At 46.7% G+C, this 142,756-nt stretch overlaps 3 protein-coding genes and 1 long non-coding RNA gene across 10 annotated transcripts in view; 1 reads left to right on the forward strand and 3 right to left on the reverse strand.

The window, feature by feature from the left end:
• Positions 1 to 11,714, reverse strand: part of KCNIP1 (potassium voltage-gated channel interacting protein 1) — a 391,780-nt gene extending 380,066 nt beyond the window's left edge. The window contains exons 1-3 of the mRNA XM_034656744.1: positions 11,601 to 11,714; positions 11,190 to 11,338; positions 5,813 to 10,081 (exon numbers count right to left, since the gene is read on the reverse strand). The gene's annotated coding sequence lies outside the window, so the exon portion shown is untranslated. The remainder of the gene's footprint in view (positions 1 to 5,812; positions 10,082 to 11,189; positions 11,339 to 11,600) is intronic.
• Positions 11,715 to 16,580: 4,866 nt separating this feature from the next.
• LOC105239163 lies at positions 16,581 to 34,521 on the reverse strand. 4 transcript variants are annotated; one of them, XR_004624213.1, is made up of 6 exons: positions 34,194 to 34,521; positions 31,808 to 31,895; positions 24,526 to 24,624; positions 19,458 to 19,694; positions 18,210 to 18,967; positions 16,581 to 16,732 (listed from the first exon to the last, which is right to left on the reverse strand). It is a non-coding gene; the product is annotated as an uncharacterized LOC105239163 (long non-coding RNA). The 4 variants fall into 4 exon arrangements; XR_002143433.2 differs by having other exon boundaries at positions 16,581 to 18,967; XR_004624211.1 differs by having other exon boundaries at positions 16,581 to 18,967; positions 24,526 to 24,666.
• A 2,621-nt stretch (positions 34,522 to 37,142) lies between these two features.
• Positions 37,143 to 81,556, forward strand: LCP2 (lymphocyte cytosolic protein 2). The gene is made up of 21 exons (XM_002922880.4): positions 37,143 to 37,426; positions 41,796 to 41,858; positions 47,727 to 47,773; positions 55,572 to 55,637; positions 56,387 to 56,418; positions 57,025 to 57,062; positions 59,682 to 59,880; positions 61,912 to 62,009; positions 63,546 to 63,612; positions 63,717 to 63,800; positions 66,887 to 66,912; positions 67,029 to 67,048; positions 67,139 to 67,246; positions 68,623 to 68,653; positions 70,852 to 70,864; positions 71,523 to 71,652; positions 73,051 to 73,100; positions 76,396 to 76,490; positions 77,093 to 77,170; positions 78,884 to 79,039; positions 80,813 to 81,556. The coding sequence occupies exons 1-21, from the start codon at positions 37,349 to 37,351 to the stop codon at positions 80,933 to 80,935; spliced, it is 1,602 nt and encodes a 533-aa protein (XP_002922926.1). The 5' UTR covers positions 37,143 to 37,348; the 3' UTR covers positions 80,936 to 81,556.
• Positions 81,557 to 83,107: 1,551 nt separating this feature from the next.
• Positions 83,108 to 92,029, reverse strand: C3H5orf58 (chromosome 3 C5orf58 homolog). Of its 4 annotated transcripts, XM_019803401.2 has the most exons (3): positions 91,326 to 92,029; positions 89,334 to 89,427; positions 83,108 to 83,259 (listed from the first exon to the last, which is right to left on the reverse strand). In XM_019803401.2, the coding sequence occupies exons 1-3, from the start codon at positions 91,557 to 91,559 to the stop codon at positions 83,108 to 83,110; spliced, it is 480 nt and encodes a 159-aa protein (XP_019658960.2). In that variant the 5' UTR covers positions 91,560 to 92,029. The 4 variants fall into 4 exon arrangements, 1 of the variants encoding a protein (XP_019658960.2); XR_004624214.1 differs by lacking the exon at positions 83,108 to 83,259 and having other exon boundaries at positions 88,677 to 89,427; positions 90,207 to 92,029; XR_004624216.1 differs by lacking the exons at positions 83,108 to 83,259; positions 89,334 to 89,427 and adding an exon at positions 89,545 to 90,279.
• Between the last annotated feature and the right edge of the window lie 50,727 nt (positions 92,030 to 142,756).

The following is a 142,756-nucleotide window of genomic DNA, read 5'->3' on the forward strand; positions in this document are numbered from 1 at the left end:
CTCCCTGTCCCCCTACTGGCAGAGGCGATCTTGGGGCTGCTGGCAAAGCAGAAATGTGGCTTATAGAGTCCCAGCCCAGCAGCACTGAGCAGGACAGAGAGGGGAGCCCTTGAAGCTGGGGTTGGTCATTTAATAACCAGCCAAGCCAGGTGCCTTCCCTTCCAGCTTGTGCCAGGTATTGAGGCTACACCAGTAAATAAGACAGCCTCCCTTCCCTTGAGGGAATTGCATTTTAGAGGTGGTGTGGGGTAGGTATGCTCAGACCATAAACAAGCAGACAAATGCACAAGGTAAAGAATTTCAGAGCATGCAAATACTTGAAGCAAATAGCGACCAGTCGGTGTTTTCTAATCAGCAGAGCTCACTGAACAGTTCATGATAGAATAACCATGAAGATGAAGAGGGCAGATTCTATGGGGGTCAAGGTCATCATAAAAATAATCATCATAATTTGTAGGTCTGTTACCAGACGCTGTGCTGGGTGTTGTGTTTATTGTCTGGGTCTCATAACAAGCACCTTAAGTCTGTATTATTTATTATACCCATTTTACAGATGAGGAAGTGGGGGCTCAGTCAGATTTGGTGATTTGCCCCAAGGGAGAGGGTTGAGTCAGTGGGACTGGTGACTGACTGCAGGAAGTCTGGGGAACAGGAGGGGGTCAAAAGCCACCAGCAGTTCTGGAAACAAAACCAGGAAAGGTATAAAGAGGATCTGGTCTGGGGAGGGAGATGGTTACAGATTTCATGTGCCTTGCGGAGAGCCGCATCCAGCTGGTAGGTGCAAATGAAGATGAGGAACTCAGGAGAGAGGGTGGGGAGGCCAGTATTCTCATAAATAAATGATTTTTTTGTTGTTGCTCTGGAAAAAAATATTAAATGTGGCCTCCCAACAGGCCAAACATATTAGCATTTAAATACAGGCTTACACAGGTGGGTAGAAAGGCAATTTCCTAAGAATTAAATCAGATTTTATTTTTCCTCTAAGTCTCAGAAAAAATCCCCTTCTGTGGAAATGGGTCCTCAGAGAGGGATTTGCCTTGTTCTCAGGGCACGGCAGCTCCATGCCTTCAGTGGGTCCCGGTGTCTTCTCCCTGCTGTAACTATGGAAAAATGAGGCCTAAGAGCTGATGGAAATTCATCATCAGCACTGTTGGCTAGAGGTCCTCGGGCTCCTTTGTGTGGAGGGCAGGGCAGCTGGTGTTGGGGTCCAATACCCACTGCGCTGAACTGTGTCAGCGGGTCTGAAGGGCCCAGCTGTGGGCTGGAGGAACCACAGTTGGCCGCAGAACTGGCAGGAAGGGGGAGTGAGCGGCTGCAGCTGCTTCCAGGCAAAAGATGGGAAGAGACCAAGTTGGTCCTTGAAGCCGCCCCTTCTCCCTCTGTGTCCCCAGCTGCTACCCCATTGTTGCCTGCTGACACATCCTGCCCATTGCTGTCTTCTCCTGCCCCCACAGCACGCTACGCTCACAACTGGACTTGGTCCTTGGCCACCACAGGGACCCCTTTATTTTGTGATCATGGAAAGAGCAGAACCTGTTGAAGCTGGACACCAAAGGCCACAGGTGTGGGCTCTGGTGGCTCCCGGCTGACCACTGAGAGGCTTCTAAGACAAGCCAACTAATGTGTCAGGGCTGCTTCCTTGTCTGCCTCCCAGGGTCCCTGAAAGCAGGATACAGTCCCCCAAAGTGCAGAGATTAGGGCTGGGGCCCCAATTCCTAGATACAATGGATTCTGGATGCCTCTGTTCTCCTGCTTTCTCATCACCGTACACCTGTCCAATGTCCCTGGGCCCTGCTCTTTGCAAGCAGCCCAGATGGCTTCTCTGACATTCCGTAGCTCAACAAACCACATCGTCAGCCTCTAGAACCCCTGGGCCGTAATACTGGGAGTCATTCTTGACTCTCCTCCATCCTCTTCTGCTTGGCATCAGTCTCCTGTGGCAGCTGTAACAAATCGCCATGTACTGAGGGGCTTAAGACAGCCAGGATCTCAGCTCTCACCGTTCTGGAGGCCAGGAGTCTGAGACCAAGGGTCGGTAGGGTTGGCTCTGGGGAGAAACTACCCATCTGTGGCAATGAGTGGGGGGCTTGACAATAGTAACGGGGTAATCCGTCATGGGTGCCCAGTTCCTTTTCCTGTGATTATTCCTCCCTTCCCCCACAAACCAGGGTCCTGTCTGGCCAGGCAGAATAGGGGAGCTGACCTTAATGTTCACAGCTAGGCCAGAATGACTGGTCCCCTCTACCTTTAAGTCCCCATGACAAGAAAGAGGGCAGAATGGTCACATGACCATTCATAAGGCCAAACCACAGGCCACTTTGGTTCTAAGTCAGAACAGTCATTCTAGAATCCAATCAGAGACAGTGATGGAGGGAATTTGGAGAGGAAGCATTAACCGGTTAAATAAGAGTCCCTTTAAATATTCATCTTCTTATTGGTAATTACATCAGTGCCCAGAGGGGCTGGCAGGATCCTGGGTGGCTAATGGGTGGGCAGGAGACAGTGGGGCGTTTGCATAGGGCGCACAGTGGGGTGCTGAGTATTTCCTATACTCTGGTGTGATGCTCACTGCGGAGCTGAGATAACTTGTCACCGTGCCCAGTGCCTCAGAGGGCAAAACCAACTCAACTCTTAGAGGAATCAAGCCAGCGCCAAGCTGGTGTGTTCCGGGAAGGGCAAGAGGCAATCGGCATGCCAGAGGTGACTCTCAGCCTTTTGAGGCGGTTTGTGTCATTTTTCTCCATCTAGCGTGTAAGCTTGCTCGTAGCAGGAAAGGTGTCTGTCACTCCTTTTAGAGGCACCCCCCGCCCCCCCGTCCTCAGTGATCTCTCTGCTGCAAGGTCAGTACCCCTTTCTTCTGCATCACCCTCCCGTTCCTACGAGCAACGGGAAGGCGGACAGACCCCTGTATCTGTGCAAGCCTCCGTTTCTTGTCTGTGTGCTACAGTTGACAGACAGCTTCCAGGTTCGGTGTTTCTTGATGAGGAGAAATGAAATAATACGTGAGAATTTTGTTTCTAAATTGCAAATTGTACACAAGCATTAAATGGCGTACCACTTCAGAGGCAGCGCCCCGTGGTGGTTCAAAGCCCGGCTCCCACACCTCCTACCTGTGTGACTTTAGACAAAGGAAGCCGTTGAAGCCTCCGCTTCCCCATCTGTAAAATGAGGGTAATCACGGTACTCACGCCATGTGATGAGCGTATCCAGTGAAAAGTGTGGGTGGGATTGGCACATAATACGTGCTCAAATAATGGCAGCCATTATCATTTGCAGTCGGTGCTGCTGCTGTTGTTATAATAACCCCAGAACCTGAGACCTGTAACTGGCCCCTCCAGGGTGTTCTGACCCACATGGGATTATCCGGAATCTGGAATTACTGCCAGTCTTGCCTTCTTACCACTCATAACTCTTGTCTCTGTCTCCAGCCAGGAGTCTGAGAGCAAGGTATCCTTGGGCTTCAGAGGTTCCAGAGCAGGAGAACAGAGGACTGGACATAATGTGAGTTTCCTGGGTCCCCTTCTTTGTGTGGGCTCAGCCTACATTGGAAAGGGTATGGGTCCTGCATCCCCCAAAGTGTCAGTGGGCTTTGCCCTCACAAGACACACATTTACCACGACCCTGCCATGCAGATGGAAAAATGCCTGAGTCTGATTCCCTGACTTCCCGCTGGGGAGCTAAGACCCCTCAAAAATAACCGTGCAGCAGAACAAGGAGAGGCCTTGGAGCCTGGGGCCACCACATCTCCCACCCTGCGCCAGCATCCCTTCTCAGCCCTCCTTCTCTCTAGCCCCTGGCTCACATGGATGGGGAGCCCGGAGAGAAGTAAAAATGCAGTGGACAGAAAGAAGTTATCCCATCAGCTGGTACCTAGATTCCTGTTAGGGAAGGAATTGTCTTTCCTGGGATGTGGGTCCCGAATGTTGCCTCGATAAACGATGGTTGACAGGAGACACAGAAAGAAATATTTAAAGTTCTCTGTTGTAGGAACCGGCAGGAGTAGCCAGAGGACATTTAGGAAGATGCATGTCCGACATTCAACTTTCAGTTGTCTGTGTGGCTACGAGGTAAACTCCCTCTATCTCCTTTGAAGTTGGCTACCCACAAGGGTCTTGTCATATTTTTCTAAAATGAAAATTAGGAGAAGGGTTGCATTACAAATTCAGCTAGATTTGATGTATAATAGGACCAGGGCGCATAGGAAACCAAGCAGATCCCTGAAGTGGCCTAATTCAGTGGAAGCAGGTGCTCAGAGGTCCAGGTGGCCAGGAAAACCCCCCCCCATCTACATAATAGAGCCCTTTGTGCCCAGGATGCGTAATAGGAAGGGGTCCACTACTTGGTGGGGGATGTCAGGCATCTCAGAAGACTTCTGTTTCAAACATAACAGAAATACTAATAACAGCCTGTGCATTCTACCTCCTAGAGTGCTTTCCCATATTTTGTCCCTTTTAACCTCAGTAGTTTGTTTCCATTTTCAGACAAGGAGACTGCAGCCCTGAGAGGTCACGTGACTCCTTCCAAGTCACACTGGCCAGGGTCTGCTCCTCACTGCTGACTCAGTAGAGCCCAGGCGTCTGGTTGCAATAGTTTGCTAATCATTAGGATGCTAAGTGGCTCCAAAAATACTGTGGGGTGGCTTCCAGGAGGCAAGGCAAAGCTGAGCCTGGAAATGGGACTCAGGACCAATCTCTGTCATGACCCACACCCCCTACCCCTAGCCCGGTGGGGTGGTGGTGATCAGCAGGCTGGGGTCAGGGGCAAGCCCAACCCAACAGGCCCAGCAGAAGAAGCAGCGTGCACTCAGTGTGGCAAAGGGGATGGAGAGGAGGCCACCTCCAGTGGGACTCCTGAGGCGGGGCGACCGGGGGCTAGACCCAGGGATCTGCAGGTACACAACTGGGGGAAGGTCAGGTTCAGAGGCAAGTACCTCAAAAGAGTGAGCATTCCAGACAGCTCTGCTGGGGAGTTGTTGCTGTCCTTGATAGCCACAGGAGGTGCCATTTTTGACCAGGACTCACTCAACCCGTCATCTTCTTGATGGGGAGGAAGTCCTGCAGAGGTGGTTTAGTGCCCAGGATGCGAGTGTTTCTTGCACTACCTCACTGGGTCACTAGAGGGAGCCCAAGTTCCCACTCCCCACCTGCAGCCCACCTGGCCAGGTGTGGCCGCCCTTCTACCCCAGGGAGGGTGTGGGTCTGGGGGCCCTGGGAGAGACAGCCCTCCCTCCTAGTACTGGGGAGGTCTCAACAGACTTTGGAAAATGTTTTAAGGAATCACAGGCAGCAAAGGCTAGATTTGACTACAAAATGAGTGCTGTTTCTTCTCACAGTTTGCGAGATCTTACGACTGCCACCCTGAACCTGGTGGTCTGTTTCCACCCTCCACCTGTTCCCCCATTCCCGGATCATGGCTCTTCTGAGCAAGTGCCACCAAGTAGAGTGTCCTGGGAGCCCAGACACAGGATGGGGGATGGGAGAGGCTCGGCTGTGTGCTTGACCATGACAGTAAGACCCATCACTTATCAAGGAGACAGTTCGGTGGTCAGACCTGTGGGCTCTGGAGTCAGACAATCTTGTTTCCAAATTTTCCCCACCTAGATGTGATTGCTGAGAGACCAGGAGTATTGTCTGTCTCGTGGACCATAATATCCCCGATGCCTGGAATAGAGTCTGGCACATGGAGAGCTGTCAATATTTTATGAATAAACCAGTGGCTCCGACCTTACTGCTGCTTTAACCTTGCACCAGTTACCTCCTGTCTTTGAGCCTCAGTTTCCCCTTCTGTAAAACAGGACAAAAATGTCACTTACCAGAGAGGTGGTAATGAGGATTGAATGAGTATGTGTCCGGTTGGTAGTAAGCCTCCAGCAATAAACAGCAGCTCCTAGCAGTTCCTATGTGCCGGGCACCCTGCGAGGTACTGGGGATGCATTTGTGTGCGTTCGTGTGCAGACATGGGCTTGTGTGAGCACACAATGTCATGCTATCCTCCAGGAGGACGGGTATGTTATTATCTTACTTTTACTGTCACGGAGACTGGGGCCCGGAGAGGTGCTCCATGTGGCCAAAGCTGTTCTGTTGGGAGGTGGCGGTGGAAGCAGGTTTTTAAGCCCCATGAATCCGACTCCACAGCTTTGCTCTTATGCTTACAAATAGCTTGCTTAGAGTCCTGGATCTGCTATTCTGCAAATGACAATGTACTGTTTGGGGTCGTTTTGTGCGGAGGACACAGCAAGTCTCCTGCCATCCTTTTCTGCATCTGACACTTGTAAAGCCTACGACCTTAGAAACCCGAGAGCTGATGACTTGAGTTGCCCAAGAATTCGAGGATCAGTTACGGCGTGCGGGTCAAGCGTAGAAGCCAGTGCCCACCCCCGGCCGGCAGAGGCTGATCGTTGTAGACTCTGGGGTCTGATTTTTCGACAAGCTCCTTGGGTATTTCTGAGCAAGTGTTCTTTCTACTTTTGGAAATTCAAAAAGAAAAAAAAGATCTATGAAATGAGTATGTACTCAGGAGGGAAGGGATGAGCCGGCCTGCTTTGACTTTTCAAGAAAGAGAGGAATGCCAAAGAGATATAAGTCTATGGGTAATTCCCCCCGCCACCCCCCAAGCACCATTCCCATGGCCTACCCTCCAAGGGAAGTGCTGAGTCGCCTCCAATGGGCAGAGCACATTAAGCCCAGATAAAGGGACAGGGTAGGGATTCTGAGCTCCGCCCTTCATCGTGCTCTTCCACCTCCCTTTGCTTCCATTGGACGAAAGAAAATTGCCAAGTAATTTCTCCTCGACAACCCCCGCTGGTCCGCGGTCTTCTTTCTTGCTGAGATTATAATTAGGGAATCAGGAAATTTAAATAGAAAATCCACGAGCAGCACAGAGCCTTCATTTTTCAGACGCCGTTTCGTGCACCTTGTAAGCAGCCCTTGCACTTGGTTGTGGGCAGCGGTGGCAGGGCGAGGCCCCATGTCAGGTGGGGGCAGGAAGCCAGGGCGCACAGCCCCCCTGGGCTCTCTGCAGATGCACAGGAGCAGTAGCGGCGGTGCGGGGGAGCATTTGCTGTGTGCCGGAGGCTGGGCCGGGTGGTCCCAAGCCTTTTTATAGCCACCCTTGGAGGTACCACTGGTTTATTCCCATGTTACAGACGAGGAATCTAAGGCTCAGAGGGGTGATGACTTGCCCAAGGTCACATAGCTACTGAGGGTCAGAACAGAGACTTGAAGCCCCGTGCATCTGACCCTTAGCCTGTTCATCTGTCCTGAAATTTCACTGCTTTTCCAACAGATTGGGGCTCTAAACCCCAGATTTGAGTATATTCCAGGTGTGCGGTCCCTCTTCTTCCCCCGCCAAAGTTTGGGTGCCGCCGGAGCCAGGCCTGGGCTGGACTTCTCCCTTGGGCCCCTAGGGTCCAGGGGTCAAAGCCAGGCTCCTGGATGGGCTGAGACAGAGGAAGGGGAATGTGCCTGTCTGGTGAGCTGTGGTTTCTTGCTGGACCACCTCCCTACCCTGGGTCCTTTAAACCCATCCCATCGCCTCCATCTCCATTTTAGAGATGAGGACTCCGAGGCTGCAGAGAGATGAAATGGCTTTGCTCAAGGTGACTTAGCCAGCTTCCGGCCACTAGACTCAGACCTGGGGCCTCCCCACCCCCTCCAGGGCCGAGCTGCTTCTCCGGGGCCCTGAAGCTGTGCAGGGCTGGGCTCTGGTTGCAGGCAATGGGCCTGTCCAAAGAGAAAACCAGAAAGGTGACAGGCAGGGCGAGGAGAGGAAGCTCACATTTCTTGGTCACTGATGACGTGTTGGCTGCTAACGGGGAGGGGTTTTGGAGGCACCCTGTCCACAGGGGCTTTTGGCTTTGCCTTTCTGCATGTCATGTAACGAGTGAGGGTGTTTTGTAATCCTCACCTGGTGGATGATGTGCAGACCGACTGGGATCATGAATGTAAAGCCCGGACTCAGCGCAGTGCTGAGTGCACAGTGGTCGCCGACGGAAACCAAGACCTGTTTCCTTGCTAATAGTACATTAATGCTGTTAACAATTCTGATAACAACTTTGTGAGATATTCACATCCCCATTTTCCAGATGGGAAAACCAAGTCTCTGAGAGATTAGGTGATTTGGTTCAGACACACAGTTCATAAGCTGCTGACCCAGGGTTCCAACTGGGGGCTGTTTGATCCTGACCCAACTGCCCCTGCACCATGACCTCATCTCCAGCTTGGGGACAACAGTAGGACAGGGATATGCGGGGGACAAGGGGACATGAAGCACCTCAGACAGGTCAATTCATGACCTGCGATGCTAGGACAAGCTTCTGTGTCTGGTATACTGTGCTTCTCAGCCACCCTGCACCCTAGAAAATGCCTTATACCTATAAGTTGTCCTGTAGGACAGGAACAAAGGCCCTGGGGATCTGGGTCTTATGGAAACTTCCTGGATTGCCTGTTAACCGCAATGGGTTTTTTTTATTTAGTAGTAAATAAGGACAAATCCCTCTTAAACCCTTTCTGCTCTCTTCAAATCTTACTGGTTGTTAAAAATATTTAAGAACCATCTCACTTTTTCCTTTCCTTCACCCTTTGGATTTTTGGTCTGTCTGTCTCTGTGTCTCACTCTGCCTCTCTTTCCCTCTTTGCTTCTCTCCCTGTTTCTTGGCTTGCGAACATCGAGGGAGTTAGTCCCTGAAGTCAGAAGGAGTGTCGGACCTCCTCCTTTCTGACACTGCCCTCCTCAAGCCCCGCAGCCTCCTGAGCCCAGTGCCAGCTCAGCACCTTGGTGAGGGCAAACCCTTTTATATATCGCTGTAATTTTCCCTGGCCCCAGAAACTCACAGCTAAGCCTCTTTCCTCATGTTCCTAAGTGTAAATAAACATCATCCCAGCTGGGAAGGGCAGGCTCATAAACAGGCTCTGCTTCTGCAAAGTAGGACTTTTTAACCAGAAAAAGGCAGATTCTGGTCTTCCTGCCTGGAGGGGGCAGAGAGGAGAGAGGCCAGAGGACCCAGAGGCTGGGAGGAAAAGAGAAAGAACAAGCAAAGGCAGGGGAGAAAGAGAGAGGGCAATGGAGGGGGGAAGGAGGGTTGCAGGAAGGCCCACGAGAGTCACCCCTATCTCTCTCACACCGTAGGTAAAGAGTTTAAAATTAGGTTTTCCATTTCACTGACTTGTAAACTGAGGCCACAGGAACCTTGATGCAATAGGAGGAGGAGGCTGAGTTTTTTCCACGACTGACGGTGGCGCAGCAAGGACAGGGAGGAAGGGAGTTTCGGAGCTCCTGAAGCCCCAGGAACTGAAAAACCGCATTGTGCATCCTCTTTCTTCCAGAGAACGGAACTGGCTGCTCTGCTCATTTAGCTTTGCATGCCAAGTGCATCTGGGGCTTCTGTCGTCTTCCAGAGAAACAGCATATTTCCTTGGCGCCAAGCACTGCCACTGGATTCCTGTTCTTTTCAGTTTTGGGGTCCGCCTAATGAACAACACCGGAACACCACTTTGCTGAAAGAGGAAAGCTTGTACAAGGGTGTGGTCACCTTTGCAGGAGGCGGTGGCCAGGCAGGATCTTCACGGGGGCGAGGATGTTGATGGGGGGTTCGAGAGAGGTTTCCCACCCTCCTCTCAGCCTCCCCATATAAGGGATGGAGGGAAAGCCCAGGTGAGAGGCTTCAGTCCCCCGTATATTCCCAGGCTTCTCTTGGCACAATCCACAGCACCGATGCTCAAAGCAGCAGCATCGGGATCTTCCCGACACCTAGACCAGCTGAGGACTCAGGAGCTAATCTGGCTTGCAGCTTGCCACCTCCGGAGAAAGGCCACAATTTGGCTAAAGAGCATTTCCTGTAGCTTGAACTGCACGGGGAGGGGGGCAGAGAGGTGGGAGAAGGGAGCCAGGATGCTCTGCTCTCTGCCAGGGTGAGCACAATCAAATCTCAATTAAGCCAAGGCCCAGGGAGCAGGCTCTCACATTTCTTGGGTTTCAAGTTATCTAAGTGGAAGCCCTGTGAGCTCTGAGCCTTGGCGCGGAGGAAACTTTGCGACAGTGCTGGGCTGGTAGAGCAGGGCCATCACGCAGTCTTGGCACTGGGCTGCGAAAAGACGGTGACCAGAACTTAAACTCAGAATGGCCCCGACAAGTCCCCACCCCAGGTCATGTGCTTTTCTGCTAAACCCTCACTGACAGTATTTGTTTGTCACGTTCCCTTTTTTCCTAAAAGGCAGGTGTAGGCGTCTACCCATCTCTGGGTTCTGTGAAGTGTCTTCTGTTTCCTGAATGACTGTCTGGATTTCCTTCTTCCTGTGGTTTGGCTGGCTAGTGCCATTTGGCACTGACCTCTTGACCGGGAGGAATGGCGGGCACCCACCCACCCTGAGCCTCTGTGCCTGGGTTTTGGTCACCAGAACAGTGCTGTGGCAGCCTTCGAGTGGCCCCTGACGGAAGGGCTGCAGACAGAGCTGGTCCGCAGGGCAGCGCTCGCCATCAGAACTATGGATGCTTTTGGAGAGTGTTGGCCTTGCTTGGTTTGTCTCTCCTCTCTATCTCTGCCCAGGAGGACAGATAGCCCGCAGGTGGTCCCAAGAGCCGGGAAGCTTCTTTTCACCAGAGCAAGGACAACAGCAGGAAATGCCTGACCCAAGCCTTCCTGAAGGCTCATCTTCCCCATCCTCAAGGAGCTGTGGAAACACCCCTCCTGGATTCCAGGGGTCCCTCCGCACTGGCCCCTTCCCCTCCCATCGCCATGATGCTCTCTGGACAGAGGGCCCCTGCCCCACTTCTTTGCTTAGTCTGAACTGAGTTGAGGGGAGAGAACACTGTGGAAGCAACAAACCTCACCACATTCCCTCATGGACTGAGGGTGGGGGAGAGGACCAGGTAAAGGGGGGTGGTAGGCGGGGGGGGGCATGCCATGGAATTCTCATTCATTGTCTCCCCAGAGGCAGCGGGTCCTGAAGGAAAGTTTGAAAGCACCAGTAACTAGCTGTGGTGCCAGATATGAACGGCCTCAGTTTCCCTTCCCATGCCTTCCCTTTGCACATGAACGTGAGCACACACACCCACATACTCGCCTCACCACCCACAGCAGAGCCCGCTCAGTTTATAGTGGCCCCTTTCCCACACTCCGCCCACCGTCCACACACCACGCCAGCGCCACCAACCCCAGACCCGAGCCTTGTCCCCGGAGCGTGTGCCTTTACCAGCAAGGGCATCCTTGCCCCTTGAGAGAGATGAGCAAAGGGACCGAGATCTTTCCAAGCCACTGTACAGATGTGGGAATTTCCCTCCAGGTCAGAACCATCTCTCCTTCTCAGCACCTCCTTTGACCCTGTGAGAGAGAGAGGGCGATCTGATGCCCCCAAACAAAATGGAATTGCCTGTGACTCATACCCGGCCTTGCTGGTTGAGAAACCTACTTCCTGGGGGTGGGGGGTGGGGGAGCAGTGAAGATCTGGGACCAGGGTGTGTGCGTGTGTGCAGACGTGTATGTTCACAGTTGGCCTCCTCGGAAAAGGTCCGGTGCGCCCTAAAGTCTGTTCGGACATTTTCGCGAGAAGAATAAAAGAACTAAATGAGAGCAAAAGTACTTCAGCCGCGTGAAACCAAATTACCTGCTCCCACTCGGGTTGGGAAGGGAAGCACTTTATAAGGCCGGTTCAGGGGGCCCTGGGAGGTGCCGTCCAATACCCTTGCTGGAGTTCCCAGCTCTTGCCTCCTCCTGGGTTACTAAAGCCTTGGAGAGGCCACACTGCCTCCCTTCCTCCGCCACTTGTGTTGACATGCAGTTCTGCTTGGGGGGCAATGGGATTGTCATGCTGGATCTCGAGGGAACGGGAAGTGAAGCTGTTTCGGTTTTTGTTTGCACTTCTTTTGTTACTCTCACAAGCGGGAAATATCAGCTTGGATATAAACCAAATGGGGAACTGAGACACAGCATAGGATTTTGCCATTTTCTCACTTGGGTAGAACAGGGGTGAAGCACGAAAGTGCTTTCTAATGGTACAATTTAACTTTTAGGCAACAAGGCCATGGTTTGTTCAAAGTGAGAAAAGGAGAGCAAATCATGTTTGTTGAAACCTGTTGTTTTACCAAAATGTCTTATTTAATCTCTTCCCCAGACCCAGGGACATAGGTACTTATGTCCCCATGTTGTGGTGGGGACACTGAGGCCGAGAGGTGAAGTGGCTTGTCCAAGATCATACAGGTATGCCATGGAAAGGAGTCTGGATATCATTCTGAGTTAGAGGCAGAAGTAATGTTTCAGTGAATGAAGGAGTGAGTGAATGTATAAACGTGACACATGTACATGGCTTTGAATTTAGTCTGTTGGTGGCTCAGCTCTGAATTGAGCCCTCACACCACCTTCACCCAGTCCTCTCCTCTGACCACTGGGTATCAGGTGAGATGACTTTTGTCCTGATCTCTAGGCAGGTGGCTGTTATTGGACAGACTTTTGGCCCCATCTCAGAACTAGGGCAAAGGGACAGATAGCAGTCTTGCCTGGAAACAGTCCAAGTCTGGCCCTTACCTCCTGTTTTTTGTGCCGTTCCTCAGGATCCTGGGAGAAGGGCAATCATAGTCACGGGGATGAGGGGGGGAGAACTGGGGGATGTTGTGAGAATTCGGTAAACTTAGAAGTTGAGCAACAGTTGGGCCGGATTTTGAATCCTTTCTCTGGCATTCATCTCTATGTGTATGACCTTGGGCAAGCCACTTCACCTCTCGGCCTCAGTGTCCCCACCACGGCATGGGGACATACGTGCCTATGTCCCTGGGTCTGGGGGAGAGATTAAATAAGACATTTTGGTGAAATAATATGTACTAGAGTGACTATGTGCTGGTCACTGAAATACACAATGTGTTGTGTGTGTGTGTATGTGGGGGGGTCATTAAGAAACTAATGAAAGCTATGTGTCAGCATCCCTCACTTTCATGGGCAACTTTCAAGACCCAGTACCTGATTTCATATTCACTGTTTTATTTTTCTCAAAGAGCCTTTCTCTGTTAATTTTTGGAAGCCACGGGCCTCACCAAGCCTGGATCCTCTTCTGGAAATGTAATGGAAATAATTTTGGGGAAAAGATTGTAAGTTCCATTTGGGCCATGTTGAGTTTGAGATGGATGAAAAATCTCAGGTGGAGATGTTCTTCAAGGAGCATAGTGTGTTGATTAGAGCATAGGTCAGAGTTTGGATCCTGGCTTCCAGCTGTGTTGGGGAATCTGTCTGTGCTTAGTAAAATGGAACGATGATGTTCGTGGCAACTTCCTGGAGTTGTTGTAAAGATCAGATGAGACAATGTAGGTAAAATGCTTAAACAGCGCCAAGGGCGTAGTTAGTCCTCACAACAAGCTACATGTCGGCTCTTGGTATTACGTGGGAAAGTGCAGATTTGGGGGGTCATCAGAGCGATGGAGGCCTTGGAAGGATCATGCAGGAAGAGTGTGTTAGGGCATGATAAGACAGCCAAAGACAGAGCTCTGATGTTTATCAGGGTGACCAGAGGAAGAGGAACCAGCAAGAGAGGCTGACAAGGATCAGCCAAATGGGTGAGGGCAGGAGAGTGGGTCCTGGAAGCCAGAGGAGGAGAGACTGTCCGGCAGGCACTTGGTCACGAGTGTCGCCTGCTGCTGAGAGTCAAGGCTCTGGTGTGGGCTTTGGAGGAAGTCATTGGTGAGCTTGTCAAGGGCTTCAGAGTGGAGTTGGACACTGAGAAATGAACACACGTGCAGATGGCAAGTGTAGACCGTCCTCCGAAGGAGCCTGGCCACGGGCAAAAGAGAACAGGAGCAGAGAGAGACAGAGAGAGAGAGCAAGAACTTTCGGGTGCTTGCTTTGTTTTGCTTTTGGAAGACATGAGGTGTTTAGAGATGAAGCTCACAGGCTTCGGAGGCTGTGAAGATGAGTTGGGGGAGAAGATTTCAAATTTGGGAAAACAAGGAAATCATTGGTGGGAAATGGGGATGTCCTGGAAGGATTAGGAAGGGGAGGATCAAAGACAAGGTGAGGGGTCAACCCTGAATGGTTCTCTGAGTCTGGAAGGAAGGGGGCAAGTGGGGAGGTTATAAATAAGTGTGTATGTAGGAGGACAGGAAATGGGGGGTGATGCTTGTTGCCCTCAATTTTATTCTGTGAAGTGGGATGGTGGGTTGTCTGCGGAAATAGGCAAATATATAGAATTTCTCCAACTGTGGGGCATTTAGGAGAAATTGTGATTAAGAAACTTAAAATCTCAAAGAGGAAACCAGGGCTGCAGGAACCAAAGTTGATGATGAAGCTATTAATATCCTTATGATTTATTTTATATCAAATAATACAAAGCAGTGAACACAGCATACCGAGAGGACAACCTCAGAGGCAATCTGCCCATCTTTATTAGTACTACGCAGCTCACTTCGCAATCCTTTGCTTGCTTGCTAGCTGCTGGCTGCTTTTCAGGCCCTTCCTACCCTGCAGTTTAAACAAAATGCTTATGAATTGATTTATTTAAATTATGAATCACTTGAAACATACAACAAAGTTGAAAGAATTTTATAGTGCATACCAATGATTCTACCATTAACACTTTACTAAGCTTGTTTGTTTATTTATTTTAAAGGTTTATTTATTTGAGAGAGAGAGAGAGTGTACAAGTGGGAGAGGCAGGGAGAGGGAGAGAGAGAATCTCAAGCAGACTCGCACTAAGCATGTGGAGCCTGACTCGGGGCTCAATCTCAGGACCCTGAGATCATGTCCTGAGCTTAAACCAAGAGTCGGATGCTTAACCAACTGCACCACTCAGGCACCCCTAAGCTTGTTTATTTAAATAAACTTTTAATTATAGAGCAATTTTCGATTTTCAGAAAAATTTTAATATCGTGAAGAGTTCCCATGTCCCATGTGCCACTTTCCTCTATCATTAACACTATACAATAATATAGTGCATTTATCACAATTAATAAACTAATATCAATGTATTATCATTATTTTTAAAAGAATGAAAGAGTAGGTATTTGGGGGGGGGGAGGGAGAGAGAGAATCTTAAGCAGGCTCCATGCCTAGCTCGGAGCCCGACTACGGGCTCCATCTCAAAACCCTGAGATTGTGACCTGAGCTGAAATCAAGAGTCGCATGCTTAACTGACTGAGCCACCCAGGGGCCCCTATTGAGGTATTATTATTATTATTATTAGTGAAATGAAAATAGGTTTTTTAGATTTCCTTAGTTTTTCAGACTTCTTTAGTTTTTGCCTTATGTCCTTTTTCTGTTCCAGGATCCCGTCCAGGATTCCACATTACATTCTGTTGTCCTGTTTCCTTAGGCTTCTTCCGGCTGTGACATTTCTTAGGCTTTCCTTATTGTTGATGACCTTGACCGTGTGAGAAATAATGGTCAGGTATTTTGTAGAATGTCCCTCAATTGGGATTTGCCTGATGAATGTCCTTGCTTTTTAAAATTAATTGATATTTTTTTCCAGCTTTGCTGAGATATAATTGACGTAAAGCATCGCGTGAGGTGAAGGTGTGCAGTGTGTCGAGTTGACACGCTTACACACTATGAGATGCTCACCACAGCAACTCCGCTAACACCTCCACCACCTCACATATTTAGCATCTTTTCTGGTTAGAACACTCAAGATCTACTTCCTTAGCAACTTTCAAGTATATAATACAGTGCTGTGAACTATTACCACCAAGCTGTGACCAACATCTCCCTGAATTTCCCCATCCCCCAGCTTCTGGCAACCACCATTCTCTGTTTCTCTGAATTCAGTTTTTATTTTTATTTTATTTATTTATTTACTTATTTACTTATTTAATTTTTTAATTTTTTAAAGATTTTATTTATTTATTCGACAGAGATAGAGACAGCCAGCGAGAGAGGGAACACAAGCAGGGGGAGTGGGAGAGGAAGAAGCAGGCTCATAGTGGAGGAGCCTGATGTGGGGCTTGATCCCATAACGCCAGGATCACGCCCTGAGCCGAAGGCAGACGCTTAACCACTGTGCCACCCAGGCGCCCCATCTGAATTCAGTTTTTAGATTCCACGTTTAAGTGAGATCATACTTTTATGTGGTTTTCTCTGCCTGCCTTATCTCACTCAGCATGATGCCCTGCATGTTGTCAGGAATGGCAGGAATTCCTTCTTTCTCATGGCTGCATAATTTTTCATTGTGTGTGTGTGTGTGAACACCCAATTTTCTTTATTCATGTGTCTACCTATGGACACTTCAGCTTGGTTTCGTACCTTGCCTGATATGATGATTTTCTCATGATTACATTGGGATTATGAGTTTGGGGAAGAAAGACCACAGAAGTAAAATGCCATTCACATCACATCATATCAAGGGTACTCACTGTTGACATGATGTGTCACTGTGGATGCTGTGGATGCTGGTTTTGATCACCTGGCTGAGTTACTGTGTGCCCGATTTCTCTACTGTAAGCTTACCCTGTTTCCTCTCTTTTCATGTCCCTATTGGAAGGAAGTCACTGTGTGCAGCCCACAGGTGAAGAGCTGGGAGTTGGTTCCACCTCACGGAGGGCTTACATTTCTTTTTCTTACCCACCAGTTAGCCATTCCTCCATCCGTCAATCCATATTCTTTTTTAAAATGTATCTCAAAATAAATTTGCAAATTTATTTTATTTTGTTGCAGGGGACGCACATGTGAAGGGGTATTATTTCTGTGCCTTGTCTGATACTCATCCCAAATTTCGGTGGTATGTATCTTCTGGATTCTGCCTTCTGGCTCCCACTGGGATCCCTAAATCACAAAATATTGTCAATCACGAAAAGGAAATAAGCATGGTTTGTGTAATCCATTTGTTTGCATGCCAAGTAGACATTTCTCAAGGCAGCTGCCAGTCTGTGCGATTACTGGTCTTGGCTCTGCCATGACAACATCTTACGCAGCGTGCATGGGCAGTACCCCACACCCTGGCTGTCTCTGGCCCGTTCTTTCATCGCTTCTAGAGCGTCAGTGCAATCAATAAAGAGAAATAAATAAAAAGAATAAATAAACCTCTGCTGACCTCTGGTTCCATTCGCATGTCCTAGTTCCCTCTTTTGCTAATTATCCCCATCGAGAAGGACACTAGATTCATACACTGAAACCGGAATTCTCCCATTCCTAGTACAGATGCATACATTAGATTTGCATTTCACATAAAGTGAACTTGGAGTTGAAGACAGATATTTGTGTTTTATAAAGGATCTGCAACACAACACAACTATTGCACATTTTGCAAATACGCCAAATTAGGTATTTTCTGCCAATGTGCAAATAGCCGTGTGGGTATAGCCTAATGGGAAGAGTGATTGAAAGCTGTTGGATTTGATATGAATTTGGCAAATTCTTGCTTAAGTGGAAACTACTTCAGAAACTTTTCTTTCAGCCACCAACCTACTTCTTTGTTGATACTCATCACACTTTGTGATGTTTTCTGTATCTTCCATCGAGGTTGTATATCCCATGAGCCCTGGATGTGTGCAGGTGAGAACAACCAGAATGGTTCCATACGATGGAATATTACCAAGGCTTTTCCCTTTTAATATGTTACCTAATTTAATCTGTCTGTGTGTTATCATTCCCATTTTACAGATGAGGAAACAAAGACCCAGTTAAATTAAATGATTTGTCTGAAAATAAATAGTAATTAGGGGAGACTTGTTAGACACGGCCTCTCTCACCCCTCTCCTTCACCTCCACACTCACACCCCCCACAACACAGAGAAAGGGCAGCACTCCCCTACTCCTCTGGCCCTGTGCTAGCCAGGGTCATTGTGCTGGCACCAGAGAGCCGTAGGGACGGACTACGGGTCTGTCTTGCTCAGGAGGAATCGGGACTGGGTGCTAGTTTACCGTGGAGAGCCAGCACACAGCGCCGTGTCTGGCATCTGATAAGTGGGTAGTAAGTTTTCAGTGAATGTTGGAAGAAAACAACTAGGCGGAAGGTGGCTCAGATCTGAGCTTCCCCAGCACCAGGAGGACAAGCCTCATCCACGCCCTTGGCTTAACACCGGCCAGAACTCTTCATTTTCTAGTTTGTGGGCTTCCCAGATCTTCCCTTTATATAGTCGGTAAAACTGCAACTTGCCTCTATCATTTGCTCATTACAACCGGACAGAAAAGCCTATCTGCCAGGCTCAGGCTCAGTTTTGGTGGTACTTCCAGATAAGGACAGAGGGCCAAGAGCCCAGAGAAGCTTAAAGATCACCCATCACAAGGGAAGAGGTGGTACCTGGATTCACATCCAGGACCAGAATCTGGCCTGAGACGCTCCCCAGAGGTTCGTCCCATGCTCCTGGAGTCTCGAATTCCAGACCTTCCATCTCACTTGTCACGGTTTTTGTTCCTCGGTGAGGAAGTCGAACCAGAGAGTCACACTCTCTTTGGGTCCGGTGGCTCCCCACCCAGCCTAGGAGCCCGGCCTGCACTACGTATTTCCTGAGACACAAGCTGTCCAGGAGCTCCATTTCCTTTTCTGTAACCCGGGGTCAAAAAACCCAGACTCTCAAAAACAGAGGACGAGTCGGTGGTTGCCAGAGGGGAAGTAGGTGGGGTGTTGGGGCAGCTGAAGGGGATGGGGAGCACATTTACGGGGTGAGCACTGAGTAACGTACAGAACTGTTGAATCACTGCATTGCCCGCCCGAAACACATACAACACCGTACTTGACTTATACCTCAATAAAAAAATGAAAAATGAAAAAATTATATTAAAAAAAAAGAGGAGAAAGGATCACGGGAGATCCGATTAAGGTGTTCGTTGTAAGCAGCAGAAACAGACTCTGCCTGGAACAACAAATGACGTGCGTCGAAGAACCGAGGGGGCTGGAGGCTCGGAGAACTGAAGGGGATGCAAAGGGGCCGGTAAGTGGACAGCAGCCAGGGGGTGCCAGGGGGCCTCCCACCTCGGGAGTCAGGTGACGCTCCAGACGGGCCAGCTGAACTTATGTCGCTCTTCGCACCCCCAGCTCAGAGCTCAGAGCTCAAAACCCTGGAATAGAGTGTATGATGGGCCATGTCAGCAGGGGAAAAGGACAGGGAAAACTGGCCAATAATACACACCCCTCCCACCGTGAGCCCCCTGATGGGAGCGTTCCCCGAGGGATGTGTAAGGCATGCGTTGGAAGCAGGGTGGTGACACTAGACAGCCAAAAGTGGCAACTAGCCATCGCTGACCAACTCGAATGGCTTTGAGAATTTGAAATAATTTGTATAAGGTGGCTGACAGAGTGCCTAGTACCTAAACAATTAATTCCATGTCCTGGGCAGATATATGGAAACCTGTAAGGAGAAGCAAAGATAGGAATGATAACAAAACGAAATGAAATGAAACGAAATATAACATAACAACATAACATAACATAACATAACATAACATAACATATCATAACAACAACATAAAAATAAAAAAAAAAATAAAACAGCAGTTCTCTTCCTGGGAGGACTTGAAAAGCCAGTGTAGAATTACACTTAAATTATACCTCTTTTCCAGACTAAGCCAGGGCTTAGTTACGAACACAGGGGTTTCTAACACAAGGCTTCGGTAGACAGGGCCAGTTGGAGGCAGCACGTCCATTGCCAAAGGACATTTCAATGTTAAACAGCACACCCTCCAGAATGACTGTGTCCTCAGGGCTGGACGTGGAGGCCTGGGTTATGCTGCTCGGCCAGCGCTCTGAACCAGAAGGCACACTTCACAGGCCTTCTGAGAGATGGGACTAGGATGGAAAGAAAAAGGTTTAAAACTAAGGGCTGACCTTTGTTCAAAGACCCAAGACCATGTTCCCTTCTGGATATAGTCGAAAAGACACTTTGGTGAGTGTTTTTACCAGAATGAAATAAAAACGGCATCCTTTTTTTCTGCAAGTCTCCAAATACCCAGTTTATGGTTACCTTCTAGCATTTCCAATGCCAGTTTACAGGCCGGGGCCCAGCTAGCTCTAGGAATTACCTGGGAGTTTGCTCGTGAAACAGACCCGGAGGCCTGAGTTGGGGCACTCCCTGAGAGCCCAGGATCTGCATTTCGCCAAGGGTGCCAGCCAAGGAGTCTTTGACCCGGTGTCTAAGTCCCAGTTAGCTTTTCTTTTGCAGTGGAGTAGGCTTGCTAGGACAAGCTTTATGAAATTAAGCCAAATAAAATTTCACAGGGAATGTTGAAAAACACTGAATTACAAAACAGAATATACTAAATATTTACAGAAATTAACTCATTATGGGCATCTCTTCCCATGAGAATAGTTGCCACATTAGCTAGAAATCATTCTTAACAGTTTAACAGGTCCCTTAAGGGCCTCAAATGAACAATTTATTATATTGGCTCAAATTATTGGGCCTATTTAATAGGAGTTCCAACTACTATGTGCTGAAGCTCACTTGGTGCTCCGTGCTGTGGGTTTTAAACACCTGAGTACGTTTCTCTCCCAACTAAACACATCAGGGTGTGCTATTATGATTCTATTTCATTTCTTAAGAGGTTTTATTTATTTATTTTGTCAAGAGACAGATAAAGAGGGGGAGAGAGATAGAGAGAGGTGCCCTATGATTCCATTTCACAGCTAAGAAAACTAAGGCTCAGTACTGTCTTGCCCAAGTCAAAGTCAGGATTCAAACCCAAGGGCACCTGGGTGGCTCAGTCGGTTAAGCATCTGCCTTCGGCTCAGGTTGTGATTTCAGGTTCCTGGGATCGAGCCTGGGGTTGGGCTTTCTGCTCAGCAGGGAGTCTGCTTCTCCCTCTGCCCCTCACCCCACTCATGTTCTCTCTCACTCAAATAAGTAAAATCTTAAAAAAAAAAGATTCAAATCTAAGTCTGTGTGACCTCAGATTCTATTAACCTTTGTGTTGTGTTTGATAGGACCATCATGGCATTTTTAAAGACAGTTATCTATCTATTATCTATCTATCTATCTATTATCTATCTATCTATCTATCTATCTATCTATCTATCTATCATCTATCTATCTATCATCTATCTATCTATCTATCTATCTAAGAGAAAGAGAGAGGGGGAGAGAGAGAAACTTGAGCAGCTCCATGCCCAGTGCCCAGCCCCCCATCATGGCATTTTTAAAATCATTGTTTCAGGGCACCTGGGTGGCACAGTTGGTTAAACGTCTGACTCTTGGTTTTGGCTCAGGTCGTGATATCCGGGTTGTGAGATCAGGCTTCAAGTTCAGCATGGAGCCTACTTGAGGTTCTCTCTCCCTCTCCCCCTGCCCTTCCTCCTCATGTGCTCTCTCTCTCTCTCTCAAAAACAAAACAAAACAACAACAACAAAATATAAAATCATTGTTTCAAGTGTGATGCTGATATTCTCACCAGCCATCCTTGGCATAAGCTAGATTATTGATGTTTCTCTGGGGCTTTTCCCAGGTGGGTACTGGGGTCAACTGCATGGCCTGCCATCTACCATCCCAGTGAAAACAGATTGAACGCCAAGGGCAGCCCTGGCAGGAGGAAATGGCACAAAACAACAGTACATACCCTTTGCCCTGCTGTCAGAAGCCAGATTTCAGCTTTCTCAGTGAAGAGCAGTGGGTGAGGTGTAACAAAATTATAGAAGTTTGTATGTTCCCCCTAAGCAAGTCTACATCTAGCAATTTATCCTAAAGAAATAATTGTGGCCGTGTGCAGCAGTTTAGTGGAAAGAATGTTCATTTCTGGGTTGGTCATAATAGTGAAATTTGGAACCAACCTAAGTAACCAACCATGGGAAATTATTGAAATAAATTCTAGCACCTGAATATCGCAGGACACGCTGCAGCCATTTCAAAAGCTGCTTTGGGATGATATTCAACCATATGGAAAGTTGCTCACAATATGTTGCATATATTTAAAAAACCAAAGAGGTTATAAAGAATTGTATGAAGAGCGTGACCCCTTTTTCACAGTATGATTTTTTTTAAAAGTAAAAAATAAAATTTTAAGTGTTTAATGTTTATTATTCATGTTTCTTATATTTTCTTGTTTCCATAATGACTGTGTTTTACCTTTGTAGATAGAAAAAAATAATAACTTTGTTCAAACTAAATAAAATATGAAGGTAACAGACAACTTGAAGGGATTTAGGTGGTCCATGTGTCTAAAGCCACTGTTCCCCTATTGGCCCCTCTGCCTATCTCCCAGACCTCTGCCTTCTGACCGGCTCAGAACCCTGGACAGTGCCAAGGATCAAGCCATCCTACAGCAGTGTCTTGGACACTCTCTGCAGATGCAAAAATCCCCATAGGCCATTTGGTTATGTCAGTTATGTCGCAGGAGGTCTAGTTTCCCTGCTTGCCATCACAGGGGATTCTTGACCCATGGGCTTCTGACTCTCCAACCCTGGCTGAGCCCACAGATCCCTCTGGTTTTTTCACTTTTTAGGAGAAACCAGAGAAGAAGCTGAAGAGTCACCCAATCTGGAGGGATTTTCACACGTCAGAAATGGAAATGAACGCCCATTGTGGTTTGCTGTGGTCCTGACGGCAGGCCTGCAGCAGCCTCATATGTGGGCCAGCTGGACCTCATAAGGTGCATTCAGTCATGTGTGCTGGGCACCCTTGTCACTCCTAGAGACGCCATGCTGACCTGCTTTCTCAGAGCCCCCCTTCTAGTGGCAGACATGAGTAGTCAAATGACCACTCTTGGTTCATGCTGCAGGAGGGGTCAGTGCAGCACCCTCTGGAAGCACTTAGGAGGGACCCCTAACCCATCCTTGGAGGTTCAGGGAAGTTTTCCAAAGGTGGTGATGTTCAGCATTGATAGGGAAAAGAATTAAGAAGGGGTCCCTTTACACATTCTCACAGAAGGGACGGGATGATGCTCTTAATTTGCGTTGAGTCATCTGAAGTGATTCTGCAGGCACTTTTTTTTAAAATTAAGATTATTTGAGAGACAGAGCGTGAGCGAGAGCGACAGCACAGCTGGAGGAGAGGCAGAGGGAGAGGGAGAAGCAGGATTCCTGCTGAGCAGGGAGCCCAATGCGGGGCTCGCTTGCAGGACCCTGGGATCGTGACCTGAGCTGAAGGCAGACGCTTAACCGACTGAGCCACCCGGGCAACCCATCTGCAGTAACTTTCCACCCAAGTGGGTTCTGAGGGCTCTGAGTCTGGTCATGGGGCCCTAGATCCCTGGCCAGGGCACCAGACAAGAGATGAGAATAACCAGGAGGGGTCCATAAGCCCAGTGAGCGGGGGTAGGGCAACCAAACTCAAAGCTAGACATCGGGTTCCACCAAGCTTCCATCTGAAGAGGGCTGCGCAGGTGGCAGGACAGAGCAGGATGGGGGCAGCAGAGGCTGAGAGGTGTGTAGCTTGGAGAAAGGCCCCCAGGGGGAGCTCAAGGGAGCCGTTGTTCTCAGCTTTCTCCGCTGCAACTGTTGCTTTAAGCTTCCTCAGCCTCTGATGCCAGGAGGAGAAAAACTTGTTAGGGAACCCAACGAGAGAAAAGAGGGACAAGGCTGGAAGAAGAGCTGTTTGGCATTAAACCTAACAGGGGTGGTAGAATATACTACTTAACAAAGAAGGGCTGGTGATGAGAGGCACATGCGCCCCTACGTAGTTAGCCGTGAAGGAGACTCGCACCACTCTGTGGTTTCCCCAAGGCCAGCCATACATCTCCCCACCCTCCCGATGGCCTGCCCCAACCCATGGCCCCTTCTCAACCTGGCCCCCACTTCCCAGTGGCTCCCCCCTGCTGTGTCTGTCATCCACCAGCATGAGGTAACCTTCCCCAAGCATCCAATCGAGAACACCCCTGCCTTGTGTTCTCTCACATGCTGGCTTGTTTCCACGTGTCCACAGAGACCATCCCTCCTGAAAATGGGCTTCTTGCTGCATTCATTGTTCTCTCTCCCATTGTGCTCTGAGAGCAGGACCCTGTCTGGTGCATCACTTTAATCTAGACCTTAGAACAGTGCCTGGTACATCATATGGCTTGATATAAAACTGCTGAATGAATGAATGAATGAATGATAAATGAATGAATGAATGGTGATTGTGTCTGAGGGGAAAGAAAACAAGCTCCAGAATCAGACATGGATGCGCCCAGGATTGAACCCAAGTCCACCACTTACACATGGAGAAATTTCTGAGCCCAGAGTTCCAATTTGTAAAATGGGCTATGCAAGGATCGTGGATTTGCACAGGGCCTAATATAGAGTAAGTGTTCTAAAAGGTAGCTATTTAATTTTATTACCATGATAAAGAATAAGGAAGGAGACTTTTGCTGTTATACCAGAGATGGGATGGGTAAGAGTCCAGAATGGCCAGCAGGCAAGCTGCATGGGTCAGGAAGGGGAGGCAGGAAGGGGAAGATGGAATGACGGGCTCTAAGGCCCTCTAGGCCATCACACAGTGGGGAGGAAAGGCCGAGCTGACAGGTCTCTCAGCTCTCAAGAGCAGGCTGAGCGTGGTTTCTCCGGGCAATCCCTGGGCAGAAACCAGAGCAAACTCAGGGCCCACTATCATTGCTCAGAAGCATGAATGTTTCTGGGAAGGAAGCTCAGCCACCTTTGCTGCCCCGGCCATGCTCTCCCATGATGCCCCAGCCACGGGGCTCTGTTTGTGTACCTGTGTAGACTGCCCTCGTAGAGAAACCGGGTTGGACAACTTGGAGTCCTGTTGTCACGTGATGTAGGTGACTACCCAGATATTGCTGTTGGGCCGGGCCTGCAGAAAAAGGGAAAGTTCAGCCAAATCCAAGAACACCGTCTAGAAAAAACGAGGTAGTGAAGAAAGACACAGTTGGGTCATTGCCATGTGGGTTTGGGCCAATGGCTTCCCCTCTCTGGGCTTCAGTTTTCTCAGTTACCACATGTTTTTGTTCCTTCCCTATATCATTCACTCATTGATTCATTGATTCAAAAATATTTCTCAAGCACCTAGTTTGTACCAGGAACTGCTGTAAGCACTGGGGGTTCAGTAATGAGCAAAGCTGACAAAAATCCCCAGCCTCACGTTTACTGCCCATCGTAAACAAAACCAGGAAAATTGCTGTATCTTAGTTCAGGATAAGTGCTAAGGAGAAAGAACAGTAGAGAAGGGTGACAGGGAGCCTTTTCAAAAGGGTGACTTCAATCAAGGGTGAGTAAAGACCTAAAGAAGTAAGGGAGTGAGCCAGGATGTCATCTGGGCAAAGGGGGTTCCAGGCAGAGGGGAAAGCCAGTGGGCAGAGCTGCCTTGAATATGAAGCTTTCTCATCTCCACTCCTTTCACTGCTCCCAGCTAGCTTGCTGGCTGCAGCTTCCTAAGGGCCTCCCTGCCCTTACTCTTGCCTCTTTCCCCCCAATTAGATGTAGTGGATAATAATCTAAATATATAATACCAGTTCCCCACTTCCTATACCTGTAATGGCTTCAGGCAGCTTCGTACCCATGACCGATGGTGACCTTTCTACCCATGTACCCATAAGCTTTCCTCTCTCTACCCATGACCCAGGCGACCTTTTAAAAAGTAATTCAGTCCCCATCATTTCTCTGCTCAAAACTGGCCAGGTGTCCCTACCACACTCAGAACAAATGGTGGTCTTTCTCTATGGGCTGAGCCCGGCTCTCTCCTCTCTCCTGGTTCACTCCTTCCCTGCCACTCGGGCCAGGCTACTGTTTCTGCAGCCTTCGGGGCTTTACCCATGTCCTCCGCCTTTATATCCTTCCCTGGCTACCCAAGCCTGGTTTCCCGACCTCATGCACATGCCGCCTCCTTCAGAGAGAGCCACCTTCACCAGCCTGTCCACACAAGCAGCCATCACCCTCTGTCCCCTTGCTGTACTTTATCTGTTGTCATAGCATTCATCACTCCCCTCATTTTATATATTCACGGTAGTAGCTGTAATTGATCGGGTGGTTACCACATGCTGGACCCTGTTCTAAACATCCAAGAATTAACTTACCTCCGCTCCGTCTCTGGGAAGATGGTATTATTATTAACTATATGCTCTAGACCAATAACTTGAAATACAGAGAGGTTAAGGAATGTGCTCAAAGCTCCCAGCTGGAAAGTGTCAGAGAAGATTCAAATCCTGGAGCTTCCATTATTAACCACAACGCTCTAGACCAGCACTACGCAAACCACTCTGTGATGACAGAAGCGTTCTGTGTCCATAATGGTAGCCGCTGGCCACAAGTGCCTGTTGAGTGCTTGAAATGTGTGTGACCAAGGAATGGAAACTTTAATTTTATTTCATTTTAATTATTTTTAATTTCAATAGCCACATATGGCTAATGGCTACTGTATTGGACAGTGGAACCCTATGGCCTCTTATTCGTTCCTTTTTAATGTCATCTCTCATAGGAGGAGGGAACTTCTCTGTGCCTCAGTTTTCTTATTTTTATAGTGATGTAAATACTTTATAGGACTGTTGTGAGCATGAGTATATATATTTTATATTATATAATTTTATTACATTATATATCTATTGCTATCTATACCTATATATGGTGCATAAAGGGCTGAGGACATAGCCTGGCACAAAGTATCTACTCAATGCTCATTATTTATCATAATCATCACCATCATTGTCATTCCTATTATCATTATAAGGCTCCATAAGTCCAAGGACTTTGTTCACTGATGGATCCCATTACCTGGAAGATTCTTAGCACATAGTAGGTGCTCAATAAATATTTTTTAATGAATAAGTGAACTGAATTGACTGTGGGACTTGCACAAAAATCAACTGCACAAACACAAACTCTTTGAGGGCCTTGGAAGGGCATGTAAATGAGTGAAGGGGAACAGACTAAGATAGTGGGGGAGGATTGGGGACTGTGGCGAACTGAAAAGAAGGCCAAGGTCAAGGCTTTCAAGATCATTTTCTGGGGGTGGGAGCAGCAGGGAGCACTGTGGTCCCAGGAGAACACCCACAGCTAAAAGGCATCCATGAGCTGCCACTTTGGGGGATTTTGCTATTCCATGATTACAACTGTCTGATTCTCTTTCCCAAAAGTTCAACTCTAGACATTCCATAGTCTTGATAGGCGTTGTTTGCATGTAAAGCAATCCCAGACCTAGCGCTCAGAAAACTAATGCTGTAGATGGTGCCGAATGAAGACATATTTGTTCAGAAGTTCCATGTGAAGAAAGAAAGAAAGAAAGAAAGAAAGAAAAAAAGAAAGAAAGAAAGAAAAAGAAAGAGGAAGGAAGAAAGGAAAGAAGGAAGGGAGGAAATGTGAATGGCTTGCAAACAGGAACATCAGTCTGGGACATGGCAGCCAAGTTGACAACAGTGACAAGGAAAGGATCCAGCACAATGCCTTGTCTAGAAAGAAATCTTTTTTGGACAAGATTTGAGTTCTGGAAACTGTGCTTGTCGTTGACCTGGAGCTCACTGGGGCATTTATTTTTTGTTGTTGACTACAACAGTCGGCAAAATGGCCTCCACCATTTGACTTGCTAGTTCTTTCTCTCTCCCAGCCACGTACAGTTATGTTGATGTAAGGCATAAGTACATATGACACACTTGAATGCTGTTCTAAGAATTGCATCCCTCGTGTGAGTCACTACTGTGTGATCTTGGGCACCTCTCAGACATGGATTAGGTCATCAGGCACTTCCAACATGAAAAGTGATACATCCTTCAGTGATTCTTTTTTTTTTTTTTTAAAGATTTTATTTATTTATTTGACAGAGAGAGAGACAGATGCGAGAGAGGGAACAAGCAGGGGGAGTGGGAGAGGAAGAAGCAGGCTCACAGTGGAGGAGCCCGATGTGGGGCTCGATCCCAGAACGCCGGGATCACGCCCTGAGCCGAAGGCAGACGCTTAACCGCTGCGCCACCCAGGCGCCCCCATCCTTCAGTGATTCTAAATCAGAAGTGGCTCATAGATAATCTACAGCCAACACCTGTGGTTTGTTTGGCCCACATTATTTTTTTTAAGATTTTATTAATTCATTTGACACAGAGAGAGAGGGAGGAAGAGAGCACAAGCAAGGGGAGCGGCAGGCAGAGGGAGAGGGAGAAGCCGACTGCCAGCGGAGCAGGAAGCCTGATACATTGGGGCTTGATCCCAGAACCCTGGGAGCCGAAGGTAGACCGAGATACCCAGGTGCCCCGCTCACATGGTTTTTAAAAGTTAGTCGATATATTAGTTTTCTACTGCTTCTGTGACAAATTATCACAAATTTAGTGACTCAAAACAATACAAACTCATTCTTACACTTCTGGAAGTAAAAACTCTGACACAGGTCTCACTAGGCTAAAAACAGGGCTGCGTTCCTTCCTGAAGGGTCTAGCAGACAAGCTCTTTTCCTGCCTTTCCCAGCTACCACTCATGTTCCCTAGCTGTGGTCTCTTTCTTCCATTTTCAAAACCAGGTCACATCTCTGTGCCTTTCTTCCATAGTCACATCTCCAGGGACTCTCCTCTTCTGCCTCCCTCTGTCACTTTCAAGGACCCTTGTGATTACATTGGGCCCACTCAGATATTCTGGGATTCTGAGATTTAAAGGTCGGCTGATTACCAACCTGAATTTCTCTTTGCCACATAACTGAATGTACTCAAAGTTTCCAGAATTAGGACATTGATCACATTTCCTTTTTTTAACCTAAAATCTAGTTTTCTAGTTTCCCTTAAATGAATACCTGCTGACTGGTGACCCTGGGCCCCCATCTTGCACGAGCAGGCCCTCATTAACAACATGGCAACAATTAGCTTGACCCGAGCTGTTCCGTTTGCCCCAGACGTCACCCCTCCTTATCATCTTCCTGACTAATGCTCAGAGTAAGCTGCCATTTGTTATTTCCCTGGGCTACTGTTTTTCCTACCAAGCTTTCTTCACTCACTTGCATGTTCCCCCTGGCCTCATCAGCCAGTGAACCTGCAGCACAGGTCCTAACGCTTAAATATTCGGAAAGTTCAGCTGTGTCGCTTCTGCTATCTGTCTCCATCAGAAATATTACAGAGTAATGTATGCAGTGCATCCCCGCCCACATGTGATAAGGGAGCCTGGTGTTACAGGCAACCTAGGGAACTCACAGCAATGGAAGGGACCGGGGAGGGACGAGTGAGGCTGAGGAGTTCCCAACGGTGCACAATGCCAGCAAGGATCACCATGTATATGACGGTGTGCCAGGGACCACACGTGGGGCTTGTGATTTTCTTTTGCTGAGTTCTCCCAACTGCTCACTGAGGTGGACGTTATTATTTAGCTTTCCCCATCCCCTTGTGAAAACTGTGGCACAGAGAAGTTAAGTAAGTCGCGCAACGTCACACAGCTGCAGAGGATGAGTTAGGATTCAGACATGTTATTCTCATGCAGAATCTGAATCTTAACCCCTCTAGCTTCTGTCCTCAGAGACAGAGTTGTATGCGGCTTCAAGCTTTTGAGGGGCTGGACTTAGGAGGATAACCTGGACCCCAGGGGATCATTCTAGCAGGTCTCCAAAATGGACTTGAGTCCCTCTGAGTCCCTAAGTTGACACAGGAAACCCTGAAACAGGAACAAAAGCCCTCTGCCAGAGGAGGCTTCAGCTCGGGGGAATTTTGGCCTTGAAGTTGCCTGGGCGAGACTTCCTAAATCATAACCCTTGCAGTCTGGGAGTATGAGATGTTTGTGAGAGGGCATGAACTCTGTAAGAGATTAACAGGGAACACTGGTAGGGTGGGGGAGGGAAGAGGGAAGCCTGTGAAAATCTAGCACTTCTGCTCACTTTTCGCGCATTAAATTTAGCTGTGAACTTGGTGGTTTCCTGGATTTAAGGAGAGCGGCCGGCCCCTCCAGGTCTAGTAAGGGCCCATTAAAGCAGTGCTCCGAGAAGGCCCATTCCACAGCTGGGCAGTGCGGGCTGGGTTCATGGCCATATGCTTGAACATGCACCACCCAAATTATATTCTGCCTGTGGCAAATGAGATTCTGATTTCTTGCTAGACGCAAACAGTCACCGTTTGCCAGGACGAGGAAGGCAGAGGGAATTCTGTTTGACAAGGGCAGATGAGACTCACAGAAGACTGGCCAAAACTGGCCAAGCCACCGGGACAGCGGTGTGATGACTGTGAGCAGGGAGCCCATTTGCAGGGATGACCCCAAACTATGCTTCCTGTCCTGGAAGAGATTTGATAGCGTCCCTTCCACTTCCCCAAAGTCCAGTTTAGCTGCTAATAGAGACGATCATCTTCTGAAGACCCCTGGGATTGCTTTCCAAAATAAACGCCCTGTATCAGGTTGTTGGTATCTTTTTTGTTTCTGTCTCCAAAGAGAAATGGACAGAAAATCAACCAGCTATTGAGAAGTACCATAGAAAGTGAGAGCTGCAAAGAAGCTCTAGAAATTGTCTGGGGAAAGGAAACAAATGTGTGGCATCTCTCTTCCAGGCCAGACACAGTTCAGGCACGTAACATGAACAACTTCATTGCTCACAAAAGTGCCGAGAGGAATGTTAAGTATTATTAGCCTTTTTTTAAAGATGAGGAACCTGTAAAAAGGACTCAAGGACAGACACCCGGGTGAGGGCATTACTGTGATTAGGATTCAAGCCTGGGACCTCCCCACCTCCCAGTCCATGGCTCTCATCCTCACCCCAGGCTGCCTCTTTTTTTTCCCCATGACAATTTTTTGGCCAAATTAAAGAGGAATGGTCCATGTATCCTGGGGGAGTTATGGATTTTGTATTGTGCTATGGCCTAAATACTTGTGTCAAATTCATATGTTGAAATCCTAACGCCCAAAGGGATGGTATTAGAAGGCAGGGCCTTTGGGAGTTCCTTAGGTGGTGAGGGTGGACCCCTCCTGAATGGGATCAAGGTCCTGGTAGAAGAGATTCCACAGAGCTCTCTAACCTGTCCTGCCACATGGGGACACAGTGAGAAGGTGCCGGCTACGACCCAGGAAGAGGTCTTCCACCTGAACACGACCACGCTGGCACCTTGACCTTGGACTTCCAACCTCCAGAACTGTGGGAAATACATTTATGCTGTTTATAAGCTACCCGGTCTGAGATATTTTGTTATAGCAGTCAGAACTGGACTAGCCACAGAGCCCACCCGACTCCGTGCAACAAGGTAACTTATTAGAAGGGTATGGGGTATTCCCATATTTATGAGGATGACTTTAAGAACTGGCTTGCACATGAAGAAGCCAGACAACTCTTGGGGGTCTCCCCAGCAGGGCTATGTGGGCTTCCTCAGGGTCCCAGCTGGAATGAATGTGGGCAGTCACTCAACTCCCTTACTTCACTCTCCTCCTCCAGCCCCTCACCTCCCATCCCGCACTCGGCCTGACCCAGCTGAGCTGTGGCCCCACGTGCACATCTCCCTACTTGAAGGGTACATTTGAGGGACTCCATGAGCCTGTGCCACTCACCCAGCATTAGAATTGCCAAGCTTGTATCTTTTTTTTTGTTAGAGAAAAATATCTGCAAACCAAGATCGATTATTTGAGGAGCACTCAAAGACAGAATAACCTTTCTTTCATAGCCTAATAAATATGGTTGGCATGACCTATTCTGAGTAAACACTAATTATTCATCTAGTAAAACTTTCATCCTTGGAAACTGCATCTTTCAGTGGGAAGAGTCTTAACGTCAGACCGGTCTAGTTTCAAATCGCAGATTCCATGTCTGATTATCTGTGAGACCAGGGACAGGCGTCTGTTCTCTGCAAGCCTTTCTCTGCAATCTGTAAAATGGGTATGTACCCTCTACCTCCCTTTCCCAAAGAGCACTCACAAGGATCACATGCTATAACACACATAAGATTCTAGCATTCCTTTCCCCTAAACCCTTGCAGCCTCATGGAAGGGCTGGATAGACATAGCATGTGTTTTCTAGATCCTCTTCTCCCCAAACCCCTAACCCCCTCCTTCTAAGGGACCCACTGTCTGTTCCAGGAACATGCTCACAGGAAGGCTCTGACACTCACATGCAGTAAGGTGGGAGGACTGATGAGGCCTCCCAAGGTGACTCTTCTAGGACAGTGTATTGGAAGATGAGCTGTCTGGGTCAAAAACCTGGAAGGTCAAATAGAAACTGGTGGTCAGGGCACTGATATTTTCAAGACAGGTAATGCAGCCGACATCAGGAGCTCCAGCAATAGTGAGAGGGCCACAAGCACCAAGGCCACAAGTGAGGCAGGAAAGTCCAGACTGAAAGTCAACAGCTAAGTGACTTACTGAGACCCAACGGACAAGCTGTACAAGTAGGACAATGGATGGAAATCCACCCAGGCCTGGGCTGGCTTTCCTGCTCTGCATTTACTAGCATGGGAATGTAGGCAAGAGAATTTTGGTCTCTCCGCATCTGTAAAATGGGAGCATTGCCATCAAGCCAGAGGGCTTTCGTGCAGATCAGAGCGGCAAAAGAGCTCTAAGGAATTTGATCCACGCAGGGCTGCTGAGCTTGCTTGTTGCAAATCTTTGCTTCCGTCTAGGGGACGTATGTGTTTCCCGGGCCACTGCTGTTACTTGGGAAGAAACAACTGGAAGAGGCCACATCTACCTTTTCTGGGCTGTGGGTTAGACTGCTTTTGCTTTCCTTGTACTCATCCCACCTCTTCCCCCAACTCTGCCTCTCCACAGCGTGTCCGAGAAGGGGGGCAGTGCCTTTTCTCTTTTATCGAGATGAGAAGCCTGCCTTCCCCTCTCCTGCCCCTGCCCACATCCCACCCACCCTTGCGGCCACTTGGGGAGTTTCCCTTAGTGGCAGAGCTATCTGGGGATAGGCTGCCAAAGTCAAAAATAGGGCAGACGTGGAAGGGAGGCTTGACAGGAAGTCCAAATAAGCACTTCCTCCCACCCACTTTCAAACTTCTGAGGTACCTCAGTTAAAACAGCAGAGAACGAGATAGAGAGGATGAAAAATACATTTTTTTTTGAAAAGAATGAACTTGTCAGCTTTGAGGAAATGGAAAATATTGGTCCTCATTGTCTCGCACGTAGCGACTGATTCCTACTTTCCTCATGTGTATCCCAGGATGGGGGCGGTGAGGACTGTGTCTGGTGGGGTGGCAGGAGTGTCTCGGGGGCAGTCAGGACAGAGTACAGCCTGGCCTGAGGAAGGGCTGCTGTGGGCTGGCACCTGCAGCCTCCAGGAGCTCTGGTGAGCATGGCCCCCTGCACCTCCCAGAGTGGTTGCATGGCAAGCCTGTCCCCCCCGGCACACCCATTCTGAGGCAGGGTCACCACATTCTGTGTCTTAGTGTATGGCCACCAGGTGTGTGGAACTGCCCTGCCCGGGAAGTGGTCAGGGCCCCTTCTGGGCTTTCCTGCTCTACCCTCTTGTGGGGGTGGAGCCCTTTGCCATCCAGAAGGATTCCACACAGATGGCGTTTCCACTACCGGCGTCTGAAAATGGAGGGGAAAACTGTCCCCTCCTTGTGAAGGTGACAGCTTGTTTCCTCTGTAGGCAAACCTACCCAGGCCCTAAAGAAAGTTCAACAGCAATTCACTCTAGCACTTCACCTCGAGTGGCACATGTGGCCATAAAATGTTGGTGGAGGTGAGGCCAGGGTCTACCCACGCGAGGGCATTTGTCTCCATTGCCCACAGCACCCCATATCGTCAACCTCTCGGGGCCACACGCCACCACTTTTGTCTCTCTCCCCAGCCAAGACCCTCGGAACAAATCAAATCCGAACAAGCACATCCTCTTACCCACCTTCTAATGCCTTAGGGGCCTCTCCTAGGAAGGTCAACACACTCTCCCCTCCGAAGGCCTAATTTCTGTTCTCTCCTGATGTCCGATGACAAGTCCCCAGACCCTGCCCCCACCCTACATGCAGAAACTGCAGCTCCCAATTGTCTTCTGAAGAATTGCTTAGCTCTCACCCCTCAAATGAGCTGTGAAGAAGACAATTATCTCCCCACCTGATTCTGCTGTGAGTTAGCGGGAAGAGAGGGGGTTTCAATTCCAGATGGGGTGGGGTGAGGCAGGGGGAAATGGGGAAAGTCCCCGAATGTGGGGTGCAATGTGCAATTCCTACATCTGCTTTTAGTCCCTAAGATAAAAAAAATCTGACACCTCACTCCCTACAAGCATCGCTTTCTTGTCCACAAGCTCATTGATCCCACATTTAAAATTCCTATCCCGAGAGCCCCTGTTCCCTATACCAGCATGTTGTTCTTACTGTGCGCAGAGGCTGTTTGCCTCCTTCCTAATCTGGAGATAATATCCCAAAGCCCGAGAAGGCCTCTGCTAACCTTTCCACTTGCTCCTTCGCGAGTCCTGGCTTTCTCCACTGGCTGAGGGAGAAGGAGAAATGGGAGAGGACATTCCCACCCAGGCCATGGCTTTCCATCACTGTGCCGTACCTGCCCGTCTCTGTGCTCTGCTTCACGCTTGAAGTCAAGACCGATGCGTGTTAAAGGATTGGTGTGAGTCGGCCCAGCCTTCATTGCTGCAGTGCCCCCTGTGCTGCAGGCGGTACCGGTGGGTGGTGGGCGGTACCCAGGGGCTGCGGCTATGACTCTCCATCTTACGGGCAAGGAGCCTGAGGCTGGGCCCAGCAAGCCGGCCTGCACAGGATCACCACGGTCCTTCTGGCATCCTAAGCCTCTCTTGGGGATGACCTGGCCCTGCCCCCAGAGCTTCTGGAACCCTCGGCAAGAGACAGGAGATGTGAAATTTGCGAGTGTTGGGAAATCACCAAGGTCTGAGGAAGAGGAAAGTCTCCAGGCCTGAGGCAACCCACTTCCCCTCGAGTCACCTGTTCTTGTCTGTTCAGTCGCCCTTCTGAGGAATGAGCCTGTGGTCGTATGGGGAGGGGGCACCAAAGGCCTCGTAGAAAGTGCTGGATCCTCTTTGTAACTTGTCCAGATTGACAACCTCCCTTGCTCTTCACAAGAAGGAGGCTGATAGAGTAGGACAGAGCGCAGGCTGTCGAGACAGAGCCGGGTTTGACTCCCTACTCCACCTGGGTGATTTATGGAACATCTCAGAGCCTTGAGGTGACAGAGAAGGAAGAACGGGGGCTCTGGACCCAGAGAGGGCGCCAGATGAGACCTGGCTGCACGACATACTTGCTGGGCGCAGGGCAGCAATTAGCTTTACCTCTCTGAGCCTCAGCTTTCCCTTCTGTAAAATAGGGGAGGTAATAGTGCAAATAATTAAATAAGACAATTAGTGGCACATTTTTAGCCTACTCCCTGGCGCATGGGAAGGACTCCAGGTGTTTCTCCCGTGATGAGTCTCATTTCCATCACCACCGTCATCCACATTTCTCACCTGCCGAGTCTCTCTTCTAAATGTCCTCCACGGATCATCCATCTTGGCCACATTTATTGGAGAGTTCTTTCAAAGGAGCCTACTTTTTAGCTATACCTTAATTCAATTTCTGTGTTTCTGTAGATATTTATCCTCCTGAGTGGGAGTGAACATCATGAAAAAAACTGTTTCCACTTGTAAGAATGATCTTAAATATTCCTTTCCACAGGTGCTCTGTGTTTGTTTGCTCACAAAGCACATGCCAAAACACCCCCCCCACACACACACACAGGTCCAGAATGTCCTTCCTCTGCTCCATTTCCAAAGGCCCTGCTGCAATTCCAGCTAATTCCACATCTTCTTCTTCTTTTTTTTTTTTAAGATTTCATTTATTTGTTTATTTGAGAGAGAGAGAAAGAGAGAGCAGGGGCACGAGCATGGAGTTGGGGCAGAGGGAAAGGGAGAAGCAGGCTCCCCACTGAGCAGGGAGCCCAATGCGATGTGGGGCTACATCCCAGGACCCTGAGATCATGACCTGAGCTGAAGGCAGATGCTCAACCCACTGAGCCCCCCAGGTGCCCCCCATGACAACTTCTTTGACTACCCTACCCCAGAAATGATTTCTCTCTTTCCTTCTCTTTTCAAATAGCTTTTTGTCATTGACCACTATTTCGGTGATTTGAAATGCCAAGGGACCTCTCCCCCCAATGGCGGGGCTTTTGAACAGCAGGCCGTGCCCTGCCGAGCACATTAGTAATTGAGAGCTCTTAGGTCCCAGGCCCTGTGAAGAGCACTTGGCTGGGTGACCTCGATTGATGACTGGTGCTCCCAGCATCCCGGGCACCACATCCTATGGACCGTGTCTCAGGTGCTGGGCCTGGAATGAAGTGCAGATCTATAAACTCACAATGACCTGGAGAGGCTGGAGCAGGGACAGCAGAGCTCCTCAGATCATATGTAAGATGGGAACTCTGCGTGGCCAAAGCTACCCTCGGAAAGCCTTCAAGAACGGACCTCCTCAGGGACTGAGGCAGTGGGTGCAACTTAGCGTGATGCTTTCCTCAAGCATCAGAACTGAGGGCTGTGTGTGTATGTGGGCGTGCAGAGCATTGGCTGAAGTGGAGAAACTGTAGAGACTATGAAGGTGCATGAACATACTTGCTCTCATACACCGGATTTGCCCTCTGCCAGGGAGGTCCTCACACTGTGAGAATTGCGGGGTTCTGAGACCAGCTCAGAGAGCAGCAGATGCCCGTGTCCTGCCCCAGGGCCACTCTAGAGAATGTAGTCTTTGAGTAGAAGATACAGGGGAATCAATGGTGACTAGAATCTATGTGGGAAACCACAGCGGATAGAGCCCGTGGCAGCGCTAACAGCAGTCGCTATTTGTGTGCTCTTGATTTTTTTTTTTTAAGTTTGCCTGGTTAACTGCAGCTAAGGTTTTTGTGTATATGAGACAATTCCTGTTTTCCTACTTTATGGATATGGAAACTGAGACTCCTCGATTTTAAGCCCTTGAGGGAGGTTGCATAGCATGGAAACAATCACATCAGAAGGGAAGCCTGGTTCTGCCCGGTGCGGCCCCTTTCTCAGCCCTGGGTGCCCGGCTCACTCCCTGAGAACCTTCCTGTAACTCCACGGAGGCAGAGGTGGCTGAAGGAATGTCAACACCATCCTTTTGGGAGAGACTGAGGGATGGCTGGAAAGCACTGAAAGGCCATGTTCCTTACCCCTGCCGTTTGCCGATATGGGAGATCACGTATATTTGAGGTCAACCGTCAAAATAGATTTTCATCTGCAAAGACCCAGCCAAACAGGACAGCGATATAAATATCTGGGTGCCAGGAGTTTTAATGGAAACACACTTGGGCTCACACTGGAGTCTAAGTCCCCTTCCCTGCCCCTCCCGCGGGGCAGGGGTGGCCAGGACCAGGGCGAGATTACCAACCCTGTCGCTCTCTCTACCTCTCCAGCCCCCAGAGCCGGGCTTCCTTGTTTACTTATTTAGAGCCGAGCAGAGGAAGTGGTAAAGGAAACTTGCTGAGTCGTTTTCTGAGAAGAGACCATATTTGTTCGCAGAGGAAGCCGTTGCTTTCTGGGATCTGGTTAGAGCAGAAAAGACGTGTGCTTCAACAAGGGGGTTCCAGAAGGTGACTGGGAGTTGGAAGAGCCAAGGACACCTCTGCGCTCTGGATTTGGGGTTCTCCGTCCATGGGTGCAGCACCCATGCTCCGCTTGTGAGTTTTGTCCCTGGAGAGCAGCCATGGCATTGAAGAATGTGCCCTTTCGCTCAGACGTCCTGGCCTGGGACCCCGACAGCCTTGCAGACTATTTCAGGAAGGTGAGCCTTGCTATTTGTTGATGGTGAGGCTGGCGGCCCTCGGTGGGCTGGGCAGAGGCTTGAAGAAGGAGTCCGAGCAGAACATGAGAGGTGTAAAATAGAGCGGCGGACCTTCCAGCCCCGCGGCAGCCTTACCAGTTGAGCGAGCGCTGTGTAGATAAACGTACATGTTTGAGCGTGCCTGGTGATGAGTTCTGGGGAGAAGGGAGGCCCTCAGTTGGATGTCACCTACGAAGTGCCAGGCTTTAGTTTGCATTCTGTAGGCACTGCCCCATTTAACACTCTCCAGTATCGCTGTCCTCTTGGCTCAGCTGCAAAGTAGGCTCAGGGAGGTTCAATGGCCCAAAGCCCCAGGGACTGCATGTGACAGAGGCAGGATTCCAGTCACGCCTCTCTGGCTTCAAAGTCCATGCTCAAAGACTCAGAACTGCTATAACCACTAATGAGATTGAGGCTGCTTGATAGAAAGGGGTGAATGGAGCCCTGGGGTGGGAGAAAGCAAAGTCAGGACCGGAGGGATGGAGAAGGACGAACAATGCCAGAGATGGCGTCTGGGCAGTCATTGCTCATGACCTGAAAGAGGGCTCTTCAAGCCCTTACAGAGAATAGAGTCTCGCTGGAGCTTTAGGGGGGTCTTGTGAAGCAGGCGGGAGAACTGCTACGAGCTCTGGGTTGTGATTGGTTGAGATAGCTAGGGAAACTGAGGCCCCTAAGAGGAAGAGATTCGCCAGCAGGGTCAGTGGCCAGGCTTGTGGCAGACCTGAGACAGGAGTGTTACTATCCTGCCTTCTGGCCCTGGAGGGGCTTGCTTAAGGACCCCTGTGCTTGGTCATCTGCTGGGGGGACCACAGGCCACACATCTGCTTGGGCACATCCCAAGCCACATGACTTGGGGACTCTCCATCCCTGTTCAAGGGATAAGATGTCTTGTGAGGGACATCGAGCTTCTAACAGCCCCATCCCTGGCAGCTGGGATGGAACTCAGTTGACATTCTAGATAGTTGTAAAGATGAGATTTGAAAGTCAAGACTTTAGAGGTCATTTAGGTCAACTTTCCATTTTTTCTGGGGGTGGAACATGGCTCCCTGGGACACATAGACACCTGGGGTCTTTCTAGCACCTCATTGCTCCCCCTCCACCTAAAAAAGAGAGATGTGAAGATGCAGAATCGGGTGTGGCATGAAAGAGGCATAGCCCACAGATCCTGTTATTTGCTGCTTTGTGTGTATCTCGTTTTTGTTCTTCTTTCCTCCAAAAGGTCACAATAAACTTAGGTTTCAGCCCTGTGGGTGCAAAGGTGGTTGGCACAACTGACTTTTGAAGTATTTTTCTTAAATGTAGACCAAATAAATTAGGGCAAGAAGGTGAAATTTACCGCGATGCTATAAAGTGGCATGTTAGTTCAATTAAAAAAAAGAGAAAATATTGAGAATTGGTGAGAGGGTCCTGGGAATGGCCTGAGAGGCCCAGACAGGCTCCATCTTCAGTGTAAGAACTATACAACAACTTTGCAACTGCAGAATCCATGGGCAAATCCCCACTTAGTGCAGGGAGATGGACGATAGGTCAGGGGTGATTCGGGAAGATGGCCATCTGCCTGAACTGGGGGAAGGGAGAGCCTCCTTCTTGGAGACCCAAGACCCTGGGACACATCTGTAGCACTGGGACACGTTCCATCTCTTGACATAAAAGAAGAAAAGAAAAGAAAGAGAGAGAGAAAGAGAGGAAGGAAGGAAGGAAGGGAGGAAGGAAGGAAGGAAGGAAGAAAAACAGAATAAAAAGGATGAAGAGATGGAAGGGAATCTATGATCTGGAAAGTCCCATCCCCCACAGACTCACATGGATGCCCTTCAAATCCTGGGCACCTTAATTCCCCCAGAGAGAAAATATCAAGTGAACTGACCATGGAGTCATTTGGGGATGGGTCTTGGTCATCAACTATTCTATTCAAAGGATCCATGACCAGGTGCAAAGCAGAGAGGTTGGGCCCCCTTTGGAGACACCTCCCAGCCAGCTCTAGGGTCAGACACTTTGTTTGGAATCCTGGCTCTACCACCTGCTAGCTTGGTGACCTTGCCTTCGTTACTTCACCTCTCTGAGCCTCAGCTTCCACATCAGTAAAATAGAGATGCTAACAGCAACTCCCCTCATGGGATTGTTGAAAGAATTACAGGAGATATGGTGGGGGCAGCATTCAGCAGGTGGAGGGGAGCCAATTCATGTTTGGTATTCCTTTGTTCCGACTCTGTTTACTGGCTTCTAGCTGGGGATGTCCATGCAGATCGGCAGGCCTTTGTGTCTTACTGTCTTAGGTATGTGTAGATCATCTTCTGTCTGGAATGCACGTCCCCGAGGACAGAGGTCGTGTTTTGGGTTTCTTTAACTCTTCCAATTTCTTTCTTTCTTTTTTTTTGATCTTCTTTATTTATTTGAGAGAGAGAGAAAGAGCAGGGTGAAGGGCAGAGGGAGAAGCCGACTCTCTGCTGAGCAGGGAGCCTAATGTGGGGCTCGATCCCAGGACTCTGGGATCATGACTTGAGCTAAAGGCAGATGCTTAACTGACTGAGCCACGGATGCCCCTAACCCCTCCAATTTCTTTCAACTTGGCAAGAGAGCATCCCTGTGCCATTTCTAATCCCAGCTGTGCTCGCAGCCTACTGTGTGACTTAGGGCAATCCCTTCCCCTCTCTGGGCCTCAGTTGTCCCATCTACAACACCAGGGACCTGCTCTTAGACCACTGCCTACCAAAGCTGGGTGCTCATAGAATCCTCCATGTGCTTGCTAAAAATACAGATTCTAGCCCCCAGGCCCAGGTATTACTGGATCAGAATCAAACTTCTAGGGAGGCCCCAGTCTGCGGGGCTATCTGTGTAAGTAGGGTCAAAGTCGGCAATCTGCAAAATCAGAGCTTTATCTGACAATGATGACAATGAATGATGAATTAAAGGCAGCTAAATATTCCAAGAACTACTTCTACCCCATTGCACGGAAATAGAAAGGAAGCCCATGGTGCCTCAGATGTTGCTCAAGTTCACACCGACCTCAAAATCAGCTTTTTCTGAGCTTTCTAACGTTTATCCCACCCTTTCAAGCCAAGAGACTACAACAATTATATTCACTTTTTAGATTGATCGACCATTAAAAAAAGATCATGATTTGCCCCCAAAAGAAGGCTGACAAATTGTGAGCCTCACACTTGTGATGAGAACCAAAGATTCTAGAGGGCAAACATTTCACCTTAAATCCTCCAGTTGGGAGTATCACATCTGGAGGTATTTCAAATGCAAATTCTTAGGCTGTTGAAAACCAGGTGAAACAGAAAACTGATAAGATTGTCAATTGTTGTGACTCTTTGGGAAAGCAACCAAGATCATTCTGGTTGATCTTATAACCTATTCTGAGAATCCAGCTTAATTTATCTTAAATTGTGCAAAAATCTGTGTGCAGAAGGATATCCATGATGTTCTTTCTATATTTTGATCTGGATGGTGTATTAAGGCACACTTAAATTTGTTCGCTTTACTTACTATCGGTTATCCTATTACTAACGAGAAGGGGAACATTCCTGATAGAAACATTAAAGCCTTGTTCTGACGCCCGACTGTCACCTCTGTCACTGGCTACCCATGGACCTCATCCAAGTTACTTCACCATCTGCACCTGTGGCTCCCTCTGGAAGATGTGAGGATTAAAGACTTAATATCAGTTAAAATACCCACAAGAGCGACTGTTAGATAGCGAGCTCTCAATAATTATCAACAGTTTCTATTACCATTAATGGAACAGCAGTTTGGTAAACCACCTAAATGATCAGCAATAAGGGAGTAATTAAAGAAAATAATGTTTAGCCTAAGTTTGTGATAACATGAGGCAATGCTTATATTATCATCTTAAGGTAATTTTAAGAGAAAAATTTAGGATAATAAGATTAAATGTGAGTGATAACCTCCATTATGTTTAGAGATATGCTCAGAATAAGGCACTGTAGGAAACACATCGAATGTTCTCCAAGGTTGTCTTTTGGTGGTGACACAATGGTTGCTATTTATTTTCTTTTCTCACCTCTTCTCTGCATGCCTGAGGAGCCTGTGACCAGACCTTGTAGGCTTGGAGGCACTCTTTCTGTAGATGTTGGCCCCAAAACCTTAGACAGAGGCAATTTCTCCATTTCAGAGAGTCCCAAGGGGCAAGTGAAAGCAGAGCTGAGGTAGGGATGGGGCCTGTCTGTTAGACACTGGGGGGAAGGGGGGTAGGGGTCTGGCTAGCCACAAGTACCACAAATTGCTAAGCTTCGGGGGCAGGCAAGTGAGGGGAACCAATGGCATGCACCTGTCCACCACTGACAGCACCTTCCCCTCCTCTTTGCAGCTGAACTACAGGGACTGTGAGAAGGCAGTGAAAAAGCATCACATCGACGGGCAGCGGTTTTTGGTAAGTGCTGGCCAGTTTGACACACTGAGACCAAAGCTGTTCCACATGTTAACCAATTATGGCAGGGCCAACTGGTCTACCCTGTACCTGGGGATGCTCAGGGTCAATGCCCATCTTCAGAATCCCCACACAGCCCTTTGCCATCTTCTGAGGTTTTGTATGGCCCCTGCTATCATCACCTCTCAGAATCCTTCTATTCAGGATACCTCCCAGGTCTTTCACTGACACCAAGGTACATTCTAAAGTCAAAGTATAAGAAGGAATCCAAGTACAGTTCACACACACACACACACACACACACACCCACCTTGAAAATCTTTTCAAATGCCGTCTATACTTTGAGAAGCCTAAGGGGAAAAAAGACAATTTGGGAGAACAGAAGATTCTTTTTTCCCATCTCTCATTCTGGAGTTCATACTCACTGAATGGAATAAAGTGTGAAATCACCCTCATTATTCATTACATCCCTCTTTCTCTCTACCAAATTCACATAGTTGGTTTTTGGCCAATTAAACACAGATGTGGATAGGACTCTCTCTATTATATTGCAAAGAACTTTAATATAATACTAAGATGTGGTCGTACGTGAGGGACTAAGCCTTTGAATGGAAAGAGATGGAGTTCTGACAGGTGAGAGGTGGCTGGGGGGTGGTCTGAACATTTCCCCTGAAATGCCGCCTTTGCCTGTGGGCAAGACAGATCCCGGCTGTACCAATCTATCCCCTTCCCATCTCATGTTTCCTCGCCCTCCAAAAAGAAGTGGGAGCAAGACTTCGAAAGTCTCATGAGTAGATGCTCCCAGTTTGGGTTTGGAGTGAGGAAGGCAAGGTAAGTTGTGTTTCCCTGCAAGGTGTGGTGAGCCGCAGTGAGGTCAGCAGCCATGAGACTTTGGGTTTAGAAGGGGCCAGAAAGGCCATAAGCTCTAGCTTTTTGTCTGGCACTCCAATCCATTTCCTATGTTACATCCCTGCCACTAACATCTGTTTGACTTATTTTAGGGATGGTGAGCTCACTATCACACATAGTCATCTGCCCCTTTCTAGGAAGCTCTTCAGTTTCAAGCTGAGACCGAACTGCACCCTGTTGGTCTGAGTTTGCTTTCATGTGCCATGTAAGACACGTGTATTCACTGTTTCACCTAAGCCAAGCATGAATTCACCCATCCACTCACTTCACAAGCAGTTTTCTGGGCTCCCTTTACGTACTGGACCATGCCACACCAGGGAAATATAGAGATGACTAAGGGGTGATTCCTGCCTTCCAGAAGCTTGTTTTATGGCAAAAAAAGTATCTTTGGGAAGGCTCCAACCACCCCGTTTGCAAGTGAGGAAATGTGTACAGAGGTGTGGTGTTAATTTTCTAAGTCCCATACCTAGTCATTAGACTAAAGCACACATTCAATTTACTTTAACACTGCATGAGTTTTTAGCGACATTATTCCTTCATACTGAGCCTTGAGCCTAGGGAATACCTGGAGTTTTGTTGCTGTGGAACTTGCACATTAGTACTAAATGTAAATATTTCCTTCTGATGCCTTTACCATTGAGAACTGAGATCTGAGACTTATTAGTGCTGAGTGGACAGGGAGTAAGACCTCTTTGAGGGTGGTCCTGCTTGCAGCCCTGATGTTCTGGGTCACCTTGAGCAAGCACTTGCCTTCTCTGAGCCTCTCTACTCTCCTTCTGAGCAGGAGCACGTTGGACTGGTCACAGTGGGTGACAATCCCTACCAGTCCCCACAAAACTCCCTGCGCGAAGCTCGGGTCTGCTGGGACAGGGTTGTTTCCATGGCAGAGAGATGCTATTGGAGAAGCTGTCTTCTCTGCTCCAGCATCCAGCACCTGTCATTCCCTGGTGACCCCCGCATATTCTGCTCATCATGTGAGCAGGAGGAAGTGGAAAGAAGGGCACTAGGAACCAGGAGAACCGGGAGCAGAACCTGGTGCCTGGCTCCGCAACTGGGGTATTTAAAGACAGCTCCTGCTGAAACCCACCCTCCACCCCAGGTGCTCTGGGTACCGAGTGAGCTCTGAGCGGAGCTCTAATTTCTCATCCATCGCTCCTGGTTTTGTAATTTCGGGGACTATTCTGCTCCTGAAAGCAGCAGTGAAGTCTGCATTCTCTCCGTCTCTCTGTCCCTGTCTCTGTCTCCATCTCTCTCTCTCTTTTTGTTGTTGGGGCTAATAGGTCCCTTGCATCTGTGTTGCTGCAATTTGGGTTTCCCAGTGAGAAGAGAAGGACCTTGTCTAGGGGGGGAAGGGGGTGCCATACTTCCAGAAGGTTGAAAGAGAGGATGAAAAGTGTTTGGATCTGTGTCAGTTAGGAAGGCATGTGGCTGCCTTTAACAGAAACCTGACCACAGTGGCCTAGCCAAGCAGGGGTTTATCTTTCTCGAGCGATAAGGAATCTAGAGGGAGCACTAGGGGATGGTGAGCTGCTGAACGCAGTTATCGGGAACCCAGGCCCCATTTCGCTTACGGAAAACGCCTATGGCTTCTGTCTGAGTGGTTGCAGTTTGGCTAAGCCACCTCCGGACCTCACATCCACACACCAGTCAGGAGGAAGGGGGCAGGGCAAAGAGTAAAAAGCAAAAAGTGCATGGGAAGTGCCTCCCCTTCTTTTCAGGGAAGTAGTAACTTTTCCAGAAGTTCCATCCAGTAGACTTCAGGCGACGTCTCACTGGCCCCAACTGAGTCCCATGACCTCTGCTATCTCCTGGGAAGTATAGGGTGTTCAGTATTCTGGACATGGCACATTTACTGCCCCAAACGAAATCCAGGTCCAGTCAGTAAGGGAGCAAGAGAGAGCGGATGCTGGGTGGGCAGGCAGCAGCGACCTCACGTTCACCGCCCCAGGTAGGGCCCATCTCGAGGACACACTCAGTACCTAATCGCGCTCCTGCAAGGGCACCAGTGATGGTCCAGGTAACCCAGAGAGGCCGGAGGTTGTAGAAGAAGGTTGAGGAAGGGTTACATCACACGGCAGAACTCTCTGAAAATCCTGTTTAAACAGCTCTCATCTTTCCTCCCTGTTCCCTAGAGGCCTTTCTCTTCCCTAGCATCCTGCTCCTGTGCCTCCAGCCAGGCTTATGTTCACCTTCTCCTCCACACTCTCGCTCAGATGCCCTCAGCCTACGTCCTCAATGAGGCCCAACACGAGGCAGTGGCCAGCCGCCCCGTATGCGGCCACCAGCCCCCTGGCAGCCCCCAGGTAGCCGTCACTCACCATGCCACTCTGAACAGGAGTCTTGGCACATCCCTGAGAGGGGCTGGTGATGGAAGAAGCAGCAGCCACTGCTTAGGGATGTTAAAAAGAATAAAAGAGAGGGACACCTGGTGTCTCAGTCAGTTAAGAGTTGGCACAGTCCGACTCCTGGTTTTGGCTCACGTCATGATCTCAGGGTCTTGAGATTAAACCCTGTGTCAGATTCTGTGCTCAGTGTGGAGTCTACTTAAGACTCTCTCCCGGGGTGTCTGGGTGGCTCAGTCAGTTAAGCATCTGACTTTGACTCGGGTCATGATCTCAGGGACCTGGGACTGAGCTCCGTGTCAGGCTCCTCACTCAGCAGGATGTTGGCTTCTCCCTCTCCCTCTGCCCCTCCCCACCACTGCCCCCCTCAAATAAATAAATTAAATAAAAATAAAAGATAAAAAGAGAGAGGCTAAGAAGCTTGACCAAAAGCCTGATTGCCTCAAAACTCTGGGCAAACTCCGGCCCCAGCCCTGCTGCCAGGTCTGCTAAGAGGGCTGGGTCAGACATTGCGCCCAAGAGCTGGAGCAGGTGCACCCAGTGGACTCAGTGAGAAGATGCCCCAGCCCCTGCACCGCCAGGCTCAAAGGGGCGCATACCCAGCTCTTCTCCATAGGCAGCCAACAACCTGCCAGGAGGCTCCCAGCCCGGAGTAGGAGCAGAAGCCAAAACTAACCTCTGAGAGCCAACCAGACTCCGGCTTATTATTATTTATAATTTATATTCATGTAAACTAGTCACTGAGGTTTATTACTCACAGAGGGAGTGTCAAGCCACCAAGCCAAGCACGTGACACACACCATCTTATTCAGTGCTCACGATCCCTGAAATGTGGCCCTTATTAGTATTATGATTCCTATTTTACAGATAAGGAAACTGAGGCTCAGAGAGCTTAAGAGTATGCCCCAAATCAGACTGCTGTTCAATGGATGAACCAAGATCCAAACCCAGCCTGTCTGACTGCAAAGCTTCGACCCTAATGACCTGTTTTCAGCCTCAGTTAGAATGTCAGTGGATAGTTCAATTTTTAACTTTCTAAGGGACCTCCACACTGTTTTCCAAGTGGTTGTACCAACTTGCATTCCCACCAAGAGTGTAAGAGGGATCCCCTTTCTCCACATCCTCTCCAACATTTGTTGTTTTCTGCCTTGTCAATTTGAAAGAAAGATTACACAACATTTGCAGCAACATGGACGGGACTGTAGGACATTAANTCTCCAACATTTGTTGTTTTCTGCCTTGTCAATTTGAAAGAAAGATTACACAACATTTGCAGCAACATGGACAGGACTGTAGGACATTAAGCTAAGTGAAATAAGTCAAGCAGAGAAAGACAATTATCGTATGGTTTCACTCATTTATGGAACATAAGAAATAGGAAAATCGGTAGGAGAAGGAAGGGAAGAATGAAGGGGGGTAAACAGAAGGGGGAATGAAGCATGAGAGACTGTGGACTCTGGGAAACAAACTGAGGGCTTCAGAGAGGGGTGTGGGGGAATGGGATAGGCCGGTGATGGGTATTAAGGAGGGCACGTATTGCATGGTGCACTGGGTGTTATATGCAAGTAATGAATCCATGGAACATTGCATCAAAAACTGGGGATGTACTGTATGGTGACTAATATAACAAAATAAAAATTATTTAAAAAAAAAAGAATGTCAGTGGATCCCTTTCTATGGCTCAGCATTAGTTCCATGGAAAGTGTGCTCACCCTCTTTTCTGTTTCCGCTATAGGCACCCTGCCTCTCCTGCTCTGGGGCACCTTCTTGTCTCACCCTTCCCACTCCCTTCCCCTCCAGCATGGGCCACCGGGTCCCTCAAAGGGATCAGATGTGAGAAGAGGGAAGTTTGCAAGAAGAAAATTGACCACGGATGCCACAGAGCAGGGCTCCAGCCCCAGCTCCATCACCTACAAGCTGAAATTCCCCTAACATCCCAGAGCCTCAGCTTTCTCACCTGTAAAATGGGAACACCGATGGTTCCTAAATCACAGGACTGACATGAGCATTAGTCAGGGTGCGAGTAAGGCAGAACCCCAGAGTCAGTTCTTCATAAATATGAGTTTCTTTCTCCTTTCCCCTCTCTGTTCCCTCAGGAAAGCCTCTTTATTGCATCCCCACATCTAGAGAACGCTACCAATAACCCTGATGAGAGGGGTTTTGGGGTGCGATGGTGGTGTAAGGGCTCAGACCCCTTCTTTAGGCTGGCTTCTCACAGCTTCTCCATATGGAAACTGAGAGGGACCCTGAAGTCTGGGGTAAGAGCCTAAGGAAGAGGTGGCAATGTGACCAATTTCAGCCCACAAAACAAGTTGTTTGGTTCCACAATTTGGTTCTCATTGTATTTGTTTGCTTAACTTAAAATTATTTGTCAATACTTTGAGCTCAGGAAATGTCACCTAAATTCCAGATTTGGGGATTCCCTTTGAAAAAGAAGATCTGGCCACACCAGGCCCGCAGGTGTTTCATGCAACATCTAGAAGCTGTCGCTTTGGGTAGGTGGGGGGAGGTGGACTCTGGTTTGCTGCAGTCCCCACTATTCCATTTCACACCTCACTCTACTCACCTGGCCCAGGGCCATTCCTGTGGGTTGTAACCCTCCCGTGTGTCTTCATTTCAGAACCTGACAGAAAATGACATCCAGAAGTTCCCTAAGCTCCGAGTGCCGTGAGTACTCCCCCTGATTCCTTGTGTTTTGGGGAACAGAGGCTGGAATGGGAAGTAGCCCAGGGAGCACTGAGACCCTTAACCTATGACCGTTGGTTTGAACTAGAAGAGTGAGCAGGAAGGGGAGAGGCAAGGGCAGGGTACGGGAAAGAGAAGTTTCATGATAGGTTGAGAAAAAGAAGTAACAGATTCAGCCCAGCTGGTGTGTTGGCTGCTCTTGCCAAAGACAAGCCCAACTGGGGACCGTGTTTTCATTTCCTCTCTCCCAGTGGGGCGGCTTGGGCACCAGAGTCATGAGATCTGTCTCATGAGGGCATCACACCAGATCGGTGATTGCTTAAGCTTTCTGGACCTCAGTTTCCAGCTCAGTAAAATGACAGAGTTGGACTAGGTGCCGAATGGCAATGGACATCATTCTGGCTGTCAATACTCATGGCTTGAATGGCTACCAGGGACACGGTCCTGAGAAGAATCTCAAGCAAGGGGGGCATGATACATGACTGAGGTCCCACCTGGTGCTGAAATGAGATGCGTCGCGCCCCTCGTGCCATGTGTTTTCATCCCTCTAGTAAAGGTCTCATGTACTCGAATGCTTACCGGATCCAGGTGGGTGATAGAAATGTGGAAAATGGGCCAGGTTGAAAAATATGAAGTCCTCTCCATTTCTCTTTCATTTTACCACCTTAGGCTAGACTATGGGTATGAAGAAATATTTCTCCACTGTAAGAAAAATAATAGCTCAAGTATGATGAGAAAAGAGGTCATCAACACAAAGCCTCACTGTTGGTGAAAAACTAGGGAGTGGTGGAGACTGTGGCAAATCAGGATGATATTTTCCATCCCAAGAGAGCAGCAAGTACTTGGCTCCAGTCCGTAGGGACCCAATGATACCCAATCTTTGAACTTATCAAAAGTCACTAGAAATATCGATTTTATGTAATATATTCTTAACATACATAATAAGCACATAGTAAAATATATCTTTGTAATATACATGTACCTGGCCTTGGGTTTGCATCTCCTGGTCCCCATACAACCCTAATACTTCATTCATTTAATGAACTGCTACTAGATGCCGATATAACGTGTCAGGCCTTTGTTCAGGGGCGGAATCCCCATCTCGGGACACTCACATTCTAGTGTGAGGGTCAGATATACAAAGCAATCCTACTACAATTATAGCAATTATAATGGGGCTGTGGCTCATGCAGGTACACAGTCCATGGGGGCGTTGGAAGGCAAGAGTCACTTTCCCCACGGCATTCAGGGAAGACTTTGGGGAGGCAGGGAAGCTAAGTGGGATCTTGCCATACACCAGGAATGGTCAGATGAAGACTGGGTTGACATTCTAGGAATGACATTCTAGGAATGCCCTGTATTGCAAAGGCAGGGCACCAGGGAGTTGAATGGAACTGCAAGTGGGTCAGAGCTGGGCGCACACAAAGCGAAGAGGCTGCTGTGACTGGTCACGAATGAGAAGGGTCCGGGGAGCTGTCCTAAGGAGCCTAAGAGGGTGGGGGAGGTGAGGCCCCCACGGAGAACAGGGAGATCAAACTGGTGTCTTGGCTTTCTCCAGGGCTGGGTAAAAGATGGCAGGGGAGGGCCCAGCTGCAGGCAGGGAAGCAAGCTAGGCGACGAGGGGCAGGACCCCACTCACGGGATAGGAGCCTCAGGGAGGCTCCTGAACACATAGGGCAGAGGGGACTGAATCAGAACAGTGGAAGGAAAGAGATAAGGAAGGCACTTGCAGCTCCGAAGATCCTTTTTTATCGTAAGGCGTAAGGTGATGCTCACTTGATGACTGGAGCTATGCTGGAGCGTCTGGAGAGGAGGCGGGTGAGAAGCGGTTGCCAGTTAGTGTGGAAAGCAGATTGTAAACACTCGCGTTGCGGGTGCAGCAGGGGTGGGGCATTTCTTCAGCCATTTGAAAGCGGAAACAAAATCCCCCTCCAATACCTGCATGTGTGCCCCGGACAAGCTAGGAAGCTGCCCATGAACAGGACGGTAAACGGGGAGGAGAGGGGAGGCCTCTAGGGAAGGTCCGGGTGGCCGGATTCGGTGACCCCCGCAGTTACCTGCCCTCTTGGCAGATGTGAAAAGCAAGCACCAATCCCAGCTCTACTTACAAAGAGCTCTGTGCCTGGGATGAGTCCCTTGTCCACTCTCGGTTCCGGGTCTGCGAAACAGAGGAAGGTGATGGAGGCTCGCTCTGCCGAAGGGTAGCATTTTAGGTATGAAAAGGCAGACAGGAGAGCTTAGTGAGCGAAGTGTAGGCTCCGAGGTCACACTGCTTGAGACCCAGTTCTTCCATTCTCCAGCTGGGAGTCTGTGGGCAGTTATCGGCGTTCCTGGAGCCTCAGAGTCCTCATCTGTAAAGTGGGGTTAATAGCAGAACCTACCTCAGAGTCAGCAGAAAGCTTAGAGGAAATGATGGGGAAATAATAGTACGCACTGAACGAGTGTTAGCAGTTCCTGTTATTTTATGCAAAATCCCAATGAGTACAGTTCTAAGTTTTTACTGATCATGCTATCTTGCCAATGTGAGGGGGGGATTAAAGACTAGAAAGGCATGGGCTTTGGAGCAAGAGAGAGTCGAGTTCTAAAGCGGGCTCTGCCTCCCACCAGCCATGGGAGTGTGGGCAAGTCCCATCAACCCTCCGAACCTGTGTCCTCATCCGTAGAAGGGGAAAGAACTAGCTCTTGGGGAGTGCAGCCCACACACGCAGTCTGGGGTTGTCCTTGATGCAGATAGATTTTCAATACTGATTTGTTCTGTTCCCTCGTACATAGGTTCATTTGCCATAATCATTACCCCAAAGGGCTACGGGAAAGATATTGTGTTTATGCACAGCAGACCGAAACAAGATTACACTCCTCTGAATATCTGGATTTTCTTCCCCCATGCTTAAAAAAAATCTCTATTAAATAGATTTGTAAGAAGGCAGATTCTGGTGAGGAAGGCTTTGTCTCCGGATACAGCTACTCTCTCGGACAGTTTCTCCCAGAGATACCCCAAATACTGTAATGGAGGAGATTTTTTTAAATAAAACAACAAAGCTTCCTTTACAGGGATGGGCTTAAAGCCCTTGGCATAGCTGAGCCTTATGTGGCTTAATCAGTAGAATACATGTTCAAGTCTGCTGAAGCCTACTTGGAGTTTATTTTAAAAATGTGGTGAGTTTTATATTTAAATCCATAGTGTAACTTAAAAAAAAATAAAGAGAAGAGAATGATGGGTGGTGGTGTAGGCAACAGATAGACGTTGGATGGGTCTGTATTGTGTGTTCCCATTGTATCCATTACCGAGAGTGGATTTAGGCTAGGGAAATAGGGAAAGCGAAGATCCCATCAGAGAGGGAATACAGTAAGATCTGGTTATTTGCCCAACCTCATGCTGAAGCCGCAGGCCTCCTAATAGCAGAGTCAGCCTGCCTGAGAATCTGCAGGGAAGGAAGGAGGGAGGGAGGACGGAGGGAGGGACCCAAAGGTAAGCAGGCCGTTCCTGGACCCCTTAAAGAATGTGACCCAGCCTCCCCACAGAAAGAACTGTTACAATGACAGGTCTGTCTGTACCATGCTCCTTCCCTCTCCCATCCATGGGCTAATCCCTGTCCAGGTAGCCAGTCCTCCCCACAGGAGAAGTGCCTCCCTTCAAGTGACGGCCACTCCCCCCACAAAGCAAGTGCGGAAAACCTGACTTCCCAGCCCAGCTCTACATTACATCTGCTCGTGTGGCCCTTGACAAAACCCCCTCTCAGTGCCTCGCTTCCTTGGTGGTAAAAAACGGGGATAATCTGTGTACCACAAAATACTTGTGAAGCACAAGTAAAATACTATATGTAAAATCATAGGAGGTACAGGCTGAGAAGTGGCTAGACCATGCTAGGCCGTCCCACACGTGCTTCTCCCCGAGGCCTGAGATGAGGGTGAAAGGCAGCTCCCTGAGTCCCAAGACCTGCACCTGGCTTCTCACGTGACAAGGACAGAACTTCGGGGGTCTGGCTCTTGGTTCAAGGAGGCTGACTTAGGGGTGGAACCCTGTGTTCCTTTAAAGAAGGATGAAATAAAATAAAATAAAGGAAGAAATGCAGAGCAAGGGCTGGAGCCAGAGTGAGAATGTGCACTGGGTGCCTGTGGAGGGGCTAAGATGGGGACAGAGGACAGGCGGGCAGTGAGGCAGGTGGAGAGCTGCAGGGGAGCGCAGAGCTGAGCAAACAGACTTCGCCTCTCCTGGGCCTGGGAACTGGTCCTGTCGTCCTGGGAGGGAGCAGTGTGCCCTCTGAAATCCCAGTCAATGGAGCAAGGCCTGGAAGAAGGGGAGAAGGAAAGCTCCCTAAAGCTCCTACCGCAAGAGCTATGGTGAGCAATGCATTTGCACGGTAAGCCTGTGAACACGACAAGAACACGTGTGACAAGGGAGGCAACAGAGGGACAGTCCTGGAGTAGCCTGCTCTTCCTGTGCTCTCTGGGCTCTGGTACTTCCTCTCCTGTTCCGTTTCCTGCTGCCCTGGCCTTCCCCCTCCTCCCTCCCTGCCCGCCTTTCTTTTTATATTTTCTTACTTCTCTGTGACCAGCAAAGTTGATTTCAAAATGCAACGTGGACCTCCACTTGCCCTTGGTAAAGCACAAGGAACCACCGAAAAGGAGACCATCTTGTCCTCCTCTCCCCCATCTCTTCCCCTATCTCCTCCCCCTTCTCCTCCATCTCCTCCTCCCTTCCTCCCCTATCTCCTCCTCCCCCATCTCCTCTTTGTTTTCCTCCTCCTCCTCTCCTCCTTATCCTCCTCCTTCCTCCTCCTTCAAATTAAAAAATAAAAGTCCAAGAATACTAAGAACAACAAAATTGATTCATAACCTTTTCAGACTATAAGAATTGCCAGGAAACTGGTTGGTGTTACTGCCCCAGGCCTCACTCCTATAGGTTCTGATGGGTTAAGCCTGCAGTGAGCCCGGTAACCTGTGTGTAATTCCACAGTCAGGCTGGCCAGGGATTCCCTCAGCAGGGCTAACCTTCTCACTTTGCTGGTGAGGAACTGGAGCCTAGGGCGGGCAGATGCCTTGCCAGAGGTCATACAGTAGGCACGGCTTACGGGGCAGGATGTCACAGTCAGACTTGGGACAAGGACCCACGTTGCGCCTTCCACCCTTCCACAGGAAGGGCCTGTGACCGAGCAATCAGAGACTGGCCTCCGTCACACAGCAAGCTAGGCCTGCAACAGCATGGGACCCACCTTGCTGCATGGCTTGACTTCCTGTCAGAAGCTTCAGCCCCGATTCGGGGGCCTGTTTATCCCAACAACAAGGCAAAGCAGACAGAACCATGTCTACCTGCTGCCCAGCGCTGGTGTTGAGTGAGGTCTGGGGTTTGTGGGGAGGAGGAGGAATGAGTCACCTCCGGCCACTCACTGTCACTTGGTTCTCTGTGGGTGTGAGAGTGGGGGACAACTTTGAAGGTTCGCAACCACCTCCCCGCCCCGTCCCTCAGCAGTGTTGCCAGCCGGCCTGGACGGCGTTCTCTGAGGCCAGCCAAAACAGGAGGGCCCTGGGAGGCCCTGTCTCGCTGCAAGCTGGCCCGCTGGGCCCTGCTCTGCATTCTGTCACCTCTTTGCTGCTCTTTGGTAGGGCCTGTGGTTTGACATTTCCTTCCTTAGCCAGTTAGAGGCCCAGAAGCCTCCAGCCTGGCTGCTAAAGATACTGGTAAGAAGGGCCACCGCAGAGAGGAGGAGGGCTTTTCAGGATCAAAGCAGCTTTGTGAGCTGGTCAGAGCCAGCCAAGCTCTTTTGGAGGGACCCTTTGAGGGGCAGCCCCACCCCACTTTCCCCGGGTCACTGCCGAAATGTCATCTCTGTGCGGAGGCCCGCTGGTTTTCAATCGCGCCCGCACCCCACCCATGCGTTCCCGCCCCCGCCCCCCTCCATCCCATGTGTGTATACACAACACTTACCTAGAATTTCACTTCCTGAAACGTTCATTGTTTGTCTCTTTCCACTAGCATGAAAGCTCCGTGAGAACAGGGCCTTTGCTTTGTTCATTGAGGCATCCTGAGCGCTTGGCTGAGTTGCCGGCACTTTGAAGGCCCTTAACGCGCACTGTTGAGCGGAGGCAGGCCTGCGTGGGAGGGGCTGCTGCGGCCCCCACGGCCTGATCTGCCGAGATATGGGCACCAACAGGGCTCCCTTGGTGGCTCTGAAGGATCCATTCCATCCCACAGGTCAGAGGAGGGAGGAGAGGGACTCCCCTCAGCTTCTCAAAACAATCGCGGAAAGGAAACCAAAGAAGTGTGTCATGAACGCTCCGGCGGTGTGATCTGGAGGCCGCCGCGCCAAGTCCCCACTCCTGAGTTAAAGCAAATCCCAGCGGTGACATTACAGGGGAGGACTGAACCTTACCCTCTTTCTTTCTCCTTCCCCGTAAGGCCCCAGTGTGTTTATGAAATGCATCCCGTCATTCTAGTGAGAGCGAAGGGCTCCCAGCAGCCGTTCCCTGGGACCATGGAGAAGTGGGGGGTGGGAGCCTGGGGGCGTGATGAGGGAAGCAGGAAGTAGTGGGCGCTAAGGACCACCTTTGCCAACTTAGCAAGTTTGTTTTAGGCCAAACTTGTTACCTTGAGATGGTCACTTAACGGAAGGAATGCAGACCCCGGCTCAGTCTCAGATGGGCCACGGGCTCCACGACCTGGGCCCCTGGGCAGCTTGTAGCATAGAGGAAGTTAGCACAAGGCCGTGCTAGGTTGAAAATTAGCTGCCCTGGGAATTAGGGATCCTGGCTTTGCGGTGGGTGTGTTTTGTCAGGAGAGGGCAGTTTCATCACTAACCTACTGTGAGCACCTGCGGCCTTAACTATAAAATGACATTGAATTAGATCATCTTTGAGGCTCCTCCAGCTGCCTCCCTGTCTCTAGGAAATACTGAGCCCATGTACTAATGAGGGTTCCCTTGGTCTCAGCAGTGGGTGCTAAGGAGGGCTGGCATCTCCTGTCCTGGAGACTTGAGAGACACCGTGGATTGGACACTGACTGCTGGGGTGTGCTTGGGGTGTCGTTCTGTTCATGAAGGCCCTCCGCGTTCCGGGGTTTGAGGATTTGCTAACTCACAGCACCCGAGGACTAAGAGTGTCGCCAAAGGTCCTGGCCAAGGTTGGCCTCAGGACATGGGTGAATCCAGGAGTCTCCCACTCTGTAGGATGTGCCCTGATTGGGAAAGTTTCTCCAAATTTTATAAAAATCCGCATCACCAAGGAGGAGGCAAAGGGAAGGAGGGGAGGAATGAAAGGAGAGACAGACCAAAGAACAGCTCACCAGAGCTCCTGTCAAGCTCTACAACAAGCAGCTGATTCCTCTAGGTTTCAGAGAGGGTCTGAGGGTTTCTGGAAGCCTGACATCATCACAGGGATGTTAAACCAAGAGTCAGGGGACCTCAGCCCCAGGAGCAGTAAGACCGTAAAATACACAGTGGTCGAATCCAGGTTGTAAGGCTCCAGAATTTCAGAAAAGGGGAGCCAGGTGAGAGCTGGCAGGTCTTCCCAGAGGGTCTTTGGGTTCACTGAGGAGGCTGAGCCAGCACAGAGGGCCTGCTGGGCAGGGGCAGGCACTGGGGAGCCAATGAAGGTGGCAACTTCTGGGAGGAGGTGAGGAGCAGTGGTCCCGTTGAGGGGACTGGCTGGAGGCCAGAGGACAAGGCTGGTCAAGTTGGCCCGGATGTCCGACGTTATGCAGATAAGGGAATTCCAGGACTAGTGGGAGGGATGGACTGGGGGAGAGACGATGGTTTTGTCACCTTATCTGTCTTTTATCTTGTAGGATTCTCAGTAAGTTAAGTCAAGAAATCAACAAGAATGAAGAGAGAAGGAGCATCTTCACACGCAAGTGAGTGGGGGAGTGGGGGAGCCAAGAGTCTAGTGACACTGTAACGAAATCCAAAGAATTTTCAAACCCAAGTTGAACCCAAGCACAGAACTGTTTTTGTCCCAATTTTTTTAAAAAGATTTTATTTATTTATTTGACAGAGATAGAGACAGCCAGCAAGAGAGGGAACACAAGCAGGAGGAGTGGGAGAGGAAGAAGCAGGCTCCCAGCGGAGGAGCCTGACGTGGGGCTCGATCCTATAACGTTGGGATCACGCCCTGAGCCGAAGGCAGATGCTTAACCGCTGTGCCACACAGGCGCCCCTGTCCCAAGTTTTGNCGTGGGGCTCGATCCTATAACGCTGGGATCACGCCCTGAGCCGAAGGCAGATGCTTAACCGCTGTGCCACACAGGCGCCCCTGTCCCAAGTTTTGACCCGCAGCACCCCAGGGTCTTGAAGCTGGGGCCAAGGAGGAGAGGGAGAGTTCTTTTACTCTGCCTTGCATCCTGCCCCTGGGTCTGTGACTTCAGGGGAACTTCCCCTGAAGAGTCAGGCAGTCACGAGCTCCCAGTTACACCACCAATGTGACTTTGATAGTTTCCAGAATTTTCCGACAGCCTGGCCCAGGTTTCTAAGCAACAAGGACACCAGTCCTACATGGTGAGCTCTACCCCCTACTGGGGGCTCCTCTTGCAGGGCTGGATTGAGGAAAGAGGGAGATGCCCCTAAGCCAGTAACACCATTAATGCAATGCTGTTTGCCTTTGCAGACCCCAAGTCCAGCGGTTTCCTGAAGAGACAGGTAAAGGTGTCAGGGGTGGGAGTGATTGCTTTAGGAGGAGACAGGTACTTCGGTTCTTCTGTCTGCCAGTTCCTGGGGTCCTGGGGTATTGTGCAAGTGACCTTATTCACTAGTCTGTCAGGCAGTACTTTCCCAGAAAGGGGTTTGGGTTCAACTTGAGAGCAGGAGGTGTTACTAGGCCAGGCCTGGCTTATGGCCCCTGCCTAGCTGGGAGCCTCTACAGATCTGAGATGAGGAACTGTGTGGGGAAGCATGGGAGGACCCAGGCTTTGACTGACCACCTGAACAAAGCCAGTGCCCCTCCATCTGGATCTTTAAAGCTTTAAAGAAGCTTTAGGGATCGGTCCCCAGGGTCTGTGTATTTTTAAGTCCTCTTGGGTGACTGTTCTGTGGTGAAAGGTTGGGAACCACCACTGCCTTCTGGTAGAATGAGCTGCTCAGGTGGAAATTCTAGAGCTGATACTAAATCAACCCCCAGGTATGAGGAAGGTAGGATGGAGGCCTGAGATGGGTGGTGGTGTGTGAGTACATCATATGGGGTGCTGCTTTGACTTTCCTTCTAGAGGCTTCTTTTGGTACTGATGATGGTGTTATCTTCTTCCACAGAAAGCCATGAAGAGGACAATGGGGGCTGGTCATCCTTTGTGAGTATGGTGTGGGCTCTTCTAGCCTTACAGTGGTTTGCAGAGCACCTTTGTAATAAGGAACTAGCAAGATGCCAATATGACCCTCCCCCGGGTGTCATAAAATGTGTTCTCCAAAGGTCAGATACTAAATATTTCCAGCTTTGCCAGCCACACGGCCTCTAGCTCACCTACTCACCTCTGCTTTTATAGCGCAATCCTAGCCATGGATGATAGCTGAACAATAACGTTTGGCCGTGTGCCAATAAACCTTTATTTACAAAAACAGATGGTGGGCCAGATTTGGCCCCTGGGCTGGAGTTTGCAGATCACACCATTATTCACTATTATCACCCCCACAGCAGGGCCTTCCCAAACTCCCTCCCCTAGATGGTATACACTTAAGTAGCTTAAAATAGCTTTTGTCATAGACTTAAGTCCCCACTGGTGACACAGAGGGAAAGGGATTTCGGAATTGACTATTAGCCCCGTAAAGATCTCAGGGTAAGTCCAATCCAATTGGGTTTTATGTTTGAGGGGTCACAGTGACCCCTTTCAGAGTCTGATGAACTCAGGGTATCCTCTTCCCAAAGACTGCATTCAGTCACTAGGCATAAAGCCAGACTCTGGCAAAGCACTCGATTATGGCTGGGAGCCCCGTGTGTTCATTTTACAGAGGAAGCAGCTGAGCCCAGTGGAGAATGGGACTTACGTAGAGCCACACAGCTAGTTAGAGGCAAGGCTGGGACCCAGGTGGCCCGATCCTCAGTCTAGTGGTCTTCCTGGTAAGCAGCCGCCTCAGTGCCTTTAGAAAGCAGGTAAAACATCCCTCGTCCTATTGGGATTCTGGCAAAAGGAAGCATTGCATTTGAAAAACGCCGGCTAAGTCTGTGCTTTCTATAAGAATACTAAGGAATGGACAGATTTATTTTGTACAAAAGGAAAACGGACCAGCGTTTCCCCCAAACTGTGTACAGTTTTGCACAGAAGCTGCATCTTTGCCACTACAAAGGGCCATGTGGTCCCTCCTTGTGGGAGCCCAGCCCAAAGCTAGGGTCTTTCACCCTCTCCACAAACACAGGCTTTCCAGTAGCCACTACCTCTAATGCTCGTGGGTTCCAGTGCACCCCCAGCCAGGGCGCCAGGGNCTGCACAGGGCGCCAGGGGGGCAGGGGTGGTGACAAGGCACCCAACCATGTGAGCATTTTACAGCACGGATAATGCATGCACACGGCAGAATGGGATTAGGAACAAATACAGGCATGCAAATTCAGGAGTCAAATCTTCAGGGAAACTGCTGTTCTAGAAGTGGACAGGGAAAGTCTGTTGTTGAGAAAGGCTTCCAGAGTAAAGGCTGGTAGAAAGCAGGAGCAAGGGGGCCGGGGTGTGTAGACAGAGACAATCTAGGGATTCCTCTGTCAGTCAAGGGCACTGAGTGGGTCTGCTAGGGACACAGGTGGAGACCGCTATCCCCAAGTCCCCTGACTCAGGGGTTCCATCCCCTGCTCTCAAGTTACAGGAACACGGAAGACAGGATGAAGTCTTTTTTGGAGTTCAGGAAGACACTCAACCTCACTTTGCCTTCCAATATTTAAAAAAATTTTCCTCAAATCAAACATGAACACAGGAATCTTTCAACTGATCAACATAGTCTTTCTTAAGTCACGTAGCAAAGCTGTGAGGGTTTCTAGGCTACTGGTACACACCTTTCCTCGTCAAGATGCCACCTCCCACAAACTTCTTTCCTTACTGCCCTTGACCTTAGAGGACTGCCCTGGGCTCATTTGCTCCCCAGCTGACTTTGGCATGCGAGCAACGACGAGGCGCTTGTCCCACGCCGGCTGACGGTACCACTTCTGCTGGGGAAACCATGACGGTGACTGCCCACTTTCACGCGCAGCCTCAGTGGCAGTCACTCAGTCCCCAGGGTGCACTGTCCCCGAGGCCCACAGAGAAGCACATAAAATACAACACAAAGTTTAAAATTTAGCAAAAGAATCTCTTCCAAAAAAGCAGCTTTAAACTCAGTGTCAGATGTCATGAATAATAAGCCACTGTTTCTCCACACTCAGCTCTCAGCAAAAAGAACCAGGCAGCCCTGACTCTCCCCTCTCAGACACAATTTAATCTGCCTTCTAATTAACAGGCTTTGGTTATCTGGTTTCCCCATGAACATGGCCTTCCTCACTGCACTAGGTTATAATGAGAAGAATGTTTCGAGCACAGGCACACCAAGAACAGAACTGACAATTAACTAGTGGCATCGCAAATGCTCCAGGCCTTTAGTCTCCCTCTTGGTGACACCTGGAATAAAAAATGTGTTTACTCAAAACAGAGCTGGCTCTCCCGCCCCTCTATTCCCGTGCCCTCCTCCTTTCTTCTGCTTTTCTCTCTTGTGCAAAAGGTGTAAAGGAAAATGCTCTTGCCTCGTGGCCCTAAAGGCCTCGATGGAGGTTCCAAGTCCACGACTCACTGACCCCATGAAATTGCACTCCCCAGCCTCAGTGTCCTCATCTGTAAAATGGGAGTGACCTCCCACGCCAGGACCGTTGTGAGGCTTGGCAGGGAGAGAATCGATGCGGGCGCAGGGGTGCCATGGAGCCTCTGCAAACTGGTTGGTCCCCATCCCTGTGTTGGCAGGAGGAAGATGACTACGAGAGCCCCATCGACGATCAGAATGGGGACGACAATGATGACTATGAGTCGCCCAACGAGGAGGACGAGGCCCCCGCGGAAGACGATGCGGATTACGAGCCGCCGCCCTCCAACGATGAGGAGGCCCTGCAGAGCTCTATCCTGCCAGCCAAGCCTTTCCCCAACTCCAACTCCACGTACATCGGTAAGGCCCCGCGGCCCGTGCCGGCTGTGCTGACCCGCGCGACGCCAGTGCCCATGCGGCACAAAGGGGCCCGCTAATGCCAGCTCAGCGGCTTCGCGGGTCTGTGTGGCTTTGGGCAGGTGATTCCCCCTCTCTGGGCCTCCATTTCCTCATCTATGAAATAGGAAAATAAAAATGTAGAGCACAGAGGTTTGCTGGGAGGATGATACCTATTGCAGACAAATCATTGCCCGTGGTGGCTGATACCGACCCTGAACTGCCACTCAAGGGTATTGGGCAGTAATGACTCATTTTGTGTGGGTCTTAGGTACTCACGAGTACCTTCCTGTTTCTCCCCAACTTTCAACCAACTCCTAGTTACGTGGCACTTCCACCCACAAACTGCCACAGTAAACATATCAGTACTAAGGGGGTTTGACCATCACCCAAAAATTTAAACAGGAAGATTTTTACTGTCAGTCTGTTCCTATCAGACTGTTTCTCTCTCATTCATTCATTTCTCCACTCAACAACGACAGGTGTCCTCTGGTGAGCTGGGTGGCATTCTAAATGCAGAAATGGGAAATGGTCAGGAAAGAAGACATAGCCCCCGCCTCGTGGGTCTTAGGAGTGGTAGTGACAGAAAATAGGCTTCTGCACACTTGCACAGCAGAGTGTCACAGAATCAGCGAGAAAGTCGATGATCTAGACCGTAAACCAGCGGATACCACTCACCCTTTCTGCTGGACCACACTGTTGCCATGCAGAAGCCCTTTCACAAACTCTGTGTCAGCATTTCGTTTTGTGTTTTTAAGCACACCGTATGATATGGGGAAGAAGGATCGAGCCTGTTTCATATACAGGGAAATGGAGGCCCAGAGAAGACACGGATAATTGAGTTGTTGAGTGCCTCGTGTGTGCCAGTTATGGAACCACAGAGTGAAGACAGTCCTCACCTCCAAAGATTTCATAGCCTAGTGGGTGAGGTAACATCAAATGCACGCAGCACCAATGAGTTAATTAAACCATGATCTATAGAAGACAAGTGTGGGTGACAAGGCTGGGGCATATGCCAAGTCTGGCCTTGCTTCCCTTAAGATAAGAGATTTAAGTTGCAATTTCACAGATGACTGGGAGTTGGCCGTTGAGTGGAGGTGGGGATATGGAAAGTGAAGGTGGATATTCTCCACCGCAGGAATGGCCATGCAAAGGCCCTGCGGCTCGAAGGAACATAGCATGTCAGAGGCGCTGAGAGCTGGCCAGTGTGGGTAGAGAGGCACCAGATTAGACCAGGCTTGCCCAATTTCTGAGCCCCCTTCTCTGTGGAAGAACAACACTGCTCTAAGGCTGGGACTCCAGTGAGGCAACAGACCCCCAGGGCACAGAATGTAAGGGGGTCCTCAGTCACAGTCCTGGCCTGGCCTTTCCCCCCATCACAGGGATGGGACATGGATAGCTTATCAACTTGGCCTAGAGTTGCTTCAGTGGGATCAGAGTTCTGTGAGTTTCTGTCCCAAGCAAGTCCAAGTAAGCAGTTAAGAGTCTGTGAATCCGGGGCTCCCAGCTGCCTCAGTCAGTAAAGCCTGTGACTCTTGATCCCAGGGCTATAAATTTGAGCCCCATGGTGAGTGTGTACAGATTACTTAAAAATAAAATCTTACAAAAAAAAAAAAAGTCTGTGATTCCGTAACAAGAGTTGGTGACCAGCCCTTCCCTTTAAGCCAAGGGAGGAGCAAAAGGAGGAAGTGAGAGGGGGAGGTCAGTCCAGAGCATTTGTGAGGGGAATGAAGAGGACCCAGGACATGAGCCAGGAGGGCCAAGTTAACCCTGCCCCGGCACCTGGGTGTGTGTGTGTAAGAGGGAGTGTCTGTGACACCCGGGCGGCTGGCCTTGGGGCTGGTGGGGGTCTGTGGGATGGGGCGCCCCCCCCACCCCAGCACAGAGGTGCTCAGAGCTGGGTACAGGGCTCTGCTGTTCCTGGACAACTCACCCTGCCTTGGTGTGGCATTTCTGCTTTCATTTCACTACCCTCTTGCCCTTGCTCTTCCGCAGACCGGCCCCCTTCCAGCAAAGTCCCGCAGCAGCCGCCCGTGCCCCCGCAGAGACCGATGGCAGTGCTCCCTCCTCCGCCCGTAGGCCGGAGTCACACGGTAGGCCTCCTCGCTTTCTTCCCTGGTGCTGTGTTCTCTTTGATCCTTCCTTTGCTAGACAGAAGCCTCTACATCTCTTTACCCAATGCTGACTAGTAAAAAAAGATTACATATAGGCTGGGAACATGGAAACCCAAGCACTCGCAGTGAGGGGGTTTAGGGGGGTGACATACAAGTGATTTTTACTGACGTCATAGCGCATGTCATCGGCATTTTCTTTTTACCCCAGGCAATTTAAACTACTAAAATAATAAAGTAGTGCTATTATTTCCCACCTTTGAAATTAATAAAAACTGTGAAATAAACTCGAGGGACCAAGGTCAATAAATGGCCCCTACCACTATCGCATGGGTCAAGCACCTTCTCTCGCCTGCAAGACGTGCGCCACCTGCTGGCCAGAGGCTGAAATTCCGCGGGCCAGAACCCAGAGGGGGGAGAGAGGCGGCAAACCCGCTTTCCTTTCTTCAAGCTTACAGCCTCAGGTCCTATGGGTCAAGTTAAGTACCCAGAGAGACCCCGAGAAATTCAGGCTAATGTGTCCATAGCTGGAAATGTGTTTTCTTCATAAGGGATCTGAGCACCTCGACAGCGGAGGCAATTGCCAAAGTGTCAGGGCTGCAAGGAGGGAGAGGATGTATTTTCCCCAAATCTCAAAAGGCAGACCACACCATAGTTGGGACCTTTCATCTAAGCATACATGGCTTCCTCCTGTGTGCAGTTTTCTTGCACAGGGGGCTCAGGGAGCTGAATTGATCTACAAAGATTTTGCTTTGAAACCTGAAGGCCTCTACCTCCACTACTGGGGTGCAGAATTCACTCCTTCAGTCAACACATAGCTGTTAGCTGCTACTGTGTGCCAAGCAGTGTTCCAGCTGCTAGGAATAGAGCACGAACAAGACAAATAAGGTCCCTGCCCTTATAAAGTTTCCATTTTGGTTAAGGGGAGGCAGATATTAAACAAGTAAGCAGATGTATGCACAAGACAATTTGAGTAGTAATGTGTGGGTAGGGAGACAGAAAACCCAGTAAGTTGATGATTGATGGGAAGGTGAATTGAGCTGGACAGAATGGGCCAGTTGTGGCAGGAGCTGGGGAAAGAACATTCTAAGCAGAGGGAAACACAAGGACTGAGATAAGAAGGAGGGCATGAGCTTAAGATCTTGCAGGAACTGTAAGAAGACACTTGGCGTGGGAGCCCAGTGGGCACTGGAGAGAGGAGTCTAAGAAGGAGCTGGAAGGTGGACACACGGCGAGTTTTTATTGTGTTCCTAATGTGATAGGGGCCACTCGAGGGCTTGGCAGGGAGTGACATGCTCACTCCACGCCATGCGGATAATACCTCAGATGAAAGAGTGTGGGATGGGGATCTCATGGAAGAGGTTATTGTCCAGGAGAGAAATGGCAGGAAAGTGAACAGAGGAAAGTGAAACAGAGGAAAGTGAACAGAGTCAGACAGATTTGGGGTGATAAAGCCACTAGGACTTGTGGATGTATCCTAATGAGATGTTACCTAATATGTGGATCTTTTTTAAACAGCCACTCCCCCCACCCCAGCCAAACCACGAAGAGCCTAGCAGAAGTAGAAACCATAAAACAGCAAAGCGTAAGTACGGGGGCTGCCCTGTCTTGCCCACTGACCCACCTGTTCCCTCGGCCCCAGCCAACTTCTTTCTTCTTGTAATTGACTTCAGTCTTTTTCCCTTCCAGTCCCTGCTCCTTCCATAGACAGAAGCACGAAACCTCCCCTTGATCGTTCATTAGCCCCATTTGACAGAGAGCCCTTCGCACTAGGTTGGTATCGCTCCATCTGATGCATGGTAACCATGGCCAGTGTTTATAGAGTGCTTGCGGCGTGATCTTCACACGCGTCACCACAATCATAATGGTACCCTGACGTGGGACTCTAAGCATCATCCTCATTTCATAGACCAGGCAACTGAGACCCAGAGATAACTTTCCCAGATGACTCAGCTACCCAGTGATGGGGGTAGAGACTCAACCTGAGATCAGACTGACTGCAGAGCCCCTGCTGTCAGCCCTGTGCTGGGCCTGCTTCTTTGTGGGTGCCGTGGGTACACGTATCCCATTGTCCTCCCGCAGGCCAGTGCAGGAGGCATTGCAGTGCAGAGGGAGGGCCTGGGCAGATCCAGGAGTTCTGGGAGAGCTGTTGTCAGCTGCCTGAGCTGCTGCTGAGCAGCTTACTGACCATAGGGACCGTATGTGTTCAGAGTTGTCTCCTTATTTGTAAGGTGGCCATTCTGTAAGGAGACGATGCTTGATAAAACTCCAAGGCGCTATCCAAATGTCAGGGTTTTTATTTTTGCACATGTGCAGTTGACCAAACTGTGGGTATCCCACAGTCCGTTTCCCCCAGAATTGGCCCAATGTGTTCTTGGAGTATGGCTACCTCTATATAAAGCGATTTTCAATTCAATTCTAAAACTTAGCAACCATTTATTGAGCACCCACTCTGGGGCAAGCACTTTATCTACCAAAATTTACCTACATTCTCCTCACGCCAACCCAATGAAAGGAGGGTGTTCTTCCCCTCATTTTGCAGACAATGAAACTGAGGTTCAGAGGGGTTGAAGAACTTTCCCATATTTGCATAACTCGGTGTAGGATTTGAACCCATGTCTTTCTGACTTCAAAGTGGGTGCTCTTTTCCAGCCACATTGTGCTACAGTCGGAGACCCTGGATTTTCCTTGCTCTGGGGTAGGGAGTTCTGGGGAAGGAGCTGGGAGCCTTGCAGGAGAAGGAGCCCCAAATCCCGGCTACACCCAGCCTTCCTGGCCGGCACTCTGAGCAAGGCAGCTCGGCTTTGGTGGCCTCCGGTTCCTCTCCGTGTGCAAATGCAGTTCAGTTCTTAGATTTGAGGCTCCTGCTTGCTGCTCTTTCCCCGACCTGGGCCACGGCTCTGATGACTCATGGGAATCTCTGTGGGCTGTTTGAGTTCAGCGTGGTCTGCTGCAGATAGCTGTTCAAATTACGTGAAAATGAAGACAGACAGATTCAAGTTCAGACCCCAGGCCTGCTTACTACCAGAAGTCAAGCGTCCGAAAAGTAGAATACTGACATCAAATCCTTCAGAGTCATCACCTGAACAAAACTTTCCTTTTAAAAGATTCTTTTTCTAAAAAAGCCATTTTTATTTTTTTTAGTTTTTAAAGGTTTTACTTATTTATTTGACAGAGAGAGAGAGAGAGAGGGTGAGGGAGCACAAGCAGGGGGAGCGGCAGGCAGAGGGAGAAGCAGGCTTCCCGCTGAGCAGGGAGGCTGATGCGGGACTCCATCCCAGGACCCTGGGATCATAACCTGAGACCCCCAGGTGCCCCCAAAAACTGTTTTTACGCTTTCTCCAACAATACCTGCCCTTGATTGCTTCCTAGTCCATGATGTTTTGAGAGTACTAACCTCTTACAATGCGCTCTTAACAGAGACGGTGCCCGGAGAATATGCATCCGAAGAATCTTTTTTTAAAAAGAAAATCTACTTAAGCTTAAGAATATACATCAAAGTTTTCTGGGTAACCTTGTAAAGCAGGGTTCCCATTCTAAGCCCAAGTTTTATGAATAATACACATTTCTTTTTTTTTTTTAAAGACTTTATTTATTTATTCGACAGAGATAGAGACAGCCAGTGAGAGAGGGAACACAAGCAGGGGGAGTGGGAGAGGAAGAAGCAGGCTCCTAGCAGAGGAGCGTGATGTGGGGCTCGATCCCACAATGCCGGGATCACACCCTAAGCCGAAGGCAGATGCTTAACCGCTGTGCCAACCAGGCGCCCCATAACACACATTTCTTATACCACCAAAACAGTCTCCCACTCGACAGTGAGCTCTTCACAGTAGTACCAGATTCTTAGGACCTGTTGGGGGCCTGGGCTGTACATCATGTCGTGAAAATCATATCGTCATTCGCTGTGGGCTGCACAGAGGTATAGGAGGGAGGGAAAGAAAGCGGAAGTATCTAGCAGTTGTCAGCTGCCTGACCCTGCATATAAATTGTCACCTGATCCGTACAGCAAACCTATGCATTTTTAACCTATAATCCTCATTTTACAGGTGAGGGAATTGGGACTCAAAGGCCTTAAATGACTTGCTCAAGGCATACAGAATTTGCTTTTAGACCTGGTTGAATACAGTTAAGATGTACTTTTTATTGCACTGAAAACCTAGGGCAGATCTACTCCGAGGGACTTTGGACAGGATCGAGAATAAATTGCTTTGAATAACTTTGCAATGGAGAGTTCTCAGGTACACTTAGAACTTCTTCAGGGAGCCTGCATTTCATCTGTTCCAAGAAAAAAATAAAAGGAAGAAAGCAACAAAACCCAACCAAAATTAAGACAAAATGATTTGCATCCCACCAGGAGTCTCTCCTGAAATGCTCGTCAGTAAATTAAAAGTTTTTCCAGAAAGTAAGTGTAATACTTCATGTAATGTCACACGTACCACGGGATTGGAGGAAAATTAACTCCTCCCGGGCAAATGGGTTTCTTTCAGATACAGGAATAAACTTAGGTTATACAAAGCACTTCTTAGTCAGTGAAAGAGGCATAAAATCCCAAGAAGACATTAATCCTTCTTACCATCAGTGACATAAAATCAGTTGTTGAGAAGAAGCACAGAATCCAGAATACTGTTTGTATGTACACAACTCTGTGTGGCCTTGGGCTGGTCACTTAATTTCTCCGGGCCTGTAAAGTTGGGTGCTGTACACGGGCATTGTCCGGGGCTGATGTCTATGGTTCTTCGGTGCTCACACTCCCACAGCCCCCTCAGGGCTCGGACTCCTGGTTTCATGACACTATGGTTTAATACCTTCTGCTTAGCGGATAGAGTATTCACGGCCTGCGTGCTGTTTGTCGTTTACAGGGAAGAAGCCGCCGTTTCCTGACAAGGTAAGCGGCTTCCCTGGTTCGTTTTGTTTGTTTTTACTTTTGTTTCACTCTGTGTCTTGTCTTTATTCTTTGAAAAGTGCTGAGGACACTCACATCTCTTCCCTCCTGTCTTACAGCCCTTGGCGCCGGCGGGAAGGTAAGGTGCATCTGTGTGAGGGCACGCGGGGTGTGCCGTAGAAACACGGGAAAGTTCGTTCCTCACGCCTCCTTTCTCTCAACTCTGCAGGCCTCTTGGGGAGCATTTACCCAAGATGCCAAAGCCTCCTTTACCGCCAGCCACCGAAAGGCATGACAGGGGTAGCCCCGTGCCCGGCAAGAAGCCGCCTGTGCCCAGGTAACTGCCTTCTGTCGCTTGAGTTTGTCATTCAGAGCGGTGATGCCAACAGCCTGCCTCCCAGTAGCCTACAAGGGACCGAAAGTCACGGGTGCTCTCTCCGGGAGCCGTGGATGGTTTCGCTGCTGGGGCTTGAGGAATTCTGGCTTCTTGGGTTGGATGTCAAGTCCTGGATCCCTTTGAAGATGACAATGATCTAGCAAAGAAAGGAGTGGAGGGATGCTTCATCAGGGGGATGGGAATGGCCGCTGTCTGTGGAGAATGTCTCCTCCACCAGTCGAACCCGTGCTCATGTTTTCCTTTCATCTCGGTCCATGGGAATGGTACCTGCCACTTCATTTGTCAAGACAGGTAGCAGAGAGGACATAATTGGGAGAGGTTTTTAGGTCACTGTAAGTGTCTTCCTCACTGTTCAGCCACATTTTATAATGGCAGAATGCTGAAGTTGGCTCTAATATTTCTAAATTTCCTGTGAAGACTTTGGGGGCCTGGGCACCAAAGGCATAAATGTATCTGGGGTCAGGCTCCACCTTATTACTTCCTAAGGACATAACCGAGGCTTCTGTTTTCCTCGTCAGTGTCATCAGGCTTCATAGCTCTGGCTATTGGATTAAACCAGGGCCAGGGCTAGAGGGCACCGAAAAAATCAAGTTAATATTTGAATGGATTTTTCGTAATGGAATCTTCTTAAAAATCAAAATGAATATAAAAAAATATGGAATGAACAAAATATCAAAACCTTAAATAAACACACAATGGGAGGATGCCAAGTGAAGCATCTGACAGACAGGAGGCATTCAATATATTCCTTCTCTCACCCCCCTGTCCCAGGAGAACATGATGTGGGCCCAGACACACAGCTGCCTGTCATAGCTCAAGGAAGCTGTCACCAAATCTGTCTGACTCGCTCGTGCATCTGGGAGGAGTCCCAGAGCAGTAGCATTTCCAACTGTCTCCCCTTCACCTGAAGGGTGAGCCTCGAGATGGCTGTTTTAAGGCATCAGCAAAGGAGAATATCACTTAAAATGTTTTCATTTGCTTGGAGAAACATTTACTCAGTGAAATTTAATAGGTACTAAAGAGTTAGTTTGCTGACTAAACCTTTTTTATATATATGTAATTATTTGCTGCAGTAGCTAAAAGAATAAAGGTTTGCCTAGCTCAGCTCGCAACGATGACAGAACATTGAGTCACCAAACCTTCCCTCCACCCCTGCTCCCTGGCATTTCTGCTGTTTTTTTTTTTTCTCTCATTTTATCACGGCTCATTGGGTTTGATTTCTCATTATTAGAGTAAATGAAACTATCTATATTTTGAGGCTGGCTCGCTGGAACTCTTCATGCTCAGTTCTTTTTCTTTGCCCGAATTCATTTCAGGCATGGATGGGGACCAGACAGAAGAGAGAACGTAAGTACAAAATGCCATTTGGTAAATGCTTGGAACGGGGAAAATCAGTGCAGGCTCTGTGGATCTTGGGGCCGTGCCTTTCCCAGACTTCTTTGAAGCCCAGTGCAGGGAGCAAGGCCTGCACACAGTAGGCTCTTAAATACTGGTGCCGGTTGGGGCACCACTCCATCTTTTCCTCCTGCCCGCAGGGCTGCACTGCTTAGCTCTGGTTCCTCAGGGAGCTCCCAGGGTGGCTGGGTGAAGCACAGCCCCACTCCCAGGTGGTAATTCGCAAGGTTAAAGTAACCGTGTTCGGAGGGAAGGATAAAAGGAGGGATGCCCAAGAGTCTGGGCCTTGCAGCAAAGTTTACAAGGTCTCTGTTTTCCCTTTTAATAAGTCCATGACCTGAATAAGAGAGGGAATAGCAATTATTGAATGCCTGCTGTGTGCATGTTGGCTAGCTAGCAACGTTTGGATGAAGAGCTGTTTGCCTGGGAAACAGCAATGAAAGTTTTATGTCCAGTTTTACCAATGAAAATCTTATGTCCCACAAACCCCATCAGTTTCAGGCAAACTGGGACCAGGATAGTTGGTCACCCCAGCTTTACACCTTTTGCATGTAATGACCCTATTAAGAATCACTGTTTCTCTTTTATTAAGAGGAAATTAACACTCACAAGGGGTAAGATACTCATCACAAGTTGCACAGCTAGTGATTAGCGAGCATTCGAATCCAAGTCTGTCTGATTTCCTCTACACTATAAGCCCTCCGAAGGTGATCACGGCCCTACCGCTGTTCAAGGGCTCAGCCCACAGGAGCCTGCTGTCTTGTAGCTCTCTGCTAGATGTTGTGCTGGTTCAAATCAGTGCGAAGATATGAGAGACAGACCCACGCCCAACATGCTAAACAGCATGTGATCATGGAATGAGCTCTAGGGGTGGAGGCAAGAAAGTAATTGATGGGACTTGAGGAGCCAGGGGTGACTTCTTAGAGGTGAGATTTATGATGTCATTAAATGATGGGAAGAGCACAGAATAGACTCATCCTAAGAGATAGCCCAGATGCATTCCAGCCTCAGGAGTGTCCCGAGCAAAGGCAGGTGGGCGACAATGCCCATTCACCCTATGGGGACAGCAAGGACAGCAGCTTGGCTACAGAGCCATAGGGACAAAGAGGAGACAAGGTTGAAAGTGAGGGTAACATTATACTCTTGATGTTTCCAGTCTCTGGAAAGGTTGATGCTCATGTCATGAGAATCGGAGAGTTATAGAAAGAAATATGACATGGTTGCAATGGTGTTGAAGAAGGATTGCATCGTGGGCACTCACTGGGCCCATGTGTGTTTATTTTTGCAGCATTTTGCTGGGACTCCCAGTTGGCCAACTGGGATGAATGATTCTGGCTATGACTCTTCTTATCTCAATGGCAGGACTAATGACAGCTAACTTTCACTGAGCACTCCACATATACCAGGCACATGTAATAACCAACTCAGTCCTTGCAACAATACTTTGAATAAGGTGGTCTTTCTTCACCACTGTGCTGGCCTATCAAAACAAGTTCAGGTTGGCAGTTAGGGCCCGCTGGTCAAAGGCGAAATCGGTTCGCCTCTTGGAACATCACTTCTCATCGGAGGAGTACAGCAAATAGCTCCTCCCTTGCCTGTTTCACAGGCTGCCTGAAGATAAGTGCTGAGCAATGCAGACAGCTTGTAAGCCACAAGATACATAAGTAAGGTGGAGTTGCTTTTAAGGGGCATGGCAGAAAGAAGGCTGAGCTTTGGGCCAGGCAGATTAGGGGTCGAATCCATTTCTGTAACCCTTGGCAAGTTAGGACTCCTTCTTGAGCACCACATTTCCATTTGTAAAATAAGGATGTTAAATTTTTAAAGGGTTGATAGGAGAATTGGATGACACATTGTGTATAAATCTTTGGGGCACATTGTAGAGACTGCCATTATTATTGTGTCTTTAGGCCCTTTTGGACACCTCAGAACCTATTCTGAGAGTCTCTGTTTGGAGTGTCCTTAGATGATTGCTTGTATTAAGAAATTATGAACCACTTAGCAAGCTCTACTGTTTTCCTCAATATATTTATTATGGAGACACACAACTGCTAAAGAAAGAGAGACATTTATATGATTGAGAAATGCAATTCTTTTAGGAATTGTGTTTTGATCATAGGCTAATACCTTTTTTTTTTCCTTCCCCTTTCCAGGATGAAGATGATGGTATGCTCAGAAAAAAAGTTTTCTTACAACTTATAACTCACTCTTTCATTTTTTCGCTCGGGCATTCACATGGAATTATTTAGTACAGACCCCATAGAATCAATTATAATTGTTAAATTAGTATTAAGTAGATATATATCAGTTCGTATACTGTATTGTTTATCTGGGTTACCAAAGAGAATTGTTATGTTCATAAGTAATGGTGTAAATGACTTAATAGTACAGCAAAATTAAAAATTGCATATATGGTTTGATAGAAAAATTTCTAATATTTATGCCTTCTAATACAGGAAAGGTTCACTAACTGTAGATAAATGAGACAGCATAAAATTTGGCTTACATAAAACAAAACTTGTGAATCATTTCTGAAATTCATATGGTTTCCAACTGACAATTTTCTGCCAAGATAGCATTTCAAAAATGAAAAAAATAAAATAAATGTACATTATAGAGAATGATACAGAATGGCAGCATTTTAATGCACACCAAGATGGCAAATCATCTAGAAAAACCTTGGGGGTGGGGTTCCATCCTACCACTTCATAACCACATTTGATCTTTTGACTAGCTGTTTCTAACTTACTGGGGAGGAGTTCTGGAAGGTTCCTGAGACGCTTGGATCCTGACAATCTGTTTTATTTTTCCTTTACCCCCACAGTGCATCAAAGACCTTTGCCTCAGCCCACAATGCCCTCCATGAGCTCCAATACTTTCCCTTCCAGATCCACCAAGCCATCGCCCAAGCACACCCTCCCTACACCTCATATGCCTGGAGCATTCTCTGAAAGGTCTGTGGTAATGTCATTCAGTGCTAACTTAACATCACACCCAGGTCCATTGATAAGAACTAACATTAGGTGGTTTGGGGAAGAAAGAGACGAGCCAGTGGTAGTCAGGTCGGAATATTTTGGGTCTTCAGAGACAAAATCAAGCTGAGCATAAACCACCAATGTGTTAATCCGCTGCTGTTCTTGGAGTCTCTGTGCTTGGGGTTGGAGGGGTACAGAACTGACTGCCCCATAGTCACCTGGACAGAATGGACTCTTGGGCAGTAATGGGGAATGCTTTCACTTTGTGAATTAAAACAAACACTCAAGAAACCCAATGAATTTAAGTACTCAGAGTTCATCCAGATCTTGGATGAGCAGACCTAGCAGCTGCTACACGTTCAACGTGTAGACCCTAGTCGGCCCGGTTTCTTAACAGCAACAGTGTTTCTCGGGGCCCACAGTGAGGCTGTCTGGAGGCAGAGGCAGGAACAGGAGAAAGACACAGGTCATTTCTCCCTAAATAAGCCCAGGAGCTGCCCCCTGGTGTCCTTAGAGCTCCCAGGCCTTTGAGTTCATTCTCTACTATGCAAGGGTAGAGGCCCAGGCCCCACCTTCAATATGGGAGAAAACCACCTGCATGGCCTTGCTAGCCCTGCTAGACATCCAGGAGTCTCAGTTTTTTTTCATTGTCCCTGAGTGCCTCTTGCTTTGATTTTCTTCTGTTTCTTCTCACTCTTCTAGCTGTTTTTCTTCTGCCATTTTCTCCTTCTACTCCATCCCTCATTGGGCCCCAACCCTGTCCTTCTTTCGTGCTGAGGACCACTCAGCGCCATTGATGAGCAGAGCGGACTGACACGGTTGGGCTAGTGGGTGGGGAAATGGCTTCTCAGCACGGAGCAGGCAGCATTTCGGGGCCCCCACCAGTGCCTCCTCCCACCCCTATCCCTGAAGATACTGTTTCTGTCCACTGCAGGGCCGCCTGGCCCTCTCTGGGTTTTTCATCCAGCCACCCCCCTCCCCTCGTGGACCATCAGGCCCCAGGATTCACTGTTCCCAAACAACATGCCCATTCATATACGTTCCTAACCAAACGAGATGTCTTCTCCCCAGAGGACGTCTGCCATTCTCTAAACCCAAAGGCCTTAAACTGCAGCCAGCTCTTAAAAATAAGCCTCAAATGCCTTTTATAGGTTGTTGTTTCGGCTTTCAGAGTCTGTTAGCATTTGGGGTAGTCCACCTTGGGGCAGGGGTGAGATGTGCCCCATCAGCCCCTCCTCTTACTCAGCTGCCATGGCTTCAGGGAGGGTTGGTACTTGCAAAAGCAGCAGCATTTTCAGTGGGTTTCCCTAACCCAGCTCTGCCATCAGCCTCTTCAGCCCAACCCCCCATAAATCTGTTCTCTTTCTGTCTCCGCAGTAACAGTGGTTTCCCACAGAGTGCCTCCCTGCCGCCATACTTCTCTCAAGGTTTGTACTCTGGTCTCTAGTGACCTAATCCCTGCCCTCTAGGCAACATGCCTCCATGATGGGATTCCTAACCATCCCAAAGCCTGTTGGCAAAAGTTTGGTCATTCCCTAAAGGCCAGAAGATATGTTTTCTCATTCAATATTCAATTCCGTTTCTGCTGTGCCAGGGCTGTTGGAATGCTAGGATGCTACTACATGAGACACACACACACGCACACACGCACACACACACACACACACACACACACACACACACGGCCTCAGAAAGGTGGCCTTGGCCTTAATCTTCACACAGAGAGCTTTTCCTCCCTGCTGTTTTTATATGGTGCTCGGGATGATGGCTTGGCGTTCTCTGTAGCTTTAGGTTTCTATAATGACTCTATCCTTGAATTGAGAGTGGAGGAACATGTTTAAAATACAAATTAAGAGAACCCAACCCCCCAAGGTTCTGATTCAGGAAGTCGGGATGAGGACCTGCGTTTTTAACACCTTCTCTCGGTGTCCATGATAAGTATTTGCTGAGAGTGCTCTCAAACTTTAATATGAATACAGATCACCTGGAAATTGTGTTGAAATTCTAATTCAGTGGGTCTGGGTGGGATGTGAGAGTCTGCATTGCTAGTAAGTTTTTATGTGATGCTGATACAGCTGGTCCATGGACCACTTTGAGTAGCAGCAAAGGCCTACCAGGTAGGACTAGAATGTGTTTATTTTTTAGCCTTAGACACTTGCAAGTGATTGGCACATGGTAGGCACTTTTAAAATGTTTGTTGAATGACTGAGTGTCGAATGACTGTGGAAAGTTACCCAATTCTAGTAAATAGATTTTTCTCATGCCAGGAAACTGGCCTAGTGTTGCCAGATTTTCTGATTTTTTTCCCAAGAAAAACCAGAAATATGGCTTTTAATATGAAATTACCTGATTTTTATTTTATTTTTTTAAAGATTTTATTTATTTATTTGAGAGAGAAAGAGAGAGAGAGAGAGAATACAAGCAACGGGAGCAGCAGCCGGAGAGGGAGAACAGGGAGCCTGCTGCGGGGCTCTGATTCCAGGACCCTGGGATCATGACCTGAACTGAAGGTAGACACTTAACCGACTGAGCCACCCAAGAGCCCCCAAATTACCTGATTTTTAAAGGTTGGCTTTAAAATTTTTTAATTGCTGTGAGGAACAAAACACTTTTTTTTTTTTTTTGGGTCATGGTACACAGGCACGACCACCAGTGTGTGTCATAAACAGAAGAGTATGTTAGTGCTTGAATTATGGCTCAAGAGTCAATATATATATATATATATTTTTTGAGCACATCCATTACATTTAGTTGAATACATTATCCCATAAACGTGTGAGACACCAACGAAATCCATTATGTTGTCAATGTTGCATAAGCATTTGAGGGTATAGTGAATACTACGTGGTTTCCACAGTTGCCCCCACACTCCTTGATCTTCCACAGTGTCCACAACTCACTGCGTGCTGTGGACCCACATTGTGTTACTTGCCTGGCTTCTGCAGGCATCGAAGCTCCAGACGCTTCATTTGTATCAGTGTTTCCCAAAGTAAGTTCCACACACCCCCAGTTTTATGGGTTGTTGGTGGGGATTATTAATGTAAATAGTTGGTTAATTTTGGGGGGAATGCTTACCTTAATCAAAATTGATCCTTTTTCCCCTAAGACTGCCAGGACACATGGTCCTCAGTCTTCTCCTTTGGCTGCTCCCCTGTTAGGAAGATAAAGGATGTTCTGTAAATTGTCCACAAAACTCACCCCAGCTCCCTTGAGGATCTCAATAGTGAGGGTGATGTGTGGTTGCAATAAAAAGTAGTATATTGTGTATTGCGAACATGACTTCCTGGTGCTGGCCTGCACATGCAGAAGCAGAAAAGTAATTCCTCGACTCTAAAGGAGCCGGGCAATATAGGCCTTGTTTATATCCGTTAACTATTTAGTTAGGTTTCTTTCATTCAATACACAGTATAAAGTGCCTGCCATGTTGGACTGCAAAGGTAGGGATAGGGAACATCTGTCTAGGCCTTGGGAGCCTTAAGAAGGGCAGTCTGTTCTGCTTAATTAGAAGTAGGGAACACCATGGTGCAGAATTCTGCTAGCCTGGCTCAGGGGACCTCAGCCCTTCCCAGGTAATTCTGCTGCCTCATTGGCCTGGGCCTGCAGTTTGCCTCTTGTGGGGTATTGTTGATGGAGGAACAACCCTGCTGGGGAACCACCTGGAGCGCTTGTTAAACGCAGAATAATGTTTGGGAATCACAGGTTCAGGTCCTAAACCTGCCACTAAGAGCATATGATTTGTTCAGGCTCTCTGAGCCTTTGTTTCCTCACCCTTGAAAGAAGATAATACACGTCTTGCAGTGTTGCTGTGGGGATTAAAGGAAGGGTAGAGGGGTGCCTCACTTAAGGCCTGGGCAGAGGAGTGCTGAATAGATATGTGTTGAACCATGAATGAATGACACATGAATAATTCAGAGGACATTCAGCTCACAGAATTCTTCAGTTCTTAACAGCCATTCTGGCATATAGAAAACAACCTCTGCGATTACAAATCAACACAATCAAACCTTTGCTGAGATTAGGAAACACATTCTCAGAAGGTTTCAGGGAAGCGTGAACAAGACAAAAGGGTGTTAGGGAAGGTGAGACACAAATGCTGGGTAATTTACAGCTACCTCACGGACTTCCCGATTGACCAGGTAGTTGGCAGGGTCTTCTGTGAGAGCTGAACACTCCTACCTCTTTAGAGAATGCAGTTAGGAGCAGTAGGTAGCAAACTCTGGTTCTAGAAGCTAACAATATTCTCAAGGTAATTTCACCTTGTCTCGGGTAACTTACATTTCTTAATGTGTAAACACAGGAGGACCTAATTCTCTTTTTTACCGCACCGTCACTGTATCAGTGGTTGGGAATCCATTCTGGGTGTGCGGGAGCCTAGGAAAAATCGGTCTCTTGAATATTCTTTTTGATGATCACATTAAAACTACCGTGAGTTTTTCATTAATGGCCTAGTTATTTTATATTATGTGACATGCACTGTTAAGAAATCACTCAAATTTGTGGAACTGTCCTTGAAATTTCATTGACATGGCTATGGAATGATGTCTGAACAGTCAACAGCCCTTGCGGTTTTGAATAGGTGAAAATTATTTTTGAAGCTATGGCTTCTTAAAATATCAATTGCTGGGAACAATTGCAAGGGCCGTTTTAGGGGGGGAAATGTGTGATGACAGAAATGAAAAATAGCTACAGCAAGTTAACTTTCAAAATGCTATACTCTTGAAGGCCTTAGCAGCAGACCACCTCCCAGAGCTGAAGGAAGAAACTTCTCCTTGCCAGTTCCAAACAAACCTCGATCGCTGTCTCCTGGGGAAGAAGAGGTAATTAAGCATATGTTTTTATTTTCTTTTTTTCCCAGCAAATAAGCAGAATCTCCCATTTGATACTCTTTTGTATCTTTATTATTATTTTAAATTACCCTTAATTTTTTAAAAATTAAAGGGGAGGATCCAGATGAAAAATATGTTCTTTTTCCTTGGTGTTTTTTCAGACTTTTCCAATAACAAATGTGTGTTTTGTATTTAACAACGAGAAAAATAATTCTAGTTTTCATCTGTTTTCTAGCTTATGACCTTGAATAAGTCACTTAACTGCTCATTAACCCAGATTTTTCATTAAGCATATTACACTCAACTGAGGAAATTATTACATCTATATCTTTCCTGATTAAAGTTTCCATTATGTATGGAATGCTTATTCACAACTACCTTTGCAACCAGTGTCAAGATAAAAAGCAGTTCATGCAAAATATCTTCTATTTAGCCCCACCGAAGTGATTCTATATTCAAATTAAGAAAACAAATGTTTCAACGCTCATGGAATTGAGGTGGTGATTTATGAAAATGATTACTTGGAGGCTTTTCTTTTCACTTACATATGTAACTGCAAAATTTATTCAGTTTTTAAAAATTTACATTTTCAGAATTCATTAAGTGAAGAGTGGTACGTTTCTTATATTACCCGACCAGAGGCAGAAGCTGCTCTTAGAAAGATAAACCAGGTACTGTACTGAAGTTTATTTTTAAGTGGTTATAAATATTAATGGAAGGAGAAAAGGGGAACTGGCTTTTATTGAGGACCAATTACGGGCTAGGAATTCTGCTAGGTGATATTCATGCTTTTATACCAACGGGACCCATTAATGACAGCTTTACACCTACCAGCATCCATAGCAATGATTCCTAGAATCTGGGAAAAATCTAAATTAAGGTAGTCATCTGCCTGGCAGAATCTGAGGAGATTTTATTAACGAAAAAGGTCTGTCTTGTCATAAGAAGCATACCTTATCAAAAGGAGACTCTTTCCCCCAAACTTCTAACACCTTACTGGTTCCATCTTCATTTTTAATATACAGTTGCCATCCACACGGATGTGAAGGGATCCATATGCAGAGAGGCAGCAGCAACTTTTTGCCCTTTCCCCTAGAAATTTCTAGTTTAGCCAGATCTCCTATGGTCTGGTGCTGAACTTTAACCTTAAATCTATATATTAGAGAAAGAAAAGCAAAGATCCTTCATCTCTCACATCTTGAGTTTACAAGACTAGTTCTCAATCTTAGCTGCACATTTAAATCACCTCGGGAGCTTAAAAAATTCTGATTCCCGGGTTTCACCTAGAGAGATTCTGATTTTAGTTAGTTAGGTGTTCTCTGTGGGTTCTGGGAGTCTTCAAAACTCTAAATTCTAAACTGTTGGCTGTGAACCACTGGTCCACAGGTATATTCGTTGAATAGAAGAGGTTCCGAATGAAATTTACTCAATTGAAATAAAAAGAACAAATGAAAGGCGTTTTTGCAGATTGATGGCTATTTAAAGCCATCATGATTCAATACACAAATGAGGGGGTAGTTTAAAGCCGCCTTATTAATTCATTCTACTTTAATATTAGATCTTTACAGTATTAATATTATGTAGCAATATTTTATGGAATGACATTTTAAAGTACAGGACAAATCACAAAACTACTTTAATAAATTAAAAACAGTGATAAGAACACAAGATGGTCCACATTTGTTTATGGTCAGGTGTTTAATGATGAACACAGGGAAATCACGAGGTTTTAAAATGGGTGAATTTCATAGCATTTGCGTGTTTTCTGACTTTGGTTATAGAAAGAAAGGGTTAGGGAATTAGCTCCCAGGAGTAGGAAGGCAGATCTTTAGTTAAACCAATAAAGTCCTTATTTTGTCTGGCCCTTTATCCACTCAACCACTTAGTATTTGTTTTATTAGTGAAAAAAGGGATTTCTTTTTCATCAGGAGGCTTCAAAGAGGTCTTTTTGAAATGTGGAAATTTCTTTGATACAATCTTTGCTGCCTCTTGACAACCAAGAAGTCCATGGTACATGGGACTGTAACCGTTCAGGGAACTAAATGTTCATTGACTTGTCAACTGGTTAAGTTTCCAGATCTCTAGAGGCTTGTCTACTGCTCTTACAGGCAATAGAAGTATAACATTTACTGGGGCGCCTGGGTGGATGAGTCTGTTAAGTGTCTGACTCTTGATTTCGGCTCAGGACATGATCTTAGGGCCTGGAATTAAGCCCTGTGTTGGCCTCCCCTCTCAGCAGGAAGTTTGCTTGGGTATTCTCTCTGCCTTTTCCTCTGCCCCTCTCCCCACTCATGTCCTCGTGCTCTCTCTAAAATAAATAGGTTAAAAAAAAAAGAAGTATGGACATTTACTGCTCACGTAGTAACAGGAATTTATTCTTTTAGGATGGCACTTTTCTGGTTAGAGACAGCTCTAAAAAAACAGCAACTAATCCATACGTCCTCATGGTGTTGTACAAAGATAAAGTTTACAACATCCAGATCCGTTATCAAGAGGAAAGCCAAGTTTACTTGTTGGGAACGGGACTCCGAGGGAAAGAGGTAAGGATTCCAGTTGCAAAATTCCCTCAAATCCTCTATTCATGCCTTTCCACATACCTGCCAATATGGAAGCTTGCTGTAACATTCTTTGGGGGTCCATACTATATGGCAACATTAGAGTTAAATCACATTAGTGAAGTCTTTCCTTTGCTGAAAGGAAATAAAACAAAATAACAGTAGCTATCTGTGCCATAGAGTCTTTCTTGTATCTTTTATTCCAAATAATCTAAAATCACATGTATAACTTTTAAAATTAAAAAATTAACATTTAAATTAAAAAACATATAGTTAGATGGTGTCAAAGGGAAGTCTCTCCTATCATTCACCTCTGTAGCATAATATTAATGTAAGATTGCAGTGTACTTATAAGGCTGTATTTTAAAATTGACATCTGGAAAAGGGTAGAAAAACAGAATTCTTGCTGCGGTGATTCTTTAAATACTTGGGTCATTTCTCACTTAAAATTGAGGTTTGGCCAGTGAAGGTGGCCAAACTTGGCCAAAGAAATTTTCCTCTGTCTGGCCAATGTTTGCGCTAATTACTTTCTGGATGGTAAGCAAAAAAACCGCTTTCGCAAAGGAAACTAACAGCTAAACTTAAGCCTCAAACATGTTCTTTAAATTCAAAGTCCCAGGAGGAGGATCCGCTGAATCAAACATTTCCAGAATGAAAAACAGCTAACCCTTAATTTCCACTTCACTCCAAATATGTTTAAGCTATGATCATGTAAACAAATAGGAAAAAGCACATGTTTCTGGTCAAATGTTTCAATCACTGGTTCAGTGTGGCTAGAGCAGCATAGTTGCTATAGGGGCGGAGAGGTCTGCCTTCCAGAATTTCTGTTGGTCTGATGTGGAAAAATGTAAGTAGAAACCACACGTTGCAGCTGTCCAGGAAGGAGGCACCCAGCGGAGTAGTCTCGGAGGAAGTGCATAATGCTGTCTGGGGTAATGGTGTGATTCTGACCCACGTCTAGAGGGATGGCTAGGTTTTTTTCTGGTCTGGCCATCAGGGATAAGGCGGAGAAGGCAATGGGTGCACAGACGTGGCTACAGAGCCTTTGCGAGTGTGAGGTGGCAGTGTGGACACAGCTGAGAGATCATGAAGGAACCATTCATTCTGCAATGCCACAGTCATCAGCACCAGACACCGGGACACTGCTGTCTGACCTCCTGATTCCTTATACCTCCTCACACTTTAGTGACTAAGAGTGAAGTAGGGATACAGAACCCAAAATCAAAAACACAAACAGAGCAATCCTAAGGCAAAGGTATCATAATTAGACCTCTTATTTATGACCCCCATAAAGTTAATATATATATACATGAATATACATAAATATGAATACATATAGTCTTGTATCCATAATTTATTGGATGTTGAATTTTTTTTCAGAGTTCTATAGCAGAAATCAATAAAATATTAGCCAAGTATTACATATTTTTTCCCATCATCCTCATGGCTTGAAGAGGTAGGAAATTATGCAGATAAAAAAACTGAGGGTAGGGGCGCCTGGGTGGCACAGCGGTTAAGCGTCTGCCTTCAGCTCAGGGCGTGATCCCGGCGTTGTGGGATCGAGCCCCACGTCAGGCTCCTCTGCTATGAGCCTGCTTCTTCCTCTCCCTCTCCCCCCTGCTTGTGTTCCCTCTCTCGCTGGCTGTCTCTATCTCTGTCGAATAAACAAATAAAATCTTAAAAAAAAAAAAAAACTGAGGGTAAAATTCATGCTATTCATTCCCGTGTTGATTTATCTCCTTATTTTGAATTTTTCAGGACTTCTTGTCTGTGTCAGATATTATTGACTACTTCAGGAAAATGCCACTTCTACTCATTGATGGAAAAAACCGAGGCTCCAGATACCAGTGCACGTTAACGCACTCTGCAGGTTTTCCCTAGCAAGTCAGCCAAACACATGAACCTTCCTCCTGCCTCTGTTGCCAGCATGGGGAGATCAGTCAGCTGTGGCGAATGGACAAACACTTAGGACTGAATCAAACCCCTCGACACGAGCACAAGGTTTTGACCTTTCGCATAAAAAAAGTGTTTGAAGTGAAGACTGTCGAATATCTCATAATTTATTTATTCTTCTTCAGTTTTGTAAAGTGCATGAGTAATACAGTTCACACTTGAAGTCTAGTAGTTCACTGTAATAATTCATTTGAAAATAGGTATTTTGGAATACCCATTTCAAAATACAGTAGTTTACATAGCTACAGAAATAATTTGAGGCAAGTTTAAAAACACTGAAACAGTAATAGTTTTTGGTATCACATAAAACTGATTTTTTTTAATAGTCAAACCTTTGTTACTCAGAGGCAATCCTCAGTTTTATACATACAATCTGAAAATGTCTAAAATTTACTTTCTCGGCAGGAATAATTTAAGAGGCTTCAAACTATCTCATCCTTTCTTATTTGGTGTTCTTTGCTGGGGGGATTTTTGTGTACTTTTTTATGAAAAGATAAATGCATGATGGGATAACTTCCTAGGATTAAAATTAATTTGCCTTTTGCTTTACTTTTTGTGTTCCTAAAACTATTGACTTTGTTTAGTCCATACTATTATATTTTTGTTTTAAAGAAAACTTAAGCTACACATACCGAAGGTAATCATTTTAAATCTAGAGATGAGGCTTTGGTGTCAAATACATCTGGATATAAATTCATCATATCCCAACACCCACATCCCACCTCCTCTGTCTGCAACTCCCACAACTCCAAAAGCATTTTCAAGTGATGTGGATTTTACCAAAGTCTTCCAGCAAAGATGAAAGAGCAATGCATATACACAGAAAAATGTGATCAGACTTTCCTATTAGATGCCTTTCTTCTATCTCTTTTATCCCGTGACAACTCGACCATAAAGCCCTTCTCATCATCCTTCCTAAAAAGGCTTTAGATCCTTTGAAGCAACAGCTCTTTCCTTCAGCTTACATATCTCACCTAACAGATAGTAGGGGGTGTTCAGCACAACAAAAACCAGGCATTTGGTTGTTCTTCAAGTTTTCCCCTTCGGGGCCTTGGTTGTTATTATTCCACAACTTTTATTAGCAACAAAAGTTTCTGGCTTCTCTACTTAATCTACAAGTTTTCTGAGTGGCAAAAAAAATATCTTGCATCTTCATTTTCATAAGTTAATAGAACATCAGAAGAGAGCTTAGAAGTTACCTGGTTAAAACCGATCATTTGTTAAGATAACAAGTATGTGGAAACTTTTAACCAATGATGATGATAATGTTTCAACAAGCTTTAGCCTTATAAACTGGGAGTTCTCAATTTAGGGTCCAAAGCTAGGGAGTTCCAAAGCTGAAAAATCTGCATTCATGTACACGTTTATTCAACAGGATTTCAACAAGCATTTATTTAGTGCCTGCTCTGCATTAAACACTGAGTAGGGTGGTGAGGAGAGCAGACACTGTGAGCTGACCTTGTGTCTTGCTTTAGGGTAGACTATCCTTTATGTTTGAAAATCCCGAAAATGAAGGAGGTAATAGATTGCAAAGCAACTGTTTGGTAGTGTATCAGGTCAGCTGCCATGTCTCTACCCTCTTCTACCTGCCATATGTAGGACACCAGTCTATAGCAGAAGAGGATGAAGTCAGTGCACAGAAATAGAACCAGGTTAGACATATGATAAATTAGTAGAGTCCCTGACATCGATTTCAACCACTTCCAAGTCACATGACCCAATAAATGCTTCAGCTAGCTGGAGTTATTTTTGGCACTTGTTATCAGGAGAGATCTGATTAATACAAATTCATACCATCCACTTCTAATTTGGTTAACTCTCTTTCAATCTGAGCCAAATTCAAGCATAAAGGAAGGGATAAGCAACGCCCTGTGGCCAATATCCTATATCATATTCTTGCCACTAGTGAAATGAATTAGCCATTCATTCAAACATTAAAACAATAAAACAGCTTTCAAGACTATTAAATGATTATTTACAACTCATTATATTTTTATTTTGTTTTTTATCATATTAAATATATTAGCAAACTCAATTCTCCCAGATACATGTTAATTCCACACTAAATACAGTTACAAATTCACAACAAACAAAAAGAAATCAGATAGAAAAACTGGTAGAAGCAAAGGATAGATCTGGTATTTTAGACTCTTCAGAGAGGGGGGTTTTCCCTTCTGGTTCCTGTAAGTCATCTGTCTTCACAGGATGATTAAAATGCAGAGTAAGGTCACAAAGCAGCAACTGGGAGAGCTCTGTGTAAAACAAAATAATAGAAGATACTACCATGGAGCACATATGTCATAGACAACTACTATTACTTTTTTTTAAAGATTTTATTTTTGGGGGTGCCTGTGGCTCTCAGTTGAGTGTCTGACTCCTGATTTCGGCTCAGGTCAGGATCTCAGGGTCCTGAGATGGAGCCCCAAGTCAGGCTCTGCATTCAGCTCCGAGACTGTTTGAGATTCTCTTCCTCACTCTTCCCCTCGCCCCACTCCCACTCTCTCTTTCTCTCTCTAAAATAAATAAAATCTTCGAAAAAAAAGATTTTATTTTTACATAATCTCTACACCCAGTGTGGGGCTTGAAACCACAACCCTGAGTTCAAGAGTTGCACGCTCCACCAACTAAGCCAGCCAGGTGTCCCTATTATTACTTTTAGTAGCTATTTCTAATTCTTAGTTTTCCACTGATTATTGATCAGGCCACAATTAAGTATACCCCATTTTGACTTAAAGTCAAATTTATGCACTATAAAATAAGCATCACACAAAAATTAACTAGAAGGCTCCACTTGTGCACTATCTCACTAAACTGCAACTTGATTTATACATATTTGATTTATGCTTTTTGTAAACTTACTATTTTTATATTATATGTTATATATAGAGAATCAAATAGGTCTATAAAGCATGTTACAAAAATTAGCAGTTCCTATCTCCAGGAGGCAACAGCTTTTAACTTTTTTTTCCGGCTCATATTGTTTTTGTTGTTTTGTGTGTGTCTGTGTTTGGTGTCTTTTTGTTTTGTTTGAGGGGCAGGTATTTATTTACCTCCATATCTCTAAATGATGTGCATATTTTATTTTTTCAGTTGTAGGTATTAGCTATCCGTTTCTGACTACAGAAGATTATGATATAGCTCTTTTTACTCACCCCCATTCCCCTAGAGTGTACTTAAGAGTACAATTTTTGTTAGCTCAATATTTAGAGGTTAACATTTTTTGATTGCGTAAGTACTATCCACAGCTGTGCCTTGAAGTACATTTCCCTTCCTTCATGGTACCACCCAATCAGTTAATAATTTTCTTGTTTTTCACTGCTTAATTATCATAAATATATCCCAAATCTTCCCCAGTTGGGCAGATCTCCTTTTGGTATATAGTCAGATGCCTTAGCTATCTGACTGTTGAAAGTCTCTGCTCTCCTAGAGCCTTCTGATCTCCTCTAGTCTGGACTGATTGCTCGCTAGGACTGCAGTGCAGAGGCATCTGGGAACTCCCTTCACCATTATCCTAGGGACTCCTTTCCCCCTCCCTCGTGTGGAGTTTCCTTTTTCCAGAATCTCATTTCTTTCTCTTTTGGTCTGCTACCTTGTTTGGTGGAATATGACCTCAGTAATCAGTGACTTTCTGAAGGGGAAAACATTTTATGTCTGAAAATTTCTCTCTCTATACAATGCTTAATAGATTGACTGAGTTGGAAATTACGTTTGGAAGTTGGAAATTATGTTTCTTCAGATTTCCGAAGGCCTTGCTGTACTTTCTTCTAGCTTCCAGTGTAGCTATGAGAATTTTCATGACTCTTATTCTTAATTGTTGATTCTCTTTAGAAACTTCAAGGACTTTTTGTTCTTCCAGAACAATATTTCACAGTATTGTACTTGGGGGTCTACTTTCAACCACTGTGTTAGACTCTTTCATTATAGAAACTCCTTCAGCTCTTTAAATTTTTCTCAGATTAGTTCTTTAATGAATTCCTCCCCCTGCATTGTCTGTGTCCTTTCTAACACTCTTATTTACTGAATGTTGAACTTCCTTGACTGATCTTGTAATTTTTTTCTCTCTTTCCACCTCTATTTTTTTGCACTCTAGGGGTTGTCTTCTTTTTATCTTTAAACCCTTCTACAGAGGTTATTTCTATTGTCCCACTTAATTTCCAAGAATTCCCTTCTTTAAACTTTTTTTATAGGATCATGTTCCTGTCTCATGACATAGCCTCTTCTCTTACTTCTCTCCACCTATTGATAATTTCTTGGAAGTTTTCATCTCACTTCATGATTTCTGTTTCTTCCTCATTAATGGAATTCATGTATTGACTTTGTCTCTACTTTTCGTATTAGATGCTTTCATCAAATATCTATTGCACCAGAGCTCTCTGCTCATATTTAAGACCATGGCACTAAAGACGACTGGAAATTCTATGCCTACGGTAGCCTGTATTGGAGGGTGAGCTGGCTGGGTATTTTGTTGGGGGAAACCTCTGCTCTCAGTGTCTTTCGATTTTCTTCTCTTAGGCTAGTCAGATTCCTGAAAGAAAAATCTGCTTGAGGATGTAAATCTGGCTGCCAATGTTTTGTAGCCAAGTGGGAAAAGAAAGCTGGGAATCTTATAATTCAGTATGTAAACTTTGTCTTAATATCTTTGTTTTCAGTACAGTACTCTTTGCCTGAACTTGTGGCTAATGGCTCCAGGCCAGAGATCCTCTCAGGGAATAGAACTCAACTCTTCTGTCATAGAAAAGGAACAATTGCCTAATTCAGAGAGGAGAAGAGAACTTACGGGTCTACAACTTCTTATGTTTTTATTTTATTTTATTTTTTTAGAGAGACAGGTGGGGGAGGTGCCGAGGGAGAAGGAAAGAGTCTCAAGCAGGCTCCACACCCATCGCGGACCCTGACGCAGGGCTTGATCACACAACCCTGAGATTATGACCTGAGTGGAAGTCAAGAGTCTGATGCCTAACTGACTGAGCCACCCAGGCGTCTCTTTTTAATATTTATGTATTTGTTTGTTTGTTTATTTACATATTTTTAAACTTATCTATTTATTTAGGGTCTACAACTTCTTAAACATTAAACCAGCCTTCTGTTCTTAGCCCCACCTTCACCTCCACTTCCAGAGGATTCTGGTGCCACAGATATTGAATCTTCATTGGCTCTACCCAGCTGGTTCATGGTTCAGATTTTTGGACTTTAGGGTTCAGACTTTTCTGTTTGCTTCCATTTGCTTTCTGTTTCACTGTTAACTTTTTTTGAGACCTCTTTATCTTGTGCTTTTTCATCTCTTTAAAATCACTTTAAATTTAAATCTCAGGTTTACTAGTGACTAGTTGTGTGATCTTGGAGGAGTTAGTTAACCTTTCTATGTCTGTTTCTCTATCTGTAAATGCCAACGGTAGTATTTTCTATCTCACAAGGTCGTGAGGACAATTGAGTCCATTTATATAAAGCTCTTGAAAGAGCATCTGGATTATGGGAAATGCTATGTGTCAGCTATTGACATTATTATTGAGAGAAGAAGTGTGGCTAAAAAGACTGCTGTTCATTTAATCTTCCATGTTTACCAGAAGTCTGCCCTCTGACTCTCGCTCTACAAGTCCCTCTAGCCTAACTACCTGCCTTACCCCACAGCTTCTCAGGAACACAGTCATCACATTTACTAGTTCTATTTTGCTTCACAAAAGAATAATCCCCAAGTCAGAACAGTTAGATAATCAAGTTTGAGAATAATCTAAAGCTTCTCTGTTTTAAATGAACACAAGCATCCAGACACCAATTATTCATTCAATAAGCATTTCCAGAACCTATTATATCAAGGCGCTATGTTAAGGGCTAGGAAAACCCTTAAGGAGCTTACAGGTGAGCAGGGATAGGAAAAGTAACCATGCAATTACAACACAGTGTGATAGATGAGATGAAAAGATAGAAGAGATAACATGCTTGTTTAAAAAAAATTCTGCCAGTGTATGTAACCTTGACTAATAAGCAGCAGTTAACCTGGCCGGGTGGAGGTGTGGGTGCAGCAGTGGGCAATTCAGAAGATGCATGTGTTAAGCTGTGGTCCATATATACAATGGAATATTACTCAGCTATCAGAAAGAACGAATTCTCAACATTTGCTGCAATGGACGGCACTGGAGGAGATAATGCTAAGTGAAATAAGTCAAGCAGAGAAAGACAATTATCATATGATTTCTCTCATCTATGGAACATAAGAACTAGGATGATCGGTAGGGGAAGAAAGGGATAAAGAAAAGGGGGGTAATCAGAAGGGGGAATGAAACATGAGAGACTATGGACTATGAGAAACAAACTGAAGACTTCAGAGGGGAGGGGGTGGGGGAAGGGGATAGACTGGTGATGGGTAGTAAGGAGGGCACGTATTGCATGGTGCACTGGGTGTTATACGCAACTAATGAAGCATCAAACTTTACATCGGAATCTGGGGATGTACTGTATGGTAATTAACAATATAATAAAATAAAATTAAAAAAAAAAGAAGATGCATGTGTTAAAGTACAGACACGAATAAAGAGCAAATATGTAGATTTGCAAATGGTTCAGTGTGGCGGAAGCACAGAATGTGCAGGGATAAAAGAATGATAAGATACTGGANAAGAAGATGCATGTGTTAAAGTACAGACAGGAATAAAGAGCAAATACGTTAGATTTGCAAATGGTTCAGTGTGGCGGAAGCACAGAATGTGCAGGGATAAAAGAATGATAAGATACTGGATAAGTAGGCAGGGGCCTGATCTCAAGCGGTCTTACAGTCCATTCTAGGAGGTTTGTTGGACTTTATTTTGGGGCAATAGTGAACTAATGAGAGTTTTCAGAAGATTCACATTTTAGAGAGGAAATCCTTGCTGAATCGTTGAATTTGGTTTTGGGAGATGATGAATTAAGCAAAGATAATCTGATTTCTTTACATAAGATTCCTCAGAGCCTTTGTTAATATGTCCCGTGAATTTTTGAGAGAAATATCCAGCATAAAGCACTTCCCAAATTAATTTGACCATTATAACATGGACTCTGTTCTTACTGCACACCACTTATTAACATCTCTTGAGACAGCACGGTTGGCACATCAGAGTCTGGGAAATGTGGCACTCACTATATGGTGCCCTATTAACAAGCACTCCCCTCTTCTTTTTGGTGGCACAACTTGATTCCATCTGAGGTGATCCTTTCCCCAGCTCCAGCAGTAAGTCCTGACTGGCCCAAACTGGTCTTGGCCTTCAAATTCCCCTTGATAGCCACTGGTGTAGGCATATGCATTCGATGCAAATGTGGCCATGAAAGGAAAGGGAAAATGTGCTGGAGGGGACCTGAGGAAAGCCTTTTACAGAGACAGGCGGATACAGTGTCTGTAGATGGCCACACCTGCAGGCAACACTGTGAGTGATAAACAGAGTGAATATAATAGAGCAGAACAATGGAAAGAACTTGGTATGGTCAGAAGCCTTTAAAACTCTGAATTAACTCTGAGACTTTCCTACCTTGGATCTCTTATTTCCTTACCGTACAAGCCACATTAAGTTGATATTTTGTTACTTTTATAGCTGAAATCCTTGTAACTGAGAGAGGCTATCTTCAAATATTCAAGAGCTGTGCTAAGAAGAATAACTACATATTCAGTGTAGTTTCATGTTTAGAAATAGGACCAGTGTGTGAAAGGAAGACAGGAATAGATTTCAGCTAGTCCATAAGGAGGAACCAGCTAAAAAGGAAGAGGCTGACTGGTGAGATAGGGAGTTCTCCAACAGAGGAAATGTTTGGTCAGGGATAAATTGTCCTTAGAAATATTAAATCACGGAAATGTTACATGTCTGAGATAAAATAATAGAATGTCTGTGAGGTGAATGACTAAACATCATGAACGGTAAGGTCTACTCTATGAATCTGTTTAAAATGAAGAACCCTTAACTCACAGAATCAAACAAACATAATTTTAATTTGGAAGGAACCTTAGGGGCTTGGTAAAGATTAATGGATAGAGACACTGAATTTTGCAGAATGTGACATCATCGTGCAATAGTTTATTGAAGGGAAGGAAGGAAAGTAAATTTAAAGAGGTTAGTTAAACAACATCATAAGCTTGTTAGTGTCAGGGATGGGAATTCAAGTCTACTAACTCCCAGGAAAATTCTCAAACATAATTCATCTTTAGAGATCTAATTCATATTACAGTGCCAACACTGCTTAAGAAGTAGAGAAATCCTAATTAGTAGGCAAATTCAGTTATATCCCAGCAGAAGCACAATTTGGCTCTATTGTTTGTTTTTAACTATGGCATGCAAACATTTTAATTCAGGGATTCCATGCTTACCTTTCATCTTCTTCAACTCCAAAGAAATTATGTTAATGTTTTTAATTATGGCTTCCACATTTAGCTTATGGTCAGTAGCATTATTCTTAAACATCTGATTTTAAAAGAGAAACAAAATGTATAAATCAGAAGCATTTACATGCACTTTGAAAATACTTAAATCTTCAGAATTTCTAAAGGGAAAATCTATATTTCAGAAATGAAACAATTGTGAAATAATAGTCTATATAATGGTTAGAATTCTAGCATAGTAAGGCATCAACTTGTTCCTATTTCCCAACTGAAGACACCTGCAACTAGAATTCTTCTTTAATGAAACCAGATAACAAGATGGGGCCCTTACAATGGAAATGCGGAGGTCCCCTTTTCAGAACTCAGCACTTATAAACTACATTATAATTGAGTAGTCGTGTAAGACTTTCTCTAATTTTGTTTATGTAAGACAGTGTATTCTTCTAAATTATTCTTAATGACAGGGTCCATGTAAAACTCTAAGTACATAGTAAAACTCAAAGTAAGATTCAATTATAATCCATAAACTTAAGAAGATGGCAAAAGGACCACTTTTATTTTAGATTTGTGAATTAGGGCAATACACACTTTAAAAATTCTGGCTAATTAAAATGTGTAAATCAACAGGTTACCATGTTATACATATAGTACATATTTTTTAACCAATTATGTCATGTACAAATACATAAACATGTGGTTCACTAGAAACTAATCTTAGCCATTCAAATCTCTCAAAATGACTTGAAAAAAAAAAAACAAAAAAAAACAACAACCCACAATTAGCGCACACAGCTCCAGCAGTGTGAAAGGTGGGCAGTTATGGGTCAGGCTGCTTGCCCAAAATAATGAAAATAAACTAACCGTTAAGTCAATTTCTTGCCTCTGCTTTCTCCTGAGTAGAGGAATTTATCCTACTTCACTCACTTTAGAGCCACTACAAAGGTATAAAAATTTCGTTTTCCAATTAATAAAATATACTTTGCGTCCACCTATAATACCCTAGAAGCCAAAAAGGGAAGGGTAGCTATCTTACTTGGTTGGGCATAGCAAATAAAAAGATTTGAGGGGGGAAAAGAAAAGCTGATAAAATAAAGAGGGTAGAGAAGGTGTAATTAAAGAACTTTAAAAATGAGGAATGGTTGTAAAAAAAAATATTAAAAAACCAAGAGGGAAGGGGAAACTAAGTGGATAGAGAAATGTCCAAGAAAATCGACCCTCCCACTCCGGGTCTGGTTATCCAGCGCCCTTGAGCGTGCCCTTGGGTGGGTGGGGTTGGAAGGCAGAGCTGGGGCTGGACCCCACTGGACTGGAGAAGGTCAGTGGTGTGTCAAGCCTTCCGTGGAGATCTCGGGTAGGCCATGGCTCAGAGAGAAGGAAGAGGCCGGTCAGAGGGCATGCCCGAGGTGAGAAGTGGTGAGCACGCTCTGGGGACCGAGGGGATAGTGGAATCCTCCAAGGCCGCGATGCTGGACACAGAAGGCGCTAACGCAGCTAAGGCACTGACCTCCAGCCGGGAGGCCGGGAGGCACGGTTCAGGCCCTCATCCCGAGGAGAGGATCATCCCCGCAGCTTTTGTTCTAAAGGCCAACCCCTCCTCCTCCCAACCTACACCAGTCAAGAGCCCCAGGGTGCCGCTGGCCCGCCCAACCGCCACGTGGTGACTGAAGATAGCCTCGAAGTTTCCACAGCCCTCCTGCTCCCAAACCCGATCAGGACAATGCACAACGCACTCCGCGTGACCCCGGCCTTGAGACGACCACCGGCCCCGCCTGGACACACCCAAACATCGGCCCCTTCTGGAACCCACCTATGCCTGTGAGGAGCCCCGGGCCCTTGGGCGCCCGCCCATTTGGAGGCTGACGATGGAGCCTGAGGCAACCTGGAAATTTCAACAGCCTTCGTCTTGCCCCAAAACCGGATTAGGATTATTTAAAACCCAGTGCCCTTGGGTGGCCCACAAACCAACCCGTGAGGACCCACCTGGCCAACCGTCACCAAAGCTCTGACAGCAGGTGGGGAGTAGCCGACTGTGAAAAGCAGGAATGTGCATCCTGATTGGCCAGCTTCTCTGCCTGCTGCATCCTGGGAGTTGTAGTCCCAGCTGCCAAGGGCCGGCCCCCCCCCCCCACCCGCGGAGAAGGTGCTGGGTGCTAAACTGAGAGGGACTAACGCTGACCTGAGGGCTGTGAGGGAGGGTGGAGAAGGCGCTGACATTTTTGCTTCCTGTGTGCCAGGACTGCGCTAGGTGCTTCCCTGTCCTTATCTGCATTTAATTTTCACAATATAGGATCGCAGCACAGTGATTAAGGCCAGACTCGGGACTGAAACTGCTCAGGTTTGAATCCTACTCCAGCATTTGTTTAGCTAGAGAGGTGCTGGTAAACAGTTTAACCATTTAGAGTTCAAATGTCCTCATCTATCATGTGAAGATAATAATAACTGCCTTCTAGTGTTCTTTTGAGGTTTAAGTGAGATAATGCATCAAAGGAGCTTGGCAGATTATGTGCCCAATAAATGTTAGCTATTACCATTCCTATAACTTTTTATAGATGAGTAAAGAGTACAGACGAATAGAGAGATATACACTGGTCTCTTGCCAGTGGGGAAGCTGGGATTCAAGCCATCTTTGCTAGATTCCAAGAGGAATCTGGCACCGCCTCTGGGGCTGACTCAAAGACTTTCTCTCGGGAAAGCCTTAGACGGACTAAGTAAGGCTTTGCCTTCTCTAAGCCTCCCCTATAATATCCAGCAGCCACTCAAACCAGTCTTCCCTGACAACTGAGAGCACGTAGCCTGGTGTTTATTTTATACCCAGTCACTTTCAGTTTGACACTGTGGAGTATGTTGTCTGACGCAGAGTTAGATGAGGACAGACATGGGAGAGGCGACTGCGGTCCTTGGGAGAACTACCTATGTAATCCTGGAAAGCAGTAGCTGCCTTTCTCCCTACCTCAGTTTCCTCATGTGTTTCCTCATGAGAGGGATGGGCTAGATCAGTGCTTCCTAAGTCTCACCCACTGTGAGGCTACTATTAGGACTATTTGCCCTGAACTGTTTTAAATTTACTTCTCTTTAATTTAAACCTACTTAAAAGTTTTTATATCACCAATGTAAACAGAAGGTAATAGGAAAAATAAAGACAATGGAAATAAGGGAAGATTTGTAATCATCTTGTTGTTCTTGCCTCCTGATGGCTGTGTTCCTGCAGCTGGATTTCCTTTGTTAAAATGGGTTATTAAGTGTTATCAAAGTGTTAAAGATAGCATAGCACAAACTGAGACTTTCTTTTTGATGTAATCAGAAGAATTGAAAGAGTTGGAAGGAAATAATTCTCACTCATGGTCATGCATTGTTTAATGCCTCTGTACCATATGAAACCATCTCTCATATCCCTGGTGGGATATGTCCCACACTTTGCTCAACCTAGATTTAGGTGCTGTCCTATATACCGTCCCTTTCTAAAACTCCTTCGTTCTCAACATGCTATGGGTGCCTTTTACAACTCACCTCAATCCTGGAAGGAGCCTTCTTGACTTAACCCCACCAAAATCTGCAGTTTCATCCCAGTCTCTCTGCCCAGGCTTCCCTTACTCATTTTGACTGTGAACACTTCCTGCTCTCAGAGTCTTGCATTTTCTGATTTCTGATAAATGCGCTGAGCATTTTTCACCTAATTCTTTGAGTGAAGGAGGCACAGAAGTTCCAGTAACAAACATTCTTTTAGCACTTACTGTATATTAGAATTTTGTTAGAAGCTTTCATCTTCTGACAACTCTCTAAGGTAGCTGTTATCACCTCACTTGTGTGGAAAACAAAGCTTGAGCTCAGAGATTAGTGCCTGCTCAGGGGCACAAGAACCAGATTCACATCTGTCTGTGCAACTCCAGAGCCTTCTGTTCTTTTCTCTGCACCAAACTGTCTCCCAGACCCAGACGCCATCTCTAAAAACAGTAAACAAGTACATCATGGCTCCATAGTGTGTGTGCTTCGCAGGTCACTGACCTCAAACACACGTGTACTGATGCACATACAGGCATACAAGTGACCAACATGGGGTGAGCAATATTTATTTTCTAAATTAAAGGCATCAACAAAGCAAAAAATAGTTGCCACCACTGTTTTTATAAAAGCAGAGATAATTTAACATCAAAAAAGAAAGGGAGAAAGAAAAAAGAAGAAAGGGTATGATAATTTCAGAGTAAGAGCAGCTTAATAAAAATCTTACTGGATGTGTCTTTTTTTCTCCCCCTTATATCGATTCAGGCTAGTGAAAACCATATCTCAGACCTGCATCCAGACATGTGTTCGGAAACTCCACAATATATTGTAGCAGGAGGAGATAAGTAGGATGAAAAACATAGGTGGGCTGAGATAGCATTAAGACTGAGAATCCTGAAAATCCAGTGATGATGGGGTCTGGGTCTTGGTAGGATGTGTTGTCAGTGGGGCCCCATCATCCCAAACCTACTGACCCCATTCACAGGATTCAGGAAGTGTTTGTGGGACCTGCTTCAGCTCAGATGTCTGTGGATTAGGATTCTGTTTACGGGACTTCTGATAGCATCCAAAGAACTTCCTTCCACCTACCCTGAATGCAGATTACTTCTTATGAGTAGACTTCAAATGCTGTAATTTGGGAAAGATCATCATTAAGCCTTTAAAGGAAAAGAAGAAGAAGAAGAAGGAGAAGAAGGAGAATCAACTTTGTGTTTCTTTAAAATAAGTGATATAAGAAGAAAAAAGAGATGTGGACTCAGAAAAAGATAGATTGTAATAATGTATTTTCCTTCATAAAAATGTCTTAGAGTAATGATGACTACTTATTGTAGTGTTTTTCCTCCCTAAGTAACTATAGATTCTTATTTCTTTTCTTGAGAAAATAAAACTTTAAAAGCATGATCTGCTACTTAAAGCTTGAGACTGTTATAGATGAGGCCCTAAAAAAATCTATCTTCCTTAATACGTTTGCAACACTTTCCTGGAACTCCGCATAGGTTACAGTTGTTGATTCTAATGTTCATCAAATAAAGAAGATTAAAAAACTGGTAAAGTCTCCCATAAAGAGAAAAGTTGTTACAGAACAACAAGGTGATTAAGCGTTTTAATGGAGTTGGGTGTGAGTGCCTCAGTTGGTTTTATTACGAATTCTTGACATAAAGTCTTTGTTTCCAGGAAAACAAATTGAGTAAATTATCTCTCTTCTTGCACTTGCTCTCAGAGTTCCCATTCCCATTGTTTCCCTGTTCATCATCAATTACAAGTGAGGGTCTCTGCGTGGGGACTGGCTTCCCGTTGGAGCGCCAACTCCCATCTGAATACAGCCTTCTTGCATATAAACTTAGGAGGTGACAAGTGCATGCTTAGATCATTACTTGTGGAGCATGACCCGTATCTGATAGATCAAGGTAATCTCCATGTGTCAGAACAACCCATGTTCTCCTCATAGCCAATCACGGAAAGGAAGGGAGAAGGCACGTGACTTTGGCCACTGTGATCTGAGGTGAAAGGTGGGCTCCCTGCCCATTGTCTTCTTCAAGCAGCTGGCGTTCTATTGGGCAAAATCATTTTCTTTTTCACCAGAAGAAGCGCACTTCTGAACTACAGAAAGGTGATACTAACAAAAATCCACATTGCTCACGGTAACTAAAATATTTTCACTTCTAATTAAGAAATTATATGAAAGAAGGGTATCCTGCCATTTGTGAAACAGGGAGGCCATTATGCTAAGTGAAGTATGTCAGGCAGAGATTTATACGTGGAATCTAGAAACACTGAACTCCTACAAACAGTTGAATGGCAGTTGCCAGATGCTAGGGGGTGGGGGAAAAGTGAAGATATTGGGGAAAGGGGACAGATTTTCAGTTGCAAGATGAATAAATTCCAAGGATCCAAAATGGTGATTGTTGTTAACAATACTCTATATTGTTTTTAAAAGTTGCTATGAAAGTAGAGCTTTTAATGTTTTCACCATAAAAATAACAACAATAAAATGCTTATTATGTGAAGTCAAGGATAACCTTGTTATGGTAAACATTTCACAATAGTTATGTATATAAAATCATCCCATTGTACACCTTAAACTTAATGTTATTTGTCAATTATACCTCAAAAAGCTGAGGAAAAAAAGAAATTACAGTCTGTACCAACATTTTCCTCTGAAATAGGAAGCTACCCAAATAGAGTTGCCAGATAAAATACAGGACACACATTTAAATTTGAATTTTAAGTAAACAACAAATAATTTCTTTACTGTAAGTATTTCCTGAATATTGTGTGGCACATACTTATATTTAAAAATTAATTTGCTTATTTAAAAGTTGAATTTAACTGGGAATCCTGTACTTTTATTTGCTAAATTTTGCAACCCTATTCCCCAAACCCTCAACCCTTAAAAAGAAAAGCAAACAGTCTGAAGGCTTGTAGAGTCAGTAGTTATGGAAGCCAAGAGAGAATATTGAAGTTTTCCAGCTTGATGCCCGAAATAATAAAATACATACACTTACTGTGCCAGAATTTGGCCCTCTTCTTCCTTCCATATTCCTGTAATGCAAGAATGAAGCTAGGTCTCTGAGAAAGCAAATGGACAAAAGCTGACAATATTCAGCATGGTGCTGTTTTTGACAGTTGCTTGCACTCTTTGTGCTTGGCTTTTTAGAAAATGCCTTTATCCAGCAAGGCATATTCATGATACAAGTTGTGTTTATTTCCAGAGATCCACCAATCAGAGAAAACCTGTTCTGTCCCCAAATAAAATATGTTTCCAATACTATCACGTCAGCCCAGCATTCCCCAACAATCCTTCCCCTGTTTATTAAAGACATAGATCCTGATCAGATGTTTCTCCCCCCGGCAATACCCTCACTTCCCTACACCTCACCCTCGTCAGCCAGCCATGCAATGAGAAATGAGCATCCTCAGGAAAAAATTATATTATGTTCATGAAGTCAATTACAATAGAATATAAGTGTATACTTACCTTTCGTAAATGAAAATATGTATATATGCACAAAAGCAAGTTTGGAAGAATATACCCCCAAAAGTTAACAAGGATCTCTGGGTAGTGAGATTTATGGGTGACTTCATTTCTCTGTGTTTATTTATATAGCCCAGCTGTGACTTTAGTCCCAGTCCTCGTCTCTATATTTTAAAATCTCCAGGGCGTCTCTCAATGTGGTACAACATCCATCACTGTAAAACAGACCTGCTCAGGATTTACTGTGCACAATTACTTAGGAAGCTCGTGAAAATTCAGATTCCCGGGCTCAGCCCAAAGACTCTGATTTAGTACGTCTAAGGTGGGGGTCCCTAAATCTGCATTCTTAATCCTTCCTCCTTCCATCTTAACCTAGTTTGACTGCAGACCATATTGTGAGGGATAGTGAGTGACTTATGGGCCTCACTGGGCATCTTCTACAAATCCCATGTGCACGACCATGGTTGAAACTTATTTTGGCCACTGACACCAGAATTCAGTCATTATACATATATGTAAAATACACACACATATACAATTTAATATACATTATATATAAGTATATTTTATATACATATTATATATATACATATAATTTTCCAGCAAAAATCAGTCCGTTTAATTTCCCTTTGAGAGAGGAAAGTGTTTCGGGTGGAAGGCCCCCCCAGCACAGCAGCATGGAGACTCACCATGTCCTCTTGATTCTCAGGGAGAGGGGAGGAGGGTGGGGAGGGGATGGACATTCCAGTTTCTGGTTCTTCCTAATTTAGGTATGTATTTCTTTTGTTTTTTCAGCTTTTTGTTTGTTTGCTTCGTTTCCCTTGCCATCATAATGGAAAGTCTAGTGCTAAGGTCTGAGATGTTATGTGATTTTTTTCAAACATTTACATTTTTATATGCAATTTTTGGCCATAAAACTCGGCCTACTTCTAGCTCTGCTGCCGTTCCCCTGCTGTGGGAAACAACCACCGGACCCCACTTGTGCTGCGGCCAAGGGCGTCCTCACTGGTTTTGCCACTGCTGTTCTTGCCCGGGATGATCAGCTTGCCCTACACACTACAACTGGATGACCTTTTTAAGATGTAAATTAGATCACATCATTCTCTAGCTTAAAACCCTCCAGCGGTTTCCTATAGCCCTGAGAAGAAGCACCCACCTGCACGCCGTCTATAAGACCCTGAGCTCCGGTCTCTCTCCCTCACCCCTCAAACACTCCAAGCCTGTGCCAACAACTCTTTTGTAACTGTTTCCTTCCGTCCCTCCCTTACTGGCTCCTTTTCATGCTTTTGGGTTTAGAGGCGCCATTATCTAATGTTACCGCATTCTCCATCCCAGCATCTTGTTTCCATAGAACACTCGATATCATTTGTCATTTTAAAATTGACACTTCTTTTCACTTTTTTTGGTTTTGTTTGGGTCTGTCTCACTAACATATACCTCTTGGAAGGGCAGGAACTTCTTGTTCCCCATCACCCCTCATCGTTTATTACGGTACCCCGCGCCTAGCCTAACTCCTGGAATGTAGTTATGTGCTCAATGACTTTTTGTTCAGTTCAGGTCAGCCTGGGTAAATGAATTGCACTGCCGCTAGAGCGGTATCCTTAAAAGTCAGAGAAACCAGGCTGTGAATTAGCTCCTGCCGCTCTGCTGGACCCCAGCAGCACTCTGACTGCAGACGTCCCCCTCCGTGGCTTCTGAGCCCTCTGCAAGAGGGACAGCCCCCATAAGAGCGAAGCAGAAAGTGGATGAACCACAGCAATGTAAACACTAAGCTTTCCGCCTTCGTTCTGTCTGCTCTCTCATGCTGGCACACAGACCAAAGATCCGACACAGCCCTGAAAAGCAGACTCATGGCTGTTCTAGAAAACAACAGGCCTGAAAGCTTCCAAGCAGCTTTGTGTGGGAGGGATCACGCAACTCCGGTCCCTGATAAAGGGACCATCAGGGCTGTGGATCATCACTTGAATAAAAATCAAATGACTTAGGATCTGTCCAAAATGAAGGATGTTTTAATACTTTGTGTGTAAAAACACTGATATTTTGCTTCTTTTTTATTAAACAGATTTTATTATTTTTCAGAATCTTGTCAGCATAATCGTTTTATGGGTGGATGAAATATTCAGCCCCGCCGCTGCAGGAGTTCTTTCCCAGCAATTACCTTGTGGCACTTTCGCTGTAATTAGGTTTTTGTCAGGGATTTTTCCCCGGGTCCGTGTAATAAATGAAATATGACCAGAATTTAAATTTGTCAATTACAAGCAAGCATAGTGCATAAACACACAACAGAGCCATGAATTCCAAACCACGGGCTGTTGCTGGGGGGCAAACGCTCTGAAAATTAAAATGGAAATAAAACTACTGACTGGCAAGCGAAAAGTGGCCCCCAAAGAAAGCAAATCTCCCCTAACACTCATGCATGATTCTACCCAACGGTGTGAGCTCTTGATTACAAATTCTTCAGTGTGAAAACTGACAAATTAAGGAGCAAGCAGTGGATTTATGTTAAAATAATCTACACAGACCTCTGATCTCCTACCCTATGAATTTCTATGTTTCTTGAGGCCAGATCCAAAGGATTTTGGACATGGCGGGGCCAGACCCCCACTGCTGTATGCCACCTGGTGGTGGTCTCTCTGAGGGGCTCAAGGATGGACAGATTCTGGGACTGGATCGCTGTATCCCAGCAGTTGCTCCTTCCACTGACCTGACTTCAATAATTGCTCCTCTGGGGCCCTCTGCCGACAATCTCTTGTACAGGGGGGATATTCTAGGAGTCTGCACTGTTAAGGAGTCAGACAAATCATTTATTTAATTAAAACAACCACAAAACAAAATCAGATTTTTAAAACTTGCATGTATAAGGAGCCATAGGCAAGGAAAAAGGAACTCACATTTTTAGAAACTTACTGAATACCATGCATCAATGCATGCAACGAATCTTCCTGGAATATCTCTTCTTGGTGTCTGTGTCAGATAGCAAGTTTTAGATATTTAGTGATGAGCCCAAACCAACAGGTCTCTTGCTGCTCTGGAGCCAGACATGAACAGCTCATGGTCGGGAGGAAGAGACAAACTAGGGATCCACAAATGGCACGAAAACATATTAAGCGATCATTAAATTAGGCACTGTCCAAGAAGAAGATATGTCATGGCAGGGACAGCTTTCAGGGAGGGTGTCCCTGAGGAAGGAACATTCAGGCTGAGATCAGAAGGGGAGAAGAGCAGTCTAGGCAGAGGGAACAACATGTTCATGGACCCTGTGTCAGAAGACAGCCTAGTAGATGTGACGGCTTGAAAGCATGTATGGCAAGGCTGGGGTGCCGGGAGCGAGGGGATGCCTAGGGCAAAAGGAGACCAGAGAAGGACAGAGGCGAGACCCAGCCAGGGCAATAGAGGTTGTGTGGACAATTATGGTCTCTCCTGAGACCTGTGGGAAGCCACTAAGTGTTCTTAAACAGGTGGAGGTTGGGAATGGTGGTGGTCAATACAATCATATTCATGGTTTGGAAAGATGACTCAGCTTCATGATGGAGAGCAGATAGAAAGAGGAAAAGAACAGGCTCAGGAAGTCCAGTTAGGAGTCTAGTGTGGTCCATGGGAAAGTCGGCAGTGCCTCATTCAGAATGGTGGCAGAAGAGATGGAAATGAGATTAGAGAGCATTTAGGAGATAGAATCAGCACGGACTTATTGAGGAGTGATACATGGTGATGGAAGAAAGCGATGTTAAAAATGGCCTATGTTATCTCATTTAATTGTTCCAGGCTTGCAAAATAGCATTATCCCCATTTTATACATGAAAGAATTGAGGCTCAGAGAGTTTTTTTTTTTTTTAAGATTTTATTTATTTATTCGACAGAGATAGAGACAGCCAACGAGAGAGGGAACACATTTTATACATGAAAGAATTGAGGCTCAGAGAGTTTTTTTTTTTTTAAGATTTTATTTATTTATTCGACAGAGATAGAGACAGCCAACGAGAGAGGGAACACAAGCAGGGGAATGGGAGAGGAAGAAGGAGGCTCGTAGCAGAGGAGCCTGATGTGGGGCTTGATCCCATAACGCCGGGATCACGCCCTGAGCTGAAGGCAGACGCTTAACCGCTGTGCTACCCAGGCGCCCCTAAGGCTCAGAGAGGTTTAGTTTAGGGCTTGATATCATTCATCTGGGAAGTGGCAGGGCCATATGCCTGCTCCTCCCCTGCAGTGTCTCTGATGTCACACGGGGTATTTGCTTAGGAGCTCATCTTCCCCACAATCCTCTCAATGTATCCGCTGTATTCTTAAGAATACTCCAAAATACTCACTGTATTTGTTTCTTTGTCTTTCTTTTCTGCCAGACCGTGAACTTGTGGGGGCCTTGGCTTTCTTTGCCCCTGTATTGTCAATACTTAGTCCAGTGGTGACTCAGAGTGGGAGCCGAGGAGTGTTTGCTGAGCGAATAAAAAATCTTCACCCATCTCCTAAAGAAGGGAACTAGTTGGAGGGCAATGTGTGTTTTAAACAACATTCTCATTGGCCTAATTCTCTTTTGTACCAGGACCGCAACCTGGGAATTTTTGCTGGAATGCTCAACAAGGACTTTCAAGAAGGCTCTAGAAATTTCTGGTAGCCTAGTGTGGCTGAAAGAGCACAGGTTTGGAATCATGTGGCCCTGGTTTTACATCCCAGCTCCTCAGTTTATGAGTTGTGCATCCTAGAATTACTTATCCTTTCTGAGTATCTAGTGTCCTTATGTGTAAAGTGAAGATAATTTTAGTATTTACGTAATAAGCCTATTGTGAACATGCATTGGGTCATCTGTGTTAAGTGCTTGGCACATTAATATACACATTTCCTACTTTTGTAGGAAAAAAGAGTCAGAATTTCATGGCTAGCCAAGAACATGGATGAGGCTGGGAATTTCTCTCCACTTGGTCTCAAAGTTCCTGTTACTTACAGACTCCTCTTCCTGTGGTTTATTCTGGAATGAGGAAAGAGGAAGTTGGCTCTCTGGGGGTCTCTGACAAGCTGACAGGTGTCCCCTAAGGCAGCTTTCAACAGAGAGCTCTTTATTATTATTCTTATTCTTTGTGATTTACAGTGTGCACCTACAAGCCTCTGGGCACCATCGTGGCGTAGGAATGGAATTAATAAATTGAATCTGGTTCTTGCTTAATTCATGGCTCTGACAAAATTAAAAATGGAGACAGGTAGGAGAGCCTAAGCAAACAAAGTGTCCCGAAGCCTGACTTCCAGGACACATGGGGCTGCAAGAGGAACACTACATAGCCAGAACTGTGGCTGAAGCCAGGCAGACATCCAGATGGAGCAGAGAAGCCTTGAGAACACCCTAGAAAGCAACAAATCCTTTCAATTCAAACCTGTTGGGTTTAAGGAAGCCCGGGCCCTGGGATCATAGATGTATGGGTTCAGACTGTACTGATTATTCCTGTAAGCTGAGCAAATGGCTCAAGGTCACTCAGCTGTTTATTTGCAGGACTGGATTTGGATGCAAATCGGAACCCAAGCCTGCGGTTTTTAGCCATTGTAGGAGAGAAGAAATAATTTCCCCTCTCTCCTTCTAAGTTCTTGGTTGAGACTGCCTGTAATAAAAGACAGATTAACAGGAGAAAAACAAACAGAAGTTTATTAACATTGTTAAAAAACAAAAACTCAACTGAATAAATTTTAAAGACTTTACTGACCTCATTCAGTGATTCATGAATCTGGCAGCTCCCCCTCCACCTGATAGAAAGGAGCTCCGAGGAGCTACCCAAAACGGAAAACTTATAGGCAGAGGGGAGCAGGAACAAGGAAGTTATATTAGGCAAAAAAGGAGGTTGGCTATTGCAAGGTTGCTTTCCTTTAAGGATGGCAAGGGTCTATCAGGCAAATGACCTTACGTGTGCTGATCAGGTGATTCCTGATGGACTGGTTTAAGATTCCATTTCTGGGAGAGCCAAAACTATAATTCAATTAGGTCTCAGTTTGGTGATAGGGGGCTTAACATAAGTGACTCCATTTTGGGCCTGTTGTCTTGTTTTTACGAATATGTATGTAGATCTCATGTATACTTGGGAGATACCCAGAGGAACTGAGTAACCCTCCAAGATAGCCCAAGTCACCAGCTTAAATACCATATACCATCTCCCCCTAAAGACAAAAGAAAGGTGTTGGTAAGGGCAGGAGAGGGGCCTGTTTGGAAGGTTGCCAGGAAAAGCACAGTAAACAAGGGTAAGGTTTGCTGTGCAGATTGAAGTCCGTGCCTTCTCCACTGGTAAGAGTTTCTTGTGATTTAGAGTCATGCTTTTTGGTACGGAGAGGAAGACATTTACAAATGGAGGCTTTATTATTATTATTAGTATTAGTAGTAGTATTTTATTATGTTATGTTAGTCACCGTACAGTACTTCATTAGTTTTTGATGTAGTGTTCCATGAGTCATTGCTTGCCTGTAACACCCAAGCCCTCCGTAATACTTTCTTTATAAATGTAAATGTCCCTTACAAAAGAGTAACTTCTACTCTGTTTTATAGTTTCAACTGTGTCTGCAGGTTCTCAAAAACAATCAGCTCAGATAATCCTCATGTCAAAGAGGCATATTTTGGGGTGGCATAGTCTGCTACCCTTCACCATTATATTGGTTATGAACATAAGATGGCATATTATCATTGCTTAAATATTTACTGCGTAACTATGAATTCCTTTAAATGAAATCCTAGTATACAGAAGGGGCTCAATAAATGAATGCTGTAAGTTTTGCTGTCTTAGATTTTTTTTCCCTCTGAAATTGCCACTTTCCTCACTACCCCATTCCCACCACACGAACAATTATATTGATCACTGGAAAAAGCATCTTCGAGAAATACATCTTCAGACCTTCACAAAATACCTAATTAACGGTATAAAAACAGTATCCGCACAGCATGGGGCTGTCTTTCAAATATCATTTCCCTCCTAAGTCATGAGATCTCTGTCTGGGTAAACCCTCACATCACACATTAACCACTAAATTTTTCTCCATGGCCACTCTTCACCAAGAAACATAGTTTTGATCTTACGAGAATTGCCGCGTATATGCTCGCAATCAAGTGATGGAAGGGGGCAGAGGGCAGTGGTGGGGCTCTCTTCCTCCAGCTCAAGGTCAGCGGGGTTCGCCTTCACCCTTCAGCAAGATGTCAACCAGGCATGTGTCACCCAGTAACCTTTGGGGTGCTGGTCCCCAGTCAAAGCCAGCCAACGCCAGGCCATAGTCAGTAGTGCTGTGAAGCTTCCAGCGGTCATTCCTTTCCCGAGGCCAGGCCCCACCTTCTTTTGGGCCACGGACCCCCTTTCCTATTTTGGTCCTGAGCTTTCTAACATTTCCAGGCTTACATCTTATCATAGCTGATGTATCATTTTTAATATAAATTTTTTCCTAGCTACAAAACTAAAACCATCACAGAAGACCCAGAAAAACACCCAAAAAGAAAAACAAACAAACAAAAAATCAACTGTAATCTCTCCACGTAGGGAATAAAATTGCTAACATTTGGGGACAAACCCATCCAGTCTATTCCCCCGCCCTCCAGGGTACAGCTTTTGAAAAGGGTTATTCCTTCAAATGTTCTCATGTTTAAGAAAAGGGGAGAAAAAAGTCCTTATGTTATCCCTTCCAGAAAGGACGCAAGTCATGCCTATTATGTAAACTCTTTCAAAGACACAGTCTGTTCAAAAGTGTTGCGAAGTCATTTGTTGCTATAGCGATGCTTGGCCCAAGAGTGCTATAAACAACCACCCTACTCCAGCCTTGACACAGAAGCTGCCATTAGCTCCCTCAGAGCTCTTCAGGGGGGCTCATTTTGCCCAAGTTATTCATTTAAATTAGCAGCTCCCTTCTTAGTCACTTGGATTTCTTTTGCTTCACAGAAAGCCACACCAGGGGGCTGAGAAAGCAGTTAGGGCAATCAATTGAGACGCTGAGGAATGGGGGCAGCACTCCTTGGGGTGGCAGCCTTCTGAGGATCTGAGATAAGCGCAGGTTATTTTCTCCTGGTGTGTGCTGTCTTTGCTGGGCACACAGTGTACCATTCAGGTTGCATGTCCTCCAGGGCAAAGTAAGGTTAGGTGTTGGGCTTCTGAGGACAATCCCATTATAGTGAAAATTTTGACAACACCATATTTAATCAACCCCAGGTAACTTTTTTGAACGAAAAGTACTGAGAAAATCACACAGAGAACATTCTGGAAAGCTTTTTGCAATTTATGTACAGCCAAGGACTATTACAGTTGAAGGGATGAGGGGTGCAGGTGGGGGAAGGTATTCAAAGTGCTTGACATGCATTAGTGCATTTGATTCCGACATCACTCGTACAGAGGCAGGCAGGCTTTCTTTTTTCCTTTCCTGTTTTACAGATAAGGAAGCGGAGGCTTGGAGACATTGACTTGCCCAAGGTCCCTGACCCGGAAGTAGTAGAGCTGGTTTCAAACTCTTGCTGTCTACCCTGGAAACTGCTCTCTTGACCTTACATTATATTGCCTTAAAGGACCAGAGTAGACATGTATGGAGCTCCTACTCTATGCACAGAATGTTAGAGATTTTACATACATTGTTTAAATGTCATGATTGGCCTGAGTAGATGTTATCATTCCCATTTGTCAGAGAGGAAAGCTGAGACCCAGAGATGTGGTACACCCAAGCACGTCCAGCTAGTCTTAGTATAGAGGGATTTGAATTTGTGGCTGGCTGGCTTCAAAGCCTGTGTTTCTTCCTCTGCACAACATTGCCTGGTACTTAGAAATCATGAAGCCTGATGCTCTCTTTTTACAAATGAGGAAACTGAGCCCTGGAAATGCTAAGTAGCTTGCCCAATGTCATCCTTCAAGGTCTAGAGACTGCCTCCCTCCATCCTGAACAGGCAGGTGGAAGAGAGTCCATTTGTTCTAAGCTGGACTGGTATGCATTAGGTTAAGGCCCAGAAGTGTCTGTTTTCAAAAGCTACTGTACTTGAAGAGTGTGCATTCAGTGTGAGAACACACTGGAGTGTTGAGTCATTTCTGCTCTGTTCCTGGTCATCTCTTCTCCCTAACTTGGCTTTTGTCAAGCCTTTTGTCCAGGAGAATTCATCATGGAAGTGAAGCATCAAAGGCCTTTCTCCAAATGACATTTCTGATGGTAGGCCCTCTTTATTAGTCCTGTTCCCTCCCTGCTGGGTCACGGAGGCTAGTGGTGTGGCTTCCAAAGGTCACAGATCCTGTCAATCAGGCTCTCAGGTGATCTCCTGTTCCAGGTTCTGGTAACTGTTCCTTCCCCTTCCCCTTCACGCTAGGGGTAGAAAAGGAACTCAGCTGTTTTTAGCCACGGGGTACTGCCCCCATAACTTTCTGTTCTACCCGAAATTGTCCACACTTTTGAAAACTATCTCTTTAATAATTACCCAATTTGAGTATTTCCTGCTGGGACCCTGACAGATTCACTCCCCCAGTTATTCTCTGACTCATCACCCAATTTATTTCCTGCCTAATACTTACCACACTCACTAATTGTTTCATTTATTATGTATTTGCTTTCCTAATGTCTTTCTCCCCTCTGGAATACGAGCTTCGGGAGGACCAGGACTTTACTGATTTATTATCAAATATTGTCCCCTTAAGTCAGGATGGCCATCTTCATAGCCCAGCTGTCAGTGGTGCAGGAAGTTTGCAGGAATGATTGGTTGCAATTGGTTGTAATGTTGGTGGCTGCCTCAATTGAAAGGTCCCTTCCAAGACTCCTCTTCAGGGTGCAAACAAAGGTTACATTTCAGATTTACACTTGGCCCTATTTCCTCCTCTAGATTTGTCCTGGATAATTCCTACTGTGACAATGCTGTCAGGATCGTGATTACCAGCATGCTGTGGTCAAATTCATCTCAGCCAACAAGCCATGTTGACCAAGTCTGTGCACCGAGTTGTGCTGTGGCCTGTGTCCAAGAGAGAGGGAAACTCACCTGCATGGATCATGACCTACCTTGGGCTGCTGTCCTCAGATGGATGTTCATTATCAGGCCAAACACTCTTGGAGGAATCCCATGGAACATACGCTTGAGAAGAGAAATGGAAACCCTACCCAAAGGCCCACCCAGATAATTTATCAAAGGACATTCAGGAGGAGCCGTCCATTTAATGCCAGAAAGAAGACTCACATTTCAGACACACAGGGGTCGGCTCTCCCAACATCATGGGTCCTAGGGTAGCCCCTGGCTGCCTTTTGAGAATAGTCTCAGCTCCCCCTCCCTGGCCAAAGCTTTTAGCCTTGCATTAGCTGCAGAGACAGATGGCACTGGGCTTGAGACTTCAGGCTCTGGAGTCTTAGAACTTGGTTCAAATTCTGGCTTTCCCACTTAAGAACTCCAAGACTTTGAGCCACTCACTCAACCTTCCGGGACCTGAGTTTCTCATCTGTAAAGTGGGAATGCCCACACCCCCTCCCTAGAGTTATGAAAATCAGGCTGAATGAACTAGTGTAGGAAAGGCACTGAGCACATGCTCAATGAAGGGTAAGTGGCAATTTTAGGGAGATGTCAGATTTCTCATCTGCCAGTTCGGCTGGGTAATATTTATTTATTTATTTAGTTATTTAGTTATTTATTTATTTTAAGATTGTCTTTATTTACCTGAGAGAGAGACAGAGAGAGCATTAGAGGGGCAGGGGAAGGGGAGGGGCATCTGGGGAGGGAGAAGCAGTCTCCCTGCTCAGCAGGGAGGAGGGGCATGGGGCTCCCTCCCTGGACCCCGAGAGTTCAACCTGAGCTGAAGTCAGACACTTAACTGACTGAACCACCCAGGCGCCCCTCTGCTGGGTAATTTTTAAACAGCCCAGTTTCCCAGCCACCTACTCTTAAACAACCCTTCTGTATCATCTTTCCTTTGAGTTTCAGTGTTTTCCTAAAGTAGTCGTTTAGATTGTCTTTTATTTCTACTCCCACCAGGAGTTTACAAGCTTCCTTGCCATTGTTTTCGAGGACCCTGGTGGCATGGGTGCAGAAGATGCTTTAGTGATATGAAGTATTTCCCGTGGGCCTCCCAGCCCTGCCCTGGGCTCTTTAGCCATCCCACCACACCCACTGGTTCATTGTCACGCAGGTGGGCAGCACCGCAGGGCTCTGGGCTGGACAGGTGGTCGGGGCTGGAGTCCTACATCTGCCACCTATTTAGATGTGTGAATTCGTGTGCCCTACATAATGGCCGTATCCTCAATTTCCTCATTTGTAAATATCGTGTGAGAAACGTGTGGGCCCCGGGCTCAGAAATAGAAATGATTTCTGTTATGCTGGGGATTTTATTCTTTACCTTGGAGTTGCTGCTAACATACTTGAGATGATAAAATGAGTACTTCTAAAATGTCCATGTTGAGTCAAATAGTTACTACTGATTTAAGTTCCCGAGCGATTGCATTTCCGAGCTTCCTAATCACATTATAGATAGCTGCCAGTGACTTCAGTATTGATCTGATCAAAGGCTAATTTCTTTACTTTTTTTTTTTTTTTAACTTTTTGGAGGGAGTATGCTGAGGTGGGTGATCAGATGCTCCAAACAGGACAATTCCTGCAGGTGGAACTCCCCCTGGCTGCTCTACAGCCCTCAAAAGAGAGCAATGACCCAGGCAGGTGCTTCTGTGGTGCGGGGCCTGCCCAGCCCCCCATTTTTCATTCACCACAGCTGAGAGAGCTGCCGGCTGGCCTTGCTGCTCCCTCTCCAGCCCAACCCAACACTCTGCCATTTCCCAAACACACCGGGTTGCTCTGCATGGCTTTGCCTTCACCAACTCCCCTTCCCCACATCCTTCTCTCGTCTTTCCTCCTTGTCTGTGATTTCTTCCACGTGCAGATACTGTGACTCACCAAAGCTTTGGAGTGTGGGCTTTGACAGGGGCCAATTTGCAAACTGGTGCTGGTCTGCAAGGAGGGAAGTACAAGAACAGTGATCTGACAGAGTGATTTTATGCCTACAGCATTCCTGCTCCCACCTGCCTCTGGCCTTGAACTTTTTCAGATGTGCTCTTCCTCCTGTCTGGCTGCTCTCCTGTGCTCACTCCATTTAGCTTCTGCTCTCCAGCCATCTAGACAGCTCAAATGTGACTTCCTCAGTCAGACCTTTCCAAAACACCCTCGGTCTCAGGGCTCTCCTTAGAACACCTGTTATTCCTCTTTCTTCCCAGCACCTGATCCCAGCTGGAGAGTTTACTGGGAGTTCCACTATTTCATGTTAGACCTACCTTATACCCCCAACTGTAAGTTCCATGAAGGTAGGCATCATCATACCAGCCTGTCCATCCCCGTCTCCTGGTTTCCAGCAAGATGCCTAACACATAGGAGGTGCCCAGGAAAGAGTGGGTTTTTTTTTTTTTTTTGGCTCATTGGTTGATTGAGGAAATGAATGATCAACAGGACTCAAAGATCACTAACCATTTTAGTGAATTATCTGCCTGCCTCTGGGAAGAGGCAGAGCTCATTCCATCTTCTTGACCCCCTCTTAAGCTGTAATAAGCCCTTTTTAAGCATTTCTTCCAATATATACTTCCCAAAAGCAAGGCTTTGGCATCAAGGAGAACTGAGTTTAAATCCCAGTTCCTCCACTGACCAGTTGTACAACCTTAGGCAGATGGTACGAACTCTCTGTGACTCAGTTTTTCTCCTTTTGTAAAATGGATGCAGAAACGCCTACCTCATAGGATTGTTGGGGCATGAGATGAGATAGTACAATTGAAAACACTGAGAAGAGGGGCCCAGGGCAGATGCTCAATCAGTGTTAGCTCTTTTCTGCTCTCATTCCCCTACATACTCTGTTATGACTTCGCCAAGGCCAAGGCCGTGCCTTAGTCATCACGGCACCTGTGAAGCCTGAGATAGAGCAGGTGCTAAATGCAAGTGTGTTGAGTGAATGAATAAATAAATAATTATTAAATTATTATTATTAAATTGTTAAATAAAAAGTCATTATACCAAGTAATCCGTATTTTCAGTTTCTTAATCCACAAAAGGGGGATAATAAGCTTTATTGCTAAGAGAATTAAATAATGCATTTAAGTGCTTAACACAGAAGTGTTCGATAATTGGTAATTGTTTTTATCATTATAATTCATAATAACAATAATACATTAGATGGTATCTCCAAATCCTCAGCACCAAGTTTGTTTGAAATAAAGCAAACAAACAAGCAAAACAAGGCAGGGAGCGGTGCTCTGGCTGGGCTCCAGAAGCATAGTTAGGGGGCGTGCCTAGATCCGAAGCACGGAAATGAGTCTGGCTATAGTCCAGGGAGACAGCAGGGGGTGCTGTTTCCTTATTCAAGAGACAGCCAACTCTCACCGGTGCGGCTTGGATACAGAATTTAAGAACTGAGCAGCAATGCCCAGGATAGCCAAACTGTGGAAGGAGCCGAGATGTCCTTCAACAGATGAGTGGATAAAGAAGACGTGGTTCATATATACAGTGGAATATTACTCAACCATCAGAAAAGATGAGTATCTACCATTTACATCCACATGGATGGAACTGGTGGGTATTATGCTAACTGAGATAAGTCAATCAGAAAAAGACGGTTATCATACGGTTTCACTCATATGTGAAACATAAGGAATAGTGCGGAGGACAATAGGGGGAGGGAGGGAAAACTGAAGGGGAAGAAAGAAGAGAGGGAGACAAACCACAGGAGACTCTTGACTCTGGGAAACAGGGTTGCAGAAAGGGAGGTGTGTGGGGGGATGGGGAAACTCGGCAATGGGCATTAAGGAGGGCATGTGATGTGATGAGCACTGGGTGTTATACGCAACTAATGAATCATTGAACATTATATCAAAAGCTAATGATGTACTACTATACGTTGGCGAATTAAGAGAGAGAGAGAGAGAGAGAGAACTGAGGAACGGAAGTCCCTTGACTGACACTCCTGTGTCTGGGGCCCTGCACATCAGTCTGTGTTTGTCTTTGGCTGCCTTTGGGACTACGGGCCAGTCACTCAGCCTCTCTGGCATGCCCAACCAGAAGGGAGGTGTCACTGGGTGTGGCTGGAAGAGGGAGAGAAGCAGAGAACAGGCCCTAGCACCTCAAGGCGCCCTCCTCACTGCGTTTGGTACTGCTTCCCCCACCAGAGGGGCTGCTGGAGATGGGATGTGCTGAGCTGTGGAGGGCTGCCCTTCCCTGTCGTCACTCTCACAAACGCCCCTGTGGGCTAGCAGCAGCCTTGAAAGCACAGCTGGTATTCACCAGGGTATGAATACATAGAAATATTTACAAATAAAAAAAACCAGGATGTTTAAAATTTGTTCCAAAATCATGTTGACAAAGGAGTTGGGGACAATAGAAAGGAAACAAGTTTGGTCATGAGTTGATAGCTATGGATACATGTGAGTTCACTGTACTTCTACTTTTGAATGTATTTGAACTTTTTCCATAGTAAAGTTTTTTAAAAATGGGGTACATAGCTCTTTACCTAAGATTTGGCTTGGCAATATTAGGAATCTTTCCGATGAAGACGGGGGAGGCAGGCTACAGAACAACATTGGTAAGTGATATGTATTAGTCTCAAAAGCCCGCAAATAACAGTGCTGGATAAAAAGAAGATATTAGATAAGCATGTTTAAGCAATTCTTCCAGAAGAGGAAGGAAGGTAACATTTGATTGGGCCTTGAAGGGTGAGTGCGACCTTATCAAGCAGATAGAAGCAGGCCTCTACCTGGAATCAGCCATTTCTCCTGTGAATCCCTGTGTCTTTGTAGTGGTTAATCACATTTAGAGCCTACAGTCTGGAAGTGTTCCTTTTAAAAACATACCCCTTCTGTCATTACCATACCTAGAAATTTAACCATCATTCCTTAAAATATAAATTCTTTTAAAATAATACCTCTCATGTGAAATTTTCAAGGCATATTCACTTTACTTGACTTTCACATGCTAATCTTACAATTTACTCCTTGGAATTCATTGTGCGAGGCAACGATGCTAACAGTGTGTGCCAATCACCATGTGAGGGGCTTCTTGTAACTCACTCATTAACGCTTGAAACATACCAAAGGGTAAGGAATATCATCCCCATTTTATAGACAGGAAAACTGAGGCCTAGACACGAAATCACTTGCTTATAAATAGAAGTTCATACAGAATAATGTAAGTTGCCTAATTTTGGGCCCTGTGCCCTTTATTCTTTTTTTTTTTAAAGTTTTTATTTATTTATTTGATGGAAAGAGAGACAGTCAGTGAAAGAAGGAACACAAGCAGGGGGAGTGGGAGAGGATGAAGCAGGCTCCCAGTGGAGAGCAGGGAGCCGGATGTGGGGCTCTATCCCAGGGCTCTGAGATCACGCCCTGAGCTGAAGGCAGATGCTTAGGGACTGAGCCACCCAGTCACCCCCCTTTATTCTATTTTACATGAGGAATAGGGCATATGTGAAAGGCAGAAATTATCTTTTTTTTTCAGACATTTTCATTTTAAAATGTCATTTAAACATATAGTATTTGTTGCTGGTTATAATGATTAGTGCTATCTTAGTCTATATNCCAGTTTCTGGGTCTCTAAAATGAGGATAGTAAGAGTAACTACCTTTTATGGTCCTTGGGACTGTTAGGTCAATCAAGAGAGACAATGTAGAGAAGGTGCTTACCTCCGTGTCCGGCATGTAGCAGTCAATAAATAATAGTGAGTATTTACATCCCACATCAGTTTCCTTAAGATCTGAATGACAAATAACTCTTGAAGGTATATGCATTTGAAAACTGGACACGTAAAGCTGAAGGAATGAATTAATAATGGTAGAATTTCAGACAGAGGGGGAGAATCAGGGCACAGAAAAGGGTCAAATCTTTGGAGTAGGAGTCAGGAAATACGTACAAACTTATCATCCAATATCTGGCAATTTCCTCTCTCTCTCTCCTGCTCTCTTTTTAATTTCTTATTCAGAACTAATTTTAAGCATACAGAAAAATAAATATACCCATAGATTCATCTATCGTTAACATTTTGCCTCATTTGCCTTTTTTCTCTGTACACACACCTGCACTTGTCTACACACTGTTTCCGAGCCCCATGCAGAAGTTGCCTTGTACGTCTGCACACTGTACCGTGTGTCTCCCAAGGATGAAGATATTCATGAGACACACACTCACAGCAGAGTCACCACCAACAGAAATTCAAGATTGAGACAGCATTTTTATCTGGTCTACTATCCACATTCCAAGTTTGTCAGTTGAGCACAAAACGCACTTGATAGCACTTTTCCCTTGAGTGCAGTTTCCATCCAGAATCAGGCTTTGCATTTAGTTGATCATATTTATTTGATCTCTTTTAATATGGAATGATCCCATCCTGTTTGACATCAGTTTCTCCTTCTGAAACAAAAAGGGGGGCATCAGATACATCTGGGTTTGAATCCTGGCTTTCTCACTTTAGGGGCTGAGTGACCCTGGGCAGGCTACTTCACCTGCAGAGCCTCAGTCTTCTCATCTGCTGGATGGGAATACCAATCATCTATGGTGAGAACTCAGTGAAACCACGTGTGATGCTAAGGCACTTGGTGAGGAGCCTGGGACCTAGTAAGTGATCAGTGCATTTCATTAATGCAATTAGCGTAAAACGATTAATAATGTGTTAGTGATGTAATTTGTTAGCGCAGCTCTGCTGTATGACCTTGAAGAAAATGCTATGCCTCTCAGAGACTCAATATCCTTGGCTTCATAATGAAGCTTTTAATACCTTCCTCCCGAGATTGAAGGAGACATCACAGGTGAAGTGTCCAGCGCAAGGCTAGCACGTAGAAGTGTTCAGGTAATGCTCGCTCCCTTTCCCCTTGCAAATGCTAAGTAGCCTCTGTCAGCCCTGAGGCCTCCTGCCTCCATCCCTTATCATGCGGGAGTCTCAAAGGCAGACATTGTGGAAATTAACTCCAGGGGCAAAGCCTTGACAGCAGGGGCTGTCCTGTGAGAAGTTCTGGATCCCCAAAGATTCTGCTGTGAAAGAGAAGCTGGGGGCCCCACCCTCCACAAGGCAGCTTTCACCGAGTGTATTTTGGAATAATCTTCTCTCTGTTGGTCAAACAAATTGCCATCCTGGGAGCGGTGGGTGTGGTGGAGGTTTGGAGGAGGGATNTATCTTTCTGCCTCCTTACTGCCCTCCTAAAGAAATACCTTTGAAACAAAACTGCAGAAATAAATACGCACAGCCATGGTCCTCAAAGCTCTGATGTTACAACGTATAATTATTTCTCTTGTTTGAGTTGGCCACAAAGTACTGTTATTCACTTTGTTTAATAAACATTTAGCATGAGGCGCTGTTCAAAGCCCTTTACATTTAATCTTCCTATAAAAATGTCTCAGGTAGATGTCATCATTATCCCCATTTTACAGATGAAGAAACTGGATGCACAAGGAGGTAATTTGCCCAGGACGGCACAGTTAGTACGCTGTGGGCCCAGATCTCAATCTGTGGGCCTGCCCCCTATGTAGGCTGCCTCTCCAGTTGGGGGCCTCTTTAGAAGCAATACACACACCCACAGGGCTGAAGACCTTATAGCTAATAGCCCATCTGTTATCAGTAAATGTACCTGGAAAAAAAAGTACCTTTAAGACTTAAACTTAAGAGTTACCTTGCCTGACTCAAAGTTTCAGGCCAGGTTAGCAGAACACTCCTGTCTTGGTTCTGGACACAAGAGATTAGGAATTTGAAATGACGTGCTTTGTTCTTCCTCCTCAGGTTTAAGTTTGACAAAGAGAACAGAAATCTTGTTTGCAGAGGTAGATTCTGGAAGCCAAGACTCTAGCAGATCCCAGAGGCTACAGTACATCCAACATCTGGACGAAGAGTCAATTCCACTTCCGGGTACTTAGGTTTCCATGGCAGCAGCTGGCTGTATGATTCTTTTCCTTTTAATATGACTTCAACAGTAATAGTCACGATAATAATATAATAACACAACAAGCCACAATCATAATGGCCAACATTTGTCCAGTATTTGCCAGTGCCAGGGGCAGCGTTAAGAGCACCATGGGTCTAATGTTCGATGTTCACAATAAAGCCCTGGGTCAGAGGCAATGCTATGTTTATTTTACAGATCGGGGAACCTGAGGTGCAGAGAAGTTAGGTAATTTGTTTAAAGTCACAGAGCCGCAGATCTGGGACTTAGACCCATGTCTCTGCGACCAGGGCCTGAGTAATTTTCCAAATCACCTCTCACATTATAGTCATGGGCTTAACTTAAAGCCCTTACCAATGCACATGGGAATTCAGTTTAATATTATGCTTTAGTCTTCCTTCCTTTTTTAAATTCATGGACGAAATATTCCTGAGTCATTGTTTTGTATTAGGTTATGGTCAATAATGGGGGAACAAAAACATAGTCCCTGCTTCGTGGGACTGAAAAGAACTTACAAAGGGAGAGAGATGGGCCTTTAAAAGGAGATTAAGAGGGGACAAACAAGCTAATATCCTGATCCTGGAGACCACAGAGAAGGGGCACTTACTCCAGTCTCGGATTTAGGGAAGGCTTCCTGGAGAAAGTGACATTCTAGGCTGTGACAAAAAGAACAAAGGGGAATTTAGCAGGAAAAGCTGGAATTAGGATAAGGGACATTCTAAGCATGAGCAAGAGCATTTGATCAACTATGAGACAAAATCAGACACTTTTCAGGGAAATGCCAGAAATCTGGTATGATCCGAACTGGCGGTAAGGGGGAGCAGTAAGAAATGAGACTAGAAAATTAAGGATTGGTTTTTCAGGGACTTACATGCTCTGTGAGAGTTTATATTTGGTTCCTGGGGTTGTGGGGAACCTCCTGAAGGGGTTCTGACTTTGAATCCTCACGAGCAGTCAGCCACAGGGATCTGCGTTTTCCAACACACTTAGGAAGAGCTGTGGTCTGACAGTGGGACTGGCCATTTGACAAGGAGACCACCCTGGGAAAGTCAGAATGCCCGATGATCGATGATCGTAGTAATAGCATCTGGAAAGTTGCCAGTGATTTCTAAATTCCCTGTGGTTGCTCAGACGTCAGCTGATGTCCCAAGGCAGGAAGTCATTCATACCTTTTAAAGATGCTTCTCCAGTAAATGAAGGTTCTTGACCCAGCATATAAGAGTGGAGCCTCGGACACTGAGTAGAGATTAGGAAATCAGGTGTGCATCTTGGGAAGAACGCAAACTGGTGTATTAATTGGTATCTAGCTTATTCTTCTGCTATGAATGTAAACTGTTTTCTTGTTTGAAATATTGCACTTTTATAGAAGTGAAGAGTTTGGTTTTTGACTCAGACACGTCTCAGTTCAAACCTGGGCTTTGTTGCCTGTTTGCTGAGGCACTTGGGGCCAGTTACCACACTCTCTGTGCCCAGTTTCTGGGTCTCTAAAATGAGGATAGTAAGAGTAACTACCTTTTATGGTCCTTGGGACTGTTAGGTCAATCAAGAGAGACAATGTAGAGAATGTGCTTACCTCCGTGTCCGGCATGTAACAGTCAATAAATAATAGTGAGTATTAACATCCCACATCAGTTTCCTTAAGATCTGAATGACAAATAACTCTTGAAGGTATATGCATTTGAAAACTGGACACGTAAAGCTAAAGGAATGAATTAATAATGGTAGAATTTCAGACAGAGGGGGAGAATCAGGGCACAGAAAAGGGTCAAATCTTTGGAGTAGGAGTCAGGAAATACGTACAAACTTATCATCCAATATCTGGCAATTTCCTCTCTCTCTCTCCTGCTCTCTTTTTAATTTCTTATTCAGAACTAATTTTAAGCATACAGAAAAATAAATATACCCATAGATTCATCTATCGTTAACATTTTGCCTCATTTGCCTTTTTTCTCTGTACACACACCTGCACTTGTCTACACACTGTTTCCGAGCCCCATGCAGAAGTTGCCTTGTACGTCTGCACACTGTACCGTGTGTCTCCCAAGGATGAAGATATTCATGAGACACACACTCACAGCAGAGTCACCACCAACAGAAATTCAAGATTGAGACAGCATTTTTATCTGGTCTACTATCCACATTCCAAGTTTGTCAGTTGAGCACAAAACGCACTTTATAGCACTTTTCCCTTGAGTGCAGTTTCCATCCAGAATCAGGCTTTGCATTTAGTTGATCATATTTATTTGGTCTCTTTTAATATGGAATGATCCATCCTGTTTGACATCAGTTTCTCCTTCTGAAACAAAAAGGGGGGCATCAGATACATCTGGGTTTGGATCCTGGCTTTCTCACTTTAGGGGCTGAGTGACCCTGGGCAGGCTACTTCACCTGCAGAGCCTCAGTCTTCTCATCTGCTGGATGGGAATACCAATCATCTATGGTGAGAACTCAGTGAAACCACGTGTGATGCTAAGGCACTTGGTGAGGAGCCTGGGACCTAGTAAGTGATCAGTGCATTTCATTAATGCAATTAGCGTAAAACGATTAATAATGTGTTAGTGATGTAATTTGTTAGCGCAGCTCTGCTGTATGACCTTGAAGAAAATGCTATGCCTCTCAGAGACTCAATATCCTTGGCTTCATAATGAAGCTTTTAATACCTTCCTCCCGAGATTGAAGGAGACATCACAGGTGAAGTGTCCAGCGCAAGGCTAGCACGTAGAAGTGTTCAGGTAATGCTCGCTCCCTTTCCCCTTGCAAATGCTAAGTAGCCTCTGTCAGCCCTGAGGCCTCCTGCCTCCATCCCTTATCATGCGGGAGTCTCAAAGGCAGACATTGTGGAAATTAACTCCAGGGGCAAAGCCTTGACAGCAGGGGCTGTCCTGTGAGAAGTTCTGGATCCCCAAAGATTCTGCTGTGAAAGAGAAGCTGGGGGCCCCACCCTCCACAAGGCAGCTTTCACCGAGTGTATTTTGGAATAATCTTCTCTCTGTTGGTCAAACAAATTGCCATCCTGGGAGCGGTGGGTGTGGTGGAGGTTTGGAGGAGGGATCCTGGGCTTGCGGAGTCACTGTGATTCATTATTGATTGAAATTTGAGCCTGGGGATCCTTGTGACCTTCACGTCACTGTGTAAAACTCTGATGTGGTGACCATCCAAGACAGAGCTCTCCGGGGCTGCCTGGAATGGCCATGGTCAGGTCCCAGCCGTGTCTCCTTCTCAGGAGACTTCTGCGACCTCTGCATCCAGTGTTACCCCTATGCCTCAATATTACACCCCCTGTTTTATTTTCTTCTTGACACTTAGAGCTATCTGATAGCCTGTCTGGTTTATCTGTTTACCTGATTCTTACTTGTTCTCCCCAACTAGGCTATAAGCCCTAGATGTCAGAGAATGTGACTGTGTTACTGTCCAGCCTATGATATGCTGGTCACCAATTTCATTAGTCACTGATATTTGTAGCCTGAGTCAATGAATCTTTTCCCACCCTGATCTCTCTGTGAGGATGGGTCCCAGTGAAGGCAAACTGATGAAGCTCACCCTGCTTTGGGCCATGTCATGACTTTGGGGCATATGGTGGGAGCTTAAGAGGGGCTCTGTAATGGATAAGTTGGGACCAAGTTAGGGGGATCACGGCATTGACCCTTGGGACCTGGGAGACCAGCTTCCTCTCTGGGTTGGGATTTTCTCTTTTCCTTCTTTAATTGAAGTTGTTTGTCACGCCCCCTCCAGTGGCTCCAGCCCACCCTGGATGCAAAAACCCTGGGAACTGCCAGGAGCTCCTTTCTGAACCTTCTTCTCAAACATGGGAGGACATTCCTTGTCCAAATGAGCTGCAAGTGAAAAAATACAGATTTGGGGTTGTGAAATGAGGTTATTGATTTGGTTGCTGAAACGTACAAAACTCACCCAACATGTAGGACTGTTCCACGGAATGTGTAGAAAGGCAGAACCATCACACCCAGCTCTCACTTTATACCCTGTGAGATTAGGAGTCACAGCTCGGGGTCTGAATCTTGGTCACGCTCCCTAATATCTGCGTGACACGGGCAAGTGCGATTCTCTCTTGAGCATCAGTTTCCCCATCCGTGAGCGGAAACCTTAACTCCTACCTCACCTGTGAGGATCAGGGGGCCTACCCAAGTCGGGGCCCCCAGTCGAGGCTGCATAAAGGCTTTCCCTATGGGGGCACCGAGCAGGTGGGTGCACAGTTTGGAACCGATGTCTCTGGCATCAGACAGACTGGATTTGTAACTCAGTTCTTCCTCTTCCAAGCTGGGTGACCACAGATAAGGCACTTGGCTTCTCTCCACCCTCCGTTTTATCATCTGTGAAGTGGCTGTTCTAATATCTGCACATTCCTTAGGACTACTGGGAGAATCAGCTACAATGTCTCTTTACATAAAAATGTCATTCAGGTAGTTATCACTTTTTAAAACCTTGTAAATTCAGATCCTTCCCTCTCAGGCAGAAATGAAGCTATGACTGGGGCCGAGTCTAATACAACACCCCAATCCCCAAATAAATAACAAATTCATTATTCAGCCCAATCCACAGAAATAGCAGGTCTCATTCAATGGCAGTGTCCTGCACAACAGAAGGGGTGACGGAGGGGCCTTTAGCATTGGGTGTGGGGGATGCGTTCCAGAGAAAAGACGAGAGAGGGTCGCTGCCTCCTGGCTTTGCTCCGCTGTGACCTCACACATCCCCCATTCGCTCAGCATCTCACGCATCTCTAGTCCTTAGGAAGTCGCATCAGCAGGACCTCATCCTGAGATGTGCTACTGGGGTCTGGCCGGCCTCACGGGGCCTTCCTCTGAGTAAAGCTATGTTGTTTGGTTTGTTTGTGGACAGAGGCAGGGGGCCTCTGGCTCAGAGAGGCAGGCTGGAAGTGACCTTCTCTAGCTTGACTCCACAGGTTTGTTTGCAAGAACACAGACACACAAGTGGCCACTGATAATATGGGCTCCAACATCATATACGGGGCGTATTTTGCTCAGAAACATGCCCTGTTAGTTGTTGAAACCTTTTTTGCATTCCCTGAAACAAATGACACTAGAGTGTATTTTCTTTTGGGGGGCAGTAAATAAAAGTCTTTTATGTTGACAATGATAATATTATATCCTACAATCTATTTGCATTTCTCTATTCTGTGGATTTTATTGCTTGGTATAAATCCCCAGGCTGAGGCACATTAAGCTTCACTCATGGAGAAACATTACATTTTATCATAGGGCCGGACAGCTACATGCGCAAGATGTCACCTGCAGGGCCCGGTTTCTGCCCAGAGATGCAGGGAGTACGGATAGGGAGAGAGAAAGGCATGTGTGTGTAGGATCTGGCATGGGTGCATGAAGCCTGGAAGAATTTTCTTTGGATCCACAATCACAATGGATTTCCAGGAGGGAGCTGATCTGAGCACACGCCTCTTTTATGTGCTGCGTATGGCCCCATTCCACCAGGCAGGTCCTCAGCAAAGCGACCAGCACCTGCTACAGCTCTGGCCAGAGCTCGCCGGCCCATGTGGGCAGAAACCTTAAATGAGAACAGAGAAACATCTCAGAGACTCAAGGAGGAGTTGAGTCTCTCACCACCTTCCTGCAGGTCTTCTGAATACTTCTGAGCATAGGAGCCTCTTCCTTCAACCGGCAAGTCCTTAGTTGCTGAGATCAACCACGACACAAGCTTGAGCTAGCGTTAATATCAACCGTCAGCTGTCCACTGAGCACTGACTGTGTGCCATGCGTTGTGATAAGCACCCTCTCATTTAATCCTTACAACAATTCCTATGAGGTAGGTGCAACTATTACCCCATTTTATGGATGGGGACACTGAGGCCTCAAGTTCCAGAGCTGGTAACTTGCAGAGCAGAAATTCATCCTCTGGGCCGTCTGGCTCCGGCTGTAGTTATTCAGGGCAGGAGAAAATATGCTCAGTACGCCTTAAGAAACCGTCAATGATGGTCACAAAACCACTCCACTGCCAGGGATAAAAATATGGAGAAAAAATGAATGAGTGGTGGTTTTAATGGGATAATTACATTATCCCATTATGTTGTGGGATTATGTTGTTTGATTGCCTGGTGTAAGTTAATTTCCATAAGGTTTTTCTGTTTCAGTCACAGCTTTTTTTTTTTTTTTTCTAGTGATGTTTTCCAGGTGTAGGAAGTAGGAATATATTGGGCAGCTACATGAAAGAGCCTTTGGCTCTATTAAAGGGTTTGGTTGTAACTTCACCCCAAATCCCTTGGAAAAAAGCAGAGAGTCCCTGCTCTAGCTCCATTGGGAAGGACCCCCCAAACGTGGTGGTTTCTGGGTCACTGGTTAGGTTCAGCAAATGGGGGCTTCTAGATGCTCAACCTTTAATGGAAAAGTTCTATGGTTTGGATTACTGATGTCATAAAGTGTTTATTTAATTATGTTTCGAGCCCATTTATCTGTTTTTAAGTCTAAGGAAGATACACTCCATCAGAAAGTATAGATGGAAGGGGATTAATAAATTATTTTTTCCCCCCGTGACTCATTTGAATGGCTATTTTCAAGTTGAACTTCTAAGGATGGCATTGTTGGGTGAAATCGCCCCTTTTATTTTCAAGGTAACTGAATCCCATTTCTCACTTTCCATTTCTTTCCAGAAGGATCAAAATGTTTTTAGAACTTAGCTTCTCAGTGAGCGACTTTATAAGGTGGGCATTTCGATATCGTGAAAGAGACTGGTGTGGCAAGGACGTTCAAGGCAGGGGCGGTCAGGCCTGTCCTCTGCAGCTGACCCAACCCCACCAGCCTCAGAAAGCATATTGATTTCACTGTGTTTGCACTTGAAACACCAAAGGAATGTCCACACCTTGTCCTTGGGCCAGGCCTAGGGAACAAGGGAGCTAGTAGTCTGGCCAGAATTTTGTCACCCTTCGAGCAGCTGAAGGGCAGTGTTACTCAGAGGCAAAGCCTGGAACGATGTGCTGAATTGGCTTAGATGGGTGTCTCCAAAAGTGTCAGACAAATGAGAATTGACCTTCGGTGACACTGGACAGGACTTTAAATATTGGATCCCATAGTAACATACGATGATCTTTCCAACTGTCTTTCAGTCCTTCTGATTACATAAAGGACAAAGTCTCCTCTGGGTGCTCTGTCTTTAACATTTTCCTCATCTCTGTTTTTTATATAAAGAAAGACCAGGCCTAAGGCTTGAGCCTTCAGAACATAACCGTTTGCAATTAATAACATTGTTTTAGTTTTCATTGTTTTGTTTTTATTTATGATAACCTTTGACTGATGGATCTTTTAAAGGTGAGACATAAAGTTTTATTTTAAGATGAATGGGTGAAGTGGTTTTCCACGATGAAAGTGAGTGGTTTTGTGTGTGGATGTGGCGAGACTCACCGGCATGGCATAGGGGCGCTAATGTTTGGGAAGCATTGGTTCAGGTGGCCCAGCAGGAAGCTGAGGGAGGTTGTTTGTTCCCAAACTCACAGACGTGATTTCCCATCGCTCCTCTGCCCCTCACTAGCCATGTGCTTAGCTTCCTAGAGCTTCAGTTTTCCCATCTGTAAAGTGGGTGTTATGAGCCGCTGGAGGAAAGTGGCCTTCTTCCATTTCCTAAGACAGAGTGGGTCCTGTGGTTGGTGTTCCCCAAGGCGCTGACCCCTGGGCCAAGCCTCTGGAGCTGCAGGAGCCCTTACCTTGTGGTTAGTTGTGTTCTGTTTCCTTATTGCTGGGGCTCTGAGTGTGTCGCTGGGTGGGAAAAAGGTGAGATACAGCTCCTGACCCCCGCAGCCTGGTGAAGAAGTGTGCTCCTGAGGCCGGAAAACCAAGAAGACACCTATTGGCCAACACGGCTCAGCAGGACGAACGAAGGTCAAAGTTTTGTGCACCAGCAGGCAGGCTTTCCCCTTCTCGGGCTGCAAATCTTTGGCAATCGGAGACAGGCTCTGGATTAAGCTTAATTAAAATTCACTCTTAATTAGGGCCATTACTTAAAATCAACTCTATGTAATGAAGCTGTGTAATCATAATTAAGCCCCAGAAATGGAATTAGGAAGCACAGAATGCAAAAGCCAAACACAGATGGGCCCAGGGCCTGTGAGGACAGAGATAGGACTTCTGGATTCAACAGAATTTTCAAATAGCTAAGGACCAGTGATTGCACTGACAAAAATGTTGGTGGCCAGCAGGACAATGCATTAATCAGAAAGAGGATTTGGGATAAATGGGAACCTCAGAGACAACTTGTACAGCATTATGGGCAAAAGGGTGGGGCAGCATCCCTACCCTTTAATGGGTACATGAGCCAAATTTATTGTCATGATCACCCTGTGAATAGGTATTATTTCCTCCAACTTACAGATAAGGAGTCTGAGGCTCAGAAAGGTTAAGTAACTTGCCCAAGTTCTCACAGCAAGTAAGTGGCAAACGCGAAGGGCTGCACAAATGGTAATTATTATAAAGGTACTATCTGCCTATCTGTTTAATCTGTTGGTTAGAGCTAGTAATGACCAGAAGCCATGCATAAGTGCCAAGGGAGGTCACTCACGCATACTTGTCTCCAGATCCCAAGCTATGTCTCCACTACTGCCAGGGTAGGCCAGGCACTTAGGTGCAGAGAGGAAGATACAGTTGGGTGCTGATTCCAGAGCTGTGGAGCTCTGTTCAGGCTGGGGTGTTTCCCAGACTCTATTCCTGCTCACGGTCAAGTCAGACCAACAGGAAGGACTTCTCAGATTTAGAACCAAATCTGCCTCTGGGGCTGGAAANTAAATTTATTGTCATGATCACCCTGTGAATAGGTATTATTTCCTCCAACTTACAGATAAGCAGTCTGAGGCTCAGAAAGGTTAAGTAACTTGCCCAAGTTCTCACAGCAAGTAAGTGGCAAACGCGAAGGGCTGCACAAATGGTAGTTATTTATTATAAAGGTACTATCTGCCTATCTGTTTAATCTGTTGGTTAGAGCTAGTAATGACCAGAAGCCATGCATAAGTGCCAAGGGAGGTCACTCACGCATACTTGTCTCCAGATCCCAAGCTATGTCTCCACTACTGCCAGGGTAGGCCAGGCACTTAGGTGCAGAGAGGAAGATACAGTTGGGTGCTGATTCCAGAGCTGTGGAGCTCTGTTCAGGCTGGGGTGTTTCCCAGACTCTATTCCTGCTCACGGTCAAGTCAGACCAACAGGAAGGACTTCTCAGATTTAGAACCAAATCTGCCTCTGGGGCTGGAAATGTCCTACAGTTCATGTTTCCCAAATAGCCTCAGACCCATGCAGTGAATCCTCTCCGTGGCATGCCCTCCGCAGAGCTTGCCTCCGTGAGGGGACGTCACTACTTACTGAGTTAAATCCTTCATGTTTGGAAGACGGTGTAGAAGGGAAATTTGGCCTAGGCCTAATGATCATTAAGGCCTTCCAATTCCAGACTTTTGATATCTCTAAATGAGTTATATACATAGTCCACAGTGAAAGTTCAACTGTTAAATGCAAATGTTTCAATTATTTTTTACAAAGCCCTGTTAGGCTTTCCCCATTTTTTTATAGCTCACAACCTGAATTGAAAAAAAAAACAAAAAAACGGGCGGCGCCTGGGTGGCTCAGTCGGTTAAGCATCTGCTTTCAGCTCAGGTCATGATCCCGGGGTTCTGCGATCGAGCCCCACTGGCTGAACCCCAGATTGCAAGGTGTTCACAGACACTGGCTCATGAGGAGGCCACAAACCCTCTCGCAGCCGTGACCTCTTTGTCCTTTATCCTGAGACCATTTGCCTCTATTTACACTAAATAGCCACAACGTCAGTTGCTGGTTCCTGTATTTTGGGCAAGCTGAGCTGGAGGCCCCTGCAGCTGGTCTGAGCAGGTAGCTGTCCTGCTGGGGGTCACGCTGGAGGTCCCGCTCTTCCAGCAAAGTTTAGCAAACATCTTATCTCCCACAAACTGGTGACGTAATGTTTATGAAAGATCGCTCTGTCCCCTTCCCCTGGGCTGTGGGCTGCCAATGTGACCAACCCGTGCCAGAAGGTGGACTCTCCTCAGCCACCACACTTCCCCCATTTCCTCTCCTGCTCCTTCATTTGGCTGGAAAACCTCACTGAGGTCCTTCCTCACCGCGGATGTGGGAGAGCAGGATTCTCCATCGACCTTCGCATTGGCCTTCCCGTCTCCACTTTTCAAGGCACATTCACAGCTCCCTTATATCAGGAATCTGAGGCAGATAGAAGGGAGATGTCTTGGCCAAAGTTACGAAGTGGAGTGGTGGCTGGGCTAGTGACCCAGGGTCCTACCTCCTGAAGTCCCTTCTGAACTGCTTTATTTGTGATCACCATTCATTTAAGATTCCTTATTTTTGAGATGGATGGGTGGATGGATGGATGGATGGGTGGGTGGTTGGATGGGTGGATGGATGGATGGATGGATGGATGGATGAGGAGCTAGCTATAGCAATAGATGGGAGAAAGATAGCCAGACAAGCAAGTAACAGGTGGAAAACAGAGATTATTGTTAAGTGTAGACAGTTCTTGAAGGAATCATTAAAAAAAACTATGGACTATAGTTGCCCCTGGGAAGGGAATGGGGAATCTGGGTGAGAGAGAGAGATTGCTTTTTATTGTTTGTTTGTTTTTTTTCCTTTGCTTCCTCTGAAGTGTTGGAATATTTTCCATGGACACCAATTAGTTTAAAATTTTTCCATTTCTACTATCTTGCCCTCTCCACTCCCACATGTTTGTCCACAGGGGAGATCAGAAGCCAACACTCTAGGAAAGTCACAGGAGGCTTCTTGAGGGAACCCAGCAAGTCATTTCCTGGTCACAAATCTGCTCGTACAGATGAACCAAATTCATCGGCTCTGTGGGACCTGCAGTGGCTCAGGCTGACACTGAAAAGAACAGCAGTGGGAGGCGGGTGAAGCTCAGCCTTCAGAGTCTGAGAGCCCATGGGGCTGCCCTGGCTACCTCTCCCCCGGACTCAGCTCCTGGAGAGCCTATTTGGGGAGGAGCAGAGGAGATGTTCATCTCACGGGTGCTTACAAATATGACTGAGGGAAAACCACCTGCATCCCCACACCTTGGAACCGGTTAATGATTTTCAGTTCAGCTGTATAATAGAATACCATGCCATCATTAAGAATAAATCAGAAATCCTAGACTTTCTGCATTCAGTGTTAGATTACACAACTGAACAAACACCGCCGCCTTATGCAGTCTGATTTCGTGGCTTGCGGACTTCCCGTGGCTGGTCTGCATATTAGCCTGGGCTGGGGGCTGCCCTGCTGCCATCGGGGCCCCTCACGGTGGCATGCTGAGAAGTCGAGTCAAGATATGCCCAAGGTGTTAATAATAATCATTTCTCGGTCATGATACTCTGAGTAACTTGTCTTATTTTTCAGGTTTTTTTAAATCCTATTTCCAATGTGTGAATCTGATTCTTTATGGTAAAAACAATGAACATTTATAAAGAATCTCTCAGATAAAGAGCAATATCAAAAATCTCTGCACAGGAAGGAAATAAGATGAGATGATACGTTTGGACAGTAAGATCATAGATGATTTTTTTTCTCCTTTATATTTTTCTGAGTTTTCTGCATTTGATATGTTTACTTTTATAACGGAGCATTTAAGATGACTTTTTTTTTTAATGGATAGAGAAGGGAAGAGAAATGACAGTATTGAAAAGCCCGAGCTTCAGGCTCTCCAAAGCCTGTTCCTGATAATTACGTGCCATTTCATGAGTCCCTAAAATGTGCACGTCACTGGGCTGGGGGATACAGAGGCGAATGAGATGCAAATCATTTAATGAAGAAAAATCACAGTCTAGTTGAGGAGGTAAGACCCTTTCTGACACAAGATGCAAGGTCTCATCCTAGAGCTTAGGCTATCAAAGTAATAATCATAATACTAGGGAGCAACTCCTTTCCCTTTCTTTACCATGTCAGTTCTGAGCCTCAGTTTCCTCTTCTGTAAATGTAACCTGTCCCACAGCATCGCTGTGAGGGCAAAGGAAGCTGCATATACAGGGCTCGGCAAGGTGCTTTGCAAACAGTCCATCCTCAGCACTAAATGCCCTTGTCACCACAGTGCTGTGTGCCCCGCCTGCTATTTAGACGTCAGGCTTGCACAGACGTGACCACGTGGGGGTCTGAACCCACCTTTATCTAACCTCAAAGCTAATGATCTTGCCCCAATCAGCCACTGCACTTCCTCTCTAAATTTAACCCAAATTTATTCTAAACCTCATCCCTTGGTCTTGCCAGGAAGGAAATCTACATTTTCATGCAAACATCAAAAGAGAAATGAATCTGCTTCAAAGAACATCAGAAGAAGGTGGACCCGGACACCTGGGTGGCTCAGTCAGTTAAGCAGCTGCCTTTGGCTCAGGTCATGATCCCAGCGTCCTGGGATCAAGCCCCACATCGGGCTCCCTGCTCAGTGGGGAGCATGCTTCTCCCTCTCCCTCTGCCTGCCACTCTGCCCACTTGTGCTCCCTCTCTACCTCTCTGTCAAATAAATAAATAAAATCTTAAAAGAAGAAGAAGAAGAAGAAGATGGACCCATCTCCTCATGTAGGATCTTGTAACTTTGTTGGTCATTTTGCAGTTTGTGTCTCTTTGTGCAGGAGATTCTGTCCCCTGACTGTGGTGGTGACACAGCACTGCTGGACCATTCCTGATTCCCTCGCTGCAAGCGTGACAGAGGGTGCTGGTCCACTCTGGCTGGAGGGAAGAAGGTCATGAACAGTCATGCAAGGGGAAGCAGAGGAGAGGGCCAATGGGTCTGAGAGAGCCCCAAGGAGCTCAACAACCAAAGCCAAGAGGCACACCTCAATTGCCCACTGGCTAACATCGAGGTCTGGGGGGAGCTGAGACAAAAACAGTGGGATGAACCCCCTCTACCCCAAGAGGGACAAGGAAACTCAAAGCAGAGGAGAAATTCTATTTATGGAACTTTATGTCATTCTCAAACTGGTTAACTCCTTGGGAGAGGTTAACTATTGATCTTTTCTCCCCGTCCCTCTGGTCAACCACCCTTTTAAGGGATCTATGTAAGCCCCACTATAGCTGAGCCCACCTTATTATTTTCCTTTCTGTCCGCCCGATTCTGTGTCAGGCACTGCTTAGCGCAAGAAGAGCAGGTAAGAACACCGGAGGACTGTGTGTTGGGATAAGGAAGAAACATTAGGTAAACATATTACAGGACAATTGCTGTCCTTGGGGGAGGGGCAACGTGGTAGCTAATGGGCTAAGGCAGGCAGGAAGGGCTTCCAGGGGAGCAGACATCGAGCTAAGTCTTCAAGAATGCTTTGAGCAGTCTCCCAGTGCATCCGATACAGGAGGGTGATTTCTGGCAAAGACATGAGAGTGATGGATGTCCCCGTCACAAGCCTGGTGGACAGCGGCATCTGGATGACAGATGTGCACAGAGGAGATCTGGGGCAATAAGGCCACTGCACAGGTGGAGGGGCCTCCAGAGGGCCTTGACTGACCTGCTGAGAGACCAGTAATGAGGGCAAGAGATGGGTCTGATTTGTCCCTGACAGTGGGTGTCCATGTGGGGCAGTATGGAGATGTGGTTCTGTTATCCTCAGTATCATGTCTTCAGTGTGGGGAGAAGAAATCCTAAATCTATCATTTAATCAGATGACTTTGGAAAAACAGCTATCTAAGTGCTGAAAAACTAGGTTCATTCATTCATTCATTCATTCATTCATTCATTCATTCATTCATTCATAACATTTCTTGTACCTCTGTTTATCTTTCCTACTGCTGAAGTTTCTGTGGGGGCTACACAAATTGTTAAGGCTTGGCTCTAATCTCAAGAATCTTACAGTCAGAAAGAGAGGGAGGTGAATACTAACTCCAGGCTGTTAACCCATAAACTGAGCTGGTCACATCACTGCCATACCACCACTTACAATGCCCCAGCGGATTTCTATTTCTCTCAGGAAAATTATAAACTCTTATCCAGACCAAAAAGCATCCCAGTATGGTCTTACCNTGTTTATCTTTCCTACTGCTGAAGTTTCTGTGGGGGCTACACAAATTGTTAAGGCTTGGCCCTAATCTCAAGAATCTTACAGTCAGAAAGAGAGGGAAGTGAATACTAACTCCAGGCTGTTAACCCATAAACTGAGCTGGTCACATCACTGCCATACCACCACTTACAATGCCCCAGCGGATTTCTATTTCTCTCAGGAAAATTATAAACTCTTATCCAGACCAAAAAGCATCCCAGTATGGTCTTACCTCTGGAGACCCATCTTTTACCACCTTTCTTCCTTTTCCTCATTGTCCTTTCAGTGGTCCTCATCAGATCCCTTCAACCACAGGCCCTTAACACGTGCTGCCCTTAACACTCTGCCACCATCATCTCCTCTGGTTCACATCCACTTATCCTTCTGAGTGCACATCAATGTTGCCTCCTCAGGGAAGACTTCCCAGGTCCCTCTGAATTGACTCTATCCTTATCACACATTCTCATACTCTGTATATCATCCTTTATAACTCTAATCTCAGTCATGGTTATTTTGCATTTATTTACATGATAAACTGTATTAATAGCTGTATTCTCCACCACACTGTAAGCTCCATGAAAGCAAGGACTGTGTCTTTTCAAAAAATCCACTTTATTGAGGCCTACTTTGTGTACAACAGATACACCCATTTCCTATGTACATTTCAATGAGTGTTGACCAATTTACACAAAAATGTATACACTGTGTAACCACCACAGTCAAGATATGGAACATTTCCATCCCCTCAGAAAGTTCTCTGTGCCTCATGCCAGTCCTTCTGCCCCTGGCTCCAGGAAACCACTGCTCTGCTTCCTGTCTCCATAGGTGCACATTTTCTAGAGTCTCATATAAATGGAACCATGCAGTAAGCATTCTGCTGTGTCTGGCTTCTTCCATTCAACGTAATGTTTTTCCTGTATGTGTCAGTAGTTCATTGCTTTTCATCGTTGAATACTCTTCTCCATTTGGTTCATGGAAGTTACCTGTCTCTTCAGGTAAGCCATCAGCTCTGTAAGGGCAGGGGCTGCCTTCTCCGACACCCCTCAGACTTGATGTGGGCCTAGGCACATGGACAACCTTCAGGAGTAATATAGTCCATCTTCCCTGACCAGGGCATATGAGTGACCACTCTGTACCCACATGCAACAGTCNCGGAGACCCATCTCTTACCACCTTTCTTCCTTTTCCTCATTGTCCTTTCAGTGGTCCTCATCAGATCCCTTCAACCATAGGCCCTTAACACATGCTGCCCTTAACACTCTGCCACCATCATCTCCCCTGGTTCACATCCACTTATCCTTCTAAGTGCACATCAATGTTGCCTCCTCAGGGAAGACTTTCCAGATCCCTCTGAATTGACTCTATCCTTATCACACATTCTCATACTCTGTATATCATCCTTTATAACTCTAATCTCAGTCATGGTTATTTTGCATTTATTTACATGATAAACTGTATTAATAGCTGTATTCTCCACCACACTGTAAGCTCCATGAAAGCAAGGACTGTGTCTTTTCAAAAAATCCACTTTATTGAGGCCTACTTTGTGTACAACAGATACACCCATTTCCTATGTACATTTCAATGAGTGTTGACCAATTTACACAAAAATGTATACACTGTGTAACCACCACAGTCAAGATATGGAACATTTCCATCCCCTCAGAAAGTTCTCTGTGCCTCATGCCAGTCCTTCTGCCCCTGGCTCCAGGAAACCACTGCTCTGCTTCCTGTCTCCATAGGTGCACATTTTCTAGAGTCTCATATAAATGGAACCATGCAGTAAGCATTCTGCTGTGTCTGGCTTCTTCCATTCAACGTAATGTTTTTCCTGTATGTGTCAGTAGTTCATTGCTTTTCATCGTTGAATACTCTTCTCCATTTGGTTCATGGAAGTTACCTGTCTCTTCAGGTAAGCCATCAGCTCTGTAAGGGCAGGGGCTGCCTTCTCCGACACCCCTCAGACTTGATGTGGGCCTAGGCACATGGACAACCTTCAGGAGTAATATAGTCCATCTTCCCTGACCAGGGCATATGAGTGACCACTCTGTACCCACATGCAACAGTCACCGTGACATTCACCATCTTCCCCTCCATTCCCACAGACTGATCTTCTGGGCCCTGGGAGCCCACGCACATCTACCTCCCTTCAGAATCAGTCTGATGCTTCCCCATAGCCCTGGGGAAAAGTCCTGGGTCAGCCACGGTGATTGTGGGGTAAAGCTGGGTGATCACGGGCTGACCCCTTCAACACTGTGAACTTTGATCTCCTCAACTGTTGAACAGAGACGCTGCCGTCTACCTCACAGGGTCAGTAAGTGGGCACAGGTGTGTGAAAGTGCTGTTTGAAGTGGAAAATGTGGCAAGGTACCGTAAGAGTGAATTTAATCTTCTAATGGAATTGACAATGGCCTGTGTTACCTTGGACACCTTTTNGACTGTAAGCTCCATGAAAGCAAGGACTGTGTCTTTTCAAAAAATCAACTTTATTGAGGCCTACTTTGTGTACAACAGATACACCCATTTCCTATGTACATTTCAATGAGTGTTGACCAATTTACACAAAAATGTATACACTGTGTAACCACCACAGTCAAGATATGGAACATTTCCATCCCCTCAGAAAGTTCTCTGTGCCTCATGCCAGTCCTTCTGCCCCTGGCTCCAGGAAACCACTGCTCTGCTTCCTGTCTCCATAGGTGCACATTTTCTAGAGTCTCATATAAATGGAACCATGCAGTAAGCATTCTGCTGTGTCTGGCTTCTTCCATTCAACGTAATGTTTTTCCTGTATGTGTCAGTAGTTCATTGCTTTTCATTGTTGAATGCTCTTCTCCATTTGGTTCATGGAAGTTACCTGTCTCTTCAGGTAAGCCATCAGCTCTGTAAGGGCAGGGGCTGCCTTCTCCGACACCCCTCAGACTTGATGTGGGCCTAGGCACATGGACAACCCTCAGGAGTAATATAGTCCATCTTCCCTGACCAGGGCATATGAGTGACCACTCTGTACCCACATGCAACAGTCACCGTGACATTCACCATCTTCCCCTCCATTCCCACAGACTGATCTTCTGGGCCCTGGGAGCCCACGCACATCTACCTCCCTTCAGAATCAGTCTGATGCTTCCCCATAGCCCTGGGGAAAAGTCCTGGGTCAGCCACGGTGATTGTGGGGTAAAGCTGGGTGATCACGGGCTGACCCCTTCAACACTGTGAACTTTGATCTCCTCAACTGTTGAACAGAGATGCTACCATCTAGCTCACAGGGTCAGTAAGTGGGCACAGGTGTGTGAAAGTGCTGTTTGAAGTGGAAAATGTGTCAAGGTACCGTAAGAGTGAATTTAATCTTCTAATGGAATTGACAATGGCCTGTGTTACCTTGGACACCTTTTCTCTCTCAGGATCTTCAATTTCTTTTCCCATCAAATGAGAGGTTGAGCTAGGGTTCCCGAAGATGACTTACATCTTGAACCTTCTTGGATCCTAAGGTGTTGAAATACTTGAGAAAGAGACCTGATTGTCCAGAATTAGAAAAATTTGAGTGATTTATTTAGAGAACAACTGGTTTCTCTAAGAATTCTTTCCTGAGTAAGGGATTCGGGTCTAGTTTTGAGAACAAACCAGGGTTTTTGCGTCAATAGGCTTAAATCTGTAGCTCTTTCCAAGCCCATCATGGAGAATAATAGAGCTTCTTCTTTCCTGGTGTGCTGGCTTGTGCTGTGACGCATGTCTTTTGCTGGAGCTGGATCTTTGATGGGGATAAAAGTGTCCCCATTACTGGAGGAACAGAAGCAGCATTACATTCTGGAAGCTAAAGTCCCTCTTTGGGGTGCCTGGGTGGCTCGGTCATCGAGTGTCTGCCTTCGGCTCGGGCTGTGATCCCAGAGTCCAGGGATCGAGCCCCGCATCAGGCTTCTCTGCAGCGAGCCTGCTTCTTCCTCTCCCACTCCCCCTGCTGTGTTCCCTCTCTCGCTGGCTGTCTCTCTCTCTGTCAAATAAATAAATAAAATTTCTAAAAAAAAATTAAAAAAAATAAAGCTAGCCCTTTGTGGACCTGTCATTCAGCAGAGGGTTCCTGAGGGCATACTGTGTGTTAGGGCTCTATGTATATTGCAGTCGCAACTGCCCTGTGCTGGAGATAGGAGACCACAATTTCAGATGGAGAAATGGCTCAGTGAGGTGTGGCTTGCCATACTCCCTTGGTGAGTACGTGACCAAGCTGGGGCTGGAACACCAGGTCCTCTCCACTATGATAGGTCTGCACTAGGCACAGGGGGCGCAAAGATACTCCAGTTACACTCTTCGTGGCCAGGAAGAGAAAGTCATGATTTAATATTTACTGTAGAGAAATCCAAGAACGTCAAGATCGTCAGTAACGCATAATCTAGCTCAACTCCCTCATCTTGCTGGCGGGCAGATGGGGGTCCAAAGAAGTGGTCTGACTTGCTGGGTGTGACACAGCCAGCTGGCTGTGAGCGAGAGCTGTTACCCAGACCTCCTGACTCCCTGATTCGGGCTTTCCTGGCCACCACATGCCTGGGGGCAGAACGGAGTCTGCTGCCAGAAACAAGGAAGTGAGGAATCAGGAACAAGGCTCTTTCCAAATCACTGTCTCCAGCATGCTGGGTTCAGAATGAAGGAGACCATTTCATAACTGCCCTTAAAATAAAATAATATAATGCTGTGTCCTTTTCCTGTGACCTCTGACAGACTCAAGGACAAATCTCAGAAACAGCCCTTTCTTGAACCTCCATTTCCTTGCTCCCCACCCTCAGAGACCCTCACTTCTGCATGGAGACCCACGGACCTCAGAGTACTAATTCCCATTTTCCAATTGAAGACTCTGCTATTTGGTCCCCAACACCATTTATTTTGAAAACTTTTGGCTAACTACTAAGTTATCTTTATTAATCAATCCTTAATTCTTTTTCCCATTCTATCATTCTCAAAGACGGACACTGCAGATCAGTGTGAGTGATCAGTGAATTGGCAGTGTGCTGGCGACTGCCCTGAGTGCCCACCAACCCGTCCCGGCTCATGCCAGGCAAACATGCGAAGGTCTTAGCTCCTTGCATCCTCCCACCAACCCTGAGAGGGCAGCGCGCGTTTTCCCCACCCCACAAGTGCAGTGACCAGTGTTCAGGAAGGCTGTGGTGCCAGGACACAGCAGAGCCAGGAAGCCAGAGCCCCTGAGCTGGGCTCGGAGGCCTCCATTGGTCTGTGTGTCTTACTGTAACTGGAAGAACAAGGGCGCACACATTCTGAACCCAGAGCCCCTGACTGCCTCCGAGGGAGGCCCTTCTGGGGTGTGAGGTGGCTGAGGAGCTGTGGAGGGGGAAGGTAAGATGCAGGAGGAGCCCCAGCCGTCCCGGGAACACTGGACAGGGGCACACAGGACTCCGCAGCGGTGTGCGTGCTGACTGCTGCCCCCACAGGACACAGGCTTCGCACAAACGGGCGCATTCCCACAGATGACCCAGGAGGCAAGACAGTAGCCTGGACTTTGCAAGCCAGACCCAGACTGTTCATCGAATAGCTGCGTGAACTCGAGCAAGAGTTTTCACCTCTTCAAGCCTTGCTTTTCTCACCTGTAAAATGGGGCCAGTACAAGCTTCCACAGTGTTCCTTCAGATGATTTAGTGAGGGAAGGTGTTGCCTGATGCCTGGAAGATAGTAAGGGCTTAGTCATCGAGAGCTGTCATTCTTGCTGCATGGCAGGTGTCCCTCTGGGTCCTCCTTGGCCACCAACCTAGAATATTCTATTTCTGCCCCACTCAGAGCCTGGAGCACAGTCGGGCTGTCCGAGGCTCTGGCGCTGGTCATCTGCCCTCTCAGAGCAGCCCTCTCTGGGCCACGGCCACCACTTCACAACCGGGGTAGAAGTGTGTCTGCTCCACACCAAGACCTGGGGCATCCCCTATGCCCAGACGATGGTGCTGGACATGGACCTGGATAAGCTGACCATCAATTCAAAGCAACAGAGAAGTGAGAAAGGATGAGAGGGAGAGGAGAGGGATGCAGAGCGACGGTGGAGGCGAAAACTTGCCAGAAACAGGAGTCGGGGCAGGTGAAGGGCATAGGGTGTGGTGTCACACAGGCCTGGACTGCAAGCCTGGTTCTACCCTTCACTGTGTGTAACTTTGGGCAAATTGACTACACTCTCTGAGCCTCAGTCTTCCTTCAGATGTTTGTTTTTAGGGAGGTTTCAGTGAGGTAATATAGGGAAAGCAGAGTGCCGGGCTCATAATACACGTGCAGTAAAGCTTAGCCATATTCATAATAATCATTATCTCCTACTGGCCAAGTAATCATCTTGTTCTCTCAAAGGCCTTGTGTGGGTACAGCCATCATTATTCCCATTTTGCAGGTGGGGAAGTCAAGTGGAGTGGCAGAACCCCCAACACACAAGCTGTGGATCCTTTCCCTTGTCCCCTGTGGCCATCTAGGTGGGCTCNATTGTGTGGGTACAGCCATCATTATTCCCATTTTCAGGTGGGGAAGTCAAGCGGAGTGGCAGAACCCCCAACACACAAGCTGTGGATCCTTTCCCTTGTCCCCTGTGGCCATCTAGGTGGGCTCNACTGTGTGTAACTTTGGGCAAATTGACTACACTCTCTGAGCCTCAGTCTTCCTTCAGATGTTTGTTTTTAGGGAGGTTTCAGTGAGGTAATATAGGGAAAGCAGAGTGCCGGGCTCATAATACACGTGCAGTAAAGCTTAGCCATATTCATAATAATCATTATCTCCTACTGGCCAAGTAATCATCTTGTTCTCTCAAAGGCCTTGTGTGGGTACAGCCATCATTATTCCCATTTTGCAGGTGGGGAAGTCAAGTGGAGTGGCAGAACCCCCAACACACAAGCTGTGGATCCTTTCCCTTGTCCCCTGTGGCCATCTAGGTGGGCTCTGGCTGGGCTCTGGGCGCCCAGTCGGCAGTGGTGAGGTGGTGCCACACGCAGGAGCAGAGCCCCTCCCAGCCTCTTGACCTCCCTCACCCTGTGGGGCTGCCCCAGCCCTTTCCAAGCAGGGACAGGACTCAGGAGCCACAGCTGCAGGATCTGGCCTCACGGGGGCAGCAGGAGCCTGGGAAACTCTAGGCTGGCTTTGCGCGGTTGTGAGTGCCCAGGACGCCAGGGGAGAGCGCTGAGCTGCGGAGGCCCAGGCTGCAGGTGCTGGAGCTGGACTCCGGGCTGGGCTGTGAGAGAGGGGGAAGCAGAGGGACACTGAATTCGGGTGCTTGGCCTCCGCCTGAAATCCCGTCTCCCTGGCCAGCCATTTCCACTCTGCTCAGTAAATAGGGGCTGCCGTTGTTCAGGTACCACATGGGATTAAATGTGCACATTCTCAGCCTTCCAGAAAGTGAGGGAGGCCAGTGGAGTCTGCGGAGTGGCAGGACCAGGGGGTGCAGCTAGGGGGCTGGGAGTGCATAATAGTGGAGTCCATCAGAAAGAGCATCGCCCAAACCACCAAAGACCACGCAGAGGCCAGGGTGTTCCTTAGGACTGCACCTGGACCCCTCTGGCCTCTGCCTAAGGAACTTGTTCACCATCTTGTGGTGCTAGGGCCCACGGAGGGCCCGATTCTTGGGCCTTCCCTAGGCCTTGGAGTCAGAAGGTCTGTTATTTCAGCCAGTTGTCCAGGGGGTCTTTATGTGTGCTCACATCTGACAGCCTCTGCTCTGTGCTGACGGCAGAACCTACTAGAAGGGCCACTGAAGGGATGAATGCAGTTGTTTATTGATGACTCCTTGCCAGGCCCTGAGCTAAGTGCTCTATAGATACTGTTCTTTTTTTTTTTTTCTTTTTTAAGTGGGCTCCACACCCAACATGGGGCTTGAGATCACGAATTGCGTGCTCTACCCACTGAGCCAGCCAGGCGCCCCGTATAGATACTGTTCTATGCATTTCCCCCCTTCACAATCACCCTTCGTCTGTTCTTTACAAATGATGACCTGGACAGAGGTTCAGAAAGGTGAAGTGACGTGCCCAAGGGCACACAGCAACGGGGACCTGAAGCAGGCTCGGGACTGAGGGCTGTCTGGTTCTAGATCATGAATGCTTTCACTTTCCACGTAACCGAGCGTGGGTTAGAGGAACAGCAATGGCTGTGCCTAGCCCATGGCCAAGGAAAGGAGCCAGGGTGACCCTGGCCCTCAAGAAGGGTGCCTTGGACTCTGCACTATGGGGCCTGACACATAGCAAACACTGACATACTTAGACTTATTTTTTTAACATTTGGAGATAATAGGGAGTCCTAAGTCTTCTGTTCTCTCCTCCACCCTGGCCGCTGCCAGAGATGGTTCTGTCCGCCTGGTCAGACCAGAGTCATGTGACTCTGGCCTCAAACCCTGTGCTTTTTGTCAGGAAAGCGGGTGAGGGAGGGAAGAGAAGGATCTGGGTCTAAGGGTCCCTGGCAATCTGTTTTCAGAAGTCTTCAGCTTCCTGGAAGCCAGGCCTTCCAGCTCTGTTTCCTGTGGCTTTTGGTTGTCAACCTCAGTTTCCTTACCTGAAAAATAGATGTCCTGCTTCTAGCTTCACTGGCAATTTGCAAGGATTCTGTGAGATCATGTGGGAGAAGGGGGCTCTGGGAACCGAAATGTACAGTCAAATGTCTACCATGACTCGGGACAACTGCTCAGAAATTGGGATCAGTGCAGGGTCATTCTCTGATCACACCGTCTCCCGACCCATCTAGTCAAATAAGATTCAAATTTCCCACCGGAACAGTCCTGTGCTGGCCTTGTGAACGGCTGACTCCAGCTCAGACTGTCTCATTTCTGCCTCCTCACTCTGTCCCATCTCTAGTCTGTCTCTTTCTTCACCATTCACATCAGTTATTTGAATGACCAGAAGCCAGAACTTCCTTCCCTGGCCCAGTGGCCCAGCACTCACCCAAGAATTCTCTTCCCTCAGGCTTCCACAGCCTGAGAAGTGCCAAGGTTCCCACTGAACTCTGGCCGCTCCTCTTGCCACCGACACTCCGCCAGCTCAACACAGGGGGACCCACGGGTCACCCACAAAGCAGTAGCTTCCTCCCCAGCCCACAGAGATAAGAAAGAAAAAGTGGCCATGTGAGTATCCTTAGGCCTTCTAGACAGGTGAATCTCCTCTGTCTTTTGGTCAAAGGTGCACTTAGCCAGGACGTTGATGGATTGGTAGCAGGGGGAAGAAAACACAGAGACATTAATGACCTTGGTCATTTCTGAGCAGACAAATGCCTTTCAGATGCTCGTCACCTGCCCCAGAACCAGACCCCTCTCATTTTCGGAACCTCTCTGGTCTTCCTGCTCCAGAACGTCTTCTGCTTGTGGCTTAGTCTGCAGTGGCAACTCTGATGTGGTGACAGCTCATCGGCTCCTTAGAGGTGGGCTGAGGGCTCAGAATCCCCCAACTTAGGCAAGTACTTTCTTCACTCTGAGCCTCCATATTTCCACATCTGTCTGGTGGGGCTCCCTATCCCTGTTCTCCTGATCTAGGATTTGTGGGAACATTGGATGAAGCGGCACGGAGAGATGAATATACCACACTTGGTACATGTGGACCCTACCCTACTGCTGAATCTCCGGGCTTTCTAGAATGTGGTTACTTTGTAGGCGACAAATCTCTGACTCCCCAAATAAGGGTATGAATACTACTTTCATTTGAACTAGAAGCTGTGACTCTGGGACACTACCCAGCAGAAATGAAAACCAAGGATACAAGGGTATGGATGATTACCCCCCCCATTGGCTATAGATGTTGAGAAGGAGCTAGAAAGACCCTGAGAAGCCAATATGCACCAGTAAGGGAGAGGCTGGATAAACTATGGTAAACCACAGTATCAGATTAAGCGCTTATGGACAACGATGGATGTTTTCTCTTTCTGTAGCTCTGGAGAGATGGCCATGATGCATTCAGTGAAAAATGTATGCAAGGAAATATGTACAATGTGATTTAAAAAAAACCAAACAACACCTTCCCTTCTCCTCCTTCCAATGGGCATACGTGTTTCTCTGAATTTAACCAGAGATGTGGAACGATCCACACCAGCCGTCAATGCTGCTTGCCTGCAAGTAAGTACGGACGAGGCATTGACGAGGAGAGCAAGATGAAAGGGTTTATTAAATTTATTTCTACTCATCCCTGAATTGTTTGCTTTTTCTCAAACACATGAATCATTGGTATGTGTGTGTATGAAACGAAACAATGTCAGGAGGCCAGCGCACAAAAAAGTCCTTGGTGAATGAAATGAGCAAATTAAATCTGATAATCCTACCAGTTCCCTATCTCAAAATGGGAAGTGTTTTTATATTCCAGATTCTCTATCACTACGAATACCTCTGTGGGAGCTGATAATGCCAACATTGTCACTCATCTCTAATCTGGGGCTTCAGCCTCAGGCCAAGATCAAAATGGGAGAAGTGTGTGTATGCGTGTCTGTGTGTGTGTAGGCCCGCGCATGTGCGTGGGTGTTTGGAGGGAGGAGGAGGGAAAAGTATCACCTGTCAGATACTGTCTGCATGTCTAGAAACACGAGGTGTCTTCACACACACGCGCTGGTTCATTGAATACAGACACGGCCTGGCAGTGGAGAGATTAGCCTCATTTTATGAGCAAGGAAAGTGAGGTGTAAAGGGTTGTGACCATCTTGCTAAAGATTACCCCTCAAATGCTAAGCTGGATACAAACAGGTCATCTGACTCCCAGGCAAAGCAAGATGGTCCCAAAGGCCCCCAGTGGGAAACGTCCTCTCTGTAACAGTGCCACTGATAGGAGCGGAAGTAGAGAGAGAGAGACAGCCAACAGTTACCGAGTCTCAGCTCCATGCTGGCCAGACCCTTTGCACAAACTTTAGATGAATAGCTCAGTTGACCCTCACCAGAAACCAATGTTAGGAACCATTTTTATTCCCTTTTAACAGATGGGGAAACAGAGTCCCAGGAGGGTAAGTAAATTGTGGAAGAACCCCATCTCAAACAAGAAGACATTTGAGCTCAGGCACTCCAGGTCCAGAGCCTGCCCCTTCGGTCCCCTGGGGCCACAGTGGATCATTGCCACAGCCCTGGCCCGGAGCTCCCCATCCAGCGCACCCTTTCCTCGTAGCCAGGCTGATGTCGGTCCCCGGGGGCTGTTCCGAAGGAGCAAACCCAGGCCAAAGGGGGCTGGGAGGCTTACGGCGCTCTGGTTTTCCTCTGGCTTGCCTTGACTGGTGTTAGTGAGGCTTACACAGGTCACTCTGCCTTTCTCTGGGAAGTGTCAGAGCATCTCGGTTCCAACAGGCTCTTGGACTTGCTGCAGCCCACGCCCCAGAAGTCCAGCCCCCAGCTGCCCGGGCCTAGACGGCATGCCTCCATGGTCACGGCCAAATTCTTTTAGGGCTCTGCTCAGGCGACAGCCACCCTCCTTTACCTAAGACTGTGCATGCCTTTCCCTAAGAGCCATTTCTGTCCCACCAAAGCAAAGCCATTGCTGTCATTTCTGATAATCATCTGAAACATTATTCACTATTTTAATTTAAATCATCTTACTGTTTAAACAAACAAACAACCACCAAAAACCCCCAACACAAAAAATTAACTTTGTTTTTAGGAGGATATCTATCTCACTGCTCTAACTGGAAGAGCAGTGTGACCAGCCATAAAGAGAAGGTGACTATAAGATAAAGATGCTAGAAGCAGAACAAAGCCATTCAATGCCCGAGGCAGGGCTCCTGCACAGGTGCTAAGCCTATGCGGGCCTGCCCTCTGCTTGTCACAATGTGAGAGTGAGTGCTGGGGAGGTGGTCAGGAAGCACATTGTGGCTGACACCACCTGAACGCCTGAAAGAGGGCCGACACCCCCACCATGTGCCTGGATGCCAGTGGCTCCGACTTGGTGGCCACCAGCTTTTTTAGGAAGCGCCGCCTGGGACGTGTTCTGCTCCCCGATGCCTGGGTACTCCCCACGCCGCTCTCCCGCTGCTCTAAGGACCCCCATGCTCACCCACCGCTCAGGAAATGCTCTTGGCCAGAGGGCCTGCCTGCACAGTGATGGCCAGCCCGGCAGCCCGGTCCCGCAGACCAGCCAGGGGTCTCCAGCCAGCTCATGGGGCTGCTTGGAGAGCCTCCCAGGAAAAGGTTTATAAGGAGGTGACATTACTTTAATAATATTGCCCCTGAGAAGGAGAGTGGAATTACGGCAGACAAACTATGTGTTTTCTGTCATTTGATTCTTTTTTGATAAGAAAGTTTTTACATACTTTTTGACAATAGTAACGGTGATGAGGAAAGCTTTCCTGAGGCAGTCTGGCATCCCTGTGAACCGTCCTGCCAACGGTCAAAGTGTCCTGCTGGGGCATTTGGAAGGCCACTCAGGGGAGCAGGGGGGAGCAGTGGCTGCTTCTCCTGGGGTGACGGGGCCTGGTTCTCACTGCAGCAGCACGAGCCTTGGGGGGTACAAAACCAGCTTGTGCTCCCGCACGCACAGAGCTAAGGAGACACTGAAGCTTGTCCTGGATTTTGAATCCAGGCTGGGAACCTGCCAGTTGGTTGATCTTTGGCAAGTCCCTCAACCCCTCTGAGCTGTCTTGGGGAGAGTACACCCCGCCGTGGAGAGTTGCTGTGGAGCTCAGCGGGAGGCCACCCCACGGTGCCTGAGTCCCCAGTGTGACTCTGGGGTCTCGACCATCAAGTGGCTGTGCAACGCTGGGCGAATGACCTTTCCTTCATGGAACCTCGAACTCTCACTAGCAGATCGAGGAACTGATCAGACTGGAGGTCCACTGGTCAAACGTGACCTTCACCCATGTTTTGTAGACTACAGAGTTCTTTCTGATGAGCTGCCAACATTTAAAAATCAGGTGATTGCACATAGAAATCCAAGTTTTGCATATCTCCTGAAAAATCAACAAGTCCGACCCCATTGAACCCACATGGTACATTTGCTGAGCGCTGGGGAGGGACTGCCCCCGAGACAGGACTCACCTACATGGGTTTTTTAGCCACTTCAATTATTTGCTGCTTAATATTCACAATGACTATATTTTACAGATGAGAAAACTGAGGCACGGAGAGGTTGAGTAAGTGGCCCCAGGTCACACAAAGCTGAATGGAGGGCCGGGACTTGAAGCCCTGCACTCTGGCTCTGTGGGTCTTGAGTTCATCGTGCTGCTTCTCAGCCAGAGAGTCTCGACTGTGCCCGGTCTGGGGAGACAGCTGGAGGCAGAACGAGACTCCAGTGTTTCTCTGCAGGTTCTCTGGCCCCCTCTTCTTTTTTTTTTTTTTTTTTTAAAGACTTTATTTATTTATTTGACAGAGATAGAGACAGCCAGCAAGAGAGGGAACACAAGCAGGGGGAGTGGGAGAGGAAGAAGCAGGCTCATAGCGGAAGAGCCTGATGTGGGGCTCGATCCCACAACGCCGGGATCATGCCCTGAGCCGAAGGCAGACGCTTAACCGCTGTGCCACCCAGGCGCCCCATCTGGCCCCCTCTTCTGCTGGGGAGGCAAGGGTGAGCTCCAGTCTGCTTGTCCCACCCGAGCCAGAGCTGCCAGGATGGAGTGTGCCGGAGCTCCTTGAAGGTGGGTGAGGCCAAGCCTCCCCCTCTAATGACAGCTGGTGTTGACCCTGACCACAGCCACTGGCCGGGCCGGCCCCCGGCTGACCCTCAGCGGCTCCCAGGGTGAAGAGCTCTCCCGGCACTTGCTCTGTTTTGGTTTCGCAGAGGTGCATACCTGCCTCCCCAGTCCCGCCAGCCCTCCTATTTACTCTGTAAATAGCCAATGCTCCACACTGTCATTTAGAGGCCAGGGGGCAGCTGCCGCGGGGCACCAGGCGGCCTGGGCCTGTTTGAGCTATCCCGGGACCTGCCTCATGCACACGCGCCCAGAGCCCATTTGCCTAGGAATGAATGGGCCCCCACACCCCTACAAGGTGCAGACACGAGCCAGGGAGGCAGCCAGGGAAGGCGGAGGGAGGGTGTGTGGGAAGGGGGTGCTGCTGGGCTCTGGCTGACTCAGCTCCTTTTGAGCCCTGTGACCTTGAGCCTCTGGGGCTTGGTGCCTCAATTTCCCCATCCACAGGTGACCTTCCAGAACTCTGGAGAGCAGCCAGCTCATGGACTAAGAAGATTCTGGTGAGGCCTCTACTGTAGGCATGACGGTGGGCCAATAACACCAGCATTGAACATTTATTGTAGTTAGAGAAGTTTAACACCAGGCATCGGGCTTAATCTTTGAAAATTTGTCATCGAAGTATAGCACACTTTCAGAAAAGTGTACAAATTATAAATGTTTCACTCAATGAATTTTCATACATTCCACATGTCTGTGTAGTTAGCTCCCAGCTCAAGAAGGAGAAGACGCCAGCAGGCCAGGCAAAGTCCCCACATGTCCCTCTGGCCACTGCTCACCGCCTGCCCAGCAGCGTCTCTTCACCCCCATCCTGGTTCCATGAAGTAGGGACCAGACCGTCCGGTTCATAAATGAAGGAACAGGGAGGGGAGCTCAGAGTGATCAGCCCGTCGAGGATTTGAACCCAGGCCCTTTATCTCCAGAGCCTGCATGTTACCCCCGTGCTGGGGAAAGAGGTAGACACGGGGTGAGGTCCAGAGAGGGTCTTATAACGTACGTGTCCTTGTCTTCTAGGCAC

Source organism: Ailuropoda melanoleuca, chromosome 3, assembly GCF_002007445.2.
Source record: "Ailuropoda melanoleuca isolate Jingjing chromosome 3, ASM200744v2, whole genome shotgun sequence".
Taxonomy (NCBI): domain Eukaryota; kingdom Metazoa; phylum Chordata; class Mammalia; order Carnivora; family Ursidae; genus Ailuropoda; species Ailuropoda melanoleuca.

Excerpts from the sequence above, each read along its gene's own strand:
- C3H5orf58 (XM_019803401.2), bottom strand. The coding sequence starts at position 91,559 with ATGTCAGCGCCTTCTCCACCCTCCCTCACAGCCCTCAGGTCAGCGTTA. Across the intron at positions 89,428-91,325 it reads CTTTGGTGACGGTTGGCCAG|ATGTTTAAGAATAATGCTAC; the intron begins GTGGGTCCTCAC and ends TTTTAAAATCAG. Across the intron at positions 83,260-89,333 it reads GGAGTTGAAGAAGATGAAAG|AGCTCTCCCAGTTGCTGCTT; the intron begins GTAAGCATGGAA and ends TGTTTTACACAG.
- LCP2 (XM_002922880.4), top strand. The coding sequence starts at position 37,349 with ATGGCATTGAAGAATGTGCCCTTTCGCTCAGACGTCCTGGCCTGGGAC. Across the intron at positions 41,859-47,726 it reads TCGACGGGCAGCGGTTTTTG|AACCTGACAGAAAATGACAT; the intron begins GTAAGTGCTGGC and ends TCTTCATTTCAG. Across the intron at positions 79,040-80,812 it reads CGGGACTCCGAGGGAAAGAG|GACTTCTTGTCTGTGTCAGA; the intron begins GTAAGGATTCCA and ends TGAATTTTTCAG.